General features: G+C 45.0%; 3 protein-coding genes across 7 annotated transcripts; 1 reads left to right on the forward strand and 2 right to left on the reverse strand.

Annotated features, from left to right (window-relative positions):
- Window positions 1–2,025: 2,025 nt before the first annotated feature.
- LOC130295604 (uncharacterized) lies at window positions 2,026–46,835 on the reverse strand. 4 transcript variants are annotated; one of them, XM_056546468.1, is made up of 4 exons: window positions 46,737–46,835; window positions 15,343–15,483; window positions 4,736–4,873; window positions 2,026–2,610 (listed from the first exon to the last, which is right to left on the reverse strand). In XM_056546468.1, the coding sequence occupies exons 2-4, from the start codon at window positions 15,434–15,436 to the stop codon at window positions 2,306–2,308; spliced, it is 537 nt and encodes a 178-aa protein (XP_056402443.1). In that variant the 5' UTR covers window positions 15,437–15,483; window positions 46,737–46,835; the 3' UTR covers window positions 2,026–2,305. The 4 variants fall into 4 exon arrangements, with proteins under 4 accessions (XP_056402443.1, XP_056402444.1, XP_056402442.1 ...); XM_056546469.1 differs by lacking the exon at window positions 46,737–46,835 and adding an exon at window positions 45,235–45,510; XM_056546467.1 differs by lacking the exons at window positions 15,343–15,483; window positions 46,737–46,835 and adding an exon at window positions 45,235–45,524 and having other exon boundaries at window positions 2,026–2,559.
- On the forward strand, window positions 46,753–75,922 carry ARG2 (arginase 2). 2 transcript variants are annotated; one of them, XM_056546463.1, is made up of 8 exons: window positions 46,753–47,132; window positions 61,358–61,430; window positions 62,119–62,296; window positions 63,627–63,786; window positions 70,138–70,232; window positions 73,004–73,108; window positions 73,843–73,979; window positions 75,503–75,922. In XM_056546463.1, the coding sequence occupies exons 1-8, from the start codon at window positions 47,016–47,018 to the stop codon at window positions 75,706–75,708; spliced, it is 1,071 nt and encodes a 356-aa protein (XP_056402438.1). In that variant the 5' UTR covers window positions 46,753–47,015; the 3' UTR covers window positions 75,709–75,922. The 2 variants fall into 2 exon arrangements, with proteins under 2 accessions (XP_056402438.1, XP_056402440.1); XM_056546465.1 differs by lacking the exon at window positions 46,753–47,132 and adding an exon at window positions 59,460–59,602.
- A 7,328-nt stretch (window positions 75,923–83,250) lies between these two features.
- On the reverse strand, window positions 83,251–109,703 carry VTI1B (vesicle transport through interaction with t-SNAREs 1B). Its single transcript, XM_056546471.1, has 6 exons — window positions 109,497–109,703; window positions 104,869–104,927; window positions 97,407–97,589; window positions 90,693–90,866; window positions 87,948–88,009; window positions 83,251–83,998 (listed from the first exon to the last, which is right to left on the reverse strand). Exons 1-6 carry the CDS (start codon window positions 109,591–109,593, stop codon window positions 83,902–83,904), a joined length of 672 nt encoding a protein of 223 aa, XP_056402446.1. The 5' UTR covers window positions 109,594–109,703; the 3' UTR covers window positions 83,251–83,901.
- Window positions 109,704–131,499: the final 21,796 nt, after the last annotated feature.

Here is a 131,499-nt window from a genome sequence, read left to right on the forward strand (position 1 = left end):
GTATCAGGAACCCAATGGCAGCCAGAGTCAGGGACATTACAGGGTAAGTGTTACAGTAAAAAAAAACACTATACACTAATACATACACACACTGATATCCTAGGTGTCCAATCTGTGTCCCTCCAGCTGTTTGCAAAACTACAATTACCAGCATGTCCAAACAGTCCTTGGCTGTCTGAGCATGCTGGGAGTTGTAGTTTTGCAATAGCTGGAGGGACGCAGACTGGTCCCCTTGGATGTAAGGGTGCGTTCACATGCTGGTAACAAGCAGTGGGTTTCCTGCTGTGGGAAAACCGCTGGGAGTTACGCTGCCATTCATTTCAACAGGTCTGCCAGCAGTCTGCAAATCTGCCACTATTGCGGACTGACCGCAGACCCATTGAAATGAATGGTAGTGTAACTCCCAGCGGATTTCCCACAGCAGGATACTTGTTACCAGCATGTGAACGCATCCGGATACATGTAATAAAATGTCTTAATTACCCCTGATAGTAGTTCCAGTTCCACATATTAATGGCCTATCGCCAGGATAGGCCAACAATATCTGATTGGTGGGGTGCTGAAAGCGATCAGCTGTTCTGTGGAGCTGCCGCAGCTGGATCTGCGCTGTGAACGGGACCAGAAACAAATGGGCCCCATTCACTGTGTAGTGGCCGTGCTGAGTTACTGACGCTCTGCTCTGTATACAGTGAATGGAGTTGTGGTGGCGGATGAGAGGATACTGTCTTGTGGGGGTGTAGGGTAGTTAGGGTGTTGCTGTTCAGGATATTTAAGGGCGCTGTTAACCCTTGTCACTCGTGACGCCAGGGTGAGGGTTAAATACTGTGTTTCTTGATAGACCTATTGCCACCCTTCCCAAGAGCAATAGGTGGTGCAGAAATAAAGGATTGTCCACAACCGCTGTTAACTGAAAACTTGCAGGAACTTTTACTGAAGAATTTCTGTACATGCAGCAATAGTAACAGTCCGGATAACAGAGTCTCTTTGCATATAGCTTGAGCAGCGATTGACAGTCGGTTGGGATCAGATAAGCTCATTTTAGCTTCTGGAGGATTATATAGCAGAGATCCGCTGGATTTAGGGGAGATATTAGGTCCAGTGATCTTGCGGTGAGTAGCGGGGAATTGCTTAGTCTATCCGCTAGGTTAGAGGCCGCAAGGCTTTGGCCTAGTAAATTGTCTTGTAAGCTGCGGAGGTCCTACCTCTTCCAGAGTCAGCAACCCAAGAGAGGGATCAAGATGGCGCGGGTCCCTTATATGGGCAGGGGCCGGCCGCCTTGGATTGGTCCGTAACGACTCACTCACCGTTACAGTGGACTGTGGGTGAACACGTCACAGGAACCTCCAAAGGTCCTGTAGCAAAACCATAGAGTTCTAAACCTAATCACGTGACCCGCAGGTCCTGCTACGCTCCGAACAGGTAGATAACTAAATATATACAAGGGGAAAACTACAAAAGAGGGACCCCGACACCCTAGGGACTCTGACTATGGGGACCTCTATATAGGTAACGTATACAATACGGTACCGGGACACCACAGGGCCATTTGTTTCCGGCCCCATTCACATCGTCGATACAGCTGCGGCAGCTCCGCAAAACAACTGATCGGTTTCAGCATTAAATGCGCCTATATTTTTGGTAGAATATTAAAAAAAATTGGGGCCCCCTTTTTAGGTTTGCCCAGGGCCACACTTTGTCTAAAACCGGCCCTGTGCGTTACCACTATGTTTTTGCCATGTATGACCAAAATTGCGGTAAAATTTGCATAATTTTTACATCAATTTTGAGAAATGCAATTAAAACACAACAAATACAATATCACAATTAAAAGCGTAGCCATATCTATTCAAGCCGCTCACCCGACTGCAGTGTTTCCCAACCAGTGTGCCTCCAGCTGTTGCAAAACTACAACTCCCAGCATGCCCGGACAGCCGTTGGCTGTCCGGGCATGCTGGGAGTTGTAGTTTTGCAACAGCTGGAGGCACACTGATTGGATAGCACTGATTTGATACGTTTGTTGGCAGATGTCAGGGGAGAAAAGAATCTGCCATGTTGAATTCTCTACCCATTGAGAACAAATGCGTACTTTCATTTCTATAGAGGCCCTGGGAGCGGGGGCCGTCAGTCGTACGAGCATTGTGTGTATAGACGGCTTGAGGCTCTGTTCACAATTGCGTTTCCCAAAAAATAAATAATTCAAATCTTCAGAAAATTGTGGTTTATTAAAATCTGATCTCTTTGACCATATAAATTCTGTACATTTCTTACAGTTCTATGTAACCAGACAGCTGATGAAGAAAGATGCTTATGGGAAATTAAATTCTCCTCCTCCTCCTCCTCCTCCTCCAGGAAAGGCAGGGAGATGGTCGTCATCCGGGTAGTAGTTTGCAGGATCCATTGGAGGAAACAGGATTGGAGGTAAAGGCCTATTGGGAATAGGGTCAGGTAGAGGAGGGTATATAGGAAATGGATCGTCTGGGTTAGTGGGGGGTAATTCAGGCCAAAACGGTAGCGGTTTAGGCTGAGGTTTTGGTATATGGAAAGGGATGTTCGGCTTATCTGGAAGGATATAAGGTTTAAAATGAGGGCGATCTGTGATATCGGGGAGGTCTGCAAAGAAACACAAAAGAGGTTAATAGAAACCTATTTATACCTGCATCAGAATCCCTTTGAGATTGGGACATTTTGCTTAGGAGAGAAATAAATTTGCGCCATCTTGCTATGATGCGTAAGGACTACTTGCTATGATGCCTAAGGACTACACAGGCTATAATGCACTGTATACAAAGCAGGTAAAATAGACAAGGGCATCTGCTGTCAGGTTCCTTTTAAGAGGTACTCCGCCCCTAGACATCTTATCCCCTTTCCAAAGGATAGGGGATAAGATGTCTGATAGCAGGGGTCCCGCCGCTGGGGACCCCCATGATCTCCCTGTTGCACCCGACATTTTTTTTAGACCGTAGGGTGCAGCGCCGAAGGCTCGTGATGTCACGGCTGATCACGCCCTCCTCCCATACACTTGCATTGAGTGGGCGTGGCCGTGACATCATGAGCGGGGCGTGAGTGTGACGTCATGAGCCTCCGCCCCCGCATTGTCAGTCATCCAGCAAGGAGCGAAGTTTGTTCCGTGCACCGGATGCCTGGGGTGCCGCAGGCGAGATCTCGGGGGTCCCGCCATCCTTTGGATAGGGGATAAGATGTCTGATCTCGGGGGTCCCGCCATCCTTTGGATAGGGGATAAGATGTCTGATCTCGGGGGTCCCGCCATCCTTTGGATAGGGGATAAGATGTCTGATCACGGGGGTCCCGCAGCTGGGACCCTGCGATATCCCTACAGCACCCGGCATTCGTATAGAACGCCGGTTTCGGCACCGGAGGCTCGTGACATCATGGCCACGCCCTCTCATGCTGTCACAGGCCACGCCCCTCAATGCAAGTCTATGGAAGGAGGCCCTTTAAATTGTTTTATGTTAGACATTAAAAAAAAAAAAAAAAAAAAAAAAAAACCTACTCACCTACAGCTGCTGCCCCCAATGCCATCTGATCCCCCACTCATCAGCTCTTCTTCCTGCTTCTGATACTCAGAGCAGGACCTGCCTACTGCCAATCACTGGCTGCAGCCGTGTCCCATCTTGACTAGTGATTGGCTGAGCAGCCAGGTCCTGCTCACAGTGCTTGTCTCTGAAGAAGACTGGAGATCGAGGTACTGGATGAAGCTTTGGAGCTTTGGGGGGATCAGGGTTTGGTAAGTATGATTTTTTTTTTCTCCTCTACTTTTAATGGGCCCCAATACCATATTATTTTTAATATATGAGCCAGAAAACCCTGAACGCTGGGTGCGGGCTGTGGGGGTCGTGATGTCACAGCCACACCCCCTCGTGACTTCACGCACGCCCTCTCAATGCAAGTCTATGGGAGGGGGCGTGACGGCCGTCACGCCCCCTCCCATAGACTTGCATTGAGACAGCGTGGCGTGTCTGCATAAGTGGGCGTGGCCATAACGTCACAACCCCTGCAGCCTGCACGCAGCGTTCGGAACTAAATTTTCCAAATGCTGGGACAGTAAAGGGTTACTCCCATGGAGAACTTTTTTTTTTTTTTTTTTTTTTAAATCAACTGGCTCCAGAAAGTTAAACAGTTTTGTAAATCACTTCTATTAAAAAAAATCTTAATCCTTCCAGTACTTTTTAGGGGCTGTATACTAAAGAGAAATCCAAAAAAAAGAAATGCATTTCCTCTGATGTCATGACCACAGTGCTCTCTGCTGACCTCTGCTGTCCATTTTAGGAACTGTCCAGAGCAGGAGAAAATCCCCCATAGCAAACATATGCTGCTCTGGACAGTTCCTAAAATGGACAGCAGAGGTCAGCAGAGAGCACTGTGGTCATGACATCAGAGGAAATGCATTTCTTTTTTGGGATTTCTCTTTAGTATACAGCCCCTAAAAAGTACTGGAAGGATTAAGATTTTTTAATAGAAGTGATTTACAAATCTGTTTAACTTTCTGGCACCAGTTGATTTAAAAAATAAAAAGTTTTCCACCTGAGTACCCCTTTAAGCCACTATAAACCCTTTCCATCTGTAAATGAGCGCAGCCTACCATCACAGACCAACATAATCTTTTCATACAGATCTATCTACATCAAAGTTCTTTCTTTTTCTTCACCAGATCTTCCGCCCTCCTTCCCTTCACTAGTAATATACCGTTTGTATATAGCAATGTATGTGTCCTTACCTCTTATGATCTTCATACACATCTTCGTGCATCCATTGAAACAGCACATCTCGTTCCAGCCGCATTCACTGTCGCTTGAACACCCTGGATCCATTCTAGAAAGGCAGTGAACGCCGTGCACATAGGGAGGACATCTCCCTGCAGACAAAATATTGTATTTTTGAGAAAACATAAAATTTTAACAATTATTTCGCAACAAAATGTACACGAAACATGTTTTAAAAGGGGTACTCCGGTGAAAACCTTTTTTCTTTTAAATCAACTGGTGGCAGAAATTTAAACATATTTGTAAATTACTTCTATTAAAAAAAAGCTTAATCCTTCCAGTACTTATTAGCTGCTGAATGCTACAGAGGAAATTCCTTTCTTTTTGAAACACTGATGACATCACGAGCACAGTGCTCTCTGCTGACATCTCTGTCCATTTTAGCAACCATGCATAGCAGATGTATGCTAAGGGCAGCATGGTGGCTCAGTGGTTAGTACTGCTGCCTTGCAGTGCTGGGGACTTGGGTTCAAATCCCACTAAGGACAACAATAAATAAAGCGTTATTATTATTATTATTATAATGTTAGCAAAGAGAACTGTGCTCGTGATGTCATCAGAGAGCATTCCAAAAAGAAAATAATTTCCTCTGTAGTATTCAGCAGCTAATAAGTACAGGAAGGATTAAGATTTTTTAATAGAAGTAATTTACAAATATGTTTAACTTTCTGCCACCAGTTGATTTAAAAGAAAAAAGGTTTTCACCGGAGTACCCCTTTAACTAGAGATGAGCGAACTTACAGTAAATTCGATTCGTCACGAACTTCTCGGCTCGGCAGTTGATGACTTTTCCTGCGTAAATTAGTTCAGCTTTCCGATGCTCCGGTGGGCTGGAAAAGGTGGATACAGTCCTAGGAAAGAGTCTCCTGGGACTGTATCCACCTTTTCCAGCCCACGGGAGCACCGGAAAGCTGAACTAATTTATGCAGCAAAAGTCATCAACTGCCCAGCCGAGAAGTTCGTGACGAATCGAATTTACTGTAAGTTTGCTCATCTCTAGTTTTAACCATATAGAGGGACATTTATCAATGTTTGCTTATGTATCCTTTTTTTTTAGTAATTTTTTTCTTTATTATTTTTTTGCTTATGTGCGACTTATTTATCAACTGCTTCCAGCCTGTTGCTAATTTTCTTTCACGTAAGCAATTTCTTCTTTTTTTACTTTGGTTTTAGCTTTTTCTGCTCCATGTTTGAACTGGAGTAAATTTAGTCAATTTTTAACCTTGTTGCAACTTTTTTTTTTGCGCAGTTGCGACTCTCGCAGTTAATAAATACCTGACTACCCATAGTCCATTTTAAAATTATTACTACGTAGTTAGGTTTTGGAAAACTTGCTTTTCTCGCTTTCCAGTCAAAATGTCGCACGAAAAATCGCGTAGTCGCAGGTGCAAAATTTTTGCCACATTTTTAGTAAAAATGACTTTTTACTGATTTTTTTTTCATGTAATGACACTTCATTTATAGTTTTAAATACACATATATGCATCAAATACCCAGCGTATACACTGGGTGTGACCCTACCCTTAAAGGGGTGCTCTGGAGGTAAACAAAAATTTTTTTTAAATCAATTGGTGCCAGAAAGTTATGCAGATTTGTAAATTACTTCTATATAAAAATCTTAATCCTTCCAGTACTTATCAGGAAGTTGTGTAGTTCTTTCCAGTCTGACCACAGTGCTCTCTGCTGACACCTCTGTACATGTCAGGAACTGTCCAAAGCAGGAGCAAATCCCCATAGCAAACGTCTCCTGCTCTGGACAGTTCCTGACACGGACAGAGGTGTCAGCAGAGAGCACTGTGGTCAGACTGGAAAGAACTACACAACAAACAGTAGCTGATAAGTACTGGAAGGATTAATATTTTGTAATAGAAGTTGATTTGAAACCCTTTTTTTTTTTTTGGCCAGAGTACCCCATAGTATAAAGCTGCCTCCGTATTTCATGTCCTATATGGAATTGTGCTAAAGTTATAAGCAGCTACAGTGTATGACAGTGTTTCCCAATCAGGGTTGCAAAACTACAGCACGTCACCACCCCCACCCGAAGCGGGGGCCACCACTTCCCCTCCAAATCTCTATGGGAGAGCCGTTCGGCATAGATATATATGAGGGGGGCGTGGCGGCCACCGCTTCAGGCGGGGGTGGTGACGCGCTGCTTCAGGGGAGAGAGGGGGCTCCATACAGGGCTCAGACCCCCGCAATCCTGCGGAAAGGGGATTTTTAGTTTTTTTTGTTTTTTTTGCCTGAGACTACTTCTTACTTCTTTAATTCCCTTTCTTTATCTCCGTGCAGCATGGCTGTCACGCCCATAGGCATGAGTGAAGGGTGCGTGGCGTGACATCACAACTACCGCTTTTAGAATGGCGGGGTGGGGTGGGGGAGGGGACCCACACGATCAGAGTATAAGAAAGTATAAGGCCTTAGGTTTGAGTACCCCTTTAATGATCCCTGGTTAGGGATCTTGTGTTGTTTACCTCAGTGTTTTCCAACCAGGGTGCCTCCAGCTGTTGCAAAACTACAACTCCCAGCATGCCTGGACAGCCTCTGGCTGTCCAGGCATGCTGGGAGTTGTAGTTTTACAACAGCTGGAGGCACGCTGGTTGGAAAACACTGGTTTACCTGTTATCAATAGCGTTATTATTCTCCACCAAAACTTACAGCTGGCACAATGCAGTCAGGCAGGGAACGTTCTCCTGGCACTGACTAAACCCAGACTGGTCCATCAGATGCCATATACAGAAATGTGATCCGTCACTCCAAAGAATATATATATCCTCTGCTCCAGAATCCACTGGTGGCACTTAAAGGGGAACTCCGGTGGAATTTTTTTTTTTTTTTTTTGACAAATCAACTGGTGCCAGAAAGGTAAACAGATTTGTAAATGACTTCTATTAAAAAATCTTAATCCTTCTAGTACATATTAGCTGCTATATAAAACAGAGAAATTTGTGAATTTCTTTTCTGCCTGACAACAGTGCTCTCTGCTGACACCTCTGTCCGTGTCAGGAACTGCCCAGATTAGAAGCAAATCCCCATAGAAAACCTCCTGCTCTGGACAGTTCCTGACACGGACAGAGGTGTCAGCAGAGAGCACTGTTGTCAGGCTGAAAAGAACTTCACAAATTTCTCTGTAGTATATCTGTAGTATACAGCAGCTGATAAGTACTGGGAGGATTAAGATTTTTAAATAGAAGTAATTTACAAATCTGTTTAACTTTCTGGCACCAGTTGTCAAAAAAAATAAAAAAATTCCACCGGAGTTCCCCTTTAAAGGGGTGCTCTGGTGGAAAACATTTGTTTTCTTTCTTTTAATTAACTGGTGCCAGAACGCTAAACAGATTTGTAAATTACTTCTATTTCAAAATCTTAATTCTTCCAGTACTTATCAGCTGCTGTATACTACAGAGGAAGTTTTTTTCTTTTTGAATTTCCTTTCTGTCTGACCACAGTGCTCTCTGCTGACACCTCTGTCCATTTTAGGAACCGTCCAGAGCAGGAGAGGTTTGCTATGGGGATTTGTTCCTACTCTGGACAGTTCTTGACATGGACAGAGGTGTCAGCAGAGAGCACTGTGGTCAGACAGAAAAGAAAATTCAAAAAGAAAAGAACTTCCTGTGGAGCGTACAGCAGCTTATAAGTACTGGAAGGATTAAGATTTTTTTCTAAATAAAAGTCATTGACAAATCGGTATAATTTTCTGGCACCAGAAAAGCAGAGTACCCCTTTAACATGGCTCCATCTGACGCTTGGCATTGTGCTTGGTGATGTAAGGCTGGCATGCAGCAGTTCAGCCATGGAAACCCATGCTATGTAGCTCCCGGCGGGTACAGCTGTTGTGTTGATTCTAATATTTGGTCCCGGCAGTTATGGAGTCCACAGAGCGTTGGCGACTTTTATGCACTATACGCTTAAAGGGGTACTCCGGTAGAAAACCGGTTTGTAAATTACTTCTATTAAAAAAATCTTAATCCTTCCAGTACTTATTAGCTGCTGAATACTACAGAGGAAATTATTTTCTTTTTGGAACAGAGCTCTCTGCTGACATCGCGAGCACAGTGCTCTCTGCTGACATCTCTGTCCATTTTAGGAACTGTCCAGAGCAGCCTATGTTTGCTATGGGGGATTTTCTCCTACTCTGAACAGTTCTTAAAATGCACAGAGATGTCAGCAGAGAGCACTGTGCTCGTGATGTCAGCAGAGAGCTCTGTGTTCCAAATAGAAAAGAATTTCCTCCTGTAGTATTCAGCAGCTAATACATACTGGAAGGATTAAGATTTTTTAATAGAAGTAATTTACAAATCAAGTAATTTACAAACTTTCTGGCACCAGTTGATTTAAGAAAAAAAAAAAAAAGTTTTCCACCGGAGTACCCCTTTAAGCACTTAGTGTCCATTTTATAATCTGACTTGTTACAGTATGGCGCTGGTATCAGGGAGCACTATAGGCCGACCCATTCTTTCACAAATGTCTGTGCAGGTGACTGCATTGGTCGGCGCTGGATACTATACACCTGTGTCAATGGGACTGAATAATACCTGGATTGAGTGATAAAAAGGTGGGGCCCAGTACTTGTGTTCATTCATTGTATGGAGCCCAACCCATTGTAATCTGGCACGTATAATTATAGGCCATGCCCAAATCATAGCTTATATTCCAGGTGAGTCACAGCTACACATAATGCAAGATCTTGTGTAACCAGCGACTCTGTAATCTGCACATGAGCCTCATATTGTTCTCTATGCAAAACACACTTCATTATCATAAGGGACACTATTTAAAGAGGTACTCCACTGACTAGAATGGAACAAAATGTCCCGAACACTGTTTTCGTGCTGCGGGGGTCGACCACGCCCCCTTGTGCCATCTCGGCCATGCCCCCTCAATGCAAGTCTATGGGAGGGGGCGTGACGGCCGTCACGCCCCCTCCCATAGACTTGCATTGAGGGGGTGTGGCCCACCCCCGCAGCGCAAAAACAGCGTACGAAACATTTAGTTCCATGCTGGCCAGTGAATTACCCCTTTAAAGGAGTAACCCTTGTTTTTTTTTTAAATCAACTGGTGCCGGAAAGTTAAACAGATTTGTAAATGACTTCTATTAAAAAATTCTTAATCCTTCCAGTACTTATTAGCGGCTGTATGCTACAGAGGAAATTCTTTTCTTTTTGGATTTCTTTTCCGTCACGACCTCAGTGCTCTCTGCTGACACCTGTCCATTTTAGGAAATGTCCAGAGCAGGATATGTTTGCTATGGGGATTTCCTCCTGATATGGACAGAGACGTCAGCAGAGAGCACTGTGGTTGTGACAGATAAGAAATAAAAAAAGAAGATAATTGGATTAAGACTTTTTTTAATAGAAGTAATTTACAAATACGTTTAACTTTTTTGGCATTAGTTGATTTAAAAAAAAAAATAAATAAAAGTTTTCCACTGAGTACCCCTTTAAGGGTGTATTCACACGTACAGTTTGTGCAGGATTTGAGGCTGCAGATTTTATGCTTTGTTTAGTCATTTAGCTTACATTAAACTGTGGGCATCAAATACGCGCAGAATACTGTAAGTGTGAACACCGGCTATGGCCATCTACCGGTGCCAAGCCACATTCTCCACTGTAGGGTCCAGGCTTCCTCTTCTGGACTCACTTCTGACGCTTCTACTATTGCTGCAATTCCTGCTTTGCCCTCTAGGAGCCATGCGCGAGCACTGGCTGTAACTTAAAGGGTCAGTGTGTTTTTCTAAAGTTTCCCCCACCAATCCCTGTCTGGCACCACATATATATAAGGTTGCTCCACCCATCTCCTGGTGCTCCAGTTTCCTGCCTGTCTGATGCCGCTGTACCTTGCCGATTCTCCGGGATAGGGGATAAGATGTCTGATACTGGGGGTCCCGCCATGATCTCCCTGTTGCACCCGGCATTTGTTTAGAGTGTCGGGTGCAGCGCCGAAGGCAGGGCGTGACGTTATGAGCCTCCGCCCCCGAAGTTCGCTCTGTGCTCCGGTGCACCGGATGCCTGGGGTGCTGCAACCGAGATCGCAGGTGTCCCGCCATCCTTTGGATAGGGGATAAGATGTCTAGGTGCGGAGTACCCCTTTAAAGACTGGATACCTTTGACTTCTTTACAGCCTTCTCTCCCTGCTTGACTCTCTTAGAAAAGTGTCAACCAAACCTGCTAAATCGGTCAGCCATCAAATGTGTATGGTGGCCTCCTGACTGTTACCTGATGGCAGATGTTCAGGGGGAAAAGGGTTGGGCATGTTAGACTTTAACTGCCTGATCATTTTGTTCTCGCCTCTCCCCTGTAAGAATAACGAGACAACCTTGGACATGTATGGGGGGGATCGGGAAAGGCAACGTTCAGTTAACAGCTATCTTGTGTGTATGGCCAGCTTTACATTGAGAGAAGAGAGGGATAGACAGAAAAATAGATCACTCCTGAGCCAACAGCACCGAGGAGCATTTAGCTATCAGATCTATGTTAGATGCAGCAGCACATCCAGCTATGTACAGGAGTTACACAGACTCTACAGCAGCAACATAATAGGAAAATTGTAACAAAGACCATTTAGAAAGTTGACTAATTTTGCATTTAGGGGCAAACAATAAATTACAATTCTGCCCAAAAGTGTACATATGCTTTAAAGAGGATTTTTCTTCAACTATCCCCAGTAATTATTAGAAGAGATGTTTGAAGTCCTCCATTGAGAAGTTACAATGGAGTGGTGGTTGAACATGCATGCTGCCATGCTATTTAAGATTCAATAAGACTGATGGAAACAGCACCATTTCGATTTTGCATATTTCCGTTTTGCATTCATACTTACAGTGACCAATGTTGTTATACACACCCTCTTCCTGACTCTCTGTCACTTAGCCAATCATAATGTAGATTGTCTGAAGCCGGACATGAACATTACTGTAAAAAGCCTCAGAAAAGTGCTGGACAGATGTTTATAACATTACAAATTAAAGATCCTACTGTTTACACAGTGCTGCCTCCTGAATGTAATTCCCTTTCTCCTTTCCATCTCTTATCATAATCACCATCAGCAATTCACTGCTTATACAAGGGATGCTTTTGTGGTGTAACTCGTTCCTTGCTGTGATCCTTATGACTCTTTTACCATTTGTTTTCCTTTCAGCCCACATAGCACCTTGCAAACCCAATTTTTCAGTAACCTCCTTCTCTCCCCTTTGGGGCCAATTACAAAAGTTATCTATTTGGCATAATGAATCAAATATTATAAATCATGTTTAATCACAGTGCCCATTTAAGGACATCGGTGTCAGGGAACCACCAGTAATGGCGGACACCTGCGCTATTTCTATTAATCCCTCTGCTGCTGTGATCAACACTAAATACTGCATCTGTGGAAATTCAGCACTGCTAACAGCACGACAGCAGGGATCAGACCAGCCAATATGGCAGACTGAGGTCTCCTCACCTGCTCTGGCCGTCATTGCGGGGTCTTCTTCTCTGGTCTGCTGATATTACTGATCAGTGCATTGCCTATTCATAACACTGATCAGTTTTAACAATCTAATGACTGCTATAAATAGTCCCTTATGGGGACACAAAAAAATGTAACAAAAAAAAAAAGTCCCTCCCCAAATAAAAATGTAAATCACCCCTTTTTCCCCATTTAACCCAAAAAAGCTTTAAAAAAATAAAAATCAACAAGTATATTTGGTATCTGCCCGTGCCTAAATGTCCGAACTATTAAAATATGATGTTAATGATCCCGTACGGTGAACGGCGTAAACGTAAAAAAAAAAAAAAAATCACATCACAATCCAAAATACTGTAATAAAAAACAATTTTAAAGTCACACATATATACACAGCGGTGGTACCAAAAGAAACTAGAGATCATGGTGCAAGAAATAAGAGCTCATACAGCCCCGTATACGAAAAAAATAAGAAAGTTATAGGGGTCACAATAGGGCAATTTTAAGCATATTTATTTTGTTAAAAAAAAGTTGACACTTTTTTTTTTTTATAAAGTAGTACAGTAATAGAAAAGCGTACAATGATGGGTATCATTTTAATCGTATTGACCCCCATAATAAAGAGAACATGTCAGTGTTACCATAAAGTGCACTGTGTAAAAACGAAACCCTCCAAAAGCTGCAAAATTGCGTTTTTTCTCTCAATAATAATAATCTTTTGGTTACGCCGTACATTTTTGTGGTTAAATAAAAGGTGTCATTGCAAAGTACAATGGGTGGCGCGAAAAAAACAAACCATCAAATGGGTCTGTAGGTGAAAAAATAAGAGTTATGGCTCTCAGAAGGCGAAGAGGAAAAAAAGGAAACGCAGAAATAAAATTGCGTCCTCAAGGGGTTAAAATGATAGACCAATCATTTCTTGAGCGGGCATCCGCGCAAAACCAGCAAGGGATCAAATACTTTTTTCCGTCACTTTAGGTAGCTAGAAATGAATATCATTATTGTATCCAGTCTAAACAATGAAAAAATATGTAACAAAAAAATATATGTAAACAAAATAAACATATGTGATATCGCCGCGTGCGTAAATGTCTGAACTATAAAAATATAACGTTAATTAAACCGCACAGTGTATGGCGTACACGTAAACAATTCCAAAATTGCGTATTTTGGTCACTTTGTATACCCTGAAATTTTTTTATAAAAAGCAATCAAAAAGTCCCATCAATAAAAACGGTACTGATGAAAACTTCAGATCACGGCGCGAAAAATGAGCCCTCCTACAGCCCTGGATATAGGGTTCAGAACATGACAATTTTAAACATACAAATTTTGGTGCATGTACCGTATTTTTCGCCGTATAAGACGCACTTTTTCTTCCCCAAAACTGGGGGGGAAAAAGTCGGTGCGTCTTATACGGCGAATACACCCCTATCGCGGCGGTCCCTGCGGCCATCAACGGCCGGGACCCGCGGCTAATACAGGACATTACCGATCGCGGTGATGCCCTGTATTAACCCTTCAGACGCGGCGATCAAAGCTGACCGCCGCGTCTGAAGGGAAAGTGACACTAACCCGGCTGTTCAGTCGGACTGTTCGGGACCGCCGCGATTTCACCGCGGCGGTCCCGAACAGCCCGACTGAATAGCCGGGTTAGTGCTTACAGGACACTGGGAGGGACCTTACCTGCCTCCTCGGTGTCTTCTCCGTTCAGGGATCCCCTGTATGGCCGGCGCTCTCCTTCCTCATTATCACGTCGTCGCGTACGTGCGTCGGCGTGCGTAACGTCGTGATGGCGGCGACGGAGAGCGAGGATACCCAGCCGGCAGCAGAGACGTTCCGGAGCGACGGGGACACGGCGACAGCGATGGAGCGACATCCAGGGCAGCGGTGACGGGTCCGGAGCGGCGGGGACACGTGAGTATTACCTCCTATGCAGTGGTCTTCAATCTGCGAACCTCCAGATGTTGCTAAACTACAACTCCCAGCATGCCCGGACAGCCAACGGCTGTCCGGGCATGCTGGGAGTTGTAGCTTTGCAACATCTGGAGGTCCGCAGGTTGAAGACCACTATTGGGTTCAAAATCTTTATTTTTTTAGATTTTGCAACTATAAATTGGGTGCGTCTTATACGCCGGTGCGTCCTATAGGGCGAAAAATACGGTAGTTATAATTTTTTTTAGATAGTAAAATAAAATAAAACCTAAATAAATTCTGTATCCTTGCGACCATATGGACTTACAGAATAAAGATGAGGTGTCATTTTTACCGAAAAGTGCACTGCGTAGAATCTGAAGCCCCCAAAAATTACAAAATGGCGTTGCTTTTTTTTTGTTTGATTTTTGTTTTTTCAATTTTGCCCCACAAATATTTTTTTCTGGTTTCGCCATAGATTTTGTGGTGAAATGATTGACGTCATTACAAATTTAAATTGGTGGCGCAAAAAAACAAGCCCTCATATGGGTCTGTAGGTGGAAAATTGAAAGTGTTATGATTTTTAGAAGGTGAGGAGGAAAAATCGAAAGTCCAAAGATGAAAAACGGCCGGGAAATGCGTCAATTCTTAATACTACCATTCAAGCCTGTCACATGACAGCAGTGTTTCCCAACCAGGGTGCCTCCAGCTGTTGCAAAACTACAACTCCCAGCATGTTGGACTATATAGTAGTATATAGTATAGGTCAGTGTTTCCCAACCAGGGGTGCCTCCAGCTGTTGCAAAACTACAACTCCCAGCATGTTGGACTATATAGTAGTATATATTATAGGTCAGTGTTTCCCAACCAGGGGTGCCTCCAGCTGTTGCAAAACTACAACTCCCAGCATGTTGGACTATATAGTAGTATATATTATAGGTCAGTGTTTCCCAACCAGGGGTGCCTCCAGCTGTTGCAAAACTACAACTCCCAGCATGTTGGACTATATAGTAGTATATATTATAGGTCAGTGTTTCCCAACCAGGGGAGCCTCCCAGATGTTGCAAAACTACTACACCCAGCATGCCCGGACAGCCGTTGGCTGTCCGGGCATGCTGGGAGTTGTAGTTTTGCAACAGCTGGAGGCAACCTGGTTGGCAGACACTACACTACAGGTAATAACTATGCCTTTAGCTGATTGACTTACCCTCTGGTTTTCTAATAGCAAATCCGCAGGTTGGGTCTATCTCTATGAGGATGGCACATAGTGCCAACAGGACCATCCGACTCGGAGTTGCCATCTTGCTCTCCACGCTTTAAGATTTCATGACTTTATATATATATATACCTGTAATAAGAACAGCAGGGAGTTGTCTTACCATTACTTATATGCTAATTCCCGACAAAGCTCTTCCCTATAAATATTATGCAACAGGTAGAAAGAAAGAAAAACCTGAATATCTAGAGTCTAAAAAAAAATAGACGACTTCTCCATTGTAGGCAAATAAAGGTAAAATTGCTGATCCCAACGTTTTGCTGGGTAAAATTATACGCTATAGCCCTATTAAATACTCCCTATTTCCCTGTAATAAATTCAAATAAGACGTGACAACTATTACTTAAAACATCTGCGTGCTTTCATGGATACACCCTCTGGTTATCGGGGAGCTTAGTTGGTTTGATTGACATTATGTGTAGGGATCACTGATCAGGTGTGGGTTAACAAGGTATGTAAAGCATCTTTCTCTGAGGGCAAAACTGGCACATATAGTGCACTAGTATTAGAGGGGTATTCCAGGAAAAACTTATATTATATATATATATATATATATATATATATATATATATATATCCACTGGCTCCAGAAAGTTAAACAGATTTGTAAATTACTTCTATTAAAAAATCTTAATCCTTTCAATAATTATCAGCTGCTGAAGTTGAGTTGTTGTTTTCTGTCTGGCAACAGTGCTCTCTGCTGACATCTCTGCTTGTCTTGGGAACTGCACAGAGTAGAAGAGGTTTGCTATGGGGATTTGCTTCTACTCCGGACAGTTCCCGAGACAGGGGTCATCAGAGAGCACTTAGACAGAAAAGAACAACTCCACTTCAGCAGCGCATAAGTACTGAAAGAATTAAGATTTTTTAATAGAAGATATTTACAAATCTGTTTAACTTTTTGGAGCCAGTTGATATATAAAAAAATATTTTTTCCTGGATAACCCCTTTAAGGACACAGCCCTTTTCGGCCTTAAAGGGGTTCGTCAGTGAATTTTTTTTTAAAAATAACCTGGTGCCAGAAGGTTAAACAAATTTGTAAATTAAAAGTTGTAGAAATTTGCTCTCAAACTAATACTTTCAAATGGAAAATTGAAGATCGAATAACTTGCAATTCAAAGGGTGTCTTATACATTATAGAATGTGGATGTAAGAAGCAATATATTGGCCGAACCAAAAGGGCCCTCAGAATGAGGATAGCCGAACATCTTAATAATATCAAAAACAAAAACCTGAAACATCCACTGTCTGCACATTTCTCTACAGTTCATAATAGTGACATGTCCTCTCTCTCCTTCACCGGTCTCCAGCTAGTCAAAAAAGATTGGCGAGGGGGTAGTTTCTTACTGAAAATGTCCAAAGCGGAAAGTAAGAAAATATTCGAATTTGCAACATTAGAACCTGGCGGACTCAACTCCAACTTCGAACTCTTTGGATTCTTATAGGGGATGCACTCGGCCCATGGGAACACCCCTATTTGGTCATTAAGGGGGTTGTCCCATGGGCTGACTTCATCCCCTATGAATTCATCTACAACGATGTTATTCAAGTCTTTTTATTATTATTATTATTATTTCATGTTACCCTTATTTTTCTATTTAATTATTTATTTATTTTTTAGTCCTTTCCTTGCATTTCATTTTATTTTATTTCTATTTTTATTTTTATTTATTTTTATTTTATTTTTAATTTTATTATTATTTATATTTATTTTTATCTTTATTCTTATTTTTATTTTTATTTATTTTTATTTTCATTTTTATATTCAATTCTATTTCTATTTTTATTTTTACTTTTATTTTATTTTTATTTTATTTTATTTCTATTAGTATAACTATTTTTATTTTATTTTAATATTTTCACTTTATGTTTATATTTATATTTATCATTATTTTTATTTTTATTTTTAATTTTATTTTTATTTTTATTTTCATTTTTATTTTTGTTTTATTTTATTCTCTTATTTATCTATTTATTTCTAACACACTGTTTGTGATTTAATTCTATTTCTTATCTCTCTTTATTATAAAAAATTCATTTGTTTGGGAAAACGCATTGTTATACTTTTCCAACAGAATTCACACACCACTTTATACTTAGTATTGCTCTCTAGGTGAACCGATCCATTGAATCCATTTATGCTTTTTATTATTATCTATCAATGTGTTAAGGGGTGGGATTTGTGCCTATATAAAACAACTGATGATTTATGGCAACTATCATGACTACTGAGGAAAGGGTTACATTATACAACCCTGAAACGCGTCTAGTCATTATCTACTGGCATAGTAGTACTCGAACTGTGCCTAAACCTTATGGCCAGTTACCTTTTATGAACTGTACCATTATTAGCGCTCTTACTCTGCTACCTACCCGGTTCAGCAGTTCAGATCCATTCCGGTGTAACCATCCTGGTGCAGCCATCCCGGCTCTGACTACAGCTGACGTCAGACGCCGGCAACACGAGGTGAACTTCCAGCCCTCCAGTACATGGTCCTGTCCACCAACTAGCAAAACGGTGAGGAATACCAACTCCAGCGCACGCCAGCGCCAGCAGTCCCCGGATACCACTGCGATCTTCGGCGCCTGCCAGCGCCTTAGCCGACAGCGACTGCCACCGCGCTCAGATTCCACTGGACAAGCCTCACAATTGGAAGCACCGCACAGAGAACTGTGCACACCACGGACACTCAGCCATTGCGGGAACAACACCCATCGCCTGAGTTACCATTTACAGACCGGTAACAATTTCTAATATTACAGACTGATTGCTACTGTATCTAAAAGGGACATATCTACCCTAAATACCCAGAAGAGCAACTCTTTAATATATTTGTATGGTACAGATCTTACTCTGCTATTTTATTATCCTATGCCAGGTTTATAGTTTTAATTACTATTGCCTAAATACATTGTTAGGTTGTCTTTTAATATGTATGTTCTTCTCACAAGGGCCCTGTGAGAAGTGTCGAAATCTTATCTATATTTTATAATAAATGATAATTATTATTGAAGCACGATCCACGTATATCCATTTTATTTACTCACCTAGAAGGTCCGGGCTACATTGTATTTTTTGGTTTTTCCCTTTCTAGCAATTAAGGTATAGTTGCTTGCCCAGTTTGACCTCGGTGCGTAATAGTTGTGAGCTGCACATACCTATATAGTTTTTTCAAATTTGTAAATTACTTCTATTAAAAAATCTTTATCCTTCCTGTAATTATCTGCTGCTGTATGCTCCAGAGGAAGTTGTGTAGTTCTTTCCAGTCTGATTACAGGGCTCTCTGCTGACACCTCTGTCCATGTCAGGAACTGTCCAGAGTAGGAGAGGTTTACTATGGGGATTTGTTCCTGCTCTGGGCACTTCCTGACATGGACAGAGGTGGCAGCAGAGAGCACTGTGGTCAGACTGAAAACAGCAACAAAACTTCCTCTGTATTATACAGCAGCTGATTTGCATCTGTTTAACTTTCTGGCACCAGTTGATATGAAAAAAAATGTTTTCCACTGGAGTTCCCCATAAAGGACACTCATTTTAACATAAAATACATAGCAAAACCAAAAAAATATTATTTGTGTGGGGAAATTGAAAAGAAAAACCCAATTTTTGCTCATTTTGGAGGATTTTGTTTTCACACTGTACACTTTACGGTAAAAATGTCATATTTTCTATATTCTGTGGGGGATGTATTTTGGCAAAAAAGTAGCTTTTTTTTACATTTATGCCATCCACCGTATGGGATCATTAACATTATATTTTGATAGTTTGGATTTTCGCGCACGCACCAATACCAATTTTTTACGCTTTTTTTGATAAAAATGGGAAAAGGGGTCGATTAAAATTTTTTATTGGTTGAGGGGCAAAGGATAGGAGATAAGATGTCTGATCGTGTGGGTCCTGCCGCTTGGGACCCCTGCGATCTCCCTGCTGCACCCAGCATTCATTTAGAGTGTCGGCTGCAGCGCCAGAGACTTGCTTTGAGGGTACGTGGCCATGACGTCACGAGCGGGGCGTGTACGTGACGTCACGAGCCTCCGCCCCGCATTACCATTCATCCTGCATGGAGCAGGAAGTTCGCTCCGTACACCGGATGTCTGGGGTGCCGCAGCCGAGATCAGCAGCCTCGGGACCCACGTGATCAGACATCTTATCCCCTATCATTTGGATAAAGGAGAAGATGTCTAGGGGCGGAGTACCCCTTTAATACCTATTCACAGTATAAATGGTAAATATCTGATCACTGGGGGTCCAATTGGTGAGACCAGAATAATCCTTAGGAGAGGGACTGGCTGTGGGTAGGGTGAATACAATCTATTGTCCCCTGTTATCAACCATTTTAGGTTGTGGAGAAGTGGGGAGAGGTGACTGTAGGACTGGAAAAGATAGTTTGGAAAAAGATGTCATGGCGATTTGGGCCAGATAGAGAGGATGGGGTAAGTGAATTGTTCCCATCAGAGTTGTTACTTGTCAGTTAAGGTTATTTTACATAAGCCGATGGGGGAGGATACTGAGCCTCCACATGGCTTAACTAACTGTGTGACCAGGACGCTTGAAAGATCAGAGGATCATTTGTGTTCCCCTTTCACTTTATAACATTCGGGTGATGTGCGACAGATAACAAGGATTATATTGGCTGTACAAAAGATCCAATCAGTTGACATACGGGCCTGGTTGCCCATTCTTGATCACTGGCCCTTTTGCACAGGGTCATGTGGCAGTGTGGCAAGGAAAGGGTGTATTTCCCTTGCTAACTCTGGAGAATCCACCTGTGGCCTGATTAATGAGGTATCAGGAAGGGAAAGTGTGTTTAAAAGGAAAGAAAACAGAATAGTTGGGGCTCTCCCTTGGAAACAGTATGCTGGCTGTTAGAGGGGGAGACACACGGACCCTGTTTAGGGTAACACGCAGAAGGTGCTGCGAGTGGTCCAAGAAGTGGTGTGAACTGTGAGTAACAGGTTGCAGGAGTCACATGTTTAACTGGCTGAGGGTAGCTCACCAGTTCATAGTCAGGGCATGCTGATATGTGTAGTCAGTGACCAGACGGTCTAGGACTTTATTTTGTTCCTGTTTATGTTTTGTTTTACCTGCAACCTGTGGAAATAAAGCTGGCGAGGAGCCCGACTTGTATGCGGGACTGTGGTCTGTGTTGTTATTGTGAGGAACGTTTCCTGTGGCAAGTGACCAGGACGATCCCAGAGCTAATCCCCAAGGAGGAATCCTTACAGTCAATATTAAAGGGGTACTCCGCCCCTAGACATCTTATCTCTTGTCTAAAGGATAGAGGATAAGATGCTTGAACAAGGGGGTCCCGCCGCTGGGGTCCCCCGCGATCTCCCTGCTGCACCCATTTAGAACGTTGGATGCAGGGCCAGAGGCTCGTGATGTCACGGCCACGCCCCCTTGTGATGTCACAGCCACACCACCTCAATGCAAATCTATGGGAGGGGGTGTGACAGCCCAATCACGCCCCGTCCCATAGACTTGCATTGAGAGGGCGCGGCTGCGACGTCACGAGCCTCCGGCACCGCATCGTCAGTCATCCGACATGGAGTGAAGTTCGCTCTGTGCACCAGATGACTGGCGTGCCGCAGCGGAGATCGCGGGGGGGGGGGGGGTCCCCAGCGGCAGGACATCCGCGATCATACATCTTATCCCCTGTCCCTTGGATAGGGGATAAGATGTCTAGGGACGGAGTACCCCTTTAAGAATTTTCTTTTGTCCAATAATGGGCCTGTGTAAAATGGCCTTTACTCGATGTTATTGTTTCGAAAAGTGAATTATTGGTCCACAACAAAGTGTTATATTTAAGATTATATATGTGCAATTAGATTTTTTTTAAATAAAATAAATGTTGAATATCGAAGACTGTAACAATTGTGCGTAGACAAAAGCAAAAGAAAATCATTATAAAATGTAATACATAAGATGACTTCTAACCCAAGGACAGATATATGAACAAAGGATATAACAAAGTAATCCACAAATCACGGTTCATTTTTATCCCTTCCTAGAACGTTCCGGCCTGATAAACATTTTGCAACAATTTGCACTTTGCATTTTACAGTAGATACAACTTCTCATACGACACCCAACGTCAGGTCCTGCAGGGATCCCAGTGGGACACTGCACATGGAATTGCCACGTTACGATCAATGTTCACTTCCTATTTCATGCTGTAAAGTAAAAACACCAAGAGACATAATGGCTCCCTGGTAGCTTAGACTCCTTCACTGCCCCAAATCTGTCACATCACACATGTCATTGTGTAGATGACATTTCCTCATGGCGGACGTCCAGGTATAACAGTGAGATATATGGGATATCTCCTTGGGATCCGCAGAGTAGAGGTTCTTTCCTTCTAGCTCATCTTGGCACTGCTGTACATTCATCTATATAGAGTGTAGACTATATATGTTATCAGTATTATTATTACAGTGACCCCCCCGACCTACGATGGCCCCGACATACGATCATTTCAACATGCGATGGTCTCTCAGAGGCAGCATCAACATACGATGCTTTTGTATGTCGGGGCCATCGCATAAACGGCTATCCGGCAGCGCAGACTGCTTCAGCTGCCACCGGATAGCCGTTTACGGTGCCCCGTGTGGTCCGCTGACGATCACTTACCTGTCCTCGGGGCTCTGGAGCGTCCTCTTCGAGATCCCCTGCATGGTCAGCGCTCTCCATCGTAGTCATCATGTCCCTGCGCACGCCGTCCCGTCATCCAATAGGAGCGGCGTGCGTAACAACGGGATGGCGGCGACGGAGCGCGAGGATGCCGGTGAAGCAGATTTCTGCTGGCGCGTCGGGGACGCGGCAACAGCGATGGACGGCGACATCCCGGGCAGTGGTGAAGGTCCGGAGCGGCGGGGACAGGTGAGTACAACTTGTCTTCAACCTGCGGACCTCCAGATGTTGCAAAACTACAACACCCAGCATGCCCGGACAGCCGTTGGCTGTCCGGGCATGCCGGGTGTTGTAGTTTTGCAACATCTGGAGGTCCACAGGTTATAGACCACAGTCCTATACTTTACATTGCACGGATCCCTCAACATGCGATAGTTTCAACTAGAGATAATCAAACTTACAGTAAATTCGATTCGTCACGAACTTCTCGGCTCGGCAGTTGATGACTTATCCTGCATAAATTAGTTCAGCTTTCCGGTGCTCCCGTGGGCTGGAAAAGGTGGATACAGTCCTAGGAGACTCTTTCCTAGGAATGTATCCACCTTTTCCAGCCCACCGGAACACCGGAAAGCTGAACTAATTTATGCAGGAAAAGTCATCAACTGCCGAGCCGAGAAGTTCGTGACGAATCGAATTTACTGTAAGTTCGCTCATCTCTAGTTTCAACAAACGATGGTCCGTTTGGAACGGATTACCATCGTATGTTGAGGGACCACTGTATTATTATTATTATTTGTACAGTTCTGCAGGTAATGGGAGAACCTCTAGCCAGTCCACTGTCCCAGATGGGAGCCTGTATAAGACAGTGCTATGTATCCTAGTTGGACCTCCACCAATCTAAGGCTACATTCACACTACCATTGCGCCCCGTCAATTACGCTCTCTCTCTTTTTTTTCTTTTTTTTCTTTTTTTTTTGGGAGTTTGACAGCCGACAGGGCGCAACGGGCAATAACTAGTCCCACTGGACCCCATTATAGTCAATGGGGTCTGTCGGGTGCCGCTATTTTGCAAGCACTATTTTTTCTCTCGCTATTCTCCCCGGTGGTCCTGACGGCCGTCACACTACCGGGTCATAGCGGTAGTGTGAAAGGGGCCTAAAGGCTGCAGTCACACCAGGGTTTCGCAATACAGTTCCCATATACGTTTTCAATTTGAAAACCGTACGGAACCATATTGAAAACCGTATGCATTGAAAACCGTATGCTAAATGATGCATCCGGTTGTGTACTTTTTACGGTTTTGTCCGTTTTTTTTTTCTCCTACCCAAAACCGTAGCCTACCACGTTTTTTTTGTCCGGGTGAAAAACCGTATTGAAACCGTATACGGTTCCTTTTAAAATGGGAGTCAACGAGAACCGTATGTGCGTACGGTTCCATCCGGTTTGCACAGTATGGTTTTTGAGTTTGCACATGCTCAGTGCACACCGAATGGAATGAAAAAACGTATTTTTTAAACTGAGGCAAACCGGACATCATTTTTCAAACCGTATACGGGTTAAAATTTGTACACACGTTTTGATACGGTTTAGTACGGCTTTGATGAAACCGTTTTTCATCAAAAATCTGATACGAGAACTGTATTGCAAAAACGTGGCGTGAATGCAGCCTAATATAGATGGTCCATCCTGAGCATAGGACATCAGTTTTAAGGCTGTGTTCACACAGTGTGTTTTTGTAGCATTTTTTTTTGTTTTGGACGACTTCACCAATCCAAACCGATAATGCTTGTTAAAAATAAAACCGATACCAACATTGTGAATCCAACCGAAAAGCCTTGATAACCCCTTCAATAGTTCTGCCTCATCTGTTTTGGAGGAGACATAATTCATTTGGCCAGCAGGTGGCGCTATCACACAGTGTTACTGATGCTCATATGAAAGAGAAGGAGACTGGAACAGGAGGGTATATAGCTATGGGGTCATAAGCTGCACTGTATATGAGGGACATCGGGCTACATACTATATATTGTTGTGGTGCACCAGATGTGAGAAATAAGTGGACGGCATTTGGGAACTTTATGGGCTCGTTCACACGAGCTGATTTATTTTCGGGTTTCCCGCTGCGTCTTTGAAAGGGGGCAGGCTCTTCGTGGCTGTCCGCAGCAGATTTTCCGCTGCGGAATTTCCGCTGTGGAAAATCCGCCGCAGACCCTTTTGACTTCAATGGGGCATGCGGTGGATTTTCAACCACAGTCAGTAACTGTTGGCCAAAAGTTCATTTGGCTGATGGCCATTTTCCCGATTCCTCATAGACTTAAAGGGGTATTCCAGGAAAAAACCTTTTATATATATATATATATATATATATATATATATATATATATATATATCAACTGGCTCCAGAAAGTTAAACAGATTTGTTAATTACTTCTATTAAAAAATCTTAATCCTTTCAGTACTTATGAGCTTCTGAAGTTAAGGTTGTTCTTTTCTGTCTAAATCCTCTCTGATGACACGTGTCTCGGGAACGGCCCAGTTTAGAAGAGGTTTGCTATGGGGATTTGCTTCTAAACTGGACAGTTCCCGAGACAGGTATCATCAGAGAGCACTTAGACAGAAAAGAACAACCTAAACTTCAGAAGCTCATAAGTACTGAAAGGATTAAGATTTTTCAATAGAAGTAATTTACAAATCTGTTTAACTTTCTGGAGCCAGTTGATATATAAAAAAAAGTTTTTTCCTGGAATACCCCTTTAATCGTTCATGTGTTCTCAATGGAGAAAAGGAGAAGTATGGCGCTGCTCTCCATAAAATCCAACATGTCCAATCCATCTCTCCCTCAGCATCTTCTGTTGGGGGGATTCAGGAGGCCCCTTTACACTTTAAACAGCTGCTGAAGTCGGTGGGTTTGGACAATTTTTGACAAAAAAATATGGGGGGCTTCAGGCCATGTTCACACAGTAGAATGTCCGTGCGGAATTCCGCATAAATCTTCCGCACTCCCATTCACACTTCTCAATTCCGCAAGGTGAAATTCACAAGTATGAATGGGAGTGCGGAATCCCAAAGAAGTCTATGGGCTTTAATTTGAGGCGGAATTCAGCAAGCGGAAATTCTGCCGTGTAAATAAACCCTTAGGCTGGGTTCACACTACGGAATTTCCGCCTGCCATTCTGCTTTGAAATTGCAGGTAGAAATTCCGCTTACTAAAATGTATAGAGTAGTGAATGGGTTTCCGTTCACAAATTCACACTTCGGAATTTGTGAACGGAAAATCCGCTCGAAAATTTCCACCTGAAGAATGGCGCTGCTTATTCTTCAGGTGGAAATAGTCGCAGAACACATTGCCGACTGATTCAGCCAGCGCTGGCCGAACTTGGAATCTCCGGGCGGAAATTTTCTGCCTGGAGATTCCGCAGTGTGAACCCAACCTTAGACTCCCGTGCCAACATTTTGTGAATGTACTTTTAAAGAGGTACTCTAGTGAAAAAATTTTTTTTTCGTATGAATTGGCTCCAGAAAGGTAAACAGATTTGTAAATTAGTTCTATAAAAAAAAAAAAAAAATCTTAATCCTTCCAGTACTTATCAGCTGTTGAAGTTGAGTTGTTCTTTTCTGTCTGACCACAGTGCTCTCTGCTGACACCTCTGTCTGTCTCAGGAACTGTCCAGAGTAGGAGAGAATCCCCATAGCAAACCTCTCCTGCTCTGAACAGTTCCTGAGACAGACACAGGTGTCAGCAGAGAGCTCTGTGGTCAGACAGAAAAGAACAACTCAACTTCAGCAGCTGATAAGTACTGGTAGGATTAAGATTTTCTTTTTTTAATAGAAGTAATTTACAAATCTGTTTAACTTTCTGGAGCCTTGAGATTGTTTTTCACCCGGAATAACCCTTTAAATCCAGCAGATCAGATGTCTACATCAATGACGGTTATTGTCCTGCTCTCCTGTCATCTCTGCTTTCATTGGTTTAGGATGAACCCATCTGGCGTTCTGGGAAGTCTTATCGATAGGTTAGTTGTCAGTAGTGTTGCGCACGAATATTCGTAATGCTAATTTTTATCGTGAATATTGGCACTTTGCGATTTCGCGAACATTTAGAATATAGTGCTATATATTCGTAATGACGAATATTCCTTTTTTTTTTTTTTGTTTATTTTTTTCACATGCAAATTTTTGTGCAAATTTTTATGTGAATTTTCCATGCGAATTTTCGCATGGAAAAAAAAAAAAAGAAAACTAACTTAGCGAATATGAGAATTTCCCGAACATAGGACGAATAATCGTCAATATATTCACGAAATATCGCGAATTCGAATATGGCCCCTGCCGCTCATCACTAGTTGTCAGGCAGGAATCCCCGCTTTGTCTTCTTTTAGTGAGCCTCTTATGGATTCATAGTTTTATAGAACATTCCAAGTCATTTTAGGGGGGGTTCTATCCTTTCACTAATTCAGGCTGGGTTCACATCACGTTTTTGCCATACTGTTTTCAATCCGTTTTTGTAAAGAAAACCGTATGGCAAAAAAAACAGATGGAACAGTATGGGAAAAAGTAAACCGTATGCGTTTATAAACTGTATACTGTTTTTAAAAGTGCATACAGTTAATTATTATTTTTTTTTTTAAAACACGTTTTTGAAAATGTTGTCCATTTTTAATGGGAGGGGTGTTGGTTGGGGACTTTAGGATGCAGATGCGCATGTGCAAAGTAAAAATCGTATACGGTTTTCCCATATGGAACCGTATACATGTGCGTTTCCCATTGACGTCCATGTAAAAAAAAACAACGTATGGTTTTTGAACCGGAGACAAAACCGTGGTCAACTACGGTTTTGAGTATGGGAGAAAACCGTATTGCAAGCAAACCATACGCAACCGGGTACATACGGTTTTCAATTATTTGTCTATGTATACGGTTTTCAATTATGAAAACGTATACGGGAAACGTACTTGAAAAACGTGGTGTGAACCCACCCTCAGAAAGGTCTCTCTTGTAATTGACTTTTTGGAGTAGAAGGACTTGATGTTGTCGGTGCAACCCAATGCTTGACTGTTTTCCTAAGTGTAGGTCAGTGTTTCCCAACCAGTGTGCCTCCAGCTGTTGCAAAACTACAACTCCCAGCATGCCCGGACAGCCAAAGGCTGTCCGGGCATGCTGGGAGTTGTAGTTTTGCAACAGCTGGAGGCACACTGGTTGGGAAATAGAGATGAGCGAATTTACAGTAAATTTGATTCGTCACGAACTTCTCGGCTCGGCAGTTGATGACTTATCCTGCATAAATGAGTTCAGCTTTCAGGTGCTCCGGTGGGCTGGAAAAGGTGGATACAGTCCTAGGAGACTCTTTCCTAGGACTGTATCCACCTTTTCCAGCCCACCGGAGCACCTGAAGGCTGAACTAATTTATGCAGGATAAGTTATCAACTGCTGAGCCGAGAAGTTCGTGACGAATCGAGTGATCAAACCCTTCATCCGTAGCAGCCACAAATTCAGAAATATCTTCCAAAAGGCTGCATAAAGCCAAAGCTTTCTCTATTAGGGTATTACGGAGTGTGAACGGAATCTCCGCTCGCAGAATTCCGCGAGCGGAGATTCAGCCTGGCAGCCGACAGCGGCGGTAGGACCGCGCGGCACTGCACCGTCACCATTGACGGCTATGCAGTAGTCGCGGACTTCCGCACAAAGAATGAACATGTTCTTTCTTTGCGCGGAAAAATTTCAGCGGCGGAATTGTCCGCCGCTGAAATTCCACAGTGTGAACGGGTCTCGCGGAGACCCATTCACACTAATGTTAAGTTCACACCGCGGAATTTTGCAGGAATCCCGTAGTGTGAACATACCCTTAGAAGATTTATAGCAGTGGTCTCTAAACTGTAAGCCTCCAGGTGTTGCAAAACTACAACCCCCAGTGCCCAGGACCTTCAAAAAGTGGTCTCCAAACTGTGGACCTCCAGCTGTTAAAAAACAACAACCCTTAGTTTCCAGGACCTTCTAGAACAGTGGTCTCCAAAATGTGGACCTTCAGATGTTGTAGAACTACGATACCCAGCTCTCAGGATCTTTAAGGACAGTGGACTCTAAACTGAGGACTCCCAAATGTTGCAAAACAACAACCCCCCCAGTGCCCGGGACCTTCTAGGACAGTGGTCTCCAAACTGTAGACCTCCAGCTGTAACAAAACTACAACCCCCAGTGCTCAGGACCTTCTAGGACAGTGGTCTCCAAACTGTGACCCTCCAGCTGTAGCAAAACTACAACCCCTCACTGCTCAGGACTTTCTAGGACAGTGGTCTCCAAATTGTGACCCTCCAGCTGTAACAAAACAACTCCCATTGCCCAGGACCTTCTAGGACAGTGGTCTCCCAACTGTAGACCTCCAGCTGTAACAAAACTACAACCCCCAGTACCCAGGACCTTCTAGGATAGTGGTCTCCAAACTGTGACCCTCCAGCTGTAACAAACAACTCCCATCGCCCAGGACCTTCTAGGACAGTGGTCTCCAAACTCTGGAATCATTGACCTTTAGTATATACTACTATATAGTCCAACATGCTGAGAGTTGAAGTTTTGCAACAGCTGGAGGCACCCCTGGTTGGGAAACACTGACCTATACTATATACTACTATATAGTCCAACATGCTGGGAGTTGTAGTTTTTGTTTGGGGCAGCTGCTGAGCACAGGCTGTATCAGGGCATGCTGGGATAAAAAAAAAAGCGATCAAAAAGTCACATCAAAACAAAAATGGTACTGTTAAATGGGTACTCCGGTGCCAGAAAGTTAAACAGATTTGTAAATTCTATTAAAAAATCTTAATTCTTACAGTACTTATCAGCTGCTGAATACTACAGAGGAAATTATTTTCCTTTTGGAACACAGTGCTCTCTGCTGACATCACGAGCACAGTGCTCTCTACTGACATCTCTGTCCATTTTAGGAACTGTCCAGAGTGGCATATGTTTTCTATGGGGATTGTCTCCTACTCTGCTGACATCTCTGTCCATTTTAAGAACTGTCCAGAGAGCACTGTGGTCATGATGTCAGCAGAGAGCTCTGTGTTCCAAAAAGAAAATAATTTCCTCTGTAGTATTCAGCAGCTAATAAGTAATGGAAGGATTAAGATGTTTTAATAGTAGTAATTTACAAATCTGTTTAACTTTCTGGCACCAGTTGAGTACCCCTTTAAGTTCACATGACAGTTGTGTTTTCAATCACCATTATGATTTTTTCTTCTCCTTTCTTTTAATGGAGCCAATGAAAGTTATATTTTAATAGGAGGTGACTTAGTTTAGGGTACCCCTTTGGGGGCCTCCCCTAAAGTTGTTGTAATAGTGTATCACCCTGGTACCGCCTGGGGTTTTGTTGTATTTAGAGATGAGCGAACGTACAGTAAATTTGATTCGTCACGAACTTCTCGGCTCGGCAGTTGATGGCTTATCCTGCATAAATGAGTTCAGCTTTCCGGTGCTCCGGTGGGCTGGAAAAGGTGGATACAGTCCTAGGAGACTCTTTCCTAGGACTGTATCCACCTTTTCCAGCCCACGGGAGCACCTGAAAGCTGAACTAATTTATGCAGGATAAGTATCAACTGCCGAGCTGAGAAGTTCGTGACGAATCGAATTTACTGTAAGTTCGCTCATCTCTAGTTGTATTACTAGTTCCACCAAGGTCTGCTCATAAGTGCTAACAAATCTGCTTCCAGGCCTGTCCAGCCTTACCTAGGGTTGCCACCTTTATTGCAAAAAAAATACCGGCCATGCTAATTTGCATAATTAATATATATGCGTGACATCACAGGATACACATATGTGGGAGAAATTATGTCCTATTCTGACCCCTATAATTTTTTTTTAATTTTTTAAAAATTTTTATGCGCCCCAATCTGTAGTTTTTAAAGGGGAACTCCGGTGGAAAACTTTTTTTTTTTTTTTTTAAATGAACTGGTGCCAGAAAGTTAAACAGATTTGTAAATGACTTCTATTAAGAAATGTACCCTTCCAGTACTTTTTAGTGGCTGTATACCACAGAGGAAATTATTTTCTTTTTGAATTTCTTTTTTTTTTTTTTTTGTCTTGTCCACAGTGCTCTCTGCTGACACCTCTGTCCGTGTCAGGAACTGTCCGTACCAGCATAGGTTTGCTATGGGGATTTTCTCCTGCTCTGGACAGTTCCTGATACGGACAGAGGTGTCAGCAGAGAGCACTGTGGACAAGACAAAAAAGAAATTAAAAAAGATAATTTCCTCTGTAGCATACAGCTGCTAAAAAGTACTGGAAGGGTAAAGATATTTTAATAGAAGTCATTTACAAATCTGTTTAACTTTCTGGCACCGGTTGATTTAAAAAAATTATAATATTTCCCGCCGGAGTACCCCTTTAATAAGCCTAAAACACCTGTTATTATACTAAGACCATTAAAGGGGTACTCCGGTGGAAAACTTTTTTTTTTTTTTTTTTTTTAAATCAACTGTTGCCGGAAAGTTTAACAGACTTGTGAATCACTTCTATTAAAAAATCTTAATCCTTCCAGTACTTATTAGCTGCTGAAAACTACAGAGGAAATTATTTTCTTTTTTTTGAACACAGAGCTGACCTCATGACCACAGTGCTCTCTGCTGACATCTCTGTCCATTTTAGGAACTGTCCAGAGCAGCGTATGTTTGCTATGAGGATTTTCTCCTGCTCTGGACAGTTCTTAAAATGGACAGAGATGTCAGCAGAGAGCACTGTGGTCATGAGAGCTCTGTGTTCCAAAAAGAAAACCATTTCCGCTGTAGTATTGAGCAGATAAAAAAGTACTGGAAGGATAAAAAATTTTTTAATAGAAGTCATTTACAAATTTGTTTACATTTCTGGCACCAGTTGATTTAAAAAAAAAAAAAAAAAAGTTTTCCAGAGGAGTACCCCTTTAACCACTGACTCACATGAATATGTTTTGCAGCCTAGGGGGTCAGAGGTCAATTCAATCTGAAAAACAAAATGAAGAATCCTTTTTATAAGACTCATATAATCCGTCCTCACTGATAGAATGTAACCCGCATCCTTATTTACCGCTACAGAACGCACAGTCATGGCTATACAAATAGGCTTTAAATAGGAGGACTAATTTTGGCTGCTGATCTGTAGGCTGGAACCATGTTGTTTACCTGTCGCTTCTGGGAGGGTCGGAATATGAGAAACAGCTGCAGAACAATCTGTCCTCCTCGCATGTTATCTGCACTCGGTTGTTTACTGCAACATATGTTCCATTGGCAGATCAGAAGACTAACTTACATTGTACTGATCCCTCCGCTGCAGATCAGTCTATGACAGTGTTTTCCAAGCAGGGTGCCTCCAGCTGTTTCAAAACTACAACTCCCAGCGTGCCCGGACAGCCTTCGGCTGTCCGGGCACGCTGGGAGTTGTAGTTTTGAAACAGCTGGAGGCACCCTGCTTGGGAAACACTGGTCTATAAGATAGGATGCAGGCAGAAAGAGGTGGACATGGCAGGGTTAACCAGCGGACAAGGTGATCTCCTGTATGCAGCCTCTGAACTGCACACTAAGAAGATCACACAGGGATTTATGGAGATGCTTAAAGGGGTTGGCCCTCGCTTTCTGTTTTAAAGGGAACCTGTCATTTTGAGAATACAGTCCAATCTGCTGGGATCATGTTATAGAGCAGGAAGAGCTGAGCGGATTAATACATAGATTTGGGGGGGAGGGGGGATTTCTGGGATAACTTGTTGTTTATTCATTTAAATCGCTGTTCATTCTTGGCTAAGTAGTCATGTGGGCGGTCCTAATCACTGATTGACAGATACCGTATCTCCCATAAGTGAGTCCACCCCTCACATTATATATACAGTATATCCCATAAGTGACTCCACCCCTCACATTATATATATAGTATCTCCCATAAGTGAGTCCACCCCTCACATTATATATACAGTATATCCCATAAGTGAGTCCACCCCTCACATTATATACAGTATATCCCATAAGTGACTCCACCCCTCACATTATATATACAGTATATCCCATAAGTGACTCCACCCCTCACATTATATATACAGTATATCCCATAAGTGACTCCACCCCTCACATTATATATACAGTATATCCCATAAGTGACTCCACCCCTCACATTATATACAGTATATCCCATAAGTGACTCCGACCCTCATATTATATATATAGTATATCCCATAAGTGACTCCACCCCTCACATTATATATACAGTATCTCCCATAAGTGAGTCCACCCCTCACATTATATATACAGTATATCCCATAAGTGACTCCACCCCTCACATTATATATACAGTATATCCCATAAGTGACTCCACCCCTCACATTATATATACAGTATATCCCATAAGTGACTCCACCCCTCACATTATATATACAGTATATCCCATAAGTGACTCCACCCCTCACATTATATATACAGTATCTCCCATAAGTGAGTCCACCCCTCACATTATATATACAGTATCTCCCATAAGTGAGTCCACCCCTCACATTATATATAGTATATCCCCTAAGTGAGTCCACCCCTCACATTATATATACAGTATATCCCATAAGTGACTCCACCCCTCACATTATATATACAGTATCTCCCATAAGTGACTCCACCCCTCACATTATATATACAGTATCTCCCATAAGTGAGTCCACCCCTCACATTATATATACAGTATATCCCATAAGTGACTCCACCCCTCACATTATATATACAGTATCTCCCATAAGTGACTCCACCCCTCACATTATATATACAGTATCTCCCATAAGTGAGTCCACCCCTCACATTATATATACAGTATATCCCATAAGTGACTCCACCCCTCACATTATATATACAGTATCTCCCATAAGTGACTCCACCCCTCACATTATATATACAGTATATCCCATAAGTGAGTCCGCTCCTCACATTATATATACAGTATATCCCATAAGTGAGTCCACCCCTCACATTATATATACAGTATATACCATAAGTGAGTCCACCCCTCACATTATATATACAGTATCTCCCATAAGTGACTCCACCCCTCACATTATATATACAGTATATCCCATAAGTGAGTCCACCCCTCACATTATATATACAGTATATCCCATAAGTGAGTCCACCCCTCACATTATATACAGTATCTACCATAAGTGAGTCCACCCCTCACATTATATATACAGTATCTACCATAAGTGACTCCACCCCTCACATTATATACAGTATCTCCCATAAGTGAGTCCACCCCTCACATTATATATACAGTATATCCCATAAGTGACTGCACCCCTCACATTATATATACAGTATATCACATAAGTGAGTCCACCCCTCACATTATATACAGTATATACCATAAGTGAGTCCACCCCTCACATTATATATACAGTATATCACATAAGTGAGTCCACCCCTCACATTATATACAGTATATACCATAAGTGAGTCCACCCCTCACATTACATATACAGTATATCCCATAAGTGAGTCCACCCCTCACATTATATATACAGTATATCACATAAGTGAGTCCACCCCTCACATTATATATACAGTATCTTCTATAAGTGAGTCCACCCCTCACATTATATATACAGTATATCCCATAAGTGACTCCACCCCTCACATTATATACAGTATATACCATAAGTGACTCCACCCCTCACATTATATACAGTATATACCATAAGTGACTCCACCCCTCACATTATATACAGTATATCCCATAAGTGACTCCACCCCTCACATTATATATACAGTATATCCCATAAGTGAGTCCACCCCTCACATTATATACAGTATATCCCATAAGTGACTCCACCCCTCACATTATATATACAGTATATCCCATAAGTGAGTCCACCCCTCACATTATATATACAGTATATCCCATAAGTGACTCCACCCCTCACATTATATACAGTATATCCCATAAGTGAGTCCACCCCTCACATTATATATACAGTATATCCCATAAGTGAGTCCACCCCTCACATTATATACAGTATATACCATAAGTGACTCCACCCCTCACATTATATACAGTATATCCCATAAGTGACTCCACCCCTCACATTATATATACAGTATATCCCATAATTGAGTCCACCCCTTACATTATATATACAGTATATCCCATAAGTGAGTCCACCCCTCACATTATATATACAGTATATCCCATAAGTGACTCCACCCCTCACATTATATACAGTATATCCCATAATTGAGTCCACCCCTCACATTATATATACAGTATATCCCATAAGTGACTCCACCCCTCACATTATATATACAGTATATCCCATAAGTGACTCCACCCCTCACATTATATATACAGTATCTCCCATAAGTGAGTCCACCCCTCACATTATATATACAGTATATCCCATAAGTGAGTCCACCCCTCACATTATATATACAGTATATCCCATAAGTGAGTCCACCCCTCACATTATATATACAGTATATCCCATAAGTGAGTCCACCCCTCACATTATATATACAGTATATCCCATAAGTGACTCCACCCCTCACATTATATATATACAGTATATCCCATAAGTGAGTCCACCCCTCACATTATATACAGTATATCCCATAAGTGAGTCCACCCCTCACATTATATATACAGTATATCCCATAAGTGACTCCACCCCTCACATTATATATACAGTATCTCCCATAAGTGAGTACACCCCTCACATTATATATACATTATATCCCATAAGTGACTCCACCCCTCACATTATATATACAGTATCTCCCATAAGTGAGTCCACCCCTCTCATTATATATACAGTATATCCCATAAGTGACTCCACCCCTCACATTATATATACAGTATCTCCCAAAATTGAGTCCACCCCTCACATTATATATACAGTATATACCATAAGTGACTCCACCCCTCACATTATATATACAGTATATCCCATAAGTGAGTCCACCCCTCACATTATATATACAGTATCACCCATAAGTGACTCCACCCCTCACATTATATACAGTATCTACCATAAGTGACTCCACCCCTCACATTATATACAGTATCTCCCATAAGTGACTCCACCCCTCACATTATATATACAGTATCTCCCATAAGTGAGTCCACCCCTCACATTATATATACAGTATATCCCATAAGTGACTCCACCCCTCACATTATATATACAGTATATCCCATAAGTGAGTCCACCCCTCACATTATATATACAGTATCTCCCATAATTGAGTCCACCCCTCACATTATATATACGGTATATCCCATAAGTGACTCCACCCCTCACATTATATATACAGTATATCCCATAATTGAGTCCACCCCTCACATTATATATACAGTATCTACCATAAGTGACTCCACCCCTCACATTATATATACAGTATCTACCATAAGTGACTCCACCCCTCACATTATATACAGTATCTCCCATAAGTGAGTCCACCCCTCACATTACATATACAGTATCTCCCATAAGAGAGTCCACCCCTCACATTATATATACAGTATATCCCATAAGTGACTCCACCCCTCACATTATATATACAGTATCTCCCATAAGTGACTCCACCCCTCACATTATATATACAGTATATCCCATAAGTGACTCCGCCCCTCACATTATATATACAGTATATCCCATAAGTGAGTCCACCCCTCACATTATATATACAGTATCTCCCATAAGTGAGTCCACCCCTCACAATATATATACAGTATCTCCCATAAGTGACTCCACCCCTCACATTATATATACAGTATCTCCCATAAGTGAGTCCACCCCTCACATTATATACAGTATCTCCCATAAGTGAGTCCACCCCTCACATTATATACAGTATATCCCATAAGTGACTCCACCCCTCACATTATATATACAGTATCTCCCATAAGAGACTCCACCCCTCACATTATATATACAGTATATCCCATAAGTGACTCCACCCCTCACATTATATACAGTATATCCCATAAGTGAGTCCACCCCTCACATTATATATACAGTATATCCCATAAGTGAGTCCACCCCTCACATTATATATACAGTATCTCCCATAAGTGAGTCCACCCCTCACATTATATACAGTATATCCCATAAGTGAGTCCACCCCTCACATTATATATACAGTATATCCCATAAGTGAGTCCACCCCTCACATTATATATACAGTATCTCCCATAAGTGAGTCCACCCCTCATATTATATATACAGTATATCCCATAAGTGAGTCCACCCCTCGCATTATATATACAGTATATCCCATAAGTGAGTCCACCCCTCACATTATATACAGTATATCCCATAAGTGAGTCCACCCCTCACATTATATACAGTATATCCCATAAGTGAGTCCACCCCTCACATTATATACAGTATCTACCATAAGTGAGTCCACCCCTCACATTATATATACAGTATCTCCCATAAGTGAGTCCACCCCTCACATTATATATACAGTATCCCCCATAAGTGAGTCCACCCCTCACATTATATACAGTATCTACCATAAGTGACTCCACCCCTCACATTATATATACAGTATCTCCCATAAGTGAGTCCACCCCTCACATTATATATACAGTATATCCCATAAGTGAGTCCACCCCTCACATTATATATACAGTATATCCCATAAGTGACTCCACCCCTCACATTATATATACAGTATCTCCCATAAGTGAGTCCACCCCTCACATTATATATACAGTATCTCCCATAAGTGAGTCCACCCCTCACATTATATATACAGTATATCCCATAAGTGACTCCACCCCTCACATTATATATACAGTATATCCCATAAGTGAGTCCACCCCTCACATTATATATACAGTATCTCCCATAATTGAGTCCACCCCTCACATTATATATACAGTATATCCCATAAGTGACTCCACCCCTCACATTATATATACAGTATATCCCATAATTGAGTCCACCCCTCACATTATATATACAGTATCTACCATAAGTGACTCCACCCCTCACATTATATATACAGTATCTACCATAAGTGACTCCACCCCTCACATTATATATACAGTATATCCCATAAGTGACTCCACCCCTCACATTATATATACAGTATATCCCATAATTGAGTCCACCCCTCACATTATATATACAGTATCTCCCATAAGTGACTCCACCCCTCATATTACATATACAGTATCTCCCATAAGAGAGTCCACCCCTCACATTATATATACAGTATCTACCATAAGTGACTCCACCCCTTACATTATATACAGTATCTCCCATAAGTGAGTCCACCCCTCACATTATATATACAGTATATCCCATAAGTGACTCCACCCCTCACATTATATATACAGTATCTCCCATAAGTGCCTCCACCCCTCACATTATATATACAGTATATCCCATAAGTGACTCCGCCCCTCACATTATATATACAGTATATCCCATAAGTGAGTCCACCCCTCACATTATATATACAGTATCTCCCATAAGTGACTCCACCCCTCACATTATATATACAGTATCTCCCATAAGTGAGTCCACCCCTCACATTATATATACAGTATATCCCATAAGTGAGTCCACCCCTCACATTATATATACAGTATCTCCCATAAGTGACTCCACCCCTCACATTATATATACAGTATCTACCATAAGTGACTCCACCCCCTCACATTATATACAGTATATCCCATAAGTGACTCCACCCCTCACATTATATATACAGTATATCCCATAAGTGAGTCCACCCCCTCACATTATATATACAGTATCTCCCATAAGAGACTCCACCCCTCACATTATATATACAGTATATCCCATAAGTGACTCCGCCCCTTCACATTATATATACAGTATCTCCCATAAGTGAGTCCACCCCTCACTTTATATATACAGTATATCCCATAAGTGAGTCCACCCCTCACATTATATATACAGTATCTCCCATAAGTGACTCCACCCCTCACATTATATATACAGTATATCCCATAAGTGACTCCACCCCTCACATTATATACAGTATATCCCATAAGTGAGTCCACCCCTCACATTATATATACAGTATATCCCATAAGTGAGTCCACCCCTCACATTATATACAGTATATCCCATAAGTGAGTCCACCCCTCACATTATATATACAGTATATACCATAAGTGAGTCCACCCCTCACATTATATATACAGTATCTCCCATAAGTGAGTCCACCCCTCACATTATATACAGTATATCCCATAAGTGAGTCCACCCCTCACATTATATACAGTATATCCCATAAGTGAGTCCACCCCTCACATTATATATACAGTATATCCCATAAGTGAGTCCACCCCTCACATTATATACAGTATATCCCATAAGTGACTCCACCCCTCACATTATATATACAGTATATCCCATAAGTGACTCCACCCCTCACATTATATATACAGTATCTCCCATAAGTGAGTCCACCCCTCATATATACAGTATATCCCATAAGTGAGTCCACCCCCTCACATTATACACAGTATATCCCATAAGTGAGTCCACCCCTCACATTATATACAGTATATCCCATAAGTGAGTCCACCCCTCACATTATATACAGTATATCCCATAAGTGAGTCCACCCCTCACATTATATACAGTATATCCCATACGTGATTCCACCCCTCACATTATATATACAGTATCTCCATAAGTGAGTCCACCCCTCACATTATATATACAGTATATCCCATAAGTGAGTCCACCCCTTACATTATATACAGTATATCCCATAAGTGACTCCACCCCTCACATTATATATACAGTATATACCATAAGTGAGTCCACCCCTCACATTATATATACAGTATATCCCATAAGTGAGTCCACCCCTCACATTATATACAGTATATCCCATAAGTGAGTCCACTCCTCACATTATATACAGTATATCCCATAAGTGAGTCCACCCCTCACATTATATACAGTATTTACCATAAGTGACTCCACCCCTCACATTATATATACAGTATCTCCCATAAGTGACTCCACCCCTCACATTATATATACAGTATATTCCATAAGTGACTCCACCCCTCACATTATATATACAGTATATCCCATAAGTGACTCCACCCCTTACATTATATATACAGTATCTCCCATAAGTGACTCCACCCCTCACATTATATATACAGTATATCCCATAAGTGACTCCACCCCTCACATTATATATACAGTATATCCCATAAGTGACTCCACCCCTCACATTATATATACAGTATATCCCATAAGTGACTCCACCCCTCACATTATATATACAGTATATCCCATAAGTGATTCCACCCCTCACATTATATATACAGTATCTCCATAAGTGACTCCACCCCTCACATTATATACAGTATATCCCATAAGTGAGTCCACCCCTCACATTATATATACAGTATATCCCATAAGTGACTCCACCCCTCACATTATATATACAGTATCTCCCATAAGTGAGTCCACCCCTCACATTATATATACAGTATCTCCCATAAGTGAGTCCACCCCTCACATTATATATACAGTATATCCCATAAGTGACTCCACCCCTCACATTATATATATACAGTATCTCCCATAAGTGACTCCACCCCTCACATTATATATACAGTATCTCCCATAAGTGAGTCCACCCCTCACATTATATATACAGTATCTCCCATAAGTGAGTCCACCCCTCACATTATATACAGTATATCCCATAAGTGAGTCCACCCCTCACATTATATATACAGTATATCCCATAAGTGACTCCACCCCTCACATTATATATACAGTATATCCCCATAAGTGACTCCACCCCTCACATTATATATACAGTATATCCCATAAGAGACTCCACCCCTCACATTATATATACAGTATATCCCATAAGTGAGTCCACCCCTCACATTATATATACAGTATATCCCATAAGTGAGTCCACCCCTCACATTATATATACAGTATATCCCATAAGTGACTCCACCCCTCACATTATATATACAGTATATCCCATAAGTGACTCCACCCCTCACATTATATACAGTATATCCCATAAGTGACTCCACCCCTCACATTATATATACAGTATCTCCCATAAGTGACTCCACCCCTCACATTATATATACAGTATATCCCATAAGTGAGTCCACCCCTCACATATTATATATACAGTATATCCCATAAGTGACTCCACCCCTCACATTATATATACAGTATCTCCCATAAGTGAGTCCACCCCTCACATTATATACAGTATATCCCATAAGTGACTCCACCCCTCACATTATATATACAGTATATCCCATAAGTGAGTCCACCCCTCACATTATATACAGTATATCCCATAAGTGAGTCCACCCCTCACATTATATACAGTATATCCCATAAGTGAGTCCACCCCTCACATTATATATACAGTATATCCCATAAGTGAGTCCACCCCTCACATTATATACAGTATATCCCATAAGTGAGTCCACCCCTCACATTATATACAGTATATCCCATAAGTGAGTCCACCCCTCACATTATATATACAGTATATCCCATAAGTGAGTCCACCCCTCACATTATATATACAGTATATCCCATAAGTGACTCCACCCCTCACATTATATATACAGTATATCCCATAAGTGACTCCACCCCTCACATTATATATACAGTATCTCCCATAAGTGACTCCACCCCTCACATTATATATACAGTATATCCCATAAGTGACTCCACCCCTCACATTATATATACAGTATATCCCATAAGTGAGTCCACCCCTCACATTATATATACAGTATCTCCCATAAGTGACTCCACCCCTCACATTATATATACAGTATCTCCCATAAGTGACTCCACCCCTCACATTATATATACAGTATATCCCATATGTGACTCCACCCCTCACATTATATATACATTATCTCCCATAAGTGACTCCACTACTCACATTATATATACAGTATATCCCATAAGTGACTCCACCCCTCACATTATATATACAGTATATCCCATAAGTGACTCCACCCCTCACATTATATATACAGTATATCCCATAAGTGAGTCCACCCCTCACATTATATATACAGTATCTCCCATAATTGAGTCCACCCCTCACATTATATATACAGTATATACCATAAGTGAGTCATCCCCTCACATTATATATATACAGTATCTCCCATAAGTGACTCCACCCCTCACATTATATATACAGTATCTCCCATAAGTGAGTCCACCCCTCACATTATATATACAGTATCTCCCATAAGTGAGTCCACCCCTCACAATTATATATACAGTATATCCCATAAGTGAGTCCACCCCTCACATTATATATACAGTATATCCCATAAGTGAGTCCACCCCTCACATTATATATACAGTATATCCCATAAGTGAGTCCACCCCTCACATTATATATACAGTATCTCCCATAAGTGACTCCACCCCTCACATTATATATACAGTATATCCCATAAGTGAATCCACTCCTCACATTATATATACAGTATATTCCATAAGTGAATCCACCCCTCACATTATATATACAGTATATCCCATAAGTGAGTCCACCCCTCACATTATATACAGTATCTCCCATAAGTGACTCCACCCCTCACATTATATATACAGTATATCCCATAAGTGAATCCACCCCTCACATTATATATACAGTATATCCTATAAGTGAATCCACTCCTCACATTATATATACAGTATATCCCATAAGTGAGTCCACCCCTCACATTATATATACAGTATATCCCATAAGTGACTCCACCCCTCACATTATATATACAGTATATACCATAAGTGAGTCCACCCCTCACATTATATACAGTATCTCCCATAAGTGACTCCACCCCTCACATTATATATACAGTATATCCCATAAGTGACTCCACCCCTCACATTATATATACAGTATATACCATAAGTGACTCCACCCCTCACATTATATATACAATATATCCCATAAGTGAGTCCACCCCTCACATTATATACAGTATATCCCATAAGTGAGTCCACCCCTCACATTATATATACAGTATATCCCATAAGTGAGTCCACCCCTCACATTATATATACAGTATATCCCATAAGTGAGTCCACCCCTCACATTATATACAGTATCTCCCATAAGTGACTCCACCCCTCACATTATATATACAGTATATCCCATAAGTGAGTCCACCCCTCACATTATATATACAGTATATCCCATAAGTGAGTCCACCCCTCACATTATATATACAGTATTTCCCATAAGTGACTCCACCCCTCACATTATATATACAGTATCTCCATAAGTGACTCCACCCCTCACATTATATATACAGGTATATCCCATAAGTGAGTCCACCCCTCACATTATATATACAGTATATCCCATAAGTGAGTCCACCCCTCACATTATATATACAGTATATACCATAAGTGACTCCACCCCTCACATTATATATACAGTATATCCCATAAGTGAGTCCACCCCTCACATTATATATACAGTATATCCCATAAGTGACTCCACCCCTCACATTATATATACAGTATATCCCAGAAGTGTGTCCACCCCTCACATTATATATACAGTATATCCCAGAAGTGTGTCCACCCCTCACATTATATATCCTAAGAACCAAAATACCCTTTTAAAGGGGTACTCAGCCCCTAGACATCTTATTCCCTATCCAAAGGATAGGGGATAAGTCATCTGATCTCAGGGGGTCGCCCCTGTGACTCCCTGATCTCTTTCGGAGGTATGACAGTTATGTACTAGCCGTCACGCCCCCTCCCATAGACATAAAGGGAGGGGGCGTGGCATGACGTCGCGATCAGACATCTTATCTCCTCTCCTGTTTTGGGGCAGAGTACCCCTTTAAGCTTCTTGGACATGGAGTTCACCAGAGCTTCACAGGTTGTCACTGGAGTACTTTTTCACTCCCCCATGACAACATCACAAAGCTGTGGATCTTAGAGACCTTGCGCATGCTGGGAGTTGTAGTTTTACAACAGCTGGAGGCACACTGGTTGGAAACACTGATCTAATGATTGCTTATAATAGTCCCAAGTGTAAAAAAAAAAAAATATATATAAATATAAAAAAAATATATAAAATCTCCCTCTATTTATAAAAAACCCTTTTACCATATAACAAGGGGGGGGGGGGGGAGGGGGGAACAACAAAGAGACCAAAAACAACATATTTGGTATCGCCACAAGTAGAAATGTCCGAACTATTAAAATATAATGTTTATGATCCCGTACAGTAAGCAGCGTAAACATTAAAAATGATAAAAAAAATCCAAAAATGCTGATTTTTGGCTATCACTTCATGAAAAAAAAATTTTTGTAATGAAAAGCGATTAAAAAGTCCCATCAAAATAAAAATGGTACCAATAAAACCTACAGATCACGGCGCACAAAATAATTCTTATACAGCCCTGTAGGCGGGGAAATAAAGACGTTATAGGGTCATAAGAGGACGATTTTATACAAACTCAATTTACATACAAAAAGCTATTGTTTTTTTAAAGTAGTAAAATAAAAATAAAAACATATAATTTGGGTATCGTTGTATTCGTAAGGACCTACAGAATAAAGATCAGGTGTCATTGTTACCAAAAAGTGCATCGCGCGAAAACTAAAACTCCCCAACCAAAGATGCAAAATTTATCATAGATTTTGCGGTAATAAGAGTGATGTCATTACAATTGGTGGCGCAAATAACAAGGCATCAGTGGGCAATTGGAAGGCTGTAATGGCTACTTAAAGGGGTACTCCGGTGGAAAACTTTTTTTTTAATAAATCAACTGGTGCCAGAAATGTTAAACAGATTTGTAAATGACTTCTATTAAAAAATCTTAATCCTTCCAGTACTTTTTACCTCTTTAATAATACAGAGGAAATTATTTTCTTTTTGGAACACAGAGCTTTCTGCTGGCATCATGAGCACAGTGCTCTCTGCTGACACCTCTGTCCATTTTAGGAACTGTCCAGAGTAGGAGAAAATCCCCATAGCAAAACAAATGCAGCTCTGGACAGTTCCTAAAATGGACAGAGATGTCAGCAGAGAGCACTGTGGTCATGATGTCAGCAGAGAGCACTGTGGTCATGATGTCAGCAGAGAGCTCTGTGTTCCAAAATGAAAAGAATTTCCTCTGTAGTATACAGCAGCTTATAAGCACTGGAAGGATTAAGATTTTTTAATAGAAGTAATTTACAAATCTGTTTAACTTTCTGGCACCAGTTGATTTAAATAAATAAATAAATAAATAAATAAGTTTTCCATAAGAGTACCCCTTTAAGGTCAAAAAGGAAAAGATGAAAGCGCAAAAGTGAAAAATCGCTGCGTCCTTACGGGGTCAAATGGCTTGGACATTTCAGAGTTTGGCCATACCAAATATGTTTATAATGTTTTTCTTGTTTCCACATGAGAAATGTGTCTGTGTGTTGGGGGTTAAGTTTTTATTACTTTTAACCTTTATTTGTTCAGTTTCCCTAGGGCAGTGGTCCGGCTGTCCGGGCATGCTGGGAGTTGTAGTTTTTCAACATCTGGAGGTCCGCAGGTTGGAGACCACTGCCCTAGGGAACTAGTACAAGCGATACTAATGTATTGCAGTGTAATGTGATCCGGTGCTCTGTGGCTGTCCGGGCATTCTGGGAGTTGTTGTTTTGAAACAGCTGAAGCCACCCTGGTTGGGAAACACTGGCATGGCAGTGGTCTCCAAACTGTGGGCTTCCAGATGTTGCAAAATTACAACTCCCAGCATGCCCAGCCAGCTAACATCTGGAGGTCCTCTGTTTGAAGACCAATGCCTAGGCTAGTGTTTCCCAACCAGTGTGCCTCCAGCTGTTGCATGCCCGGAAAGCCACCATCTGTAGATCCAGTTTGAAGACTATTGCAAACCAGGGAGCCTCCAGCTGTTTCAAAACTATAAGAGCCGTTGGCTGTCCTAGCATGCTGGGAGTTGTAGTTTTGCCACAGCTGGAGGCACCCTGGTTTGCAATAGTCTTCAAACTGGATCTACAGATGTTGGGTGTCCGGTCATGCTGGGAGTTGTAGTTTTGAAACAGCTGGAGGCACCCTGGTTGGGAAACACTGGTCTAGATCTTCAAATTGTGGACCTTCAGATATTAGCTGACCGGGCATGCTGGGAGTTGTAGTTTTGCAACAGCTGGAGGCTCCCTAGTTGGGAAACACTGACCTAGGCATTGGTCTTCAAACTGTGGACCTCCAGATGTTAGCTGGCCAGGCATGCTGGGAGTTGTAGTTTTGAAACAGCTGGAGGCACCCTGGTTGGGAAGCACTGGTCTAGGCAGTGAACTTCCAGATGTTGACTGTCCAGCCATGCTGGGAGTTGTAGTTTTGCAACAGCTGGAGCCTCCCTGGTTGGGAAACACTGGTCTAGGCAGTGAACTTCCAGATGTTAGCTGGCCAGGCATGCTGGGAGTTGTAGTTTTGAAACAGCTGGAGGCACCCTGGTTGGAAAGCACTGATCTAGGTCTTCAAACTATGGACCTGCAAATGTTGCAAAACTACAACTCCCAGCATGCCCGGACAGCCAAAGGCTGTCCGGGCATGCTGGGGGTTGTAGTTTTGCAACAGCTGAAGGCACCCTGGTAGGGAAACACTGGTCTAGGCAGTGAACTTCCAGATGTTGACTGTCCAGCCATGCTGGGAGTTGTAGTTTTGCAACAGCTGGAGCCTCCCTGGTTGGTAAACACTGGTCTAGGCAGTGAACTTCCAGATGTTGACTGTCCAGCCATGCTGGGAGTTGTAGTTTTGCAACAGCTGGAGGCTCCTGGTTGGGAAACACTGGTCTAGGCAGTGAACTTCCAGATGTTAGCTGGCCAGGCATGCTGGGAGTTGTAGTTTTGAAACAGCTGGAGGCACCCTGGTTGGAAAGCACTGGTCTAGGTCTTCAAACTATGGACCTGCAAATGTTGCAAAACTACAACTCCCAGCATGCCCGGACAGCCAAAGGCTGTCCGGGCATGCTGGGGGTTGTAGTTTTGCAACAGCTGAAGGCACCCTGGTAGGGAAACACTGGTCTAGGCAGTGAACTTCCAGATGTTGACTGTCCAGCCATGCTGGGAGTTGTAGTTTTGCAACAGCTGGAGCCTCCCTGGTTGGTAAACACTGGTCTAGGCAGTGAACTTCCAGATGTTGACTGTCCGGGCATGCTGGGAGTTGTAGTTTTGCAACAGCTGGAGGCTCCTTGTTGGGAAACACTGGTCTAGGCAGTGAACTTCCAGATGTTGACTGTCCGGGCATGCTGGGAGTTGTAGTTTTGCAACAGCTGGAGCCTCCCTGGTTGGGAAACACTGGTCTAGGCAGTGAACTTCCAGATGTTGACTGTCCGGGCATGCTGGGAGTTGTAGTTTTGCAACAGCTGGAGCCTCCCTGGTTGGGAAACACTGGTCTAGGCAGTGAACTTCCAAATGTTGACTGTCCGGGCATGCTGGGAGTTGTAGTTCTTTTACATCTGCAGGTCCCCAGTTAGGAAGGTTTACACATCCATGATCGGAGTTTTCTCCAACTATTGTACATGGAGGACTTTCTGGAGTTTCCCTGACAGGTGGTGACGTCAGCCCGTGGCCTATGACGTCACAGGCAGGATGTCAGTGGAGTGATTGTCATGGTTACTGCCCGGGGTACAGTCCCTGGTGCTTGTGTAACACTATGATGGCGGACACTTCCCATCACCTGCCGTTACCGGATCAGTCTGGTCGGAGACAACAAGGTGACAACACCGGGGGGTGTGAGGCGGGCAGGGTCCACACACCTCCGCACAGCGCCCCCCGGATTGGCGGAGAGGGAACAGCCCTGCCGACGTCACGGGGTGGGCGGGGCCGATGTGTCATGTAGTCTCCCATACGATGCTGCTGCACTCACATTCTGCTGGCTCACACCGCTAACAATAGAGAAGCGACTAGAAGGCGCTAGAACCGCATCCTCCTCCCCATCACCACCGACTATCGCGACATGTCGCTCCGATCGGGCATCCTCAAGCTCTTCAGGAAGACGATCAACACCCAGAACGTGCAGAAGAAAGGGGTGCACTCCATAGCCATCATAGGGGCCCCCTTCTCCAAGGGCCAGGTGAGACTATCCACCACACGTGACATCATCACTGCCTGTAATGACGTCATCAGCACTCACTGTAATGATGGGGGGAGTAGTCCTGTATAGAGAGATGTGTATAGTGGGGGGATCAGACATCGTTCACATGTGAGGGTCGTGTGTGCTGCGGATTATATAAGAATCACATGGAAATGAGCAAGTGTCAGCTCACACCTATCTATCTATCTCATATCTATCCATCTATCTATCTATCTATCTATCTATCTCATATCTTTCTCACATCCATATATCTATCTCATATCTATCTCATATCTATCTATCTCATATCTATCTATCTATCTATCTATCTATAAATCATCTATCTATTATTTATCTATCTATCTCACATCTATATATCTATCTATCTCATATCTATCTATCTCACATCCATATATCTATCTATCTCATATCTATCTATCTCACATCCATATATCTATCTATCTCATATCTATCTATTTATCTATCTATCTCATATCTATCTATCTCACATCTATCTATTATTTATCTATCTATCTCATATCTATCTATCTATCTATCTCATATCTATCTATCTATCTCATATCTATCCATCTATCTATCTATCTATCTATCTCATATCTTTCTCACATCCATATATCTATCTCATATCTATCTATCTCATATCTATCTATAAATCATCTATCTATTATTTATCTATCTATCTCACATCTATCTATCTATCTATCTCATATCTATCTATCTCACATCCATATATCTATCTATTTCATATCTATCTATCTCACATCCATATATCTATCTATCTCATATCTATCTATTTATCTATCTATCTCATATCTATCTATCTCACATCTATCTATTATTTATCTATCTATCTCATATCTATCTATCTATCTCATATCTATCTCATATCTATCTATCTCACATCTATCTATTATTTATCTATCTATCTATCTCATATCTATCTCATATCTATCTATCTCACATCTATCTATTATTTATCTATCTATCTATCTCATATCTATCTATCTATCTATCTCACATCCATCTATCTATCTATCTCATATCTATCTATCTCACATCTATATATCTATCTATCTCATATCTATCTATCTATCTCACATCCATATATCTATCTATCTATCTCATATCTATCTATTTATCTATCTATCTCATATCTATCTATCTATCTATCTCACATCTATCTCACATCTATCTATTATTTATCTATCTATCTCATATCTATCTATCTATCTATCTCATTTCTATCTATCTATCTCACATCTATCTCACATCTATCTATTATTTATCTATCTATCTCATATCTATCTCATATCTATCTATCTATCTCACATCCATATATCTATCTCACATCCATATATCTATCTATCTCATATCTATCTATTTATCTATCTATCTATCTCATATCTATCTATCTATCTATCTCATATCTATCTCATATCTATCTATCTCACATCTATCTATTATTTATCTATCTATCTCATATCTATTTATCTATCTATCTCATATCTATTTATCTATCTCATATCTATCTCTCTCATATCTATCCATCTATCTATCCATCTCATATCTATCTATCCATCTCATATCTATCTATCTATCTCATATCTATCTATCTATCTATCTCATATCTATCTATCTCATATCTATCTCATATCTATCTATCTCATATCTATCTATCTATTTATCTATCTCATATCTATCTCATATCTATCTATCTCATATCTATCTCTCTCATATCTATCTATCTCATATCTATCTATCTCATATCTATCTATCTATCTATCTCATATCTATCTATCTATCTATCTCATATCTATCTATCTATTTATCTCATATCTATCTCATATCTATCTATCTCATATCTATCTATCTCATATCTATCTCTCTCATATCTATCTATCTCATATCTATCTATCTCATATCTATCTATCTATCTATCTATCTCATATCTATCTATCTATCTATCTCATATCTATCTATCTATCTATCTCATATCTATCTCATATCTATCTATCTCATATCTATCTATCTCATATCTATCTATCTCATATCTATCTATCCATCCAGTCAGCAGAACACAGGCCACGTCTTTCATCATGCTGGTGGCTGCCCATGTAGCAGTGTGCACAGGTCTCTATAAACCAGTGGGTATCCGGTGACAGTGTTTCGTGTGACCTCCCTGCAGGTTCTCTCCATTATCAGGATGCCGCCCCATATGGGTAAATGTTCTGGCTATTTCTGTAATTCCTGCCGGTGATGGACGGCGGTGTCAGGCGTTACATCAGGATTACATCAGCCTTTGTATTAGTGCGAGGACTTCTCTAGAAGAAGGGGTCCTGTCCTCAGCCCGCTCCATAGTCCCCTGGACACATTAACATGGAGCCCATGGTGGTCCCTGAACCCCTTACAGCAGACATAGGGATCCTGTCCTCAGCCCGCTCCATACTCCCCTGGACACCTTAACATGGAGCCCATGGTGGTCCCTGAACCCCCTTACAGCAGACATAGGGATCATGTCCTCAGCCCGCTCCATACTCCCCTGGACACCTTAACATGGAGCCAATGGTGGTCCCTGAACCCCTTACAGCAGACATAGGGATCCTCCTCAGCCTGCTCCATACTCCCCTGGACATCTTAACATGGAGCCCATGGTGGTCCCTGAACCCCTTACAGCAGACATAGGGATCCTGTCCTCAGCCCGCTCCATACTCCCCTGGACACCTTAACATGGAGCCCATGGTGGTCCCTGAACCCCTTACAGCAGACATAGGGATCCTGTCCTCAACCCGCTCCATACTCCCCTGGACACCTTAACATGGAGCCCATGGTGGTCCCTGAACCCCTTACAGCAGACATAGGGATCCTGTCCTCAGCCCGCTCCATACTCCCCTGGACATCTTAACATGGAGCCCATGGTGGTCCCTGAACCCCTTACAGCAGACATAGGGATCCTGTCCTCAGCCCGCTCCATACTCCCCTGGACACCTTAACATGGAGCCCATGGTGGTCCCTGAACCCCCTTACAGCAGACATAGGGATCCTCCTCAGCCCGCTCCATACTCCCCTGGACACCTTAACATGGAGCCAATGGTGGTCCCTGAACCCCTTACAGCAGACATAGGGATCCTGTCCTCAGCCCGCTCCATACTCCCCTGGACACCTTAACATGGAGCCCATGGTGGTCCCTGAACCCCTTACAGCAGACATAGGGATCCTGTCCTCAGCCCGCTCCATACTCCCCTGGACACCTTAACATGGAGCCCATGGTGGTCCCTGAACCCCTTACAGCAGACATAGGGATCCTGTCCTCAGCCCACTCCATACTCCCCTGGACACCTTAACATGGAGCCCATGGTGGTCCCTGAACCCCTTACAGCAGACATAGGGATCCTGTCCTCAACCCGCTCCATACTCCCCTGGACACCTTAACATGGAGCCCATGGTGGTCCCTGAACCCCTTACAGCAGACATAGGGATCCTGTCCTCAGCCCGCTCCATACTCCCCTGGACATCTTAACATGGAGCCCATGGTGGTCCCTGAACCCCTTACTGCAGACATAGGGATCCTGTCCTCAGTCCGCTCCATACTCCCCCTGGACACCTTAACATGGAGCCCATGGTGGTCCCTGAACCCCTTACAGCAGACATAGGGATCCTGTCCTCAGCCCGCTCCATACTCCCCTGGACACCTTAACATGGAGCCCATGGTGGTCCCTGAACCCCTTACAGCAGACATAGGGATCCTGTCCTCAGCCCGCTCCATACTCCCCTGGACATCTTAACATGGAGCCCATGGTGGTCCCTGAACCCCTTACTGCAGACATAGGGATCCTGTCCTCAGCCCGCTCCATACTCCCCCTGGACACCTTAACATGGAGCCCATGGTGGTCCCTGAACCCCCTTACAGCAGACATAGGGATCCTCCTCAGCCCGCTCCATACTCCCCTGGACACCTTAACATGGAGCCAATGGTGGTCCCTGAACCCCTTACAGCAGACATAGGGATCCTGTCCTCAGCCCGCTCCATACTCCCCTGGACACCTTAACATGGAGCCCATGGTGGTCCCTGAACCCCTTACAGCAGACATAGGGATCCTGTCCTCAGCCCGCTCCATACTCCCCTGGACACCTTAACATGGAGCCCATGGTGGTCCCTGAACCCCTTACAGCAGACATAGGGATCCTGTCCTCAGCCCACTCCATACTCCCCTGGACACCTTAACATGGAGCCCATGGTGGTCCCTGAACCCCTTACAGCAGACATAGGGATCCTGTCCTCAACCCGCTCCATACTCCCCTGGACACCTTAACATGGAGCCCATGGTGGTCCCTGAACCCCTTACAGCAGACATAGGGATCCTGTCCTCAGCCCGCTCCATACTCCCCTGGACATCTTAACATGGAGCCCATGGTGGTCCCTGAACCCCTTACTGCAGACATAGGGATCCTGTCCTCAGTCCGCTCCATACTCCCCCTGGACACCTTAACATGGAGCCCATGGTGGTCCCTGAACCCCTTACAGCAGACATAGGGATCCTCCTCAGCCCGCTCCATACTCCCCTGGACATCTTAACATGGAGCCTATGGTGGTCCCTGAACCCCCTTACAGCAGACATAGGGATCATGTCCTCAGCCCGCTCCATACTCCCCTGGACACCTTAACATGGAGCCCATGGTGGTCCCTGAATCCCTTACTGCAGACATAGGGATCATGTCCTCAGCCCGCTCCATACTCCCCTGGACACCTTAACATGGAGCCAATGGTGGTCCCTGAACCCCTTACAGCAGACATAGGGATCCTCCTCAGCCCGCTCCATACTCCCCTGGACATCTTAACATGGAGCCCATGGTGGTCCCTGAACCCCTTACAGCAGACATATGGATCCTGTCCTCAGCCCACTCCATACTCCCCTGGACACCTTAACATGGAGCCCATGGTGGTCCCTGAACCCCTTACTGCAGACATAGGGATCCTGTCCTCAGCCCGCTCCATACTCCCCTGGACATCTTAACATGGAGCCCATGGTGGTCCCTGAACCCCTTACTGCAGACATAGGGATCCTGTCCTCAGTCCGCTCCATACTCCCCTGGACACCTTAACATGGAGCCCATGGTGGTCCCTGAACCCCTTACAGCAGACATAGGGATACTCCTCAGCCCGCTCCATACTCCCCTGGACACCTTAACATGGAGCCCATGGTGGTCCCTGAACCCCTTACAGCAGACATAGGGATCATGTCCTCAGCCCGCTCCATACTCCCCTGGACACCTTAACATGGAGCCTATGGTGGTCCCTGAACCCCTTACTGCAGACATAGGGATCCTGTCCTCAGTCCGCTCCATACTCCCCTGGACATCTTAACATGGAGCCCATGGTGGTCCCTGAACCCCTTACTGCAGACATAGGGATCCTGTCCTCAGTCCGCTCCATACTCCCCTGGACACCTTAACATGGAGCCCATGGTGGTCCCTGAACCCCTTACAGCAGACATAGGGATACTCCTCAGCCCGCTCCATACTCCCCTGGACACCTTAACATGGAGCCCATGGTGGTCCCTGAACCCCTTACAGCAGACATAGGGATCATGTCCTCAGCCCGCTCCATACTCCCCTGGACACCTTAACATGGAGCCTATGGTGGTCCCTGAACCCCTTACTGCAGACATAGGGATCCTCCTCAGGCCTCTGTTTTTCTATTGAACGTTCCATGAACCCATAGATGTCCCTGCAGACTATTCCCTTTATTCCAGAGGAAGTGTTCTCCTTCCTGGACCTCTTATTTCCATGATGCAGGTGATAAGGCATCTAAATATAGACGCCAGCAAAATCCTTCAGTCACTGTCTGCAGGCGGAGAAAACAGCAGGTGCGTATTCATTACACTGGCACCGAGTCCGAAACCCTGTAGTCACTCCAAGCTGCTGTGCCACGCGGGGTCAGAGTAGTGCAGTACAAGAGGTGACCCATATATCTAGGACAGTGGCCTCCAAACTGTGGACCTCCAGCTGTAGCAAAACTACAACTTGTCATCGCCTGATGGCTTATATTTGGCTCCTAGGGCTAAATAACATGCGAAAAAAGTGAAAAATGATTTAAAAAAAAAAAAAAAGATATCTATCTATCTATCTCATATCTATCTATCTATCTCATATCTATCTCATATATGTCTCTCTCATATCTATCTATCTCCTATCTCTCATATCTATCTCATTTGGCTCCTAGGGCTAAATAAAATGCGAAAAAAGGGAAAAATGATTTTTTTTTTTTAAATATATTTTTTTATATAAAAAATACCCCTATCTATATACCCATATCTATCTATCTCCTATCTATCTCATATCTATCTATCTATCTATCTCCTATCTATCTCATATCTATCTATCTCCTATCTATCTATCTCATATCTATCTATCTATCTATCTCATATCTATCTATCTATCTATCTATCTCATATCTATCTATCTCATATCTATCTATCTCCTATCTATCTATCTCATATCTATCTATCTCATATCTATCTCATATCTATCTATCTCATATCTATCTCATATCTATCTCATATCTATCTATCTATCTCATATCTATCTATCTATCTATCTCATATCTATCTATCTCATATCTATCTATCTCCTATCTATCTACCTCATATCTATCTATCTCATATCTATCTATCTCATATCTATCTATCTCATATCTATCTCATATCTATCTCATATCTATCTATTTATCTCATATATATCTCATATCTATCTATCTCATATCTATCTATCTATCTCATATCTCTCTCATATCTCTCTCTCTCATATCTATCTACCTCATATCTATCTACCTCATATCTATCTATTTCATATCTATCTACCTCATATCTATCTATCTATCTCATATCTATCTATTTATCTCATATATATCTCATATCTATCTATCTCATATCTATCTATTTATCTCATATCTATCTATCTCATATCTATCTATCTACCTCATATCTATCTACCTCATATCTATCTATCTCATATCTATCTATCTCATATCTATCTATTTATCTCATATCTATCTATTTATCTCATATCTATCTATCTCATATCTATCTATCTATCTATCTATCTCATATCTATCTACCTCATATCTATCTACCTCATCTATCTACCTCATATCTATCTACCTCATATCTATCTATCTCATATCTATCTATCTATCTATCTATCTATCTATCTATCTATCTCATATCTATCTATCTCATATCTATATCATATCTATCTATCTCCTATCTATCTATCTATCTATCTCATATCTATCTATCTCATATCTATCTACCTCATATCTATCTATCTATCTATCTATCTCTATCTATTTATCTATCTATCTATCTATCTTTCTATCTCATATCTATCTATCTCATATCTATCTTTCTATCTCATATCTATCTATCTATCTCCTATCTATCTCCTATCTATTTATCTCATATCTATCTCCTATCTATTTATCTCATATCTATCTATCTCATATCTATCCATCTATTTATCTCATATCTATCTATCTATCTCATCTATCTATCCATCTATCTATCTCATATCTATCTACCTCATATCTATCTACCTCATATCTATCTATCTATCCATCTATCTATCTCATATCTATCTCTATCTATCTATCTCATATCTATCTATCTATCTCATATCTATCTATCTATCTCATATCTATCTATCCATCTATCTATCTCATATCTATCTATCTATCTATCCATCTATCTATCTCATATCTATCTACCTCATATCTATCTATCTCATATCTATCTATCCATCTATCTATCTATCTATCTATCTATCTATCTATCTATCTCATATCTATCTATCTATCTATCTATCTCATATCTATCTATCTATCTATCTATCTATCTATCTATCTATCTCATATCTATCTATCTATCTATCCATATATCTATCTCATATCTATCTACCTCATATCTACTATCTATCCATCTATCTATCTCATATCTATCTACCTCATATCTATCTATCTCATATCTATCTATCTATCTCATATCTATCTGTCATATAATACATTATATAATAAAATAAAGTGAAAAGTTAATGAAAAAAGTACAAATCAAAAAATTAAAAGCCCTAATACAATTTTGTCAGTGGAAAAAAAAATGTTATAAATGCTTCTTAGAAGGCGCGAACGTAAGCCACAAATTTAAATTCGGGGACTCGTGAAGGGGTTAAAGCATTATTTAGGGTATTTTTATACGTAGATATTTCTCATTTTACAGGTAGGTTCCGTATCTGCTGTCACTTTGATGCTATCCGGCCATTCCGGGAAGTTTGTGTCTTCTGCTGTTCAGATTGCATGAAGCCTTCAGTACAAAAAGCATTTGTCTTAGATAAAATATAAATAATAATAAAAATAATAATAAAATATATATAAATTAAATAAATATGATAGTTTGTTTGTGTGTTTATATATATATATTTGAGAGAGAGAGCGAGTAGGAGGGGCTTAGTAGACTGATGTACAACTTTGTAGGACAAGATTCAGTAGAATTGTTTTTAATTATTTCTGCTCTTTCTGGCCATAGGAGTCCAGTGGGTGGTCCCAAGGAGTCCAGAGGACTGTCCTCTGGACTCCTGAGTTCAGAATGACAAAACTATAACAAGCTCTATAACAGTGGTCTCCAACCTGCTGACCTCCAGATGTTGCAAAACTACAACTCCCAGCATGCCCGGACAGCCAACGGCTTTCCGGGCATGCTGGGAATTGTAGTTTTGCAACATCTGGAGGTCCGCAGGTTGGAGACAACTGCTCTATAACATGAGGCTGGCAGTTTGGGCTACGTGTACAACAACTAGCATCCTGTAGTGCCAATTGGTTAGGTGCCTTGTTAGAAGGAAGGATGGTAGGAGGTAAAAGAGTGTTGGGGGTCAGGACAAAACCATTCGTCTAAACCAGTGTTTCTCAACCAGTGTGCCTCCTGCTGTTGCAAAGCTACAATTCCCAGCATGCCACATTTTGCCACAGCTGGAGGCACAGTGGTTGTGAAACACTGGTCTGATTTGCATTCTGCAGCAGCAGCAAAACTTCATCTCCCACGTGCCCAGAAATGGCTATAAGGGCATGCTGGGAATTGTAGTTTTGCCACAGCTGGAGGGCCAAAGTTTGGAGACCACTCCTTCATGGGAACTTAACTCTTATCCTTCCCCACTCCTGGTTGTGTATTTTCTACACAGCAGCCTCTAGTGACCATCACTGATCCTTAAAGGCTGCAGTCCCTAGAGGCTGCTGGGAGTTGTAGTTTTGCCACAGCTGGAGGGCCACAGTTTGGAGACCACTGATCCATGGGGACTGAAGTCTCACCCTTCCACCCTGTAGGTTGTGTATCTGCTACACTGCAGCCTCTAGTGACCAGCACTGATCCCTAGAGACTGCAGTCCCTAGAGGCTGCTAGGTAGAGGCACACTGGTTGGGAACCACTGGTCTTAACCCTTAAATCGAACCTGTCAGATCCCACAAAAAAAAAAAAACTGTTACATGTTCCTGAGTACCTCATCCTGATCAAGTACATGTACTTTTTATGTCTCTATCACCGATATTTCCCTAAATAAATTGCACATTACAGCTGCTCAATGTCTTTTCCATCTTATCAAAGGAAGGGGGCGTGTCCATCTAATGCCTGCACTATGATGACTCCTCCCTCTGCCTACAGCTTTTGCAAAACTTCAAGTACAACTGGAGTTGTAGTTTTGCAACAGCTTGGGGGCACATGCTTGGTAAAACTCTGTTACAGCAGTGTTGCTGCAGGCTGTGTTCCTCCTGCAGCCTTGTCAATCATCCATCTCGTGTCCATGACCCTTGGACACACTCATGTAGCTGTGTCCCAGGAGGTATGGGGACCCCTAGTGGTGGGATTTTCAAAGGCAGTTTTCTTTAGTAAAATGTGAAAATTTTCTAAAGAAGTATATTAGAAAAACTATTGTTTTGCCAAGATGTACAACATATAAAAAGTTTTTATATCTGACAGTGCCCATTTAAAACGCATTCTGCTTATGTAGGACAACGGTCAGGGGGTTTATGCTAAGGAAGCAGCATCTCCGTATAGTCACTTCTGGTATCGACAAACTCAAGGCTCCCATGAGACGGCACATTTTTGTCTTTTATCTGCAACGTGTCCCGTCTGGCTCGGTGCTTCTCGATATTTTGCATAGTAAGGTCGTTTCAGATGATCACACGGTATTTACTGTGTAAGTCTATCTTCCATTCAGGGCCAAGTATCTCCTAGAAGGACACGGGGCAGAGGGTTCATGTTCTCATTTCATACAGCAGACGTGTCCTCCATGACAGATCCCGCCTGCCATCACTTATTCCACTTCTTCTACATGTGAAAACAGTGACCCCTATACTGCACAGTACAGTGAACTTACAGTAAATTTGATTCGTCACAAACTTCTCGGCTCGGCAGTTGATGACTTATCCTGCATAAATTAGTTCAGCTTTCAGGTGCTCCGATGGCTGGAGACTCTTTCCTAGGAATGTATCCACCTTTTCCAGTCACCGGAGCACCTGAAAGCTGAACTAATTTATGCAGGATAAGTCATCAACTGCCGAGCCGAGAAGTTTGTTACAAATCAAATTTACTGTAAGTTCGCTCATCTCTAATCATATCTTTTTAGCCCGTATCTCTAGAGCACATCCTCAGGAGGAGCAGTATGGGAGATATTAAAGAGCAGTACTGAGTAGTCTAAGCTGAAAACTCAGCTTTGGGGGTGAGATAGAGACTCCAGAAGCTTGTAGTCAGTGTTATACCTGTGTCTTTCTTCAGCCTCTCTTCCTCCCCTCCTAATTCATCTTAAGATGAAGTTTCATATGGAGTAAATTATTGGTTTAAAAAGGAGCCTGAAAAGAAAAACGGAAGAGGCATTTTTCTCTAATAAGATTTATAACAAAGTTTCTTACAATAACTTGTACTATTGATGTATGCAAGGTTTGTAGACACTGGTGACTATTTAATTCCTTTAGTTATGTGGTGTTGTGAGGGATAAAGGTGAGAGTAATGAGGTTGTACATTCAGGGCCAGTTCCCATCGGCCAGAGGTAGACACCCAAGATTTAGTAGAAAGACTCACAAACATGCTAGAAGGAAGGTGGGAGGTAAAAGAGTGTTTGGTCAGGATAAAACCCTTAGTCTAAACCAGTGTTTCTCAACTAGAGGGCCTCCAGCTGTTGCAAAACTACAACTCCCAGCATGACTGAACAGCGATGATTGGAGTTGTAGTTTTGTGACAGCTGGAGGCACACTGGTTGAGAACCGCATTCTGCAGCAGTGGCAAAACTACAAATCCCACATGCCCAGACAGCCAACAAGAATTGTATTTTCGCCACAGCTGGAGGGCCACAGTTTGGAGACCACTCCTTTATGAGGACCTTATTCTTATCCTTCCCTGCTTCTGGTTGTGTATTTTCTACACTGCAGCCTCTAGTGACCATCACTGGTCCCTAGAGGCTGCTGGGTGTTTTGGTGCTGTTTGTGGGAGAAAATATTTATTTTCTAATTCTGATTAACACCTTTAACTTTGGAGTTTCAACTGTATTGTGGCCACCTAGAGCCCGACTGGCTTCTTTACTTGTACTCTTTCCTGTATTCAGACTAATGACACAGTAGGTGTAGATTCTTGTAACTAGGTCAGGTGCCCGACCAGTGACAATAACCCTGGTGACGTAACTGGGTCAGCTATTAGACGTTTCATAGATTCCGGTTCAGTGAGTTGTACATAGGGAACACTTGTCCTGCCCAACCCAGACACTGATCTCTTTATACTACAGATATTTATCTGATATTCATATTTCATCATACACTGAATAATCACACAATAACATCACATGCAAAGCAATTCGGAAAGTTTCCAGACCCTTTCACCCTTTTCCTCATTTTGTTATATTGATCCTTGGGCTAAAATCAACACAATCCCAGTCCCCCCCAATCATTCTACCCTCAATACCCGTCAGTGGAAACAGAATGTTAGGAAGTTTGGCAAATGTGTAAAGGGGCACTCTGGTACTCCAGCGTTCTGAACATTTTATTCAGAACGCTCGGAGCCGGTGAACGTGATCTGGATGTCACAGCCACGCCCCTAGTGACATCATGTCAGACACGCCCCCTTCCATAGACATGAATGGAGGGGGCGAGGGCGTGATGAATCGGGCAGGAATTCGGCATTTGGTTAGAACGCTGGGTGCTGCTGGAGATTGCGGGGGGGGGGGGGGGGCCTGACATAAGTATTCAGACCCTTCACTCATGATTTAGTTGAGCCCCTTTAGCAGTGATCACAGCCTCCAGTCTTCTTGGGGATGAGGCCACAAGGTTTACACACCTGGATTTGGGGATTTTTGACCATTCTTCTCTGAAGATCCTCTCAGCTCTGTCAGGTTGGATGAGGTCCATCGGTGGAAGCCATTTTCAGGTCTGTCCAGAGATGTCCCACTGGGTTCGAGCTCTTGCTGGGTCACTCAAGGACATTCACAGAGTTGTCCCTAATCCGCTCCTGTGTGCTTAGGGTCACGGTCTTGTTGGAAGATGAATCTTCAGCCCAGTCTGAGGTCCAGAACTCTGGATCAGGTTTTCATTAAAGGGGTACTCCACTGCCCCAGTGTTCAGAACTGCGGACGTCGTGACGTCATGACCACGCCCCTTGTGACGTCATGACACGCCATGCCCCCTCAATGCAAGTCTATGGGAGGGGGCGTGGCAGTGACGTCATGACCCCCGCACCCAGCGTTCCGAACGCTGGGGCAGTGGAGTACCCTTTTAAGAACATCTCTGTACTTTGCTCTATTCAGCTTTCCCTCAACCCTGACCAGTCTCCCTGTCCCAGCCGCTGAAAAACAACCCCACAGCATGATGTTGCCCCACCACCATGCTTCACTGTAGGGATGGTATTGGGCGGTGGGCAGTGCCTGGTTTCCTCCAAATGTTCTCCAGTCAAAAACTTCATTGTTCCATCAGACCAGAGAATCTTGTTCCTCACAGCCTCAGAGGCTTTTTTTTGTAACATTACTTTTATGTGACATTACTGAGGAGAGGCTTGTTTCCCGCCAAAAATTTCCCGCCAAAAAGCCCAGATTGGTGGAGGCTGCAGTGATGGTTCTGGACCTTCTGGAAGTTTCTTCCCTCTGCACACAGGACCTTTGGAGCTCAGTGACCATTGGGTTCTTGGTACCTCTCTTACCAAGGCCCTTCTACCCCGATTACTTAGTTTGGTGGGGCGGAAGCTCTAGAAGAATCCTAATTCTTCCAAACCTCTTTTATGTAAGAATTTCAGAGGCCCATGAGTTCTTGGGAACAGACATTTTCACGTACCCATCTCCAGATCTGTTTTTTCCACACAATCCTGTCTCTGAGCTCTACAGACAGTTCTTTCCCCCTCATGTCTTGGTTTTTGCTCTCATATACGTTGTCAGCCGTGAGACCTTATATAGACAGGGCTGTGTCTTCCCAAATCCGGTCCAATCATCCAACCAAGGTGTAGAAACCTCTCAGAGAGGATCAATAGAAACAGGAGGCCCCAGGGCTGAATATCAAATGTCATAGCAAAGGGTCTGAATACTTATGTTCATGCCAAATTTTAGTTTAAAATTGCTCAAAAATTTGCATAATAATTATTTTTTTAAATTCGGTTTTCACATTCTTATTCTGGGGTACTAAAGAAGTGTTCCGGCCAAAGAATAGAGGATAAGATATCTGATCGCGGGGGAGTACCCGCATTCTATGCCGGGCTGCTGCTGCTCCAGTCTCGGAAACCTCTGTGTTTCCGGGACTGGAGACGTGATGTCACACCACGCCCCCTCCATTCATGTCTATGGGAGGGGGCGTGACGGCCGTCACGCCCCCTCCCATAGACGTGAATGGAGTGGGCGTGGTGTGACGTCACAAGGGGGCATGGCGTGGATAGGAGATAAGATGTCTTTGGCCGGTATACCGCTTTTTTATGCAGATTAATGGAAGGGGGGGGGGGGGAATATTTTGTTTTCAATTTTATTTTAGCAGAAGGCCTCAACATAACAAAACGTGAAAGGGTCTGAGGAACTTTTTGAAAAAACATAAAAGCCATGTTAGCATGTTGGTTGCCTACTTTTGTGTGTTTTTTAACAAACTGAAAAGAAATAAACCCTGTGTTAGTTTGGTTGCCGGTGATGTAAATTCCGCACTTTTATTTTAGAAATGGCAAGGCGTAGAACACGGACCCGCTGCCATCAGAAGCGCCGGACTTATCGATAGATTGTCAAGCATTGGTGAGGATCCGCTTTTTTTTTTTTATCTTATCTTACAATACACAGATAATCGTGTCACCCTATCGTGCCGTATTATGGACATATTCTAGGAAATAAAACCGTACATGTGGGTACAATGGGGGAGATTTATCAAAACCTGTTGCCCATAGCAACCAATCAGATTGCTTCTTTCATTTTGCAGAGGCCTTGTCAAAAATGAAAGAAGCGGTCTGATTGGTTGCTATGGGCAACTCCGCAACGTTTCCTCTAGACAGGTTTTGATAAATCTCCCCCAATGTCTTCCATACAGAGGTATCGTAGGCCAGCACTAGAGATGAGCGAATTTACAGTAAATTCGATTCGTCACGAACTTCTCGGCTCGGCAGTTGATGACTTTTCCTGCATAAATTAGTTCAGCTTTCAGGTGCTCCGGTGGGCTGGAAAAGGTGGATACAGTCCTAGGAAAGAGTCTCCTAGGACTGTATCCACCTTTTCCAGCCCACCGGAGCACCGGAAAGCTGAACTCATTTATGCAGGATAAGCCATCAACTGCCGAGCCGAGAAGTTCGTGACGAATCAAATTTACTGTAAATTCGCTCATCTCTAGCCAGCACCATAGGTGAGGCCCAAGTGGCTGGATGATGCACTAAGCTTGACTCGAGTAGGTTGAGGACCACCGTCGCCATCACGCCTCTTCTTCGTTTTGCAGGCTGTAACGTATACGATGCTGGAGATCTGAACTTTGTCCAGGTTCCCGATGATGAACTTTACAATAACACAGTAAGAAACCCCCGGACCGTCGGGCTCGCCTGCCAGAGGTTGGCTAAAGAAGTGAGCAGAGTGATCGGAGCCGGCCATACATGTGTAACCCTGGGAGGAGATCACAGGTGAGTCCTCGGAGCGGTGAGGTCGTGCAGTAGGTATAACCTTCTATCAGTCAGATGTGATGGGTCACTGTTAGGGATGTCCCGATACTGGTATCGGGGACCACCTGCACTCTCCGCACGGATCAACTCCTAGAGGACGCAGACGCGCATTAACCTTTTAGTTAATTTTGTTGAAAGTTGATCGCGGTGTCTAAAAGTCCTAAGATTAACTGCTAGTTAGCTCAGGGATGCTGATCGGGATCACAGCGGTGTAATCGCGGTATCCCGATCAGCTGTGAGGATGGCCGGAGGTCCCTTACCGTTCTCCGTGCCGTCCGATCGTCGCTCTTTTACTGCAGCCATCCATGGCAGGCAGTAGTAACGGAGCGCTGATAACACTGATCAATGCTATGCTATGGCATATCATTGATCGATGTATGCAATCTACAGATTCCATGTAATAGTCCCCTATGGGTACTAAAAAATAGTGGGGAGAAAATATATATATAATAAATATAAATGTGAATTAACCCCTTCCCTAATATATATACAGTGGTCCCTCAACATACGATGGTAATCCGTTCCAAACGGACCATCGTTTGTTGAAACCATCGCATGTTGAGGGATCCGTGCAATGTAAAGTATAGGACAGTGGTCTACAACCTGCGGACCTCCAGATGTTGCAAAACTACAACACCCAGCATGCCCGGACAGCCAACGGCTGTCCGGGCATGCTGGGTGTTGTAGTTTTGCAACATCTGGAGGTCCACAGGTTGTAGACCACTGTTAGAGGAAGTTGTACTCCGTCACCGCTGCCCTGGATGTCGCCCTCCATCGCTGTCCCCGGGGTGTCCCCGACGCTCCGGTAAGGCCTCTTCTTCCCTGGCATCCGTGCTCTCCGTCGCCGTCTCTCTCTGAGATCGCATGTTGAAGGTATCGTATGTCGGGGCCATCGTAGGTCGAGGGGTCACTGTATATATATATATTTTTTATATATATAAAAAAGCCCTTTTCTTATAAAAACAACAAAAAAAAAAACAACACCCCTTTTTTCTCCCATTATTAAAAAATTACTAAAAAAACAAAACCCTGTAACATGACATTGAAAAAAGTATCTGTAATTGGTATTGGCGAGTACTTAAAAAAAAATTATTGATACTCATACATGGTTTTAAATAAAATGGTATCGGGACATTCCTAGTCACTGTTTCAGTGAGGCCCTTATGTTCCTGTACACCAGCCTTCGGTTGTCCGGGCATGCTGGGACATGTAGTTTTGCAACAGCTGGAAGCACCCTGGTTGGGAAACACTGCTGTACACACTAGTAACAATCTTCTGCTTTCACTTTCAGTTTGGCACTTGGCTCCATCAGTGGGCACGCTCAACATTACCCAGATCTCTGTGTAATATGGGTGGATGCCCACGCAGATATCAACACTCCACTGACAACGTCATCGGGAAATCTCCATGGACAGCCGGTGTCCTTTCTTGTGAAGGAGCTGCAGGACAAGGTATAACTGCTGTGTGACATTACTAGTAGAATTTTTTTTTTCTTGTGTTGTAACATCCCTTATAAAAGAGGTACTCCACTACCCCAGCATTCGGAACATTTTGTTCCGAACTCTGGGTGCGGGAATCGTGATGTCACGGCCATGCCCCCTCAATACAAGTCTATGGAAGGGGCGTGGCAGCCACCACGCCCCTTCCATAGACTTGCATTGAGGGGGCGTGGTGTGATGTCATGACCCCCGAAGCCTGCACCCAACATTGGAACAAAATGTTCCAAACGCTGGGGCAGTGGAGTACCCCTTTAATGTATTCTGAAGAAGTGAGCGGTCTGTTGGCTAGGGTCTGATGGTGTCCATTCAAATTTAGAATTCCAAGTGGAGTGTGAATTTCCTATAAGTCTCCCCACATCTTTATGATGCTCTCCACTCATTTTGTCCCACGAGGATAGTCCTCTGACTACCCAGGCAGCACCCTGCTCTGTACTGGTGAAGGGGCAGTCATCCCAAAACAGATGTCTGCAGATAAGTAAACTTTTGGTGAGATGTCTGGCTTGGCATACATTCCCAGTCAGTTTCCAAGACTTCTATTTGTAGTGAAACACTGACTTTATCCCCTAGAGGACACGCAACGTACAGTTAATTAGCGGACTGAAAAGCGTACATGTACATTGCGAGGTTCCGCAATCACGGCATCACGATGATGGGGGTCAAACTGACTATTGCTATCAGCTACGGGGGCCTCGTGGATAATGGCGGACATCAGCAATCATGCTGATGTCCGCCATTAACCATTCTGATGCCTTGACCAATAGTGACCTTGACATCAAAAGTATCTGTGGGGCTCAGGGGGACTCATCAGACCACCTGCAGCGTGATTGGGGGGGGGGGTCCATGTGTAAAAGTGGGAGGCAGAGCTCTTTTCCTCTGCTCCAGGTATCTTCTTCTATGGTCTGTCTTCTGGCAGACTATACAAGTTGATCGCCGATAGTGCTACGCCTATGCAGAGCACTGTACAGTAATCACAATCAAGAGATTTTAAATAAATGTAAAAAATAAAATAAAAAAGTATTACGTTTTTTTGAACAAGCCCCTTCCTCAATAAAAATATTTAATTTTCGATTTTTTCTATTTTGACTTTTTTCTCTATTTATAAATAAAATTTGGTATCATCATGTGCGAAATTGTATTGACCCACAGAATAAAGAGTACAGGTCATTTGTACCATAAAGTGCACAGCGTAGAAACAGAAACAGAACCCCCCCCCCCCCCCCAAAAAAAAAAGTTAGCAAAACTGCAGTTTCTTCTTAAAACGCAAAAATGAAAATTGTCTGTGTCCTCAAGGGGTTAAAGGGAAACCCAGTTGGAAAAAAATGGTGTAAAAGCGGCTTTGCGTATCCCGTCTTCATTGAAGTCATGGCATTGGTGTCAGTACATGTCCTTCAGCAGCTGGCAGACGTGGCGTCATTTTCTCTGTGGTGAATGCGGGAATGTAATCCCCTTGATCTAAGCGGCTTAGGAAGGTCATCGGCTGCCACTGTCTGCAAAGGTTTTATAGAAACAGATCTATAAGGAAAGAAAGTGTTGATTAGACGCCTGTCAGGGGATCACGAAAATATGTAGATCAACTCCAAGGGTACGTTTACACGGGCGGTTTACCTGCGGAATTTCTGCAGCAAATACGCTGCAGAGGATTTTGCTACCCTTGACTTCAATGGGTCAGCAGAAAATCTGCAATAGAGGCAGATTTGCAGATTTGCAGATTTTCCTTCAGACCCATTGAAGTCAATGGTAGCAAAATCTGCTGCGGATTTTCCGCAGCAAATCCGCTGCGGAAATTCCCATGTGAACGGATGCTTAAGTTAAAGTGTTACTTGACCTAATCTATATGCAAGGACATAAGTTAAAGTAAAGCTCCGGGCAAATGTTCCTGATTAGTATCGAGCGACTAGGGCTGTGTTTCCCAACCAGGGTGCCTCCAGCTCTTGCAAAACTACAACTCCCAGCATGCCAATTGGGAATTGGTCTGGGCATGCTGGGAGTTGTAGTTTTGCAACAGCTAGAGGCGCATTGGTTGGGAAACACTGGGTTAGGAAATGGTCTCCAAACTGTGAACCTACACATATTGCAAAACTACAACTCCCAGCATGCCAACTGGGAATTGGTCCAGGCATGCTGGGCGTTGTAGTTTTGCAACAGCTAGAGGCGCATTGTTTGGGAAAAACTGGCTTAGGCAATGGTCTCCAAACTGTGGACCTACAGATATTGCAAAAATACAACTCCCAGCATGCCCGGACAGCCGAAGGCTGTCCGGGCATGCTGGGAGTTGTAGTTTTGAAGCAGCTGGAGGTACCCTGGTTGGGAAACGCTGGTCTAGGGTCTCTATGGGGCTTATTCATCAAAACCTGTGGTGAGGAAAAGTTGCCCATAGCAACCAATCAGATCGCTATTTTCATTTTTCAGAGTCCTTTTCAAAAATAGAGAGCGATCTGATTGGTTGCTATGGGCAACTGGTCAACTTTTCCACAGCACAAGTTTTGATGAATTTCCCCAAATGTAGGTTTCAGGGTGTGCTTTACCCTATATGGGGGGAGATTTATCAAAACCTGTGCAGAGGAAGAGTAGAGTAGTTGCCCATAGCAACCAATCAGATCTCTGCTTTCATTTTCAGAGGCATGTTTAAAAATGAAAGAAGCGATCTGATTGGTTGCTATGGGCAACTTTTATCAAAATCTGTGCAGAGGAAATCTCCCCCTATGTCCCTACCTCCACCAACATTAAAGGGGTACTCCGGTGAAAACCTTTTTTCTTTTAAATCAACTGGTGGCAGAAAGTTAAACAGATTTGTAAGTTACTTCTATTAAAAAAATCTTAATCCTTCCTGTACTTATTAGCTGCTGCATACTACAGAGGAAATTCTTTTCTTTTGGGAATGCTCTCTGATGACATCACGAGCACAGTGCTCTCTGCTGACGTTATTATAATAATAATGACACTTTATTTATTGTTGTCCTTAGTGGGATTTGAACCCAAGTCCCCAGCACTGCAAGGCAGCAGTGCTAACCACTGAGCCACCATGCTGCCCTTCTCATACATCTGCTATGCATGGTTGCTAAAATGGACAGAGATGTCAGCAGAGAGCACTGTGCTCCTGATGTCATCAGTGTTCCAAAAAGGAAGGAATATCCTCTGTAGCATTCAGCAGCTAATAAGTACTGGAAGGATTAAGATTTTTTAATAGAAGTAATTTACAAATATGTTTAACTTTCTGCCACCAGTTGATTTAAAAGAAAAAAGGTTTTCACCGGAGTACCCTTTTAAAGACACACTGCTTTTACTTTTCCCATATCCCCCACATGCACACTCACTAGCACTGGTCATACAGCACCCTTTGTTTTAGTACAGCACAGCTGCATCCATGCGTTTTATCACTGTACCTGGGTCATGTGATCACCAGTGTACCCCACATAAAATCAGTGGTTAATGCAGTGTTTTCCAACCAGGATGCCTCCAGCTGTTGCAAAGCTGCAACTCCTGGCATGCCCAGACAACCTTTGCTGTCCGGGCATGCTGGGAGTTGTAGTTTTGCAACAGCTAGAGGCGCCCTGATTTGGAAACACTGGCTTAATGTGTCAGAGAAACTGCTGCTAATTCTGCGGGATCAGGATATATAGTAGTTATACACCTACCCTCCAGCTCTATCTGTATACTGCTGCTATCTCTATGGGATCAGGATATATACTAGTTATACACCTCCCCTCCAGCTCTATCTGTATACTGCCACTATCTCTATGGGATTAGGATATATACTAGTTATACACCTCCCTTCCAGATCTATCTGTATACTGCCGCTATCTCTATGGGAGCAGGATATATAGTAGTTATACACCTCCCCTCTAGCTCTATCTGTATACTGCCACTATCTCTATGGGATTAGGATATATACTAGTTATACACCTCCATTCCAGATCTATCTGTATACTGCCGCTATCTCTATGGGATTAGGATATATACTAGTTATACACCTCCCCTCTAGCTCTATCTGTATGCTGCTGCTATCTCTATGGGATTAGGATATATACTAGTAGTTATACACCTACCCTTCAGCTCTATCTGTATACTGCTACTATCTCTATGGGATCAGGATATATACTAGTTATACACCTCCCCTCCAGCTCTATCTGTACACTGCCGCTATCTCTATGGGATTAGGATCTATAGTAGTTATACACATCCCATCCAGCTCTATCTGTATACTACTGGTGCTATCTTAATTTAATCAGGATATATACTAGTTATACACCTCCCCTCTAGCTCTATCTGTATGCTGCTGCTATCTCTATGGGATTAGGATATATACTAGTAGTTATACACCTACCCTCCAGCTCTATCTGTATACTGCTGCTATCTCTATGGGATCAGGATATATACCAGTTATACACCTTCCCTCCAGCTCTATCTGTATACTGCCGCTATCTCTATGGGATTAGGATATATACTAGTTATACACCTCCCCTCCAGCTCTATCTGTATACTGCCGCTATCTCTATGGGATTAGGATATACAGTAGTCATACACATCCCCTCCAGCTCTGTCTGTATACTGCTGCTGCTATCTCTATGGGATTAGGATATATACTAGTTATACACCTCCCCTCTAGCTCTATCTGTATGCTGCTGCTATCTCTGTGGGATTAGGATATATACTAGTAGTTATACACCTACCCTCCAGCTCTATACTGCTACTATCTCTATGGGATCAGAATATATACTAGTTATACATCTCCCCTCCAGCTCTATCTGTATACTGCTGCTATCTCTATGGGATTAGGATCTATAGTAGTTATACACATCCCATCCAGCTCTGTCTGTATACTACTGCTGCTATCTTAATTTAATCAGGATTTATAGTAGTTATACACCTCCCCTGATGCAAAAATAGCATTTTTTTGCTGCGTATTTTTTTTGCCATGATATTCCCAACATTGTGGTACAAGGGTGATATTTAACCGCAATTGTGCATATCACAATACAAATGTGTCATATTTACCATGATGTTGGAAAATCTAAAGCTAAAATTCTGAGAAAAATTTCTAAGAAAAGGCAACTACAATGACCAATTCCAGTGATCAAACGCCACCCCCTCAGCCAGAGGGTCAGTGGGAAATGTAGGCAGCATTAGGAAATCATTTTATTTATGAATTTGCAAACCAACATACCTGCTGCATCAGCTAAAACAGGTATGCAGAAGGCATACACAAGAACCTCTACATTATTCTCTAATAATAGCCTATGCTGCACTATATAAGCAAAACAACAAACAAACAACCACTGCTGCATGTTCCTGAACTGTCCAAAGGATTGGGGATAAGATGACTGACCGCGGGGGTCACGCCCTGGGGACCCCCGCAATCTCTTATGCAGCACTCACCTGTGAGAGGGTGGGGGGTGGGGAGTTGTGACATCACCATACTCCGGCCCCGTGGTCGTGAGGCTTCATATTCGGAGCCTCCAGCGCTGCGTGCAGCTCTCACAGGTGGGTGCTGCATGAGAGATTGCGGGGGTCCCCAGCGGCAGGACCCCCACGATCAGACATCTTATCCCCTATCCCTTTAAGTGACCCCCACTTAACTAGTCGCATAAAGTTAATGGGGTACTTTGGTAAAAAAAAAATTTTTTAAATCAACTGGTGCCAGAACGTTAAACAGATTTGTAAATTACTTCTATATAAAAATCTTAATCCTTCCAGTACTTATCAGCTACTGTATGCTCCCGAGGAAGTTGTTTTATTTTTAAATTTATTTTCTGTCTGATCACAGTGCTCTCTGCTGACACCTCTGTCCATGTCAGAAACTGTCCAGAGCAGGAGCAAATACCCCATTGCAAACCTCTCCTGCTCTTGACAGTTCCTGAAACAGACAGAGGTGTCAGCAGAGAGCACTGTGGTCAGACTGGAAAGAACTAAACAACTTCCTGTGGAGCATACAGCAGCAAAGTACTGGAAGGATTAAGATTTTTAAATAGAAGTAATTTACAAATCTGTTTAACTTTCTGGCACCGGTTGATTTAAAAAAAAAATGTTTTTCAATGGAGTACCCCTTTAAGGGAAACCTATGATCACTTTCATGCTGCCTGAACCACCAGTTCGCAGGACAGTCCCTAGCGGCTTTTCTGAAGCCCAGACTGTTAAAACTCTCCCTATACCCAAACATAGAGACATCTATGAATCAAGGCTGATGTGGTAAGAAGGAGCCGCCAGGAATTGCCTCAATGACTTGTGGTTCGGGCAGCATGAAAGTGATTTATTTAAAAGGCAGAAATTCAGCAACCAGTCTCAAGCAGCATTTTGATTTTCTAGGTGCCTTTAGTTCCCGGTTTCTCTTGGATAAAGCCCTGTATTTCTACATCGGATATCGTGTACATTGGCTTGCGGGATCTGGATGCAGCGGAACAGTAAGTTGAACAATGGAATATGGTTCGGTCCGTCTAGAGCGCCCCATGACTTATTGGTTTAGGAATTCATGGGGTTCCCTACACTCATATTTTAGGATATGCTATGTTTTTGACATGTCAGAAACTACATTAAAGGGGTACTCCACTGCCCTAGCGTACGGAACATTTAGTTTTGAATGCGGGCTGCAGGGGTCGATCGTGACATCACAGTCACGACCCTCAATGCAAGTCTATGGGAGGGTGCGTGACTGACGTCACGCCCCCTCCCATAGACTTGCATTGAGGGGCGTGACTGTGACGTCACAAAGCCCACACCCAGCGTTCAGAACTAAATATTTCGGTGCTCGGGCAATGGAGCACCCCTTTTAATATGAAGTAGTCAGTGGTTTCACTCTGCCCTGAACACGGGCAGCATGCAACAGACAGTCTGCACAACGAACTATGATTTAAAGGGGTACTCCGCACCTAGACATCTTTTGGATAGGGGATAAGATGTCTGATCGCGGGATCCCCTGTTGCACCCTGCATTTGTTTAGAGCATCAGTGCAGCGCCGGAGGCTCGTGACATCACGGCCACGCCCTCAATGCAAGTCTATGGGAGGGGGCGTGACTGTGACATCACGAGGGAGCCATGAGCGTGGCGTCACGAGCCTCCGCCCCTCATCGCCAGTCATCCGGCACAGTCCTGGCTGCTGGGACCCCCACGATCGCAGGTGCGACACCCCATCATCCGAACGCCACTCCGTGCCAAATGATGAGTGACCACAGACGTCACGCCTTCTCCATTCATGTGTATGGGAGGGGGCGTGACGTCTGTGTACTTCTACTCTACAGCCGTCACACTCCCCTTCCATAGACATGAATGGAGGGTGTGTGACGATTGTGGGGTGACATCACGAACACCGAAGCCCCCAAGCCGGCGTTCGGAAAATAAATGTTCAGAACGCTGGGGTGCCGGCCCCCGGAGATTGGGGGGGGGGGTTCCAGCGGTCAGACCCCCCACAATCAGACATCTTTGCCCCTAGACATCTTATCCCCTATCCAGAGGATAGGGACTGAGTACCCCTTTAAGGGCCCGATCCTATCATTTATGCCGGCCTAAAAATCAACTAAATTAAAGGTCCACAGGAATGATCCTGTGATCGTTCCTGCATGCCTGCCCGTGTAAAGGCTTCTTAAACAATCCCCGATCTGCTAGATCAGCCCTTGTGTACAGGTACAGGTCAGCTGTCTAAAAGGGCCCTTGGTCTGGAACACAAATTTAAAACCTGCCAGAAATTACGTAACTAGTCAATGGGGTGGTCCCCAGTGGCTGCTCCTCACCCGTCAACAGCTGGAGGCACCCTAGTTGGGAAACTGGTTTCGATTATGAGCATAAGTTTATTTTAATTTTTCCCCCCATTCCCCTTAAAGGGGTATTCTGGTATCAGAAAATGATATTTAAAAAAATATATCTATCACCCCACTATATATAACTTACTAATATAGTGTTATTGCAGATTGTCTCAGCTTCAGCATGTTTTGCTTGAATTACCCCTGACAGGAAGTTGTGTAGTCCTTTCATTGTCAGTGTGGTGTTGTCTCAAGCACCTCCTCTCCTGACAGGAAGTTGTGTAGTTATCTCATTGACAGTGTAGTGTTGTCTCCAGCCCCCTGGCTTTCTACCTCTCTCTCGAGACAACGCATCATCTTCTGCGGTCTGAGGAAGCAAGGCTGGATTTTGTCTCTCAGCTCTAGCCCCGCTCCCCCCCTAAATGATGTAATCAACTCTGACCAGCCCCTACAGCCTACATCATCATCTCCCAATCATATACATATATATATATCGCTATTGGGACATTTAGGGAGAATGAGATGAGTATAAAGCATGCTGACTTGTGCTGAACAATGCCACAGGCAGAGGAGTAGACAGGAAATGAATGCAGCAGGTGCTGCAACCTCACTGATTGTGCCATAGTCTGCTGGGAAATGAGATGTTCTGCACCAGCTTTGGGCAGGAAACTGGCAAGAGTACTGTGGGAAGAGAGTAGGCAGGGTGATAGGGCTGTGATGAATAGCTGAGGGAAACAATTGCGTTCTGGGAATTGTAGTACTGGGCAACTGCTCACCCAAAAAGTACAGTAGTAATACCCCCAAAACAAATGTTTTTTGGTGGTTTTATTACCTGGGGCAAACAGGTAAGGAAGGCTATATTCTTCTGCAGCATTTGTTTTGTTAACCTGAAGGCAGTGTACCCCTTTAAGCAAATGAATGTAAAAATTGAATTTATAGTAGCTGAATCTACCTTAAAGGGGTACTCCAGTGGGAAAATAATGTTTTCTAATCAACTAGTGCCAGAAAGTTAAACAGATTTGTAATTTACTCTTATTAAAAAATCTTAATCCTTCCAGTACTTATAAGCTGCTGTATGCTCAAGAGGAAATTGTGTAGTTCTTTCCAGTCTGACCACAGTGCTCTCTGCTGACACCTCTGTCCATGTCAGGAACTGTTGGGAGCAGGATAGGTTTGCTATGGGGATTTGCTCCTACTCTGGACACTTCCTGACATGGACAGAGGTGTCAGCAGAGAGCACTGTGGTCGGACTGGAAAGAACTACACAACTTCCTCTTGAGCAGCTGATAAGTACTGGAAGGATTAAGATTTTTCATAGAAGTAATTTACAAATCTGGTTAACTTTCTGGAACAAGTTGATTTGAAAAAAATAGTTTTCCACCAGAGTACCCCTTTAAATCCCCTCATCTGGACTAACATAACATACGGTGTCCTTCCAGGTTCATTCTGAAGAAGTATAACATCACCTACTACTCAATGAGACAAATCGATCGCATCGGAATTCAGAAAGTTATGGAACGGACATTCGAACAGCTCCTGGGGAGGTAAGTGTGAATTATAGAACCTATGGTCAATCGCCATATGCCAAGTGGTCCTCAAACTGTGGACCCTCTAGAGATCCACTGTTTGGAGACCACTGCCTTAGTAATAAATAATAAATAAAATATAAAATGTGTGTAATACATGTGTGGCCTGTGGTGGCGCTGCAGGAAAACTGAACACTTACTGCTAGGGAGTCCCAGCAAAGTAAGGATTGCGCAAATCAGAAAAGGGTAGAAAAACATAGCTGTGTTTCTTACAAAAAAACAGCACCACCCCTGTCTTCAGGTTGTGTGTTGTATTACATCTCAGACCTGCTCACTTTTAATAGAAGTGAGCTGCAATTCCACAGATAAACTGAAAACAAAGGTGGCACTATATGACTTCGGTCGGCTCATTCAAATGAATGAGATACGGGCCCGGTCCGGCTGGGATATGGGACCGCCCAGTTTTCACCCCCCCCAGCCAGATCTGGTAATGTGAACCCACCCTTAAAGGGGTTATCCAGTACTAGAAATACAGAGCTGATTTCTACCTAAAACAGCTCCACGTCTGTCCCCAGGTTGTATGTGGTATTGCAGCTCAGTTCCATTGAAGTGAATGGAGCCAAGTTGTTATACCACACACGACCTGAAGACAGATGTGGCGCTGTTTGTGGAAGAAATTAGCTCTTTTTTTTTTTCTATTTCCGGATAAACCCCTTTCATGGCTGATGATTTATTTATTTTGTCCATGACAGGAGACAGAGGGCCATCCACCTGAGCTTCGACATTGATGCCTTTGATCCAACTTTGGCGCCAGCGACGGGAACCCCTGTGATTGGAGGCTTAACATACAGGGAAGGAATATACATAACAGAAGAAATACATAATACTGGTGAGTAGAAGTATAGATCTCAAGGAGCTTACTCCATGTTCACACTGGGTTTTTCTACAAATCCCTCTCTGAAAACCTGCTGCAGACTACACGCAATCCACCGCAATCACATTTTTTTTTCAAAATGGCTTTCCCTTTAAAAATCAGGCTAGGTGCCTTAGAAACTGACTGGGAATGTATGCCGAAGAAAAAAGGAAGAAAGAGGAAAAGGTGGCGCGAGAGCTGCTTTGCATATCCTCTTTTCCCAGAATTCCCAGGGGAGTGTTAACCCTTTAGTTTAAGGAGAAATGTTAACCCTTTAGTCTCATTCTGTTGTGATAATGCTGCGGAGTTTGCCTTCAAGACCCATGTATGAAGGACCAGAGCTACATTCATTGTCTAGGCTTGTGCTTTCCCAACCAGTGTGCCTCCAGCTGATGCAAAATAACTACAACTACAAAAAACAAAGGCATGCTGGGAGTTGTAGTTTTGCAACCGCTGGAGGCGCGCTGCTTGAGGAAACCCTGTATTATACATATACCATTCCACTAGAATAAGTACTTCCAGTTAAAAAGGGTTAATATCTTACACCCGTCTCGCCCTGTAACTGGAAATACTTATTCTAGTGGAATGATATATGCATAATACAGTGTTTCCTCAAGCAGTGTGCCTCCAGCTGTTGCAAAACTACAACTCCCAGCATACCTTTTGTTTTTTGTAGTTTTAGTTTTGCAACAGCTGGAGGCACACTGCTTGAGGAAACACAGTATTACGCATATATCATTCCACTAGAATAAGTATTTCCAGTTACAGGGCGAGACGGGTGTAAGATATTAACCCTTTTATGATACAACTTCAAGCATGCCCGGACAGCCTTTGGCTGTGTAGGCATGCTGAGAGTTGTAGTTGTGCAACAGCTGGAGGCACCCTGGTAGGGAAACACTGATATACAGGCGCTATATAACCTATACCAGTAGGAGTTGATCCCACCCAACAACACTATGGGGGAGATTTATCAAAACCTGTCCAGAGGTAAAGGTGACCAGTAGAGATGAGCGAACTTACAGTAAATTCGATTCGTCACCAACTTCTCAGCTCGGCAGTTGATGACTTTTCCTGCATAAATTAGTTCAGCTTTCCGGTGCTCCGGTGGGCTGGAAAAGGTGGATACAGTCCTAGGAGACTCTTTCCTAGGACTGTATCCACCTTTTCCAGCCCACCGGAGCACCTGAAGGCTGAACTAATTTACGCAGGAAAAGTCATCAACTGCCGAGCCGAGAAGTTTGTGACGAATCGAATTTACTGTAAGTTCGCTCATCTCTAGTGACCAGTTGCCCTTAGCAACCAATCAGATGGCTTCTTTCATTTTTCAGAGGCCTTTTCAAAAACGAAAGCAGCGATCTGATTGGTTGCTCTGGGCAACTCAGCAACTGATAAACCTCTCCCATATGTTCTACAGAAAATTTAGTTCCTCTTCTACAGCCCCAACTGTTTCCGTTCCTCTGTAAATCATCCCCCCCCCCCCCCTCTTTATTTCTCCCAAGGAATGCTCTCGGCTCTCGATCTGGTGGAAGTCAACCCCATCCTGGGAGCTACCTCGGAGGAAGTGAAGGCCACCGCCAGCCTGGCGGTGGACGTGGTGGCGTCGAGTCTGGGCCAGACGAGAGAATGCGCCCACGGGATCATGGATGAGCTTCCCACCCCGGGCGCGGGCTTCGACACAGACAGCGAAGAGCAGATACGGATCTAAGACGAGGCGCGTGCGCCACTTGCAGTGACTTCTGGGAACGCAAAGCACTTACGGATATGAGCGAAACGGCCTGCGTTGGGACTCCTGACTATGATTTTGGCCAGTGACTGTAATACAGACCAATTGCATGAGCAAGTCAATAGGTTAAAAGGCGTCATCTGTAGATGAGTCCAATGTTCTACCTCAGTGGTCCCCAAATTATGGACCTCCAGATGTTGCAAAACTACAACTCCCAGCATGCCCGGACAGCCAACGGCTGTCCGGGCATGCTGGGAGTTGTAGTTTGCAACATCTGGAGATCCATAATTTGGGGACCACTGTTCTGCCCACTGTGCTGGCCCTAGCTAGCTCGTGTGCACCTATAAGCCTCATAGGTTATCCAGAAACAGAGCTAATTTCCTCCAAAAAATTACAGCGCCACCCCAGGTCTCGCGCGGTATTACAATGCAGCTTCATTTGAACCGAGCTGCAGTACCGCACACGACCTGAAGACAAGGGGTGGCGCTGTCGGTAGCAAAAATCAGCTCTATTTTTCTATTCCTGGGCAACCCCGTCAACCACTTTTACAACGGACCCCATAAGGGTCTATAATAGAATATTCTGTCTTGCTATTTTATTATTATTATTATTATTTTGGGGGGTGTTCTTTTAATTTAAAGAGAAATCAACGTCATAACCCCCGGTTGCGATGTTTTTTTTTTTTTCATTATTACTCATTATTGTTATTAATAATAAAGAATATTTTTGTGGGGTGTTCTTTTCTTTTAAAGAGAAATCAACATCATAACTAGAGATGAGCGAACTTACAGTAAATAAATTCGATTCGGCACGAACTTCTCGGCTCGGCAGTTGATGACTTTTCCTGCATAAATTAGTTCGGCTTTCAGGTGCTCCCGTGGGCTGGAAAAGGTGGATACAGTTCTAGGAGATTCTTTCCTAGGAATGTATCCACCTTTTCCAGCCCACTGGAGCACGTGAAAGCTGAACTAATTTATGCAGGAAAAGTCATCAACTGCTGAGCCGAGAAGTTCGTGACGAATCGAATTTACTGTAAGTTCTCTCATCTCTAGTCATAACCCCCGGTTGCGATGTTTTTTTTTTTTTTTCTTTATTATTCATTATTATTAATAATAAATAATAATATTTTTGTGGGGTGTTCTTTTCTTTTAAAGAGAAATCAACGCCATAACCCCCGGTTGTGATGAGGTTTATTTTATTATAATTTTTTTATTTTTTATTATTCATTATTATTAATAATAACTAATAATATTTTTGTGGGGTTTCCTTTTCTTTTTTTTAATTATTATTATATTATTATTATATTATTATTATTTTTGGTGCTTGAAATCTTAATTTTAGAACCTGACAGATGCAAAAAAAAAAAAAAAGTTGCGCAATTTTTTTTCTGGATTATAGATAATTGTTCTGCGAGGAGATATCCACATTGGATATAGAACTTAAAAACGTTTCAGAACCACTGACTGTACTAGAGGGTGTTGGGCATTACCTGGTGCTACAGTATTGCATGTGATATTTCATGGTAAATGCTCAGGTTTTATAAGGTTCGTATGCGAAATAGCCTGGAGATGCTGGGAGTTGTAGTTTCCCCGACAGCTGGACGGCACTACCCGAAAGATGTGTATACACTAGAGTAGCGTTTCCCAATCAGGGTGCCTCCAGCTGTTGCAAATAGGGATCGACCGATATCGTTTTTTTAGGCCCGATACCGATAATCGGTGCAGGTTAGTGCCGATAACTTATACCGATATTCCGGTATAAGTTATGGGCTATTTATCCCCCCGCGACACCGCTGCAGATCATTGATTTAATGCACTGCAGTGGCTTTTGTGGTGCCATAGGCCGCCGCCGCCGCCGCCGCCACCCGCTTCTCTCCCCCTACCTGTCAGGGTGGTCCGGGCCATCCATCCTTCCTGTAGTGTCCGGGGGCGTTCCGGGTGGAGGGTGAATCGGTCCGGGCTGTCCTTCTTCTCCGGCGGTCATCTTCTCCACTCCGGGCAGGCTCCGGCCTAGTACGCTGCATAGACGCCGCTGCGCAGTGACGCCCGTGCGCAGCGACGCACCTGACGTCACGGCGTAGCGGCGTCTATGCAGCTACTAGGCCGCAGCCTGCCCGGAGTGGAGAAGATGACCGCTGGAGAAGAAGGACAGCCTGGACCGATTCACCCGGAACGCCCCCGGACACTACAGGAACGATGGATGGCTCGGATGGTGGGGGAGGGGCCCGACCGGTATAGCGGTATGGGCAAAAATCCATACCGGTATACCGCCCAGCACTACGGTAGGGGGGTGCAACGCGGTGCGGTGGGTCGGGGGGGGGGGGGGGGGGGCGGTCGCGGTGTGGTGGGGGCGGTGCATTATCGGCTTATCGGCAAGGTAATTGCCGATACCGTTAATGCCCAAAATCGTGATTATCGGCCGATAATATCGGCCATACCGATAATCGGTCGATCCCTAGTTGCAAAACTTTGGCTGTCTGGGCATGCTGGAAATTGTTGTTTTGCAACAGCTGGAGGCACCCTGGTTTGGAAGCACTGGACTAGATTCACATGGGTAAATTTTTTTTTGTTAGCTATGGGATATATAGTTGTTAAAAGGGCCACGCGAGTGTATAAGGGGTTAACAAGTATATAGCTTTTTTTTTTTTTGTTATACCCGCTATGCCCCAGGGCACACCATCTTGTACCCGCAGTGGCCCTGGCCCCCGGGGCATAGCGGACCCTACTAAGATGGTATGCCTGGCACATATGTATTAACCCCTTACACACTGTGTGGCCCAGTTTATCTATAAATAACATGACAGATGCACTTTAAGAGGGTGTAACTAATAATATAAGGTAATGTCTCCCAACCATGGTGCCTCCAGCTGTTGCAAAACTACAACTCCAAGCATGCCCGGACAGCCGTTGGCTGTCCGGGCATGCTGAGAGTTGTAGTTTAGCAACAGCTGGGGGCACCCTGGTTGGGACACATTGACATAAGGGCTCATGCACTTAATATGGTTCAGGAATACGGAGCAATACCCTTGTCGATAGGGCACAAGTCGTGCCAGGGCTCCGTAATCCATAGTGAAAGGGCCTACATGTGCTGCCATTCAGCCACGCTGGGAGCAAGACTTGTTCCCCTTTGTGTGAACAAGGCCTTAAAATCCTTTTATATGGAGCTAAACCTACTAGAGGTGCGGATTAGCTTTTTCTTTTAAAGGGGGGTTATTCAGGATTAAGAAAACAAAAAGAATTTCTCTTAAAAACAGCGCCACCCCTGTCCCCAGGTCGGGTGTGGTATTGCAGCTCAGTTCCACTGAAGCGAATGGAACCGAGTTGTAAAACCACACCCAACCTGAGGACAGGGGTGGGGCCGTTTTTGAAAGAAATTAGCTCTGTTTTTTGTAGTCCTGGATAAACCCCCTCCAGCATGGCGTGTATCCTCTGTTCAACACTGGAGAGCGTGTCTGCGGTGACATGCCGGATAGAGACGACTAATAAGTGTTTCAGGAAGAAGCACAGCTACTATTCAGACCAAATAGCACTTATAGATCCAGATCTATAGATGGCTCATACATAGGTTGTATCTAACTTCTTCTTAGATAGATGTAGAATATATCTATTCTCTTTAAGTTATGTTTGAATTTACATATTTTATTTTTAATAAAACTTCTTGCAATTTAATTTGTCTGCGACTGTGCCTCATTTGTAGAGTTATGTGTAGTCTCCTGTGACACCCTTAAAGGGGTACCCCGGGGAACTAAAACCATAGCCCGTCCTTTCCCTCTCATCAACATGTCGAAATATCATTCATAAGCTATATAGCAGTGTTCTCTCTTTGGTCGTCACTTGCATGATGTGTGGAAACAACATCACCAGCCGTATACTCCGTCTCTGTTAAAGTCCCTCTCTGAAAGCAGCCCCCACCCTCCTGAGAGACACAGACCATGTGGTTTCTGCCCTGCACTGATGAGTCATGCTCTGTTTAGTGCTAAGAACTGGGAGGTGCGTGCAGCCTCAGCCAATCAGACACTGAATCTATTTTTGCTGCTCAGAGCAGAGCTGCAATGATTGCTGGGAGATGTAGGCTAGGGAAGAGAAGGATGGCAAAGAATACCAAGCAGCCAGAGAAGACAATAGAGGCAACAGGAGCCGTGCATATCAGGTAGGGTGGTTTACAGGGAACTTATCCAGAAGGTGTGGTGGCTTTGAAGCTTTTTCTTAAATATATATATATATATATATATATATATATATATATATATATATACACATACACACACACTTTCCTGGAGTACCCCTTTAAATAGGCAGTGTCATTGTATAGATACCTTTATAATACATTTACAAAAGTATATATATATATATATATATATATATATATATATAAAAATATTACAAAAAAATGCTTCTCTCTCCTGTTATGAAGCTTCTTCCCTCTTAACCCCCCCCCCCCAAGACTGCCTTTCCCTCTGCAATTCAGATCAGTTTTTGTCCTGTTTCTGCTCACTCAGAAATCAAATTACAAGCAATAAAAGTCTATAGAGGGGGAAATTGGAGGGGCAGTGCCTAGGAACACACACAAGCTGCAGAGACAGAGAGCGCAGAGACGTGTCTCTAAGGGCTCAATCACACTGTCGTTGGGAGGACAAGAGTTAAGCGGAGGGAAAAATATTTGCGTGTCCGATTTTTTTCTCTCTGCTCAGCGCCAAGACCCGTTCACACTGTGGAATTTCAGCGGCGGACAATTCCACCTCTGAAATTGTTCCAGGCAAAGAAAGAACATGTTCATTCTTTGCGCGAAAGTCTGGGAGCACTGCATAGTCGTCAATGGTGACGGCGCAGTGCCGCGCGGTCCTACGACCGAAGTATTTTCTGCAGCGGCCGCCAGATGGAATTGAGCGAGCGGAGATTCCGCAGTGTGAACATACCCGGATAGAGAAAAAGGATTCCCCAACATATGTAAGGAAAAAACTACAGAAATAAGATGCGCCCATTCTGACAAATGTATAACTTACGATGTTCTAACAAATCTTATGGTCGCCCATACAATCCAAAATGGGTTCTGTATAATACTCCATTTGTAGCTGCACCTATTCCAAGCTATAGTATGGACTCTGTGACCTTATGTAGGTAAGACTCTGTGACCTCCGTTATGTAGGGTGATGAAGTCCTATTCAAACAATAATATGGACTCTGTGACCTCCGTTATGTAGGGTGATGAAGTCCTATTCAAACAATAATATGGACTCTGTGACCTCCGTTATGTAGGGTGATGGAGTCCTATTCCAAGCTATAGTCTGGACTCTGTGACCTCCGTTATGTAGGTAAATGGAGTGTCCTATTCCAAGCTATAGTCTGGACTCTGTGACCTCCGTTATGTAGGGTGATTGAGTCCTATTCCAAGCTATAGTCTGGACCCTGTGACCTCCTTTATGTAGGTAAATGAAGTCCTATTCCAAGCTATAGTATGGACTCTGTGACCTCCGTTATGTAGGGTGATGGAGTCCTATTCCAAGCTATAGTCTGGACTCTGTGACCTCCGTTATGTAGGTAAATTAAGTCCTATTCCAAGCTATAGTCTGGACTCTGTGAACTCCGTTATGTAGGTAAATGGAGTGTCCTATTCCAAGCTATAGTCTGGACTCTGTGACCTCCGTTATGTAGGGTGATTGAGTCCTATTCCAAGCTATAGTCTGGACCCTGTGACCTCCTTTATGTAGGTAAATGAAGTCCTATTCCAAGCTATATTCTGGACTCTGTGAACTCTTATGTAGGTAAATGAAGTCCTATTCCAAGCTATATTCTGGACTCTGTGACCTCCTTTATGTAGGTAAATGAAGTCCTATTCCAAGCTATAGTCTGGACTCTGTGACCTCCGTTATGTAGGGTGATTGAGTCCTATTCCAAGCTATAGTCTGGACTCTGTGACCTCCGTTATGTAGGGTGATGGAGCCCTATTCCAAGCTATAGTCTGGACTCTGTGACCTGCATTATGTAGGGTAATTGAGCCCTATTCCAAGCTATAGTCTGGACTCTGTGACCTCCGTTATGTAGGTAAATGGAGCCCTATTCCAAGCTATAGTCTGGACTCTGTGACCTCCGTTATGTAGGGTGATGGAGTCCTATTCCAAGCTATAGTCTGGACTCTGTGACCTCCGTTATGTAGGGTGATGGAGTCCTTTTCAAAGCTATAGTCTGGACTCTGTGACCTCTGTTCTGTAGGTAGACGTGACCTATTCCAAGCTGTGACCTATTATGTAGGATAAGCTCAATACAACTATGGAGAGTTTTTTTTTTTTAATAGTTAATTTATGGACTTTTAGATGTATAAATAACAATAACAGAATTGTCTTACCTGTACTATATTACAATAAACTATATTGTGTGTACAGCGATGCGGAATCTGTGTGCGTTTTATAAACAAATAATTATTACTATTATTTATTGAGAATTACAGTGGTCCCTGAAGTTACAATATTAATTGGTTCCAGGACGACCATTGTATGTTGAATCCATTGTATGTTGAGAGGAGAACTCTATGGAAACCTGGTAATTGGTTCTAAAGGCCCAAAAGGTCATCCAAAAATAGGAAAAAGTGAGGATTAAAGAAATATAAGTAGATAATAATACAGATAAAGCAAATCCTTACATATAAAAGTAATAAAGATCTGCTGGGAGCTGTCAATCACTGTCTATGTCAGTGTTTCCCAAGCAGGGAGCCTCCAGCTGTTGCAAAACTACAACTCCCTGCATGCCAGGACAGCCAAAGGCTGTCCGGGCATGCTGGGAGTTGTAGTTTTGCAACAGCTGGGGGCACCCTGCTTGGGAAACACTGGTCTATGTAGAGGACAGGAGCTTCTTCAGGGTCCTGTACAGTATACACAGTGTCCTAAAAAAGTAACATGGAATCACCCTCACCTGGTGTCCAAAGGAGCAGCTAACCCTGGCACAGGTAAAGAGTACAGAACATGTAATACCTCCCTGTACTGTAGGGGGCGCTACCAGACACCAGTCAGTGCATACACCTCAGTAATACAGGTAAAGAGTACAGAACATGTAATACCTCCCTGTACTGTAGGGGGCGCTACCAGACATCAGTCACTGCATACACTTCAGTAATACAGGTAAAGAGGACAGAACATGTAATACCTCCCTGTAATACCTCCCTGTACTGTAGGGGGTGCTACCAGACACCAGTCAGTGCATACACTTCAGTAATACAGATAAAGAGTACAGAACATGTAATACCTCCCTGTACAGTAGGGGGCGCTACCAGACACCAGTCAGTGCATACACTTCAGTAATACAGGTAAAGAGTACAGAACATGTAATACCTCCCTGTACTGTAGGGGGCGCTACCAGACATCAGTCACTGCATAAACTTCAGTAATACAGGTAAAGAGTACAGAACATGTAATACATCCCTGTACTGTAGGGGACGCTACCAGACACCAGTCAGTGCATACACTTCAGTAATACAGGTAAAGAGTACAGAACATGTAATACCTCCCTGTACTGTAGGGGGCGCTACCAGACACCAGTCAGTGCATACACTTCAGTAATACAGGTAAAGAGTACAGAACATGTAATACCTCCCTGTACTGTAGGGGGCGCTACCAGACACCAGTCAGTGTATGCCCTTCAGTAATACAGGAATTTTACCAGTAAATTGCCCATTCTGATTGGTCAGTTCTTCCGGCCATTGACTGGTATCACAGATCTGGACAGTCCATAGCATTGTATGTTGAGTGTGGTTTCAACTTACAATGGTCCAGAAAAGACCATTGTATGTTGAAACTATTGTATGTTGAGGCCATTGTAAGTTGATGGATCACTGTATTAAGAAGGATGACTAAGAATAGAGAACAGTGCAGTAAGGGATTATATGAAATAACCATTTATTTGGAGTTCTGGTACCACGTGTGACACGTCCGGATGTCTTCTCCGTTGCCCAATAACTTTAGGAGTTTACCTCGACTACTGAGGTAGGTTGCAGGATCGTACATAAGGAGCGGCTCATGCAGCTATTGCCTTATTCCCAGGTCCCTCTGGCTTCAGCAGTCATCCTGCGGGGACTGCACCATGTGCCTTATGTCCTGTACACATTTACAGTGTTTACCCTGGAATGGGGCTTATTCACAGCTGCACAGGAATCCTTCAATGCATCCGCCGGAGAAGCAAAAACCGCTCATGTCTTACGGAAAAACTTGAGGTAGACCACGGCTCCGAGAATGGCGATTTCGAGAATGATGATGATGGACAGGAAGAGTTTATTGGTCACGATTCTAGAAAAACAACAAAAGAAGAAGCGGCCATTTATCATCACAGGACAAAATATTTACACAAGTACTGTACATGGAAGCTGAACTACACCCAGCGGGTTTCACCATTTTATCTACACGTAAGTATACAGCCATGCTGGCTCCATAGGACAGTGTTTCCCAACCAGAATGCCTCCAGCTTTGCAAAACTACAACTTCCAGCGGCCTCTAGTGACTGCTGCCTCTAGTGATCAGTGATGGTCTTCGACTGTCCAAGAATACTGGAAGTTGTAGTTTTGCAAAAGCGGGGGAAAGTCTGGTAGGAAAACACTGCCATAGGCAAATGGTGGTATCTTCTGGTGTATTTGAATAAACTCTATTGGGGTTCACGTTACAGTGTATGTTTTGTGTATGCATGCCAACATATATACGTAAGCTACAGTGCCAGCGCCGACTTATCCGGTGGCAAGCAGACTATCCATGACCGGAGCTATAGAGTTCGGACACATTAAAGGGGTATTGCGGCTTTATACATCTTATCCCCTACCCAAAGGATAGGGGATAAGATGTATGATCTCAGGGGGCCTGCTTCTGGGACCTCCGCGATCTCGTCGCTGCCCCTGGCATTCTGTCGTCACGCCCCCTCCCATAGACATGAATGGAGGGGGCGTGGCGTGACGTCATGAGGGGGCATGGCTGTGACGTCACATCTCAGTCCCGAAGGCAGCGCCCGGCACAGAATGCCAGGGGCAGCAACGAGATTGCGGAGGTCCCAGAAGTGGACCTCCTGAGATCATACATCTCAAAATAGCTGCTTTTTATAAAATTTTATTCCCCAAAAAAATGTAAAAAAGTATTAAAAAAGTTTTATATAAGTAAATATGGTATCAATAAAAAGAACAGATCACGGCGCAAAAAATGAGCCCTCATACCGCCGCTTATACGGAAAAATGAAAATGTTATAGGTCTTCAAAATAGGGGGATTTTAAACGTACTAATTTGGTTAAACAGTTTGCGATTTTTTATAAGTGCAACGATAATAGAAAAGTATATTATCACGGGTATCATTTTAATAGTATTTACACAAAGAATAAGGAACACATGTCATTTTTACCATAAATTGTACGGCTTGAAAACAAAATATTCCAAAATTTGCAAAATTGCGGTTTTCTTTTTAATTTCCCCACACAAATAGTATTTTTTTTGGTTGCGCCGTACATTTTATGGTAAAGTGAGTGATGGCATTATAATGGACAACTGGTCGCGCAAAAAACAAGCCCTCATACTAGTCTGTGGATGAAAATATAAAAAAAGAGTTATGATTTTTTGAAGGCGAGGAGGAAAAAACCAAAAACGTAAAAATAAAATTGTCTGCGTCCTTAAGGCCCAAATGGGCTTCGTCCTTAAGGGGTTAAGTGTCGCCCTGTTCTGTATGACGTCAAGCTTCTAACAACTTTCTCTTTGGCACCATGCCCTGCTGGCTAAAAAGCAGAGCATCCATAGGGCAGTACATCAAATCAAAGCAGATGTATGAAGACATGCTGTGCGTAGGACCCTGATGCGGTAGTGTACCTGTGGGGTTCCTGCCTCTACGGCTCAGTTCCCTGCTCCTCCTCTTCACCTTCCTGGCCCTGTATGCCGCCAGCAGCCTCTAAGCAGCGCCCGATCCTCCTGCTTCCTTCCCAGACACCCGTGTATCATGCAGACTGTGGCTCCCAGAGGACCTGGCTGGGCTGGAGCAGGGCTAGCAGGCGGTGAAGTGACCCTTGCTCACCCGGCTACAGATGTGAGCTGAACATCACCCATGCCGTGCCCTGAACAGCCGTGCTGACTGCCCTCAGGGAAGATGCAAAGTAGGAGGAGTAAAAATGGGGGGTATTTTGAGAGCGCTACTGTCAGATGGCGATGGTTGAAGTCAAGAAACGGTATGAGCCAGCACTTGAAAAAAGAAGTCAAGAAAGTAAAAACAGGACAACGCGTTTCTGCGCTCAATGGCGCCTTCCTCAGGTCCACAATCAAAAATTTGTGTAGTCCTAGCTGGAGTTCCTGCGGGCGGGCTCAACGAGCCCGCCCGCAGGAACTCCAGCTAGGACTACACAAATTTATGATTGTGGACCTGAGGAAGGCGCCAGCGAGCGCAGAAACGCGTTGTCCTGTTTTTACTTTTTCGACTTCTTTTTTCAATAAAAGTTAGTCCTGCATAAGTGCTGGCTCATACCGTTTCTTGACTTCAACCATTGCCATCTGACAGTAGCGCTCCCAAAATACCCCCCATTTTTACTCCTCCTACTTTGCATTCTTGTCCGTCCCCCTCGGGAAGACGGAATAATGAGGGGTGAGAGCAGCAGACTGTCGCCATTTCTTCTCACCACCATTGTGTACTATCGACTCAAGGTCAGTACGCCACCATAGGTGTTGGTGGCGGGTATTTTCATTTTCACTTTTCCATAAAATACCACACAGGAAGCGCCCCCATTGTTTTTTCTCCTCCTTCCCACTCAGGGAGGATGGGCGCCTGGGGACCCCCAGCATGGCTGGCCCTTAAGATCCCTTGAGCCCGCCCCTACTTTCCTAATCATCAGTCTCACCAAAACATGGTGTATGGTGTTCAGGTTAGAGAGTACCGGAATTGGAGTCCATTTAATGCCCAACAGTGCCCTGTGTACACAAGTATTAGTACCTGAGGCTGCAGATATTCAATTCAGGAGCACAGAAAAGCTGAGTGAGACTCTCACCCAGCTTTTCCAGGCTCCTGAATGGCATCTCTGCTTAGTACAGCAACCACAGGGCCACCAGAATGTTTGCGGCAGCAGGCAAGACTGGACGCACACATGTTGTGGAAGCGGGCAGGAGTGAAACACACGCGTTGCTGAAGCATGTGGGGTAAAGGTCAAATTCACTGGAGCAGGATTAAAAAAAAAAAAAAAAAAAAAAAAAAAAAAAACTGTCCCGCGCAGCACTGTGTTAGAAGATCATCAGGTGGTGCTGAAATTGTCCAAAGGATAAGATGTCTGATAGCGGGGGACCCACGCGATCTCGGCTGCGGCACCCCAGACATCCAGTGCACGGAACAAACGTCGCTCCGAGCCGGAAGACTGGCGATGCGGGGCGGAGGCTCGTGATGCCACGGTCACGCCCCCTCAATGCAAGTATATGGGAGGGGGCGTGACCCTCCCATAGACTTGCATTGAGGGGGCGTAGCCGTGACGTCACAAGCCTCTGGTGCTGCACCCGATGCTCTCTAAACAAACGTCGGGTGCAACAGGGGACCCCGCGATCAGACATCTTATCCCTTATCATTTGGATAGGGGATAAGATGTCTAGGGGCGGAGTTTGCCATTAAATATTGCTAGATCACCGTGGTGAAAGTGTCCTACCAAATGATGTGCCCTATCCGAATGTATCTCTCCTCTTCTGCACAGTGCTCTGTGTGTACTATAGTTGCTATGGATCGTACATGATGTACTCACCTTCCCTTGATCCCTTCCCTCTTCTCCATCCCAATCAGCTCTGACAGCTCAGCCGGACCCAGTGATTGGCTGAGCAGGGGCCGCAACGTCACCGGCAGGAGGATAGGTGGCGTGCGAGTACAGCTCTTTTTTTTATTGCACTGCCATGCTGAGCACTTTTAAATGTAAAATGTGTACTACAGAATAAAAACGCCATGGGGGAGATTTATCAAAACCTGTCCAGAGGAAAAGTTACTGAGTTGCCCATAGCAACCAATCAGATCACTTCTTTCATTTTTAACAAGGCCTCTGCAAAATGAAAGAAGCGATCTGATTGGTTGCTATGGGCAGCTCAGCAACTTTTCCTCTGGACAGGTTTTGATAAATCTCCCCTCATGTTTCTATCGCTATAGTTTAAAGGGGTACTCCGGCCAAAGACATCTTATCCCCTATCCAAAAAGGATAGGGGATAAGAGGTCTTTGGCCGGAATACCCCTTTAAGGGTAACCAAAGTCAGGACTTACTTTCTAGACATGGAGCGCAGAATCTTCCGACTTTTGCTCAGATTTTCACCCGTGTTTACCAGCTGAAAAAAAAAATAATGTTAAAAATAGATATATTCTTAAAACGCTTCTACAAACACTAATAATAATAAAATTAAAAAAATAAGATGATTAAAAAAAGAGCAGTCGTAATATATCTCCACCGCATTGATGGGTTTTGTCACTTAGGTTTAAAGGGAACCAATAATGAGATTTTCTGGGGAGTTTGTGGAGCATTGTGGGGTTTTACGTCTTTATCGTAAGGGTCCTAACAAGTTTGTCCACATCTTTATAGTATTTGTTTTTAAAGGGAACCAATCATGAGATTTTACCATATATAAGGTGTTATGTATAGTGAAATCTTCTTCCTCACCATCCCTGGGGGAAGTTCCTAACTGCTGGGATGGTGAGGATATGAATTTAGAAAGCCTCCCCCAAGTAAGTAGTTCCCTGGGTGGGAAGCTGTATACTTACCTAGTCCTGTCCTTTCCATCTGTAACAACGCCCCCCTCAGCGTGATTGACAGCTCTCCTCACCGCTCTGCTTCCTAAGCTGACAGAACAGGGCAGTGACGCAGGCCATAGCTGGGTTATCAATCACAGGGAGGGGGCAGGATTACAGCTGAAGAAGCCGGGACTAGGTAAGTATAGCTTGCTAACTTCATATCCACACTATCCCTGCAGGCAGGATGGTGAGGAAGAAGATTTTACCATATATAACATGTTGCCATGCGTTATATATGGAAACATCTCATGACAGGTTCCCTTTAAATACAAATACTATAAAGACGTGGATAAAATAGTTGGTACTTTGTTAAAGACATAAAACCCCACAATGACCATCGATTTAATCTAAAAACTGACAAAAGTAAAAATGAATATATTTACTGGATAAAGATCAGACGTTGGCCCAGATTTATCAAACTATGTGAGGAGACAAAAAGGTGGAGGGATTTTCCCACAGCAGCCAATCACAGCTCAGCTTTCACTTTACCAGAGCTTGTTAGCTGAGCTGTGATTGGCTGCTGTGGAAAATCCCTCCACTTTTTCTCACACATTTTCACAATCTGGGCCATTGTGTGTGAATTGTGGTTTAACAGAATTATTCTAAAAAGACAAAATAATGAATCTGTTCTAGACAAAAACAATAGTCCCTGAATGTAATATTTAGTTGTACAACCTTTTGGGGCAGTCCCTGTAACCCAGCGATTTCTGTAACTCTAAATGAGACTTCTGCACTTGTCTCCAGGTATCTCTGCCTACTCCTCATAAGATCCTGCTCCAGCTGTCTCAGGTGTAAAGGTGTCTTCTCCAGACCTGCAGGTATCTCGGCCTACTCCTCATAAGATCCTGCTCCAGCTGTCTCAGGTGTAAAGGTGTCTTCTCCAGACCTGCAGGTATCTCGGCCCACTCCTCATAAGATCCTGCTCCAGCTGTCTCAAGTGTGAAGGTGTCTTCTCCAGACCTGCAGGTATCTCTGCCTACTCCTCATAAGATCCTGCTCCAGCTGTCTCAGGTGTGAAGGTGTCTTCTCCAGACCTGCAGGTATCTCTGCCTACTCCTCATAAGATCCTGCTCCAGCTGTCTCAGGTGTAAAGGTGTCTTCTCCAGACTGCAGGTATCTTGGCCTCTCCTCATAAGATCATGCTCCAGCTGTCTCAGGTGTAAAGGTGTCTTCTCCAGACCTGCAGGTATCTCTGCCTACTCCTCATAAAATCCTGCTCCAGATGTCTCAGGTATAAAAGGTGTCTTCTACAGGCCTGCAAGTATCCTGGCCCACTCCTCATACGCTCCTGCTCCAGCTGTCTCAGGTGTCTTCTCCAGACTGCAGGTATCTTGACCTACTCCTCATAAGATCCTGCTCCAGCTGTCTCAGGGCATGCTGTCCGGGCATGCTGGGAGTTGTAGTTTTGTCACGCCCCCTCCCATAGACTTGCATTGAGGGGGCGTGACCGTGACGTCACGAGCCTCCGTCGCTGCATCAGACGCTCTAAACAAACGGAGGGACCCACGCGATCAGACATCTTATTCCCAATCCTTTGGACAGGGGATAAGATGTGTAGGGGCGGAGTACCCCTTTAATTGTCCCGCAACATCCCAATAAAGATACTTGAGGAGAAGGAAAAGTTGCCCAGTTGCCCATAGCAACCAATCAGATCACTTTTTTTTTTTAGATGGAGTTTCCTAAATAAAATAAGTAATCTAATTGGTTTCTATGGGTAACTGAGCAACTCTTTCTCAGTAGAGATTTTGATGACATCACTCAGGAGGCAGAGCTAGCGCTCGTAGACAAGATCCAGCCACGCCTCCGGATGATGATGATGAGACAACACCACACTTCCAGCCAAGCCTCCAGATGAGGACGCATTTTAAACGACAGAGAGGGAAGAGATTGGGAGACAACACCACACTGACAATGAGAGGACTACACAACTTCCTGTCAGGGGTGAATGACACAAAAGCATGCTAAAGCCAGTATAATTTGTAATTACACCACATTAGTTAGTTATATACCTTGAGGTGATCGTTTTATCTAAATACAATTTTCTGATTCCAGAATGCTCCCTAAGGGTAGGGTTACACGTGGCATATTTTGCTGCGTATTTGTTGCTGCGTATCTTCCTTCCCATTTAATGGGTAGAAAAATCAGCTGCAGAAAATACACAGCAAAATATATAAAGTGTCATATTTTTCCGTCAGCCATTTGCTGAACGTGTCGCTTACTCACCCGATCCTTCGTTCGCTCCAGCTGCTCCCTCTGTTCTCCAAGCTCTTCCACTATATTATGCCCAATGGCATCGGTTTCGGCAGCTAAATAATGGGATCTGGCGATGCTTTCTGTAGTCCTGTTCAGACTCTCATGGCCTTGGAGGAGCAGTGATCTCTGTGGATTCAATGTCGCCTATGGAAGAAAATCAAATCATATAGTACAGGCTGGAGAATTATAACACTTGTCTCCCCAATATATACAAAAGGCATAAAGGGATATATATGTCTCACAGGACAAGATACATGCAACAAATTCCTTTCCATATATACTGTATACATATCAAAGTTGTTGTAGTCTTAAAAGGAGAACTCCAGAATATAAAAATTGTCCCCCATACTGCCGGCAGAAAATAAAATAAAAAATAGATACATACCTTCCTCCGCTCCCCCGGTGCCTCTGGTAACCGGCTCCGGTCTCCGTCACGATCCTCTTCCTGGTTGCTGGGTGTCGGTGAGTGATACTGCACTCCGCCAATCACCAGCCGCAGCGAAGTCCTGACTCGGCCGGCGATAGGCTGAGCGGCAGTGTGAGAACGCTTCAAGACATAAAAACCTTCACTACACCAGCACCTGCGGCCTGGGCCAAAAACATCACACTGCCGCTCAGCCTATCGCCGGCCGAGTCAGGACTTCACTGCGGCCGGTGATTGGCTGAGTGCAGTATGACCCGCCGACCACCGGCAACCAGGAAGAGGATCGCGGCAGAGACCGGAGACCGTTACCGGAGGACCCGGGGGAGCAGGGGGAAGGTATGTACATTTTTATTTTTTTACTGCCAGCAGTATGGGGGACAATTTTTATATTCTGGAGTTCTCATTTAAAGAAGTATTCCGGTGTTTTTTTTTTTTTTTTTTTTTTTTTAACCCTATGTGCCCGGGCTGCCAAGCGAAAATAAACAAACTTTAACTAACCTTCCTACATTCCCCCGTTGTGGTGATATCGATGTCCCGTTCTCCGGTCCCCAACTTTTTCCGCTTCCTGTAAGTCGAAGAGTCACATGGCGTTCAGCGTATCACCGGCCGCAGCAGTGTCCCCCTGTGGCCGGTGATACGCTGAGTCACGTGACTCTTCGACTTACAGGAAGCAGAACCACACCGGAGTACTTCTTTAAAGAGAAACTCTAACTTCAGCATTCTCTGTATAACTTAAAGGGGTGCTCCGGTGAAAAAAAAAAGGTTTTCAAATCAACTGGTGCCAAAAGAGTTAAACAGATTTGTAAATGACTTCTATTTAAAAATCTTAATTCCAGTACTTATCAGCTGCTGTATACTACAGAGGAAGTTGTGTAGTTCTTTCCAGTCAGACCACGGTGCTCTCTGCTGACACCTCTGTCCATGTCAGGAACTGTCCAGAGCAGTAGAGTTTTGCTATAGGGATTTGCTCCTACTCTGGACAATTCCTGACATAGACAGAGGTGTCAGCAGAGAGCACCGTGGTCTGACTGGAAAGAACTACACAACTTCCTCTGAAGGATACAGCAGCTGATAAGTACTGGAAGGATAAAGATTTTTAAATAGAAGTAATTTACAAATCTGATTAACTTTCTGGCACCAATTGATTTAAAAAATAAAAATAAAAAAAAATAAAAATTCCACCGGAGTACCCCTTTAAGCCTGGTTTATGTCTTTATAATGGCATTTAAACTAGAAAATGTAAGTTAAAGGGGTATTCCAGGCAAAACCTTTTTTATATATCAATCAACTGGCTCCGGAAAGACAGATTTGTAAATTACTTCTATGAAAAAATCTTAATCCTTCCAATAGTTATTAGCTTCTGAAGTTTTCTGTCTAACTGCTCAATGATGATGTCACCTCCCGGGAGCTGTGCATGATGGGAGAATATCCCCATAGGAACTGCACAGCTCCCGGGACGCGAGTCATCAGAGAGCAGTTAGACAGAAAACAACAACTCAACTTCAGAAGCTAATAACTATTGGAAGGATTAAGATTTTTTAATAGAAGTAATTTACAAATCTGTTTAACTTTACGGAGCCAGTTGATATATTAAAAAAAGGTTTTGCCTGGAATACCCCTTTAATGCCTAAAATTGACAAAGGCTGTCCGTGCATGCTGGAAGTTGTAGTTTTGCCACAGCTGGAGGCACCCTGGTTGGGAAATGCTGTCCAACAGTATGGAGGTGTCCAGGTTTACCAGTGAGTAGCAGCTTCCGAGATCTGGTTATCTCAGGTCCCGAGGACTGCACCCAGATCAGAAGATATAAGTCACAACTATAAGTGAACATTCCTGTTCTGCAGGGACCCAGTCATCCTACGGCATAGGAGTAGTCCCATCTCTCACAGCTTCTGGTCCACAATATCAATACCTAAAAAGATATAACCTACAAAAAAGGACCAAATATGTATGAAGGGGGTCAAAAAGTAGCCCCAAACAAAACGGCAAACCGCCACCAATAATATTAACCTACAAAAAGCCTCTGCCCAAGATAAATACGAAAATATCACAAGGATAAGAATCATAGAAAATGTATACTTTATTTAAAGGGGTTATTCAGGAAAAAAAACTATTTTATACATATCAACTGGCTCCAGAAAGTTAAACAGATTTGTAAATTACTTCTATTAAAAAATCTTCATCCTTTCAGTACTTATGAGCTTCTAAAGTTGAGTTGTTCTTTTCTGTCTAAGTTCTCTCTGATGACACCTGTCTTGGGAACCGCCCCGTTTAGAAGCAAATCCCCATAGCAAACCTCTTCTACTCTGTGCAGTTCCCGAGACAAGCAGAGGTGTCAGCAGAGAGCACTGTTGCCAGACAGAAAACAACAACTCAACTTCAGCAGCTGATAATTATTGAAAGGATTAAGATTTTTTAATAGAAGTCGTTAAGAAATCTGTTTAACTTTCTGGAGCCAGTTGATATATAAAAAAAAAAGTTTTTCCCTGGATAACCCCTTTAATACACAAAAAGTTCATATAACAAACAATGGAAATACCCATCCTCCCTTTTAAAATAAACATATACACATGACACATGTTATGTGTATATGTTTTTTTTAAAAGGGCGGATGGGTATTTCCATTGTTTGTTATGTGAACTTTTTGTGTATCAAATAAAGTACAGTGGTCCCTCAACATACGATGGTAATCCGTTCCAAATGGACCATCATTTGTTGAAACCATCGTATGTTGAGGGATCCGTGCAATGTAAAGTATAGGACAGTGGTCTACAACCTGCGGACCTCCAGATGTTGCAAAACTACAACACCCAGCATGCCCGGACAGCCAACGGCTGTCCGGGCATGCTGGGTGTTGTAGTTTTGCAACATCTGGAGGTCCGCAGGTTGTAGACCACTGTTAGAGGAAGTTGTACTCCCCTGTCCCCGCCGCTCCGGACCGTCACCGCTGCCCTGGATGTCGCCTTCCATCGCTGTCGCCGCGTCCCCGGGGTGTCCCCGACGCTCCGGCAAGGCCTCTGCTTCCCTGGCATCCTCGCTCTCCGTCGCCGCCATCACGTTGCTACGCACGCCGCTCCTATTGGATGACGGGACGGCGTGCGCAGCGACGTGATGATGATGATGGAGAGCGCCGACAATGCAGGGGATCCCGAAGAGGACGCGCCGGAGCCCCGAGGACAGGTAAGTGATCGTCAGCGGACCACACGGGGCACCGTAAACGGCTATCCGGTGGCAGCTGAAGCAGTCTGCGCTGCCGGATAGCCGTTTATGCGATGATGATCGTATGTCGGGGCCATCGTAGGTCGGGGGGGGTCACTGTATAAATTTTCTATAATTCTTATCCTTGTGATATTTTCGTATTTAACTCGGGCAGAGGCTTTTCGTAGGTTAATAATACCAAAAAGAGTCTGGACCGGAGGCTGCAAGGTGCCGCTAGATAAGGACACCCCCTGAAGTAGGAAGCCAGTGATGGTTAGTGGTGAGGGACAATATATGTTATAAATACAAAGCAAAATCAATATATATTATGTTATAAAATCAAAGCAAATCAATTATATCTATATATATATATATATATATATATACACACACACATATTATAAGATTGATTTCCTTGATTTTATAACATCATATCTGGCCTAATTTATTTGGTGAGAGTATATTGTGGTGGCCAATGGTGATTTGTTTTCAGATAGCCTTACATTTTGGTTATATATACCGTATATGCCGGCGTATAAGACGACCCCCAACTTTTACATTTTAAAATATAGAGTTTGGGATATACTCGCCATATAAGACTACCCCTCCTACCGCGATGTACGGTACCTTGTAGTTCCCCCACATTAGGTAGGCATCATGTTCCCCCACATTAGGTAGGAAGTATAATTCCCCCAAATTAAGTTGCCAGTTCCCCCACATTAGGTCGGCAGTTCCCCCACAATAGTAGGCAGCTCCCCCCACATTTGTAGGCAGCTCCCCCACATTTGTAGGCAGCTCCCCCCACATTAGGTCAGCAGTTCCCCCACATTAGGTCAGCAGTTCCCCCACAATAGTAGGCAGCTCCCCCCACATTAGGTCAGCAGTTCCCCCACATTAGGTCAGCAGTTCCCCCACAATAGTAGGCAGCTCCCCCCACATTAGGTCAGCAGTTCCCCCACATTAGGTCAGCAGTTCCCCCACATTAGGTCGGCAGTTCCCCCACATTAGGTCGGCAGTTCCCCCACATTAGGTCGGCAGTTCCCCCACATTTGTAGGCAGCTCCCCCCACATTAGGTCAGCAGTTCCCCCCACATTAGGTCAGCAGTTTCCCCACAATAGTAGGCAGCTCCCCCCAACAGACATACAGCTTCCAGCCATATACAGTGTATGGCTGCAGGCTGTATGTCTGTACTGCTGCCCCCACAGTGTTCAGATCACCGCTCCTCCGGCCCGGGTCACCATCTACTGCTATGGAATATGGCCCATAGCAGTAGGTGCCAGGACCGGGGAGCGGTGACCCGATCACTTAAGATAGCACGGCCGGTCACTCATCAGGCCCCGGTCGGCGCGCGTCCTCCTGCGGTCTTCCTGGTCCTGCGCTCCTCTGCCTCTATGGTTTTAGGCACGGGATGTCACTGACGTCCTGTGCGTACAACCATAGAGACGGAGGACCGGACCGCAGGAGGACTGAAGGAGGATCGCAGGAGCACACGCGCCGCCGGGGAATGGTAAGTGACTGGTGGACATCCTTATGTCCCGAAAAGATTTTTCGGGGCACAGAGATGTCCGGCATAGGAATACCTATGATTATCTGCCCGGGCCAGCTCCCGCGTGTGGCGGCAGGCGGGGGCCGGCCAGAGCAAGTAAAAACGAATATTGTATACTAAAAACCAGGGTGCCTCCAGCTGTTGTGAAACTAAAACTACCAGCATGCCTGGACAGCCTTTGCCGTGCTGAGAGTTGTAGTTTCACAACAGCTGGAGGCACCCTGGTTTTTAGTATACAGTATTCGTTTTTACTTGCTCTGGCCGGCCCCCGCCTGCAGCCACACACGGGAGCCGGCCCGGGCAGATAATCATAGGTATTCCTATCCTGGACCTCAATACCCGGCGTATAAATCGACCCCTGACTTTTCAGAAGAAAATTCGGGGTTAAAAAGTCGTCTTATACGCCGGGATATACGATATATATATATTGTTGTAAATGTGCGTGCAATGGTCAGGATGGGTGAACTATAAATGCCATGTGAAAACTGATCAGGAACAATAAACCAGTGTATGCAGATCAATGTAAAAACCTGAAGTGAAAATGTTAAAAAGGGAACAGAAAACCAATGAGTCTTACAAAGGAGGAATGTGAAAGTGAACAATCTGCCTCAGGGTCAGGGACTTGGCAGCTGACTAGAATAGAGATAGGATTTATATATGGGTCAGGGACCTTATTCAGGAGCCGCTGCCAGCTTATTAGTATAAAGTGCAGGAAGTCACCTCTAAAATGAAGAGATTACCTTCCAAAAGTACAGACCCATTTTTAACCTTAAAGGGGTACTCCGGCCCTAAGACATCTTATCCCCTATCCAAAGGATAGGGGATAAGAAGTCTGATTGAGGGGGGTTCGGCTTCTGGGGACCCTGCGATCATTGCAGCACCCACCTCTGGGAGCTACACACAGCGCTGCAGCCTCGGAGTCTGCGGGGGTCACGACTACGAGGCCGTCACGCCCCCTCCCTTCCTTTGGATAGGGGATTAGAGGTTTGCAACAGAGAACCCCTTTAAGGGAACATGTCGCCATGTTTTACCCAATATAACTAAAGGCAAAAGAGCAGCACTTGTTTGCTGTATGCTCCAGAGGAAGTTGTGTAGTTCTTTCCAGTCTGCCCACAGTGCTCTCTGCTGACACCTCTGTCCGTGTCAAGAACTGTCCAGAGTAGGATATTTTGCTATGGGGATTTGCTTCTGCTCTGGACAGTTCCTGACATGGACAGAGGTGTCAGCAGAGAGCACTGTGGTCAGACTGGAAAGAAATACACAACTTCCTCTGGAGCATACAGCAGCTGATTAGTACTGGAAGGATTAAGATTTTTACATAGAAGTAATTTACAAATCTGTTTAACTTTCTGGCACCAGTTGATTTGAAAATTTTCAAATCCCTATAGTCTACCCCATTGTTTGGATTTTCAGCTTTTTTTTTTGCTACACGTGACCTCATCCTTAACACAGACAGGTTCAAGGTGACTTAGAGTCCTCAGGAGTCCATAACCTCTCGTCCCCATTTACAGGACTTACCCTCTGCTCATCCTCCACGTTATAAAGCCCTTTCCTGCCACCATCTGACATGAACCCAGTATTGGTGTTTCTTGCATCTCGTTGTAGCTCTGCGAGGACCTTCCTATATGTGCGCATCTTATTCGCCATTTGGTTCTGGTAGGATCGCGGGGCGTCTTTTAGTTCTGCTTCCATCTGTGAAAGCTAAAAAAAAGAAAAAAAAAAAAAAAAAAAACAACATTCTGAATGGTCATGAATCTGAAAAAGGCATTTTTCTTACATGAGAAACCAAAAAGGAAACACAAGTTATTTACTATGCAAACCAGGTAAATTAGATGCCCATTGTAAAGGGCAAAGTTCACATTGCCGTTGTGCTTTGTCCCATTCTGGGTCATTTTAGGCTGTTTTGTTTTTTTTTTTTTTTTTTTTTTTTTTTTTTTTTTTTTTGTGCTGAACATGGGTCGGAGCACAACTGATACACCCACTGGATTCCATTGACTTGAATGGGGTCCATCCGGGAACAGGTATTTAGAAAAATAAAATAAAAATAAATGAATGAATAAATAAATAAAATTTAAATAAATAGGACTATTTTTTTCCCCCCTGACATTCCGGATGACAAAGCTCCATATATGTACGATGGCATTGTGAACAAGCCCTTAGCTTTCTATTCTGCCATAGGATTGGGTGGTCTGTGTCATATTTTAGGAGGCTAAGTCTATTTTTTTTAATTTTTTTATAAATGGGCATCTGGTGGACGTGGCACCGCTGTGGTCCTAACATATGTTGGCTTATGTATGAACCTATAGGAATCTTTTGGAGGCTCAAAAAAAAAAAAAATAAAAAAAAAAATTAAAATAAATAAATAAAAAAAAACATGTATTAAAATGACCAGGGAAGGGCAGCTGTTTCTTGGTCCGAAAAACTTTTTTGCACGGTCAGCGATTTTATAGGGCGAAACTCAAGTGTTGTGTACAGTGGTGTCATAAGACTTGGGCACTATTAAAAATGAAAAAATAAAATAAAATAAAAAACACAAAAAATTTTTTGGGGTCCGGCATGAAAATAAGATACACCTAGCATGTTCTTTCCCAGCTCTGTGTCATGTGACCAGGACAGACTCATAATCTAGGTCTATGGGGGTCTCAGACCCTGTCTGATCTCATGATCATTTAGGGTCTGTAAGTTTAGCAGATAAAAACTTTGGGACATGATCCTAGGACAGTATTGTCCAAACAGTGAGTCTCCAGCTGTTGCAAAACTACAACTCCCAGCATGCCCGGACAGCCAACGGCTGTCCGGGCATGCTGGGAGTTGTAGTTTTGTAACATATTGAGACACAATGTTTGGACAACACTGTCCTAGGACATGTCAAAAGTGATGGTCTGCTGCATGCTGGACACCGACAACACAGCCTAATGGACCTCAATGTCTTTAATAAGGGGGGTGTCTGGTTACCGTTTATTTGACAGCATTTGAATGGACAAAAATATACAGCGTGCTGCAATTAGTTTTTAGTCCAGGAGTTCTAAAGGATTCTGTGATGTAGGCCCCAAACTGAGCCACCGACTAGTCTAAGTCTACCAAGGAAAAAGGTGAGGAAAAAAAAAAAAAAACCTCCTATACTTACCTTTCTTGCTCCCCCACCGCCGTCTTCACAGAGCCCAGTCCTTCTTCCTTCATAGCACTTACAAGGAGGAGGGTTGGTAAGGAGAATTTCCCACTCAGTTAGTGGCTAAGGTGGTACACTGCTGTGGGCATGGATTGGCTAAGCGGGCAGACCAGGCTCCAAAAAGAATGGCGGCAGGGGAGCAAGGAAGGCAAGTATTGTTTTTTTTCCCACTTATTACCACCTACCTGAGTAGAATTATACATAAAAATGACTCCTCGGCATAACAATAAAGTAGCTGTTAGCCAAAGGCTTGTTCGGTTTACCGCCATTACTTCCGACTTCCCTCATACATGTGTTCTCAATGGGGAGAGGGGAATAAGCAGCTACTATTCTCTGCTGGATGTTACCTCTGTAAGGCTTCATTCACATTGGGGGGTATTTATCAATTTTGCCTGTTGACCGTTTCTTTTTACCCTTTTTTTTCCACTTTGGTTTTCGTGGACAAGCACCAAATTTATCAATTGGTGCAAATTGTTAGTAATTTTGGCTCAAATGTTGAAATCAGCCGTTCACAGCGCCTTTTACACAGAACTTACCACCACAGAGGACGCGTATTTTACCCTGTAGAGCAGCCATTTCGGAGTCCCTCCTGTAGTATATCAGCAAGCGATGTGAGTTATTTTCTTTTGGGGGGGGCTTATAGCCACCATGTGAAATGGATTTTATTTTCAACTTGAGTATTTTTTTTATTTTTATTTATTGGTTACTTTAGTGCAGTTGTCTTCAACCTGCGGACCTCCAGATGTTGCAAAACTACAATTCCCAGCATGCCCAGACAGCCGTTGGCTGTCTGGGCATGCTGGGAGTTGTAGTTTTGCAACATCTGGAGGTCTGCAGGTTGGAGACCACTGCTTTAGTGCTTACCTTTCCTGAACCTGTGCAGCCATGTCCAATGCCGGTGCATTGCCATAGAATGAGATTTGCCATAGAATGAGATGCTCCGCCTCCATCACATCCTATTGGCTCACTCTCATGACATATTTAAACGTCACGCATCGATGCGCACAGCAGTGTCAGTTTGGCTATCACAGGGAGAGGATCTCCTCTCTCTGTGATAGCTGAAGCTGTACGGAGCTCTCATGGCCTCTGTGGCCTGACAGAAGTTCACACATGTACGCAGCTCATACGGCTGCCTCATATACATTTACTGTTGATCCACAGCGCTATCGGGATCCCGATGCCCGATGGCGCTGTCATCAGTGTGCGTCCCCGCGAGCGCCCCACGCCCGCAGCTCTACTCCCCATCCTCCGCCCCCCGCAGCTCTACTCCCCGTCCCCCGCATCTCTACTCCCCGTCCCCCGCATCTCTACTCCCCGTCCCCCGCATCTCTACTCCCCGTCCCCTGTGAACGCTCAGGGAGCGATCCACAGCGCTATGGGGATTCCTACGCCCGATGGCGCTGTCATCAGTGTGCGTCCCCGCGAGCGCCCCACGCCCGCAGCTCTACTCCCCGTCCTCCGCCCCCCGCAGCTCTACTCCCCGTCCTCCGCCCCCCGCAGCTCTACTCCCCATCCCGTTAACGCTCAGGGAGCGGGGAACAGAAAGTAGAGCATCGGGCGCAGGTAAAGTAGTACTGCGCATGCGCAGCACTACGCGAATAACTTTACCTGTTTACAGTCATACAGGGAAAGAAGGAGAAATGTAAATCCCAAATACTCCTCTCCTTCCACGGTCCCCCCACCCCCTGTGAAGTCTGTTTCATGAGACAATTTAAAGGTGTACTACTGCGAAAAGTAACTTAAACGGGTAATCCGGTGCTAAGACATCTTATCCCCTATCCAAAGGATAGGGGATAAGATGCCTGATCGCGGGGGTCCCGTCGCTGGGGACCCCCGTGATCTTCCACGCCCAACCCCGTTAGAATCAGTCCCCCGGAGCGTGTTCGCTCCGGGTCTGATTACTGGCGATCATGGGGATGGAGCATAGTAACATCACAGCTCCGCCCCCGTGTGACGTCACGCTCCGCCCCCTCAATGCAAGCCTATGGGAGGGGTCGTGATAGACTTGCACTGAGGGGGGCGGAGCCGTGACGTCACTATGCTCCGTCCTCGAGGTCGAGATGGACTCAGCCTGAGTCCATTAATATTTTTTTTTTTTAATAATGTGGTCTGGCCTTGTAATGCTGTGAGAGCCCGGGGTGTCAGTGCTTTGTGGGGTGCAAAGGAAGGATTGTCCGGCACCAGGTATGTTCTAAACGATCACTTCTTTATTCATGCCATAGCAAGGAAACAGACATCACAGAACTGTAGTAATCTGACGCGTTTCGCTCTCTCTTGAGCTTAAACGTAGACTAAGTTCAACAGCCAAACATGCAGTTAAAATAGAGACTCAATGGTCACATGATAAGATTACCTGACATAGGTAAGAAATATATTGAGACCATTGAGTCTCTATTTTAACTGCATGTTTGGCTGTTGAACTTAGTCTACGTTTAAGCTCGAGAGAGAGCGAAACGCGTCAGTTTACTACAGTCCTGTGATGTCTGTTTCCTTGCTATGGCATGAATAAAGAAGTGATCTTTTAGAACATACCTGGCGCCGGACAATCCTTCCTTTCTATACGCTGTTGAAGCCGGGGCGGGACCGGCGGGTCCGTGGAAGCACAGGTGCGTTAAGGATCCCATAAATAGCATTGTGGCCTACAGCATAGTGGGAATAGGTGCCTAACCTTGTATCAGTAACCAGTCAGTGCGGCCTTTTTTTCAGTTATTTTTGTTCCATTTTTCGGTGATTTTTGTACGAGTAGAGAACTCGGGTCTCTTCGGCGCTCCCATGGAGAATGAAAAGAGCACGTGCCAACCACAGCACATGATCCCGCTCAGAAGATCTGACATTTATGCCCTTGCTTCCCAACCAGGGTGCCTCCAGCTGTTGCAAGACTACAACTCCCAGCATGACCGGACAGCCTAGAAGTAGGCTTAAAGGGGTATTCTCTTAAAGGGGTATACCTTATGCCTGTGTTTCCCAACCAGGGTGCCTCCAGCTGTTGCAAAACTACAACTCCCAGCATGCCCGGACAGCCTTTGGCTGTCCGGGCATGCTGGGAGTTGTAGTTTTGCAACAGCTGGAGGCACCCTGGTTGGGAAACACTACCCAAATCATAGGATAATGACATTATGGGAGTTGTAGTTTTGCAACAGATGGAGGCACCCTGGTTGGGAAACACTACCCTATTCATAGGATAATGACATGCTGGGAGTTGTAGTTTTGCAACAGCTGGAGGCACCCTGGTTGGGAAACACTACCCTATCCATAGGATAATCACATGCTGGGAGTTGTAGTTTTGCAACAGCTGGAGGCACCCTGTTTGGGAAACACTACCCAATTCATAGGATAATGACATTATGGGAGTTGTAGTTTTGCAACAGCTGGAGGCACCCTGGTTGGGAAACACTACCCTATTCATAGGATAATGACATGCTGGGAGTTGTAGTTTTGCAACAGCTGGAGGCACCCTGTTTGGGAAACACTACCCAATTCATAGGATAATGACATTATGGGAGTTGTAGTTTTGCAACAGCTGGAGGCACCCTGGTTGGGAAACACTACCCTATTCATAGGATAATGACATGCTGGGAGTTGTAGTTTTGCAACAGCTGGAGGCACCCTGGTTGGGAAACACTACCCTATCCATAGGATAATCACAGCTGGAGGGACCCTGGTTGGGAAACACTACCCTATTCATAGGATAATGACATGCTGGGAGTTGTAGTTTTGCAACAGCTGGAGGCACCCTGGTTGGGAAACACTACCCTATTCATAGGATAATGACATGCTGGGAGTTGTAGTTTTGCAACAGCTGGAGGGACCCTGGTTGGGAAACACTACCCTATCCATAGGATAATCACATGCTGGGAGTTGTAGTTTTGCAACAGCTGGAGGCACCCTGGTTGGGAAACACTGACCTATCCATAGGATAATGGATGACAAGAGGTGAGGTCTAACCACAAGGACCCATCGCCCCCCCGCCATATTGTTTGTGAGAATGAAGGAAAAATCGGTCTGATTAATGGGGTCTAAGTGTTGCCTTTGGCTGTCCGGGCATGCTGGGAGTTGAAGTTTTGCAACAGCTGGAGGCACCCTGGTTGGGAAACACTGCCCGATCCTGTAAATAGGGGATACGTTACTTTTCGCTGCAGTACCCCTTTAATGATAAATGGGGTGGATGGGAGGTATACTTGACTCATATGCACAGAATTTGAAAAGCAGAGCAAAACTTCAGGAGGTAGCAGGAATTTGCGTGGCGCTGACCGGAACGGAAACAGTGCAGGTGCGGTAACTTGAGATAAAAAATTCTTTATTAACCAAGATGCAACGCGTTTCACTGCGCAAGCGCAGCTTCCTCAGGCATAGCAAGTTCAAGCCTTGATAAGGTTATATATCACGGGACTAACCCTTGCATATCAACAACAGAACACTTATAAATAATAATATATATATATATATATATATATATATATATATATATATATATATATATATATTTTACACAGTGACCCCTGCAACCTACGATGGCCCCGACATATGATAATTTATTTCAACATGCAATGGCATCTCAGAGGCCATCGCATGTTGAAGGCAGCATCAACATACGATGCTTTTTTATGTCGGGGCCATCGCATAAATGGCTATCCGGCAGCGCAGACTACTTCAGCTGCCACCAGATAGCCGTTTAATGTGCCCCGTGTGATCCGGTTAGTGTCACTCACCTGTCCCCGCCGCTCCGGAGCGTCCTCTTAGGGATCCTCTGCATTGCCGGCGCTCTCCATCGTCGTCTTCACATCATTGCGCACGCCGTCCCGTCATCCAATAGGAGCGGCGTACGCAGCGACGTGATGACGGCGATGAAGAGACGGTCCGGGGACGCCGCAACAGCGATGGAGGGCGACATCCAGGGCAGCGGTGAGCGGCGGGGACAGGTGAGTAATAACCTCCTATACCAGTGGTCTTCAACCTGCGGACCTCCAGATGTTGCAAAACTACAACTCCCAGCATGCCCGGACAGCCGTTGGCTGTCCGGGCATGCTGGGAGTTGTAGTTTTGAAACATCTGGAGGTCCGCAGGTTGAAGACCACTGTCCTATACTTTACATTGCACGGATCCCTCAACATACGATGGTTTCAACTAACGATCGTTCATTTGGAACAGATTACTAGAGATGAGCGAACTTACAGTAAATTCGATTCCTCACGAACTTCTCGGCTCGGCAGTTGATGACTTTTCCTGCATAAATGAGTTCAGCTTTCAGGTGCGCCGGTGGGCTGGAAAAGGTGGATACAGTCCTAGGAAAGAGTCTCCTAGGACTGTATCCACCTTTTCCAGCCCACCGGAGCACCGGAAAGCTGAACTAATTTAGGCAGGATAAGTCATGAACTGCCGAGCCGAGAAGTTCGTGACGAATCGAATCTACTGTAAATTCGCTCATCTCTACAGATTACCATCGTATGTTGAGGGACCACTGTATGTGTATATATATATTACATTAAAAATTGCTTCTTACAGTAAAAATAAATATAAAATTATATACCGTAGACTAATTATAACCAATATATAATACAAAAAACAAAAGAAATATAAGAGACTACAAATGAAAAATGGTCAATCGCTGCGGGTGAACGGGACAAGGCGAATAACCATTAAGCCCCCAATAAGATGTTACATAGTATACAGTATCAAATCTCCTACAAAAATAAGATACATAGCATAGTATATATTATACGATATAAAAAAGGATGTTCAAAAACATATATGTACACCGCCATACACATGTGACGGCGTAAATAACTACCCCCGGGGCTGTGACCTACTCACCATCTCATTTGCTTCTAGATGCCTCTTGTCGAATTCTCGAAGTAAACTTTTATGTTGCTCTGTGAGGAAAAAAATATATATATATATATTTTTTATATAAAATAGTTATACAATAAAATATACAATATAATATACTTATTGTGTAAAGTACAGAGTAAAATATTGGGGGGGGGGGGGGGGAGATTTATCAAAACCTGTGCAGAGGAAAAGTTGCCCAGTTGCCCATAGCAACCAATCAGATCGCTGCTTTCATTTTTCAGAGGCCTTTTCAAAAATGAAAGAAGTGATCTGATTGGTTGCTATGGGCAACACAGCAACTTTGCCCCAGGACAGGTTTTTATCAATCTCCCCCATTGTTTTTAATGGGATTCGGATGTACTGTGCACTAGGGATAGACCGATTATCGGTATGGCCGATAATCACGATTTTGGGCATTACCGGTATCGGCAATTACCTTGCCGATAATGCCCCGCCCCCCGCACTGCCCCGATCCGCCGCACCGCACCCCCGACCCGCGTCGCACCCCCCCGGCCCTATTGCCTCCCCCCATCCGCGGGTTTTATAATTACCTGTTCCCGGAGCCCACGCTACTTCTTGCTCCTGCTGCGTCCTGCGTTACGCTGTGCGCAAGGAAGAGTGACATGACATGCGCGACATGATGTCACCGTCAGTACGCACAGTGACAGTTCAGGAGGACGCCACCGGAGCCAGATGTGGAGTGGACCCCGGGAACAGGTAATTATAAAACCGGGGATGGGGGAGGCAATGGGGCCGGTGCGGTGCGGGGGGGGGGGGGGGGGGGGGGGAGAGCGGTCGCGGTGGGTCGGTGCGGTGGTCGCGGTGCGGCGGGGGGAGCGGTGGCGGACAGGCAGGGGGAGAGAAGCGGGTGGCAGCGGCGGCCTATAGCACCACAATAGCCACTGCAGTGCATCGATTTAAAGCGCCCGCTGGGTGATGTGCCAGGGACCGGAATTCCCACGGGCGTATGCATACGCCCCACGTCCTTAAGGACTCGGGATGCAGGGCGTATGCATACGCCCGGCGTCCTGAACAGGTTAAGATCTTTATATAGAAGTGATTCAAACTAATTTGTGTAACCTGTGGATTTGAATTTTTTTTCACCACCAGAGTACCCCTTTAATTAGAATAATAATAATAATAATAATAATAATAAAAAAATAAGAAAAGACGCCATACTGTGGTGCATTGCAGCAGGTCCTTTCACTAGGCCAGTGTTTCCCAACCAGTGTGCCTCCAGCTGTTACAAAACTACAACCCCCAGCATGCCCGGACAGCCTCTAAATTTTAAACTTTTTTTTTAGTATAGTCGAAATCGTACTGGCCTAAGGACTCAAGGTAGCATAAAAAAAAAGACCCAAATTTGCATTAAAAAATAAATAAAAATTGCACCTCACATTTATTATTATTATTTTTTTTCACAGTATATTTTGGGGTATTCACAGTATATTTTGGGGTAAATTGAAGGGTGTCATTACAAAGTACAATTGGTCCCACAATAAACAAGCCCTGGTCTACGACTTATGGCAAGGAAGAAAAATTGAAATGCAAAAATGTAACTTGGCTGCATCAAGAAGGGGTTAAAGCAGTTTTTTCAACCTGTATGCCTCCAGCTGTTGCAAAACTACAACTCCCAGCATGCCCGGATGAAGGGAGTAAATGTATGCCCTCGTCCCGCTACCCTTCTGTGACGCGGGCTCAGGAGTTAACCCCGCATTATAGCCCAGATTGCGGTGTTTAGAGATGAGCGAACTTACAGTAAATTCGATTCGTCACGAACTTCTCGGCTTGGCAGTTGATGACTTTTCCTGCATAAATGAGTTCAGCTTTCAGGTGCTCCCGTGGGCTGGAAAAGGTGGATAAAATCCTAGGAGACTCTTTCCTAGGACTGTATCCACCTTTTCCAGCCCATGGGAGCACCTGAAAGCTGAACTAATTTATGCAGGAAAAGATATCAATTGCCGAGCCGAGAAGTTCGTGACGAATCGAATTTACTGTAAGTTCGTTCATCTCTAGTGTTGATGCCCGGCATAAACCCTTTAGACGCTGCGATCCAAGTTGATTGCGGGGTCTAGAACATTTACCGTCATATAAGACGCACATAATTTTATAGGATAAAAATCTAGAAAATAAAGATTCTGAACCAAATGTAAAGTATAGGACAGTGATCTTCAACTTGCAGACCTTCAGATGTTGCAAAACTACAACTCCCAGCATGCCCAGACAGCCGTTGGCTGTCTGGGCATGCTGGGAGTTGTAGTTTTGCAACATCTGGAGGTCCGCAGATTGAAGACCACTGGTATAGGAGGTAATACTCACGTGTCCCCGCCGCTCCGGACCCGTCACCGCTGCCCTGGATGTCGCTCCATCGCTGTCGCCGTGTCCCCGTCGCTCCGGAACGTCTCTACTGCCCGGTATCCTCGCTGACGTCGCTACGAACGCCGTTCCTATTGGATGACGGGATGGCGTGCGCGCCGCCGCCGAAGGAGAGTGCCGGCCATGTAGGGGATCCCAGCACGGAGCAGACACCGAGGAGGCAGGTAAGGTCCCTCACGGTGTCCTGTAAGCTGTTCAGGACGCCGCGATCTCACCGCGGCGGTCCCAAACAGCCTGACTGAACAGCCGGGTTAGTGTTATTTTCGCTTCAGACGTGGCGGTCAGCTTTGATCGCCGTGTCTGAAGGGTTAATTCAGGGCAGGGACCGCCACGATAGGACAGGGTTTTAATGTGTATTCGCCTTATAAGACGCACCAACTTTACCCCCCCTCCCCCCAGTTTTGGGGAAGAAAAAGTCCGTCTTATACGGCGAAAAATACGGTATATATAAAACTAGTCCCGGCAGTTCAGCAGAGCTGATCGGGACCACCACGGTAAAACCGCAGTGTCTTGATTAGCTTAGAGGATGGCGGAAGGGCCCTTACCTGCCTCCTTGCCGTCCGATCGGCCACGGCAGGCTGGAGCAGCAAAGCTCCGATAACACTGATCAATGCTATGCTATGGCATGTAATAGTCCTCTATAGGGACTAAAATATAGTGTAAAAAAAAGTTTTTAAAAAAAGTTACTAAATGTGAAACCAGACTCAACATACAATGTTATGGACATTGAAACATGTCACAACTGGAGGAACTGACCAATCAGAATGGGCATTTTACTGGTAAATCACCTGTATTACTGAGGTGCAAGCACTGACTGGTGTCTGGTAGCGCCCCCTACAGTACAGGGAGGTATTACATGTTCTGTACTCTTTACCTGTATTACTGAAGTACATGCACTGACTGGTGTCTGGTAGCGCCCCCTACAGTACAGGGAGGTATTACATGTTCTGTACTCTTTACCTGTATTACTGAAGTGTATGCACTGACTGGTGTCTGGTAGCGCCCCCTACAGTACAGGGAGGTATTATATGTTCTGTACTCTTTACCTCTATTACTGAAGTGTATGCACTGACTGGTGTCTGGTAGCGCCCCCTACAGTGCAGGGAGGTATTACATGTTCTGTACTCTTTACCTCTATTACTGAAGTGTATGCACTGACTGGTGTCTGGTAGCGCCCCCTACAGTACAGGGAGGAACTGTATGTTCTGTACTACTCCTTACCTGTGCCAGGGTTAGCTGCTCCTTTGGACACCAAGTAATGGCGGCTCCATTTGGGACACTGTGTACTGTATAGGACCCTGAAGAAGCTCCTGTCCTCTACATAAACCATTGTTTCCCAACCAGGGTGCCTCCAGCTGTTGCAAAACTACAACTCCCAGCATGCCCGGACAGCCAACGGCTGTCCGGGCATGCTGGGAGTTGTAGTTTTGCAACAGCTGGAGGCACCCTGCTTGGGAAACACTGACATAGACAGTGATTTACAGCTCCCAGCAGATCTTTCTTACTTTTATATATAAGGATTTGCTTTATCTGTATTACTTATCTACTTATTTATCTTTAATCCTCACTTTTTCCTATTTTTGGGATGACATTTTGGGGCTTCAGAACCAATTACCAGGTTTCCATAGAGTTCTGGTCTCAACATACAATGGTTTCAACATACAATGGTCGTCCTGGAACCGATTAATATTGTAACTTGAGGGACGACTGTACTCATTTTGGTTCAAAGAGTTATAATTTTTTTAACAGAAATAAAACAAAATCAAACCTACATAAACTGGGTATCATTTTAACCGTATGGACCTACAGAATAAATATAAGGTGTCATTTTTACCGAAAAGTGCACTGGGTAGAATCAGAAACCCCCAAAATGGCGTTTATTTTTCAATTTTGCCCTACAAATAATTTTTTTTTTCTGTTTTCGACGTAGATTTTGTGGTAAAATATTTGATGTCATCAGAAAGTACAAATGGTGGCGCAAAAGAAACAAAGCCCTCATGTGGGTGCGCAGGTGCAAAATTTAAAGCGTTCTGATTTTTTGGAGAGGTGAGGATAAAAAAAAATAAAATGATGAAAGTGCAAAAATAAAAATAAAAATTATAAAAAAAAAAAGAAACGTGGTCCTTAAGGGGTTAAAAAACCACTGGGTTAATATAACGTGCTATAGGCAGACTTGATCACACACTCAGCTCTGCTGTTCCTCCGCCCTGTACAGGCAGCACTTCCCCCCTCACCTCCTCGGCAGCCCTCCAGTCTGGGCGGAATGGCCCGCAGATACTCGTAGCGTTCGGTGAACAGATCGAGCAACGTCTCAAACTGTTCGGAAGACATCGCAGCGGTGACAACAATCCCGGTGTACGGAGAAGAGTCGCCGGTCACGTGATCACCGGTGACTTCACTGGGTCAGGTGACCGGGCGCGCTTCCTACTTCCTGCTCCCTTCCGCGCATGTCCCGCGACTGAGCGCCGTTGTTCTGCGCATGTGCAGAGAAGGCGCGTAACTCTGGGCTGTGAGCGCGCGGGGGGCCGGGGCGCAGTCATTGGGGTCTATAGCTCTGCATATATTATAGTAATAGTGGAGAACTAGGCTTAAAGGGGTATTCCCATCTCAAGTTATACCCTATCCCAGTGTTTCCCAACCAGGGTGCCTCCAGCTGTTTCAAAACTACAACTCCCAGTATGCCCATTCAGAAGATCTGACACTTATCCCCTTGTTTGCCAACCAGGGCGCCTCCAGCTGTTTCAAAACTACAACTCCCAGTATACCCATTCAGAAGATCTGACACTTATCCCCTATCCCCTTGTTTCCCAACCAGGGCGCCTCCAGCTGTTGCAAAACTGCAACTACCAACATGCCCGGACAGCCGTTGGCTGTCCGGGCATGCTGGGAGTTGTAGTTTTGCAACAGCTGGAGGCACCCTGGTTGGGAAACACTACCCTATCCATAGGATAATGGATGACAATGGAGAATGAAGGAAAATCGGTCTGGTTAATGGGGTCTAAGTGTGGAGACCCTCACCCATCACAGGAAAAGGGGGTCCCCCTCTGTAGTTGGATAAAGAATTAGGACCATCTGTGCTCCCTTAAAGGGATACTCCGGTGGAAAAAAATCAACTGGCTCCAAAAAGTTAAACATATTTGTAAGTTACTTCTATTTAAAAATCTTAAAGGGGTACTCCCACCATCCTATATTTTTTTTCCTGTCCCTGCCTATTGCCAATCTATCCCTAACCCCCTCTCTGCTTTTAATTTTTATTTTTATTATATTAAAAATAACTTTTTGTCTGCCTGATAGTGTGCTCGCTACCAGGCAGACTTCCCCAGCAGGCACCACGTCACTGATGCCTGCTGGGGACAACACTTCCGCCCTTAGTAATTTACTCCCAGCATGCCCTGACAGCCAATAGATGTCAGGGCAAGCTAGGAGTTGCAGTGGTGAAACAGCTGGAGGCACCCTTTGTAAATGACTTCTATTTAAAAATGTTAATCCTTCCAGTACTTATCAGCTGTTGTATGCTCCACAGGAAGTTGAGTTGTTCTTTTCTGTCTGACCACAGTGCTGTTTCACCACTACAACTCCCAGCTTGCCCTGACATCTATTGGCTGTCAGGGCATGCTAGGAGTTGTAGTAGTGAAACAGCTGGAGGCACCCTGTGTAAATAAACTATAATTTAGTGCCTAGCCCGTTCCCTCCGTCAAACCCCCATACCCCGTTCCCTCCATCACAAACCCCCGCCCGCCCGCATATCCCGTTCCCTCCATCACAAACCCCCCCGCCCCGCATACCCCGTTCCCTCCGTTCTGATACCTGCAGAGTCCGGCAGTGGGCGTGCAGGGACAGTGGCGATGTGCGGGAGGAGTGGCCTCCCAGCCAGTGGCCGGGGAGCCAATGCGCTCGCTCCCGCCTGTCTGATTGACAGGCAGGGAGCGAGTGCAGCCTAACTGAAAAAGGACTGATTGCCAGGCCAAAATCAGTCCTTTTTCAGGCGTGACGTCACGCCAGGCTGCAGCCGGCCACTAGGAGGGAGACCCCTAGTGGCCAGTTTTTAAACGTAAATTTCACCATGATAATAAAAAACATAAATAAAATGACAATATATTAGAGATATGTTGTAGTACATAAGTACTACAACATATCAAAAAATAAAGTTGGTGACAGTGCCCATTTAATCCTTCCGGTACTTATCAGCTGCTGTAAGCTCCACAGGAAGTTCTTTTCATTTTGAATTTCTTTTCTATCTGACCACAGTGCTCTCTGCTGACACCTCTGTCCATGTCAGGAACTGTCCAGAGCAGGAGAGGTTTGCTATGGGGATTTTGCTTCTACTCTGGACAGTTCCTGACATGGACAGAGGTGTCAGCAGAGAGCACTGTGGTCAGACAGAAAAGAACAACTCAACTTCCTGTGGAGCATACAACAGCTGATAAGTACTGGAAGGATTAACATTTTTTAAATAGAAGTAATTTACAAATCTGTTTCATTTTTTGGCACCAGTTGATTTAGTACCCCTGGGCTCACACACAGATGAAAACCACACTTCCCCAGCGATCCTGTCACTTCAGCCTTTAAATATCCTTTGGGAGAGCATCCCCCCGGCCCAGCCTGCCCCTGACTTCTGGGGTCCAATTGTTGCATTGCCCTCAACACATTTTCGGGGCGTCGATCAGTTACCATGGCAACCAAGGTTTTCTTGACTGCCATGCTATGACTTAAAACCTGCCTAAGGGTACGTTCAGACGAGTATGTGATAGCCTGGGGGGAGTAGGGTATGGGGAGTGTAGCTGTGCGGTGATTAAAGGGTGTTTGTTAACCCTTGCTATTCGTGACGCCAGGGTGAGGGCTCCCAAAAGCGATAGGGTGGTAGATATAATAGAATGTCCACAACCGGAGAGTTTTCTGAAACAAGTTTAACTTTTACTGAAGATTTTCTGCAGGTTTCATAACCGGAACAGTCTCTATACATACAACTGCTTTCTTTGGAGATTGACAAAGGTTGGGATTTAAGCAATTGAGAGTCTTTAAGGTATTTTGCGCTGTTCCACTGGATTTAGGGGATTTAGTTGCGGTCCAGTAGTCACGCTAGCTTTAGCGGGGTTGTTTAGAACACACGGTTTAGTTCAGCTGAGGCCGGTAGGTTTTCAGGTCTAGTGTTTCTTTGCAAGTTGCGCAGATCCGTCCTGCTAGTCCGGCATCCACGTGAGCAGCAACACAAGAGAGCGATAATTGGCTACAGCTCCCTTATATGGCCAGCGGCTGGACTAGAGCTAATTGGTCCAATACTGATGTCAATCACCATTACATAGAATTATGGGTAACATGTGACCCAAGGACCTCCAAAGGTCCTCCAACATACCATAGAGGAATTAACACAGTCACATGACCGAAGGTCCTGTGACACTGAACAAGGTAAGTACTATACATTATATTAGATATATATATATTATTAAATATATACAGGTATAAACATTATAGAATTAGAGTAGAGGAGAGGCGACTAGGGGCTGTCCCACCTGAGGGATCCTACCTGAGCGTAGTTACTCTGACTTTGGGGACCTCTACACTAGGTACGGTATGCAATACGGTACCGGGACACCACAAGTAGATCCATAGCGTATTTTACGCTGCGGATCCGCCGCTGAAGGATCCGCTGCTGAAGGATCGCTACATGGTGCCTTTAGATGTGTGGAGCAGACACACTGAAGCAATGTGCGAGTCATCGCGCATGCGCGTTGTACTCGCCCACGTCACGGCCACTCCCCCTGCTCCATGAGCTAGGCCGAAAGCTGCCGCGATGTGCGAGTGAGTATACTACGCATGCGCGCGGCGACTCGCACATCGCAGTGTGCCTGCTCATAGTGGCGTATTTCCGCTCTGAGCAGGCATATCTAAAGGCACCATGTAGCGGTCCTTCGGCACCGTAAAATACGCTAAGGATCCGCTCGTCTGAACGTACCATAAGGCTGTAATAGGAGTCAGCAATATGACAGTTCAGTGCAACACATGTATTGCAGTAAATGATCAAGCAATCGCATAGCGGTATCATCGTGGTCTTGAACAAAGGAGTGAAAATAATTCATTTGATACTACGCGAGCAATTGATAGAGGCACCCCTCACCAATGACTGACAGCCGCTGTTTCCTAAAAATACGCAATAATGTCATATTACAAGCCCGATGTTATTGCTGCTATTTAACTAAATTGCATCATTTTTTTTATTTTATTTTTATAGCTTTCCGGTCTGTATAATACGCTATAATAAACAATTTTTTTTAAATCAACTGGTGCCAAAATGTCAAACAAATCTATAAATGACTTCTATTTAAAAAAAAAAAATCTTAATCCTTCCAGTACTTATCAGCTGCTGTATGCTCCAGAGGAAGTTGTGTAGTTCTTTTCTGTCTGACCACAGTGCTCTCTGCTGACACCTCTGTCCATGTCAGGAACAGTCCAGAGTAGGAGCAAATCCCCATAGCAAACCTTTCCTGAAAAGAACTACACAACTTCCTCTGGAGCGTACAGCAGCTGATAAGTACTGGAAGAATTAAGATTTTTATATAGAAGTAAGTTCCAAATTTGTAACATTTTCTGGCACCAGTTGATTTAAAAAAAATTTTTTCCACAAGGGTACTCCTTTAAATACTGTATAAACCTGAAGAAAAAAAAAAAGAGTATTACCGATTATATACACTAGATGGTGCCTCAGCGTAAGAAAAGAATGAACGTTTAAAATGTACAATGCCTTTACTGTCCACTAGGGGGGGCAGGATTAAAGAAGAGCTGCAGATGTCCAGAACTAGGACTTCAAGTAAAAGTGAGAGCCTGTTAGGTATTTGTAAGAAAGAAACAATAGTTGGCCCAAAACATAGAAGAGGGGGCATTTCTGGTTTTGACTTACAAATGCTGATGTTAATAATAATAATAATAATAATAATAATACTAATAATAATAATTTATTTATTTATTTATTTATATAGCGCCAATAGATTCTGCAGCACTTTACAATTTTGGGGATACAAATAAAGACAAGTATCAGACATTACAATATGACACACTAAATCAGCGGTCTTCAAACTGTGGCCCTCCAGATGTTGCAAAACTACAACTCCCAGCATGCCCGGACAGCCAACGGCTGTCCGGGCATGCTGGGAATTGTAGTTTTTGCAACATCTGGAGGGCCACAGTTTGAAGACCACTGCACTAAATATTCAAACAGGAGGAGTGAGGCTTTGCTGCAGATTTTGACTTTAACCCCTTAAGGGCAGAGCCAATTTTATTTGTACAATTTCGCCTTCCAAGAGCTTTTTTTTGCGCGACCAATTGTACGTTTGTAATGACACCACTTATTGTACCACGAAATGTACAGCGCAACCAAAAACATTATTATTTGTTTTGGGGAAATTGTACACTTTACAGTAAAAATGACATGATGTCTTTAGTCTCTGGGTCAGTACAATTAAAACAATACCCATGGTTACATACGTTTCTAATATTGTACTGCTCTGAAAAAAATGTGATGTGACAATTTTGGATTTTTTTTTTTTTTACGTTTACTTTACGCTGTTTATTGTATGGGATTTTTAACATTATATTTTGATAGCTTGTACATTTACACACACACACACTGATACCAAATATGTTTATTTTTATTTTATCATTTTCTTAAGTAAAATGGTAAAAATGGGCGATTAAAATTTTCATTGGGGGAGGGGCTTATTTACTTTTTTTTTAGACTTTTTTTTTACATTTATTTTACACTTTTTATGTCCCCATATAGGACTATTTATATCAATCATTAGATTGCTAATTTGGTTCAGTGCTATGCATAGGCACTGATCAATATTATCGGCGATCTACTTCTCCAGGTGGGACCCAGAGCTATGATCCACGGGGTTCATACACTTTCCCTACACAGAACTTGGGGAAGGCCCCAGCGAGCGCTCAGTCAAGATCTATTTTTTTCACACACATACTCTGATTGTCACAAACTGCTGATTGTACAGCATTCTGCTGTATGTCCGATGAATGATGCCTTGGTCACATGATGCTTCCCAGTTATTTTCTAAATGGGATAGTCCCTATCCCAATTCCCAGAGGGCTGGACCCAAAACCAGGTCCGCTGACGATCACTTACCTGTCCTCGGGGCTCCGGCGCTTCCTCTTCGGGATCCCCTGCATCGTCGGCGCTCTCCATCGACGACATCACGTCGCTGCGCACGCCGTCCCGTCATCCAATAGTAGCGGCGTGCGTAAGAACGTGATGGCGGCGACGGAGAGCGAGGATGACGGGGAAGCAGAGGCCTTGCCAGAGCGTCAGGGACACCCCGGGGACGCGGCGACAGCGATGGAAGGCGACATCCAGGGCAGCGGTGACGAGCGGTGACGGTCCGGAGCGGCGGGGACAGGTGAGTACAACTTCCTCTAACAGTGGTCTACAACCTGCGGACCTCCAGATGTTGCAAAACTACAACACCCAGCATGCCCGGACAGCCAACGGCTGTCCGGGCATGCTGGGTGTTGTAGTTTTGCAACATCTGGAGGTCCGCAGGTTGTAGACCACTGTCCTATACTTTACATTGCACGGATCCCTCAACATGCGATGGTTTCAACAAACGATGGTCCGTTTGGAACAGATTACCATCGTATGTTGAGGGATCACTGTAATCCCAATAGGCAATGACCATAAATAATTGCCTACACAAAATGCTGTTTCTCGCCTTGCTCCATGGCCAGACCTTCCTAGCCTCAGAAGAGCGTAAGCACTCACCTTACTAGCTCCTGACTAGGGGAGTGCCATTGCGGAGGGTTAAAGGGGTACTCCGGTGAAAAAATAGATTAGTAAATGACTTCTATAAAAAAATTCCAGTACTTATTAGCTGCTGAATACTACAGAGGAAATTCTTTTCTTTTTGGAACACAGTGCTCTCTGCTGACATCATGACCACAGTGCTCTCTGCTGACATCTCTGTCCATTTTAGGAACTGTCTAGAGCAGCGTATGTTTTCTATGGGGGTTTTTCTTCTACTCTGGACAGTTCTTAAAATGGACAGAGATGTCAGCAGAGAGCACTGTGCTCATGATGTCAGCAGAGAGCTCTGTGTTCCAAAAAGAAAAGAATTTCCTCTGTAGTATTCACCAGCTAATAATTACTAGAAGGATTAAGATTTTTTAATAGAAGTAATTTACAAATCTGTTTAACTTTCTGGCACCAGTTGATCTAAAAAATAAAAATAAAAAATAAATAAAAAGTTTTCCACCGAAGTACCCCTTTAAGTCTAAAAAGAATAAAGAGCTAAAGCAAAGCTCCTTCATTCTCAGGATCCATGGAACAGATGGCATGTCTATTACAAAACAGTGTAAGGGTTACATATTTGCATTCTGCTGTGTATCCGATGAATGATGCCTTGGTCACATGATGCTTCCTACCAACTTCCTATACAGAAACTTCTAGAACAGGTGTGAGAAGAGTCCTTAGTCCAACCCCCTTTTCCAGAGAGGGCTGGACCCAAAACATTTCACAGGTTGCAGTGCTGCCCGAAACGTTACATCACTAATCAGGTGATCAGAGGGAGCCTGTCTTTGTTTTAATGTGTGGAATGACCGCTGGGTGGGAGGAAGATCATTCTGCTTTTACAACAGCTGGAGGCACCCTGGTCAGAAAACACTGGTCTATTTAATTGAAGGGATCGCAGGTGTGTTTCAGTGGGGAGGGAGAAAAGTGACCTCACACTTACAAACAAGGAATCATGGGATTTGTAGTTTGGAGGAACAAACTCCAACAGAAATTAGCCAGTTCACAAAAAGATAACCACAGTGTTATGGTAATCTCACAACACAGCCATTTAGCCCCAAAACAAGTGCGAATACTTCCTAAGCATGTCCATTACTGTCTGGCAGGTACGTTCTAAAATCACCTTATGGTGGAGAACCCCTTTATAGGGACAGTGATCAACTATTCATTTATCAGGTGATCAGAGGGAGTCTGTCTTTGTTTTAATGGGTGGAACAACCGCTGGGTGGGAGGAAGATCATTCTGTTTTTTGCAACAGCTGGAGGCCCCCTGATCAGAAAACATTGATCTATTGCATTGAAGGGATCACAGGTGTGTTTCAGTGGGGAGGGAGAAAAGTGACCTCACACTTACAAACAAGGAATCATGGGATTTGTAGTTTGAGGGAATGAACTTCAACAGGAAATTACCAGTGAACAAAAAAGATAGCTACAGCGTTACGGGGTAATCTCACAACATAGCCCTTTAACCTCAAGCGCAGATCCTTCCTAAACATGACCGTTGCTGTCTGGCACGTACGTACTAAAATTACCTTATGGTGGATAACCCTTTTAAGGGGACAGTGATCAACTATTCATTTATCTGCTCTAAAGAGTGGAACATTCCATTCTGTGCTGAAAGAGTTGTATCTGGATTTACACAGAAGATTCAATAAAGTTTTCAAGTTGTTTCCACGCATCTAGAGGTATTCTTCTTGCACTCCACACTACGGGGACAACTCACTTGACTAAAGTTTAGTTGAGTTCACAAGATAATATAAGGTGAGCTATACCACCCTGCCACGTGGCATTGCTATCTACATCTGTAAATGACTACAATTCCCAGCTAGCCTGCGCCGTAATCACCCCTGTGCCCTACAATAGGAACAAATGTGTCCAAAGTGTAAATGTAAGCGTATTCTTGTGAGACTTAAAGAAGCATTTTAAAGGGGTACTCCGGCCCCAAGACATCTTATCCCCTATCCAAAGGATAGGGGATAAGATGTCTGATGGCAGTGGTCCCGCCACTGGGGACCCCCGCAATCTAGCATGCAGCACCCACCTGTAAGCACTGCAGGAAGGGCTGGAGGCTCTCAGTCTTATGCCTCCCGACCACGGGGACGGAGTATCGTGACGTCACGACTCCACTGCCATGTGAAGTCACGCCCCACCTCCTCAATGCAAGTCTATGGGAGGGGGCGTGACTGCAGCTCAGCCCCTGCCCATATACTTGCATTGAGGGGGCGGCTCGTGACATCACAACTCCGCCCCGTGTGACACCATGCCCCGCCCCCTCAATGCAAGTCTATGGGAGGGCCTCCCATAGACTTGCAGTGAGGGGGGTGGGGCGTGACACCCTGACTCTGCCCCCATGTGACATCACGTCTCGCCCCCTCAATGCAAGTCTATGGGAGGGGGCGTGACGGCAGTCACGCCCCCTCCCATAGACTTGCATTGAGGGGGCGGGACATGATGTCACACGGGGGCGGAGTCATGACATCACGATACTCTGTCCCCGTGGTCGGGAGGCATAAGACTGAGCGCCTCCAGCGCTTCCGGCAGTATTTACAGGTGGGTGCTGCATGCTAGATTGAGGGGGTCCCCAGCGGCGGGATCCCCGCGATCAGACATCTTATCCCCTATCCTTTGGATAGAGGATAAGATGTTTTGGGGCCGGAGTACCCCTTTAAGAACTCGCGGCCAGCTTGACTTCTTCACCTTTGCGAATGGATATGATAAATTTAGAAGCGTTTTAATCTAGAAAGATAAATACAGCATGTAAAGTGCTCAGATTGTTCTTACACTGGAGAACGAGTGAGAAGTGTTCCAGCATTTCGATGACTTGGGTGACACCCCGCAGAAGCATAATTTGTAATGTGCAGGGTAATTGAAACAGAAGAGGATAATACTGCAGAGGGATTTAGAGAGTTTGGGAGGTTGGGAGAATGAAATGTAATGGGGATGTGTGTGTGAGCTTAGGCTCTTAGGACGTGAGAACGAATGTCATCTTCACATGTTAGCGGGGATACTCCTGGGTAAACCAGATATGAAAAGGATTTAGAGATATTAGAGACTAATCAGGGAAAGTGTGCCAGTGCCAAGAAGCTGCTGCCAAGGCAAATAAGATCACTGGATGCGTGAAATGGGAGAAAGACGCACACAATACTTACTTCTCCTGAACTATTGTGTATAGCAGAGGTCATCAAACCTTAAGGGGTTAAACAGTGTTTTATAAAAAAAAAAATATATATATTAATAATATGGTCCTGGGGAAGTGGGGAAAAAAAACCCCTATACTTACCTAGCTCCGATCCCCTGGATCCCCCAGTCTTGTTTCTGCTTCCAAGACTGCCAGCCTGCCACCTCAGCCAATCACTGGATGCAGCAGTGTGCTATTGTGGTGGCCACTGGGTGTTAGTAGACGTATCTTGATCACTTCGTGACGCCAGGGCACTGTTTATCCGATCCATGGTCCGAAGGTGGGAGGCAGTCTTCCTGGGCCAGACACAATGAGCAAATAAACACACCGACATCAGGTTACGGTCAACTGCCTTTACTGAGCTTGTGAAGTTGGTATTACACAAACAGTTGGCCTTAGTGTGGTATCCCGGTACAGAACATGGTTCTGTGCAGTCTTTAAGTCCCCTCAGGTAGAGTCCCTCAGGTCCTCAGGCTCTCCTGCATGGTCCCCCTAAGCCACTATATTTTATTGTCTTGTATATTAAGTACAAGTATTGTACAGTGAATGTAAACTGTATATAAAGGTTATTAGGATATTTACCCTGTATAGGACCTTCCTAAGGTCATGTGATAAGTCAAGCTATGTGTGATCACATGATGTACCCAGAGTTCCATAGGCACAGGTAACCACAGGCAACCAGCTACCAATGGGCTTTAGTCCAGCCCCCCCCCCCCTGATATATAAGGGGCTGTAGTCTCCACATTCACTCTCTTAGCTCTTGATTCCTGGACCTAAAAGAAAGCACAAGTCCTGTACAAGTCAAGTCCAGCATATATATATATATATATATATATATATAGGCCAAAGCCTATAAACCTGAAGCCACATCAAATCTGTTGTTATGCCCTGCACTCCGGCTGCCTGCACCGGCCATGAGCGCATTGTGCATCTGTCCCCGGCTGCCGGGATTCGCATCGCGGGACGCGCCCGCATGCAAATCCCGGCCCGTCACTCACCCTGTACTGCTGCCACTTCCACTCCTGTGTCTCGGCTCCATCGTGCGCACCCCCGTCTCCTAGGGCACACGCGCGACGGAGCTCTGAGATTTAAAGGGCCAGTACGCCCATAATTACTGTTTGCACCTGACACTACCTTATAAAGTCCCTGCACCTCCCACACTTCCCTGCCGGATCTCCAGTGCTCCTAGCCTGAGATTAAGCGTTCCCTATAGCCTGATTGCCTTGTTCGTGTACCCAGACCTTCCGCTACGTTATTTGACTCCGTACCTTTGCCGCCTGCCTTGACCTTCTGCTACGTTGACTACGCTACTGCCTGATCCCCCTGTACCTCGCCTTGCCCAGCTACCTGTGTGGTCGAGCCGGGTCGGGGGTAGCGACCTGGGTGTCGCCTGCCGCAGCAAGCCCATCCTGCCTTGCGGCAGGCTCTGGTGAAGACCAGCGGCACCTTAGACTCCGCCCCTCTGATATGGTCCGAGTCATCAGTCACACAGGTTAGAGGATCCACATCCAGCTTCATTACAGCAAGATCAGGCCATGGATCCAGCTGGGGTTCCTCAGCCCGATAGTCCGGATCTCGCTTCCACCGTGGCGCTCCAGTCACAGCAGTTGGCCCAGCAGACACAGCAGATGAACCATCCTCCTTGGAATTTCGGGGTGTCTTCGAAGAACCTGCTCGAGCTTCCTCCGCTGAGTCGGCATTGCTGACCCTTACTCATTGATTACTTATTGATATCCGCTTCTCAGAGCGACGTGAAGAACTACGCCAAGAAAGGGAGTCTGCACGACATCGGCGCTTTCCTCGTCTGGCACCAGCCTTCCAGCAACCACCGCAACCTTCTATGTTGCCTCCCGCAGTGGAGGATATGCAGGTGGATTGGTCTCACCTGACCCTGCAGGAAAGGAATCACCGACGAACTGAGGATCTCTGCCTATACTGCGCCAGTGCGGATCATTCCCTAAAAGACTGTCCTCTGCGTTCTCAGCCAGGGAAACGCTCGCACCTAGGGTTCGTGGGAGAGGCCTTCCTAGGTGTGAATACCACCTCTCCACGCTTAAATATGATGGTCCAGCTTTTTCTACCTTATTACCTTTCTGGACTCTGGCTCCGCGGGAAATTTTATTGATGCTTACACCATCGGAGATCGTGAGCTCTTGGCCATTAAATTGGCATTAGAAGAAGGGCGTCACCTCTTGGAAGGCTCTGTACACCCGGTTACTATCTATTCCGATCACAAGAACTTGCTCTATCTCCAGTCTGCTCATCGGCTCAACCCCCGACAGGCTCGTTGGTCTGTTTTTCTCCAGGTTTAACTTTTTAATCCACTTCCGTCCTGCTGAGAAGAATCTTCGTGCTGAAGCTCTGTCCAGATCCTCCGATGTTCAAGGCCTGGAATCCCATTCTCAACATATTATTTCCCCTGATTGTCTCATCTCAGCAGCGCCAGAGTGTCTTCAGCGTTTACCACCAGGGAAGACTTATGCACCTCCTTGTTTAAGACTCCGAGTCCTGAAATGGGGTCATTCCTCTTTATTGGCCGGTCATGCTGGAATACGTAAGTCCATGCAGCTCATCGGCCGACAATATTGGTGGTCCACTCTAAACAGGATGTTGTTGACGTTGTCCAAGCTTGTTCAGTTTGTGCCCGGAACAAGACCCCCCGTTCCAAGCCTGCTGGTCTACTACATCCTTTGCCAGTTCCAGAGCAGCCCTGGTGCAATATTGGAATGGACTTTATCACTGATCTTCCCTCTTCTGGCGGAAATACTGTCATTTGGGTTGTTGTGGATAGATTCTCTAAAATGGCTCATTTTACCTTCTGCACCACAGCTTGCCAAGTTGTTCTTCTGCCATATCTTCCGCCTGCATGGATTGCCCTCCCATATTGTCTCCGACCGAGGAGTCCAATTTGTCTGTAAGTTTTGGAAGGCCCTCTGTTCTCGTCTTCAAGTTAAATTAGATTTCTCTTCGGGTTACCACGCTCAATCCAACGGACAAGTCAAAAGAGTAAACCAGGTCTTGGAAGACTATCTCCGCTATTTTTTTTCCACTCACCAAGACGACTGGCCCGATCTGCTACCCTGGGCCGAGTTTTCATATAACCATAAGGATTCTGAATCCTCTGGGTCTTCTCCTTTCTTTGTGGTCTATGGACTTCATCCTCGTCCACCCTTACCCCTGTCCACTTCCTCCAGTGTTCCTATGGCTGATGATCAAGTGCAGAACTTCGCCTCCATCTGGCAAAAGACTTGCAACTCTCTTCAGCATGCTGCCACTCATATGAAATCACAAGCGGACAAGAAAAGACTTCCTCCAGAATTCTCTCCACGCGACAAAGTGTGGTTGTCTTCCAAGTACATCTTAAGTACATCCAAGTCCATTTTAAAGTTCCATGTTATAAACTGGGCCCTCGCTATTTGGGTCCCTACAAAATCAAAAAACGTTTAAACCCTGTTATTCTCTCCATTTGCCCTCTTCTCTCCGGATCCAGAATTATTTACATGTATCCCTCTTGAAACCTGTTATTCATAACCGATTCTCTAAAAAGGTCATCACTCCTACCCTCATCTCTGGTACCTCCGATGTTTATGTGGTTAAAGAAATTTTGGACTGCAAGGTGGTCAGAGAAAAAGCTTTTTCCTTGTGGCTTGGGAAGGATTTGGCCCAAAACAAAGATCTTGGGAGCCGCAGGACAACATTCTAGACTGTGACCTTATCCACAAGTTCTTGTCCTCAAAAAAGAGGGGGAGAACAAAGGTGGGGGGGGGGGGGGTACTGTTATGCCCTGCGCTCCGTTCGCCTGCACCTGCCGTGAGCGCATTGTGCATCTGTCCCCGGCTGCCGGCGGGGCCGGGATTCGCATCGCATGTGCCCGCATGCGAATCCTGGCCCGTCATTCACCCTGTACTGCTGCCGCTTCCGCTCCTGTGTCTTGGCTCCATCGCGCGCGACCCCATCTCCTAGGGCGCACGCGACTGAGCTCTGAGATTTAAAGGGCCAGTACGCCCAGAATTACTGTTTGCACCTGACACTACCTTATAAAGTGTCCCTGCACCTCCCTGACGGATCTTCAGTGCTCCTAGTCTGAGATTAAGCGTTCCCTATAGCCTGTTTGCCTTGTCCGTGTACCCAAATTTTCCGCTATGTTATTTGACTCCGCACCTTTGCCGCCTGCCTTAACCTTCTGCTACGTTGACTATGCTACTGCCTTATCCTCCTGTACCTCGCTTTGCCTAGCTACTTGTGTGGTCGAGCCGGGTCGGGGGTAGCGACCTGGGTGTCGCCTGCTGCAGCAAGCCCATCCTGCCTTGTGGCGGGCTCTGGTGAAGACCAGCGGCACCTTAGACTCCGCTCCCCAATACGGTTCGAGTCATCAGCCACACAGGTTAGAGGATCCACATCCAGCTTTGTTACATCTGTGAGTACAAGTGTTGTGGTTTGTGGCTTTGGGGTAGAATTAGATTTGGCTCCAAAGGTTATACAACCAGGTAAATATATGCAGACCATGCATCTGAGGTCATCAATGGCTGAGACTAGAGATGAGCGAACTTACAATAAATTCGATTCGTCACGAACTACTCGGCTCGGCAGTTGATGACTTATCCTGCGTAAATTAGTTCAGCCTTCAGGTGCTCCGGTGGGCTGGAAAAGGTGGATACATTCCTAGGAAAGAGTCTCCTAGGACTGGATCCACCTTTTCCAGCCCATGGGAGCACCTGAAAGCTGAACTAATGTATGCAGGAAAAGTCATCAACTGCTGAGCCGAGAAGTTCGTGACGAATCGAATTTACTGTAAGTTCGCTCATCTCTAGCTGAGACACAAAATGGCTGCCATCGTGTGGCCTAATGCTAGTGAATACAATATATTCACAGACCAGGTACATAGACACTTAACTAAGCAGTATTACTGGAGACCAAATGCGTTCATAAACACCCCACAGACCAACCTGTTTGTTAGGAATTTTGGAAGAGTTATATCCCAATATCTAATGCACAAATTAACACTACACACCCAAATACTGGCAGAAATAAAGATGTTTAATATAGGGCTGGGCGGTATACCGGTTCATACCGAATACCGAAATTTTTGTGCTGCACGATATGAATTTTCCCCATACCGCAATACCGGTTGGGCCCCTCCCCCTTGGGAATGAATGAATTATCAGCCGCAGCGCGCTATCCCCACATCGGGGAACTAATCATATGTGACCCGCGAGCGCTGTTCTGCTCCCCCCCAAAATTATGTTACCCGCCAGCGCTCGTTCTGCTCCCCCCACAAATGTTGTTACCCGCCCGCCCCCCCAATTAATTATCAGCCCAGCGGGGTAATACTCACATGTCACCCGCAAGTACTGCCCTCCTCTTTGTTGCAGGCCGCTGGTGCTGGAACTCTATACTGTACGCCAGTGGTCTCCAACCTGCGGACCTCCAGATGTTGCAAAACTACAGCTCCCAGCATGCCCGGACAGCCAACGGCTGTCCGGGCATGCTGGGAGTTGTAGTTTTGCAACAGCTGGAGGGCCGCAGGTTTGAGACCACTGCTGTACGCTGTATCCCTATACCCGGGCTGCAAATGATAAAGAAAATAAACTTTAACTTACCTACGTCGGCCTTACGCTGGGGACGGGAACGTCGGACAGCCGTCAGCCTATCACTGGCCGGAGCAATGTCCCGCCCCGGCCAGTGATAGGCTGAGCCCACTGTCATGTAAGGGGCTCTGGCCGGCTTCTTCCATGACAGTGCGTTTAACCTATCACTGGCCGGGGCGGGACATTGCTCCGGCCGGTGATAGGCTGACGGCTGTCCGACATTCCCGTCCCCAGCGTAAGGCCGACGTAGGTAAGTTAAAGTTTATTTTCTTTATCTTTTGCAGCCCGGGCTTAGGGATACAGCGTACAGCAGTGGTCTCCAACCTGCGGCCCTCCAGCTGTTGCAAAACTACAACTCCCAGCATGCCCGGACAGCCAACGGCTGTCCAGGCATGCTAGGAGTTGTAGTTTTGCAACATCTGGAGGTCCGCAGATTGGAGACCACTGGCGTACAGTATAGAGTCCCAGCTCCGGCAGCCCGCAACAAAGAGGAGGAGGACAGTGCTTGCGGGTGACATATGTGAGTAGTACCGCGCTGGGCTGATAATTTATTGGGGGGGGGGGGCAGAACAGTGCTGGCGGGTAACAACATTTGGGGGGGGAGCTGAACGAGCGCTGGCGGGTCACATGATTGGGGGGTGTGGTGTGTGAAAAAATACCGTTATATACCGTGGAACCGCCATAAGTTACAAAAATACCGTGATGCACATATTTGGTCATACCGCCCAGCTCTAGTTTAATATACAACCAACTAAACACACTCTAACTAAGAGAGAGAAAAGAGAAAAAAAAAGAGAAAATGACTAGGAGACTCTCTCAAAGAAGACCCTCCATCTTGCCTTTGTTCAAACTCCATGCAGCTTTCTGGTCTAGGAACACAGTCATTCCATGACAGCCCCTTAGCCCAAATCCACAGAAGAAAGATGAGCGAAAAAACATCAAAGGTCCAAAACAAAAACAAAAAAACATAAAAGAAACCAAGTGGAAATTTAAGGGCGGAGATTACATGTGGAGCGGGTGGGTGGAGCTCAATAGACGGCAATGCATTTCAGAGCAGATTCCAGTGAAAGAATGAACTGGCGGCTGGAGTAGCGGGAATGGTGCAGTAGAATACAATTAAGAACAATGGGAGGCTGCTGCACCATATTTTCAGAGCAGAATTTGGTATGGAAAATCCAAAGTGTGAATGTGTCTCTAGCCTCATGGAGGGAAAACAATTAGGGCACAGATTTTTGTGGTGTTTTTTTCAGGATGTGCCCGTGAGGCTGTATGGTGTTTCCCTCAAAGTGAGGATGCCCAGCAGGTCTGAGACTGTATACTGTGCCCTCATGGTGAGGATGCCCAGGCATGCTGAGGCTGTATACTGTGCCCTCATTGTGAGGATGCCCGGGCAGGCTGATGCTATATACCGTGCCCCCATGGTGATGATGCCCGGGCGGGCTGATGCTGTATACTGTGCCCTCATGGTGAGGATGCCCGGGCAGGTTGATGCTGTATATCGTGCCCCCATGGTGATGCCCGGGCGGGCTGATGCTGTATACTGTGCCCTCATTGTGAGGATGCCCGGGCAGGTTGATGCTGTATATCGTGCCCCCATGGTGATGATACCCGGGCGGGCTGATGCTGTATACTGTGCCCTCATTGTGAGGATGCCCGGGCAGGTTGATGCTATATACCGTGCCGTCATGGTGAGGATGCCCGGCAGGCTGATGCTGTATACCGTGCCCTCATGGTGAGGATGCCCGGGCGGGCTGATGCTGTATACTGTGCCCTCATTGTGAGGATGCCCGGGCGGGCTGAGGCTGTATACCGTGCCCTCATGGTGATGTTGCCCGGGCCGGCTGATGCTATATACTATGTCCTCATGGTGATGTTGCCCGGGCAGGCTGATGCTATATACCGTGCCCTCATGGTGAGGATGCCCGGGCAGGCTGATGCTGTATACTGTGCCCTCATGGTGAGGATGCCCGGGCAGGCTGATGATGTATACTGTGCCCTCATGGTGAGGATGCCCGGGCAGGCTGATGATGTATACTGTGCCCTCATGGTGAGGATGCCCGGGCAGGCTGATGATGTATACTGTGCCCTCATGGTGAGGATGCCCGGGCAGGCTGATGCTATATACCGTGCCCTCATGGTGAGGATACCCGGGCAGGCTGATGCTATATACCGTGCCCTCATGGTGATGATGCCCGGGCGGGCTGATGCTATATACCGTGCCCTCATGGTGAGGATGTCCGGGCAGGCTGATGCTATATACCGTGCCCTCATGGTGAGGATGCCCGGGCAGGCTGATGCTGTATACCGTGCCCTCATGGTGAGGATGCCCGGGCAGGTTGATGCTGTATACCGTGCCCTCATGGTGAGGATGCCCGGGCAGGCTGATGCTGTATACCATGCCCTCATGGTGAGGATGCCCGGGCAGGCTGATGCTATATACCGTGCCCTCATGGTGAGGATGCCCAGGCTGGCTGATGCTATATACTGTGCCTTCATGGTGAGGATGCCCAGGCATGCTGAGGCTGTATACTGTGCCCTCATTGTGAGGATGCCCGGGCAGGCTGATGCTATATACCGTGCCCCCATGGTGATGATGCCCGGGCGGGCTGATGCTGTATACTGTGCCCTCATGGTGAGGATGCCCGGGCAGGTTGATGCTGTATATCGTGCCCCCATGGTGATGCCCGGGCGGGCTGATGCTGTATACTGTGCCCTCATTGTGAGGATGCCCGGGCAGGTTGATGCTGTATATCGTGCCCCCATGGTGATGATACCCGGGCGGGCTGATGCTGTATACTGTGCCCTCATTGTGAGGATGCCCGGGCAGGTTGATGCTATATACCGTGCCGTCATGGTGAGGATGCCCGGCAGGCTGATGCTGTATACCGTGCCCTCATGGTGAGGATGCCCGGGCGGGCTGATGCTGTATACTGTGCCCTCATTGTGAGGATGCCCGGGCGGGCTGAGGCTGTATACCGTGCCCTCATGGTGATGTTGCCCGGGCAGGCTGATGCTATATACTATGTCCTCATGGTGATGTTGCCCGGGCAGGCTGATGCTATATACCGTGCCCTCATGGTGAGGATGCCCGGGCAGGCTGATGCTGTATACTGTGCCCTCATGGTGAGGATGCCCGGGCAGGCTGATGATGTATACTGTGCCCTCATGGTGAGGATGCCCGGGCAGGCTGATGCTATATACCGTGCCCTCATGGTGAGGATACCCGGGCAGGCTGATGCTATATACCGTGCCCTCATGGTGATGATGCCCGGGCGGGCTGATGCTATATACCGTGCCCTCATGGTGAGGATGTCCGGGCAGGCTGATGCTATATACCGTGCCCTCATGGTGAGGATGCCCGGGCAGGCTGATGCTGTATACCGTGCCCTCATGGTGAGGATGCCCGGGCAGGTTGATGCTGTATACCGTGCCCTCATGGTGAGGATGCCCGGGCAGGCTGATGCTGTATACCATGCCCTCATGGTGAGGATGCCCGGGCAGGCTGATGCTGTATACCGTGCCCTCATGGTGAGGATACCCGGGAAGGCTGATGCTGTATACCGTGCCCTCATGGTGAGGATACCCGGGCAGGCTGATGCTGTATACCGTGCCCTCATGGTGAGGATGCCCGGGCAGGCTGATGCTGTATACTGTGCTCTCACGGTGAGGATGCCCGGGCGGGCTGATGCTGTATACTGTGCCCTCATGGTGAGGATGCCCGGGCAGGCTGATGCTATATACTGTGCCCTCATGCTGAGGATGCCCGGGCAGGCTGATGCTATGTACTGTGCCCTCATGGTGAGGATGCCCGGGCAGGCTGATGCTATATACTGTGCCCTCATGGTGAGGATGCCCGGGCTGGTTGATGCTGTATACCGTGCCCTCATGGTGAGGATGCCCGGGCAGGCTGATGCTGTATACCGTGCCTTCATGGTGAGGATGCCCGGGCAGGCTGATGCTATATACTGTGCTCTCATGGTGAGGATGCCCGGGCAGGCTGATGCTATATACTGTGCCCTCATGATGAGGATGCCCGGGCTGGTTGATGCTGTATACCGTGCCCTCATGGTGAGGATGCCCGGGAAGGCTGATGCTGTATACCGTGCCTTCATGGTGAGGATGCCCGGGCAGGCTGATGCTATATACTGTGCTCTCATGGTGAGGATGCCCGGGCAGGCTGATGCTGTATACTGTGCCTTCATGGTGAGGATGCCCGGGCAGGCTGATGCTGTATACCGTGCCCTCATGGTGAGGATGCCTGGGCATGCTGATGCTGTATACTGTGCCCTCATTGTGAGGATGCCCGGCAGGCTGATGCTGTATACCGTGCCCTCATGGTGATGATGCCCGGGCAGGCTGATGCTGTATACCGTGCCCTCATGGTGAGGATACCCGGGCAGGCTGATGCTATATACTGTGCCTTCATGGTGAGGATGCCCGGGCAGGCTGATGCTGTATACCGTGCCCTCATGGTGAGAATGCCCGGGCAGGCTGATGCTGTATACCGTGCCCTCATGGTGAGGATGCCCGGGCAGGCTGATGCTGTATACTGTGCTCTCACGGTGAGGATGCCCGGGCGGGCTGATGCTGTATACTGTGCCCTCATGGTGAGGATGCCCGGGCAGGCTGATGCTATATACTGTGCCCTCATGGTGAGGATGCCCGGGCAGGCTGATGCTGTATACCGTGCCCTCATGGTGAGGATGCCCGGGCAGGCTGATGCTGTATACCGTGCCCTCATGGTGAGGATGCCCGGGCAGGCTGATGCTGTATACCGTGCCTTCATGGTGAGGATGCCCGGGCAGGCTGATGCTGTATACCGTGCCCTCATGGTGAGGATACCCGGGCAGGCTGATGCTGTATACCGTGCCCTCATGGTGAGGATGCCCGGGCAGGCTGATGCTGTATACTGTGCTCTCACGGTGAGGATGCCCGGGCGGGCTGATGCTGTATACTGTGCCCTCATGGTGAGGATGCCCGGGCAGGCTGATGCTATATACTGTGCCCTCATGGTGAGGATGCCCGGGCAGGCTGATGCTATGTACTGTGCTCTCATGGTGAGGATGCCCGGGCAGGCTGATGCTGTATACTGTGCCTTCATGGTGAGGATGCCCGGGCAGGCTGATGCTGTATACCGTGCCCTCATGGTGAGGATGCCTGGGCATGCTGATGCTGTATACTGTGCCCTCATTGTGAGGATGCCCGGCAGGCTGATGCTGTATACCGTGCCCTCATGGTGATGATGCCCGGGCAGGCTGATGCTGTATACCGTGCCCTCATGGTGAGGATACCCGGGCAGGCTGATGCTATATACTGTGCCTTCATGGTGAGGATGCCCGGGCAGGCTGATGCTGTATACCGTGCCCTCATGGTGAGAATGCCCGGGCAGGCTGATGCTGTATACCGTGCCCTCATGGTGAGGATGCCCGGGCAGGCTGATGCTGTATACTGTGCTCTCACGGTGAGGATGCCCGGGCGGGCTGATGCTGTATACTGTGCCCTCATGGTGAGGATGCCCGGGCAGGCTGATGCTATATACTGTGCCCTCATGGTGAGGATGCCCGGGCAGGCTGATGCTGTATACCGTGCCCTCATGGTGAGGATGCCCGGGCAGGCTGATGCTGTATACCGTGCCCTCATGGTGAGGATGCCCGGGCAGGCTGATGCTGTATACCGTGCCTTCATGGTGAGGATGCCCGGGCAGGCTGATGCTGTATACCGTGCCCTCATGGTGAGGATGCCCGGGCAGGCTGATGCTATATACTGTGCCCCCATGGTGATGATGCCCGGGCGGGCTGGTGCTGTATACCGTGCCCTCATGGTGAGGATGCTTGGGCAGGCTGATGCTATATACTGTGCCCTCATGGTGAGGATGCCCGGGCAGGCTGATGCTGTATACCGTGCCCTCATGGTGAGGATGCCCGGGCAGGCTGATGCTGTATACCGTGCCCTCATGGTGAGGATGCCCGGGCAGGCTGATGCTGTATACCGTGCCTTCATGGTGAGGATGCCCGGGCAGGCTGATGCTATATACTGTGCCCTCATGGTGAGGATGCCGGGCAGGCTGATGCTGTATGCTGTGCTCTCATGGTGAGGATGCTTGGGCAGGCTGATGATATATACTGTGCCCCCATGGTGAGGATGCCCGGGCAGGCTGATGCTGTATACTGTGCCCTCATGGTGAGGATGCTTGGGCAGGCTGATGCTGTATACTGTGCCCTCATGGTGAGGATGCCCGGGCAGGCTGATGCTATATACTGTGCCCTCATGGTGATGATGCCCGGGCGGGCTGGTGCTATATACTGTGCCCTCATGGTGAGGATGCTTGGGCAGGCTGATGCTGTTTACTGTGCCCTCATGGTGAGGATGCCCGGGTAGGCTGATGCTATATACTGTGCCCTCATGGTGATGATGCCCGGGCAGGCTGATGCTGTATACTGTGCTCTCATGGTGAGGATGCCCGGGCAGGCTGATGCTGTATACTGTGCTCTCATGGTGAGGATGCCCGGGCGGGCTGATGCTATATACTGTGCCCTCATGGTGAGGATGCCCGGGCAGGCTGATGCTATATACTGTGCCCTCATGGTGATGATGCCCGGGCAGGCTGATGATGTACGCCGTGCCCTCATGGTGAGGATACTCGGGCAGGCTGATGCTATATACCGTGCCCTCATGGTGATGATG

The sequence above is a fragment of the Hyla sarda genome, chromosome 11 (genome assembly GCF_029499605.1).
Source record: "Hyla sarda isolate aHylSar1 chromosome 11, aHylSar1.hap1, whole genome shotgun sequence".
Taxonomy (NCBI): domain Eukaryota; kingdom Metazoa; phylum Chordata; class Amphibia; order Anura; family Hylidae; genus Hyla; species Hyla sarda.

Bases quoted from the DNA above. Each gene is read 5' to 3' on its own strand.
- ARG2 (XM_056546463.1), top strand. From the start codon at position 47,016: ATGTCGCTCCGATCGGGCATCCTCAAGCTCTTCAGGAAGACGATCAAC. The intron at 47,133-61,357 runs GTGAGACTATCC...CTTTTATTTTAG, and splicing joins CCCCCTTCTCCAAGGGCCAG to AAATGGCAAGGCGTAGAACA. The intron at 62,297-63,626 runs GTGAGTCCTCGG...TTTCACTTTCAG, and splicing joins ACCCTGGGAGGAGATCACAG to TTTGGCACTTGGCTCCATCA.
- LOC130295604 (XM_056546466.1), bottom strand. From the start codon at position 45,472: ATGCCTGGCCAGCTAACATCTGGAAGTTCACTGCCTAGACCAGTGTTT. The intron at 4,874-45,234 runs GTCAGTGTTTCC...TTTTGTCTGCAG, and splicing joins GTTTGAAGACCAATGCCTAG to GGAGATGTCCTCCCTATGTG. The intron at 2,611-4,735 runs GTAAGGACACAT...GTTTCTTTGCAG, and splicing joins GTGTATGAAGATCATAAGAG to ACCTCCCCGATATCACAGAT.
- VTI1B (XM_056546471.1), bottom strand. From the start codon at position 109,593: ATGTCTTCCGAACAGTTTGAGACGTTGCTCGATCTGTTCACCGAACGC. The intron at 97,590-104,868 runs GTGAGTAGGTCA...TCTTTTTTTTAG, and splicing joins ATCTAGAAGCAAATGAGATG to CTTTCACAGATGGAAGCAGA. The intron at 83,999-87,947 runs GTAAGTCCTGAC...TTGTTTTTCTAG, and splicing joins CTGCGCTCCATGTCTAGAAA to AATCGTGACCAATAAACTCT.